Raw genomic sequence first — 137,862 nt, 5'->3', positions numbered from 1 at the left:
TGGATGATTTTCTGAATATGGACGAATTCAATGAATTGAGGTGTAATGCATGCTTATTTATAGGTGAAATGGGGGGAACATGACAGCTAGGAGGGAATGTGGCTGCATGTTTCAATGATTAAAGGATGCATGTGGGTTGGAAATGCATGTGTAAGCATGTGTTGGCTGAATTAAAGAATGTGAGGGAATGATGAAAGGGGAAACATGACAGCTAGGTTGGTTGAATGATTATGAGTGCATGTGGCTGATTTATGAAGGGAATGCATGTGATTTAAAGGGTGGGAGTGCATGTGATTTGGTTGGAATGATTAGAATGCAATCTGAAATGGGAGATGGAATGGCTGAATGTGGTGCAATGATAATGTCTTGTGGCTGAATGGATTAAAGAATGGGAGTGCATGTGGGTGGAAATGCATGTGGGTTAAAGAGTGAATGCATGTGCAATGACAGCTAGGTTGAATTAATTAAAGGGATTGCATGTGCAAGGTTTTGGTGTGAATGATTGAATGTGCATGTGGCTGATTTATGAAGAGTGAATGCATGTGTCTGCAAGGTGTGAATGATTATGGGTGCATGTGGCTGTAATGGATTAGGAATCCTTCAATTTCGTCCATTCATTTTGCTCCAAACATAAGCTATCCATTCCAAGTCCAATTTTGCTCCAAAATGCTCCAAAATGCATCTTTTTGCTTCCTTAGCCATATGAACCTAAAAACACACGAAAATGGCTTAAACTACTAAAACAACTATGAATTAACAATATAAATGCACGAAAACAAGCTAAGTAAGTCGCCTAAATATGCTCCTATCAATCTCCCAACTAACAAACAATCCTCTTTTATGATCAGGAAAACAAGAATGAAGTACCCTGGTTGGTGTGGAGTCCTCGATGGGTTGAACCACCTACTACAAGTCTCTTGCCTCTGGACAAAGGTAAATATATCACATCTTCTATGGGTGATCTCCAACCGGCAGTCGAGGCGGCTAGTCAGTTTGACCCCCAAGCAGCCGAAGTAGGTTCGGGACATGAAGCAGCACCTTTTGTTGAACCAGAAGCAACGACAAAGACACCGGTTCATCCCTAAGATCAGAACCTCGGCATACCTCGTCAGGAGGTCTCTTCGACCTTCGTAAGACATCAACATTTTCTTTTATTAATTTCCTGTCTTAGAACTCTAAACAAATAAAAAAAATTAAATGCAAGGTGCCCAATCGCTCATTTCACCAAAACATTTATGCATCGAAGGGCATTATTTATATTTTCTAGCCATCAAACATAGATAACTTTCATCGGTTGCATGAATTGAAAAATTGCCTTAAACAATAGGCTTGGCCATTGAGTTCTCTGGGTTCGATCAACAAATCAGTAGACATGACCGAAGTCTTTTCTCAGCAAGTCTAAAATAACTTCTTTCTCTGTCATCCTCTTGAACTCTCGTTTCTCTAACAACTTTTTTCTATGCAACCTTCATGGGAAGTCAAGCTTAACGTCTTTCTCTCCAACACTTCGAGGAGAGCTAGGCCTTCTACAACACCGGCCAAGTCTAGCGCCCTTGCCAAGCTGCAGGAACTTCTGTCTCTCTCGGCCTCGCAAATCCTCTAACGCAAAGGCCTCAACTCTGTGGGAAAGTGCTTGAATGACCGTGCAGCCGACGGCTTGCTGAGCAACAAAAATGTTGTTCATCTGTCAACTGTTCTGGAAAGAACTCGACAATATTTTACTATTTTCGAGAAGGCTATCCAGACAGATGATGACCTCAAGGCTACAATGGTCGCTCACGAGACTATCCGACCAAGGCTCGAGGAAATAAAGGCAAAGAAGGAGAAACTGGTCAACCTTGACCGTCAAATTGCCGAACTTCATCGTTAGAGGTCGTCCATTACTTCTGAGCTCGAAAAGGATTTTGAGTCGAACAAACCTTAACTAGCAGAGTATGCAGCTAGCTTAAACCGGATACAGCAACTAAAGGCTGACAAAACAACTCGACATGCCAAGGTTACAATAGGCGAAATGAAGTGGCTAGAACTGAAAGCCGATCTAGAAGCTTTTCTTCTTTTGATTCCCTAGAATTTTCTGGTGTCGACTTATGGGCCGGTCTTTTTCTTTTTGTAATTTTGTGTGTACGATCGTTGAAAATTAATGAAACAAATCCTTCATTATTACATCTCCCAAGTAACCAGATAATATTTCTTTAAGAATTTCCCATTGATCGGCAATTTATGAATTAAACCAGTTCGATCCTTGAGGTGGTATGCCCCATTGCCAAGAACTTTATGGACGATGAATGGGCCTTCCCAATTGGGTGACCATTTCCCGAATCTGGGATCCTTAATCCCTACTAGTAACACGGTTTGCCACACTAAATCACATTCACCGAACGTCTTTTGCCTAACTCGTAGATTATAAGCTCGTTCAACAATCTTTTTTTGCACCACTAGTAAATTATAGGCATCAAGCCAAGCTTCCTCCAAATCCTCCAATTCTTGCCCCATAGCCTGACTATACTCGGCACTGAACAAACTGCTTTGTTCAATAACTCGAAACGAGTTTATGCTTAGCTTAATTGGTAGCATCACATCATGTTCATAAGTTAAGACATATGGGGTCATCCCTGTTGTTGATCGGAGTGAAGTTCGATATGCCCATAATGCCTTGTTTAACTTTAAATGTCATATACCAGGCTTTCCTTTTATCATTTTGTCAAGGATACCGATTAAAACTTTATTACTTGCTTCGACCTATCCATTTGCCTGTGGGTAATACGACATGGACTACTCGAGCCAAATTTTCAAACTTGCTGTGTATTCTTTAAACCTGTCGGTCATAAAAATCATGTCGTTGTGCAGTATAACTGTTTCTAGTACGCCGAATCTCGTCACGATGTTTTCTTCTACAAAATTGCAAACCTCTTCAGATATTAACTCGGCGTATGATTTTGCTTCGACCCACTTGGTGAAGTAGTCGGTCGCTACAAGTATCTATGCATCTTTTGCCGATCCTGAAGACGGCGTAATCTTACCGATTACATCCATGGCGCATCCTCTGAACGGTCATAGCTTGGTAACCGAGTAAAGTAATTTGGTCGGGACCTTTTGTATGAGCCCATGGATTTGACATTGTACACAACCTCGCACGTATTCAATGCAATTTTTTAACGTACCAAGCCAAAAATAACCGTGTCGGCGAAGCAACTAACATGTTTTGAATTTGGATTAATGAGCCCTGCATATTCCTTCATGTACTTTTGTAATAACTTGAGCAGCCTCTTCTAGGCCAAGGTACAATAACAACAGACCGTCTTCACATTTTCGGTATAGTTCATTCTGATACATGATGTAATTTATGGCATGTACCCTTGTTTTGCAGTCGTGTTTGCCACTGGGATTATCAAGATACTGCATAATTAATCTTCTCCAGTCGTCTGTTAATGTCTCGACCTTGCAAATATCTATAGGATCTTCTTGTTCCAACAATGAAGATAGGGACATAACTCGTGTAAAAATTACATGATCGTGTTGGTTAACTTGTTAATTAACCAAAGACGGGTGTAAACATCGCACTACTGGTATGACCTGGCCCAATTCGCCCCAGAAGTTGTGCTCTGAAGGCTATTTATGCCAACTCGTCTGCGTCAGTATTTCAAACTCATAAGATGTGCTTGAACGTAATGCTTGCAAATGATTCGGCTAAATAGCTGGCAACCATATGATAGGGCGCCAGAGTATGACTCATGCAACAAAAAGTCTCATTGAGTTGGTTAATCACAAGTTCTGAATCACCGAAGACAAGCACGCGGGCTGCCTTCAAGTCGTGAAGGACATTAAGGCCGATGACGAGGGCTTCATATTCGGCCTGATTTTTTTGTACAGTCAAAATCCAACTTGAGAGAAAAATACCATCAATAATGATCAGAGGACTGGATGACGATTCCAACACCGACCGAGGTCAAGGTACTAGAGCCATCAAAATACATCGTCCAATAATTATCACGTGTTTCCACCATGCCAATTTCGATGTCGTTGCCCCTAAAACCGTATGGAGAAAGATGTTGAACTAAGAAATTGGCTAACACTTATCCTTTGACAGCTTTTTGGGGGCATATATTGCAAACTAAATTTGGACAACGTCATTGTCCATTTCCCAATTTAGCCTTTTACTATCAACCGAGTGAGCATATAGCGAATAACATTTGTCTGGGCAATGACCTGAGTAACGGAATGGAGCATGTAATGCCTGAGTTTAAAAGTAGCAAAGAACAAAAGCCAAACAGAGTTTCTCGACGGCTGAATAATTTATCTCAGCTGAGTTAAGATTCCAGCTAAGATAAAAAATGGCATGCTCCCATCCAGTGTCGTTGTCTTGCGCAAGAAAATAGCCAATGCATTCCTCAGCAGCCGAGATATATAACTTAAGAGGTTTACAGCGCCGAGGTGGCACAAGGACAATTAAGGTGGTGAAGGAGACCTTGATTTACGTGAAAGTGTCTTGATGTTATTAAAGCCATTCAAATTTGTTAGAATCCTTAAGTTTCAAAGGCGTGGAAAAAACCTTCATTTTCCCTGCAGAGTTAGAAATGAAATGGCATAGGAAATTGATTTTGCCGAGTAAGGATTGTAATTGCTTCTTGGTTGTTGGGGGTGGAGCATCAATGATCGCTCAAGCTTTATTCTCATCTGCCTCGATGCCACAATGATGTACAAGGAAACCCAAGAAGTTGTCTGTCGATACACCAAAGGTGCATTTGGCAGGGTTCATTTTAAGGTTATGTTGGTGTATACGAAGGAAAGCTCGCCAAAGATCCTCTAAATGTGTTCGACAATGCTTTGATTTGACCACAACATCATAGATATATACCTCAAGATTGTGCCAATCAAGTCATGAAAAATGGTATTCATAGCGCGTTGATATGTGGCACAGGCGTTCTTAAGTCTGGAAGGCATGACGACTCATTCGTAGGTCCCGAGTGCCCTGAGGCAACAAAAAGCAGTTTTGTGAACATCAGCCTCAGCAATGAAAATCTGGTTATACCCAACATGGCCATCCATGAAAGATAGCATCTCGTGGTTTGTTGCAGTGTCGATTGGTAAGTTTGAAATTGGCATTGGATATTCGTCTTTAGGGGTTGCCAATTTCAAATTATGAAAATCAATGCAAATATGTAAAGCACCATTTTTCTTTAAAAATGGGACAATATTCGCACCTTTCGATGTATCGAGCTGTCTGAATAAAACTGGCTTTCAAAAGTTAAACGAGTTCATCTTTTATGCCGAGCTGAACTTCGATCGAGAATCATCGATGAGGTTGGCAGAAAAGTTTACAACCAACCTTGATTCGTAATTTATGCTCGACGAGTGTTCGATCCAGACCAGGCATCTCATGGTAACTCCAAGAGAAACAATCTTTAAATTCTTCAAGCAGTTTACAAAGCCCGACTTTCATAGGTTAGGGCAGCAAAGAACTAATATATAAAGGTCGAGGGTCATCGGCCGTTTCAACGTTTACTTCATCCAATGGATCTTTAACTTAGGGTTGACTGTCTTCAAGCTCGGCTGTGCAGCTTGTACTTTATCAAGTAACAAGATTAGACCATTGTCTTCTTTGGCGAACAACTCTACTAAGTTCACACCAGAATTTGGTTGCTTGGAAATAGTATACCAATGGGCCAGCAGATGTTCCGGAATGGATGAAATTATGGCCTGGAGTCTATCATGTTTGGTATTAGGCAATAGGATCATCAATTAGGTTAACCAAACCAAGTCTTGCCAAATCTTGTTTAACAGTCTCGGTGCTAACCTCGATGGCTTTCTGAACTGAGATCCGAGTCGGCCATTCTTCTTCGTTGAAACCTTGCAAGGTGATGTAGCCAACATAATCATCGTAATAGCGAGCGTGAATCATATTAGCTTCGAACGGCTGATTGTCGGCCAAATGTACTACAACCGATTTGTTGTCCCATAAAATGAGGACTTGATATAATGATGAGGGGATACAACTAGTTTGGTGGATCCAGTCACGACCAAGCAATGCATTATACTCAGTTTTTAATCGACTATAAAAAACGCAGTCATGTGATTTCGACCTGCAATAGTCACCTCTAAAGGAAGCACTCCCTTAGTCTGAGATTTGTGGCTGACAAAGCTGTTTATGGTTACCCCTAATGGAATGAGTTCGTTGTTGGAGCGACGTATGCTTTCATGATAGAAATGGGCATGATGTTGACCGTTGCTCCACAATCGATAAAAATTTTGGAAATCAAGTATCCTTCAATATAGGTCGTGACACACAACAGCCTTAAGTGATGAAGATTAACAGAAAGGGAAACAGTTCGACGTAGTTGCTTTAAGTTTATCATCTTTGCTTATTTGCTCAATTTCTTTGACGGCCACAAAATCGACTTGCATAGCCTCCTCGACAATTATGTCACTGTCCAGGAAATTTGGTTGGGATGTGGTTGGCCAGAATTCTACGAGTAAAACGTGGACCATGCTGATTTATATGTTGTCGATGACCAAATAGCCTATCAGGTCGTGATCTTCGTCCACTGGATTTTTGGGCAAGGTGTCTTGCTCATGGGCATTACTCGCTTGGCCATCTTCGACTGTGATGAAAACACGTTCATGCTGCATGTTTGTTGGAGTTGTTTTGTTTTGAATTTCGACAACTAGCTCGCTCAGCGTTGGGACTTGGTCTTATGCTTGGAAAGCCTTACGAGTTCACTCTTGATATGCGATGCAGACGTCTCTTGTGTCCACGTAAACATCTAAATGCACCACGGGCTCTTTTTCATTGGTCGTAAGGCCGAAAAGAGAAACGGTTGAGAAAACTTCAAAATGGTACCGCATATATTGGAGATCCTCAAGAGAGAAAGAAAGATCGACAGTATCAATATCAGTATATGGTTTTACCTCAAAGCCGAGAACTCGAGCCTTGTGTACATGTTGGAACCTAGCCTTCATTCCCGAATCCGACCACTTTTGGATGTTCTGTTCGACATCAGGGCATGTTAATGTCAGGTCAGGAGACTTTTAGCATGCTTTTGGCAAGCCATACAAGTCATTAGCCGAATGCCTTTTGTGAAACTCCCGTATATATTCCAAAGCTTCGCTGAGAAACGGCAAGTGGCGATTTCGTCTGACTTTAATTAATGGCTCTTGTGGGGGTAGCGAAGAAAGTTTACTTTCGGCTTCCTTTCGAAAGTTCTCGAGGCGAGCTTTCATCTCCCCAGGTCAAAGAAGGAGTTTAATTCGCTTCTCAAACTCTTCAATTGTGGTTTCAAAATCGTGATCGATTACCTTCTTTCCTTAAAGCAGCTCAGTCATGATTGCCAGAGGTTGTCAGTCTTCTTCGTTACCCACTATTTCTTTTGGCTGCCATTGGGTAGCTAGGGTAGCATAGGTTACTTGTCGGCGAGCCATACAGTTTATTCTCTGGCGACGGCGTTTCTGCGATTTGGACAATGCGGTATATGCACCGGTAGGGAAGATGTAGCTATACCAACGCTGATCGTGTCATTCAGGTGTCTTGAAAGTTCGCAGGTGAACTTGAGCTGCCATAGTTGCGCGCATAATAATCTTCATTGTCAAATGGCTCGTTGAAATCAATTCGTCATCTAGTCGAAGACAGCTTGTTATTCTGTGTTTGAGGGCCAAGCCTATTGAAAACTTTCTGGCATTAGCTCGCACCGAGCATTTTTTTAGATGTTGCCGCAGCTACAGGCCCCAATTGTGGTGTTTCTGCCAGTGGCTATTCCTTCGACTCAGTTATGATAACATTTTATTTGCACCGACTACATAAAATCATCGGCCTGTTAGTTTCCTCTGTGCTGGAGTCTCACATTGACTCGGCATAAGCTACGTTTGAAAAGTATTTGGGTGGCTCGTCCGAAGATAGATCAACCTTTAATTGTGGCCGAGAATTCTGTTTAGGGATGTACTGCGTCGGGATGAATTCGGCTTTCCCTTTTCTCTTGTCCTTAGGTAGATAAACATCTACATGCTTATTGTTATCAAAGGGAAATGATCGGCGTCAACAACCATTGGAGGTTTTTCAAGAAACTTGAGTTTGCCATTATCAATCCAGCTTTGGATGGCCTCACGAAATATGACACAATTATTTGTCGTATACTTGTTTGAGTTGTGGTATTTGCAATACATCTTTCCTTTCAAATCTTTGGCCTTGGGAATATTATACTCGGCACCAGTTTCTTGCCGACTTAAACCTCATAAGATATTCCATTGATGACTTGTCGGATGATTGAGCCATCCTGGCCAAAGAAGAGATTGACATTTCCATTCCTGGCCAATATAATTGCTCATGAAATTTCTCGACTAATTCCTCCCAGCTTTTGATGGAGTTGGGTAGGAGGTTGATGTACCATACGAACAATGAGCCGATTAACGAGAAATTGAATAGTCATAGTTAATGAAAATCACTGTTAACGTCTCCATATTGAGCGGTGAATCGAGCCCCGTGTTCTAACGAGGATAAGGATGATTCTCTAACAAAAAGGCTAAAGTCTAGAATCTTGAATCCCTTATGATACTCGAATCTTTCTACAAATGATGGACATGGGTGAATGAATTTTTGGAACTTCGGCCCCTTTTGTAAGGCCGAATCAATTATTTATTGGACTTCAACCATGTCAACAAACGCCATTTATGCCCCTCAGTCGGTTATAACCGATCTGCTGCTTGGTTTGCCATTTTTTTCTAAGTCAACCATTTTGAGCTGAGCAAATTCTATCTTAGCCTGTATTGCTGGCAAGGGATTACTCTTTAGAAAAAGAGGTTGTCTGGGTTGATCGACGGGTCCAATTTTGTAGACTTTATTAACAGAACTTCGAGCAATCTGTTGTGCACAACGCTATTATCACACATCTCTTCAAGTATGTTTTTTACCTCTCAGCTGAACATTTGCTTAAACTGCCGGGATTGTTCTTCAAATCGTCGCCAGAGAAAAGATCTAAATGGTGGATCGGAGGCCTTATCATCATCGTCATAATCCTCCACTAGTCCTTCAACAAAAACACCTTTTGTCATTTTGGTCGAGATTTATGCATCACGAGCCTGACCGCCGAGATTAATTTCCTTTTCTCGGCATGTTTTACTTATGGCTTCAAGTGTTACAGTAACAGGGGGATTCTATGCCTGTGACAAGCCATCTTTTCTTGGGCTTTGGACTGTACGTGGAAGATTAGTCGTTGACTTACCCATGATTGTTTTCTTTTTTACTGACCGTGTTTCAATGGTCATGAACTTCCTAGCTTTAGCACTGGGTCCCACCGGGAGTGCCAAAAATGTTGACCCTAAAAACTACCAAGCTTACGTGGTGCACAAGCCGAGTAACTAATAAGCTAACTACGTACTTTAGTTGTATGTGGGGGCATGCCAACTCGTCGGCCGAGTTCGGCTAGGGAGTAAAATATGTTAATGTGGCGTTGGGCGTGTTGCTGACTTCTTGATCTTGCGACTGCGGACGAGGAAGGAACATGTCTCGACCTTCGGGTTCTAAAGCTTGAAGACAAGGCTGCTAGTTTCTTCGAAGTTCACAAATCGTCAGCGTCATGTTCTGTCTCAGTAATTATATTCATGAGAGTATAAGCACGCCGAACTGGTACCAGACTGTACGGACACAAATACTCAAATGAGATAAATGTCTTGATTGTAAATGTGGTTCAGCCGTCGGAATGCCGAAATTTAAAATGTACTTGTGAATATCCAATCATAAAATAAAAACTTAGCTTTCAAAGTGCCAAGTCCAATAACCTAGTAACACCTCACTTCACCAAGAAGGCTGATGAAATGACATCTACCAACAAGGACTCGGAAATCCTTATTGACCGAAACTTGGAAATAACCAGTCAGTCTCGAAGCAATGTTGTCTATCCAAACTGAAGGTGCTCCTCAATCGGCTGATTCTATGGCTCCAGTGTTGTCTATCCAAACTGAAGATGTCGTCGGTTGCTTTCATAGTGTTGTTTATCCAAACTAAAGATGTGTTGGCTGGAAGAAAAGGGGAAAAGAAAAAATCTCAGGGCTGTTGAGAAGCTTTGCGCATGGCAATTTGTGTGTTGATTTGAACGAACTTTGAATGATGCACTCCCCTCTCTATTTATAGCAGCGAACCCCCTTATAGCCGAACTAGAGATTCACTTGGATTAGAATTCCTCAACCCAATCTGATCAGGTTTCGGCCAATCCTAACCCTTATAGGACTTTGAACCAAGTTCCTTGACGAACCAGATTCATCCTCTAATTCTAAGCATCCTCAGCTTTAAGACTCCTTGTTGCACTAGGGTTCGACTACCTCACCCTTATCTAAACCAATCCTCTCCGTAATAAGATTCGGTCAACCTTGACTGGAAGGCCCATGACAAGATTCTAGATGAATGTTACCGGACCGAAAACGATTCTAAGCTTGGCCCAAAATATTATTTTGGGCCCAAACAAATGTTGTGACATTAATTTAGTTTGAAGGCTCGTTCAGATTCTATTCAATATCTCCTGATAATTTGATGGTTCCTTGTAAGTTGGTGTTTTAATTTGGTAGTTGGGTTGGCACTTAGTATTCATTTATTTACTATGCTCTAAGGTTGCTGGCTAGGGTTTCTAAATTATACTCGGAACATCGGTCAAGGTTGTACTCCAGATTTCTGCAGTAAAGATACTTGGTTATGCCTTTATTGTGTCAAAGTTTGGTGTTGTGATGTTTACTTAAACCACGTTTTTGGTGTTGTGAATGTTGGCTTTGTACTGCTGTAGGGCGTCACGTGACTGCATCTTCCCCGTACCTGCACCATGTTCCAAAGGGTGCACAGCTCGGCCATGCCGACACAATAGTTTGTAAATGTTGTCGTAAAGAGGGTGGCTATTCTGATGACGATGACTGGGTTGAATACGCTGTTATGAGTCTTTGTCGAACTTGTGGTATGTATGGCGACCGCAGGACTGAAGGTTGCCCCGATCGCCGGAGAAACAAGGAACAAATTGAGTAGATAGTGATCGAGTTTATTTCTGATAGTCCAATTACCAACTGTTAATTTCTCCTGCATATTTAACAGTATTTTTAGCCTTCTCCTGCATACAGAAGCACTTAGAATTCTCATCGAGCAGAGCCCAACACCACATATTAAGTTAGATACTTCACATGTCTGCGTAAAAAAATTTCTCTTATTGGTCTGAAAATGGTACCTTTGCCCGGACTATACACGAAACCGCTCACTTGGCTAAAATTTATCATATTTCTAATCTCTAATGTCTAACTTTTGGTTATCCATTTCTTTATCCTATGCCTAAATCTATTGGAATTTAAAAGTTCCCCACCCAAACATACATTGAATATTTGGAATGGTGTTCGTTGAGAAAGTTCAAATGCTATTTGGTTCACCGTTTTATGGATTATGGATTGGAGTGCTATTGTTACAAAGTGAAATATCGTTGTACATGGGAGACATTTGTTATTCAAACTTTGAAGCACGTGAGGCGAAATCTTGTCTTAAGTAATATCAATTACTTCCCTTTTTTTTTTTTTTTTGGGAAAACATAATATCAAATGCTAGACTCGATCTCAAGGTTAGGTTTTTCCAACTCTTATTTGTATGCATTTAGCATTGTGTTTACATGAGAGTTTATACACGACAGAGCTACCCACATGTTTAGGGTAGGCCTTAGCTTATATAGCCACAAGTTATTATTTAATATATATTTAGTGCATGATGATTAATAAAAAAACAAATACTTTTATGCTAAAAGTAATAGATAAGTTTTTCAAAAAAAAAAAGTAATAGATGAGTTCTCTCTCTCTTTCACATATTTTTTAAAGAAAAAGACCATTTTCACTGTTCAGAAAATATTCCAAATCTGAGGGCAAGGCAACACAATTCAAATTGATTTGACTTCTTTATTGAAAGTAGAAGTATGACAGCAATTTGCACTAAGATGGAAGATGAATCCAAAAGTCGAAAAGATTCGGTTAGACCATCAATTATCGGAGAAAATTTTTATTATACTCAGAACATAAATGATACATCACATTTTATTATATAAGTAGAATTTTGTTTATTTTTTTAAATTAATTTTTTAACACACGTATCTCATCTCACTTGTATAATGATACATAGTGTACCATTTCATGTTTTGTGTACACAGAAAAATCTTTCTAATTTTTGCATGCAAATTTTCTCCTATAACAATCATCCAAGAGGGAAAGAATGAGTGTGCTATCCATACTTTTTTTTTTATTTCATACACACCCTCTTAATTTACGGTCCTTGGATCAACTAAATTAAATAATGTCAAATTATAAAAATTAATAAGGGTGTGTGAGAAGTAAAAATAGTGTATTGATAGCTTACCTTTAAGAATAATCTCAAAATATCAAGATAATATTCTAAGGATCAAACTCTGCAGTGGAAAGAATTGAATATTAAACAGTTTATTCTCATTAAAAAAATATAAAAAAAAGAGAGATAATTTTTATTAATATCTTGTTTTTTAGTCTGACGGTACATTTAATATTTCATTAAATTAATTTTAATTTAGTATATTACAAGATAGTTCTAACTTAATTCGAAATAATCCGATGTAAAGAAGACATACGCATCTAAGTGTGTAATCGATCCAAGGCTCCAAGCCAAATACCGAAATTTTATGTCATATCGTCGGCGTATAGCTGATTCACCACAGAGGGCACAACATGCGGGACAAAGTATATGACGTGAACAAAATGCAAAGTACAATAATTTAGTCTTAAACGGGAATACAAGGGGCAGCCCCGCCGTCGGCCACCTGCCCTCTGGTCTATGGTTCTGTCCCATCACTTTGACACTCGTTTCCCGAATGCCCATGTGATTACTGCCACTCCATAAACTCCAAACTGGGAGTTTGGTCGCGCTGACAGCTCTCTCTCAACCTCTTCCAATCACACACTGCAACGGCGTATTTTCCCACATTTCTATTGCCCTTCCTTTCTCTCTGATCCCATTGTATCAGCGATCAGAAGATGCCGAGCCCAAGTCTGAAAGCAGGAAGCCGGCCGCCGTGGGTGGGGTTGGGAGCGGCGGTTTGGGTCCAAATTGCTTCCGGAAACTCCTACAACTTCCCGCTCTATTCCCCGCTGCTGAAATCGGTGATGGGTTTGAGTCAGCAGCAGCTCACCATTCTCGGAGTGGCCAGTGACATTGGAGAGACTTTCGGTTTCCTCCCTGGGATCGCCTGCAACAGGTTTCCTCCGTGGGCTGTGCTTTTGGTTGGTTGTGTGCTCTGTTTCTTGGGCTATGGCGTTATCTGGCTCGTTGTCAGCGGAACTATTGGCAGCTTCCCTTTTGTGGTGGTGAGTTGCCCACTTCATATCTCCATTTCTTTGTTTTGAATGATTTGAATTTTAAAATAGATTGTTTAACTCCAAAAGTTGAAACTTTCACATAGGCAGTTTGTTGTTTGATGGGTTAATTGTTCTTTTGATAAGATTTTGGAGATGATTGCTTGATTGGTGTACTTCTCAAATTTGGTACCTTTACTTTCTTCCAATGTATCTGTTTTTCTCTTCGTTTATCTAGATTCTTAGGAAGCATGCGAAGTTACGGTAGATCATGTTGATATTCCATTTCTGTTGAACTAGCAGAATTTTTTACTCTTGAAGGGGAATATAGTAACTCTTATTTACCAATTGTATCCGAGAATTAAAAGAAATTCTTTAAATCAGTGATAAAAAAATAGCAAGTCTGTTTTTTCGATGCATTTTACGGAGCTAAGCAGTATAAGTGCAAACAAAACGCATCATTAACCTTAAATGCTGAAAACCTATCGAATTTCATTGCAGCTTCCTCTCCTTATCAAGAAATTCTTTATCGTAGTGTTCCTTGGAATTGTTGTCTGTCCCACTTTCACATTTTTAACAGAACTTTGCTCGTTACTCTCAAGGATTGAAAACCTTAAAGGTGAGAATTCAGGTACCAAATTGAGCAATTTTCATATCTCATATGTGTCTATTAGTTCTGTGAATGGTCTAGGTATCAACAGGTTTACAGTGGCTTTACTTAACATGCATCGTTTATAAATTCAAGCAAAGACAACTTGGAGATGGAAAGTGATTAAAAATGTAGATAGATGAGGAACCTCCAGTCCACTTTAGTAACAAAAAATTCCTAACTGAGCTCAAGACATTATGTTTAACTGATTAAAATTTCAAATTTTTCGAAGTTGTAAAGTCGTGTAAGTGTTGATTACTCACAAGCAGGCTCATTTTCTAAACTGTTAGTGGTATCTCAGATCTTGGACTTTTTCAAGTCTCACTTAAGGCAAACTATAATCTCCATAGTATTCTTGTCCTCTCTTTCTGGAGCTTTCTTGTGTGATTAAAACTGAAGCCGCACAATTAGCATCCTGCATGAAGATTGTACGTAGGGAAATGTTTTTTCTGAGAACAGATTGATCAGATACAATTGATCCACATGTGTTTTCAACTTCTTTTTTAGTTGAAATTGATTCATCTCCTATTGACTGCATTGTACTTCATTGTACAGGTGTTATGTTCTTGTAGCAATAAGCATTTTGTTTTCCTCATGTGTGTGTTGGAATTGATTTACATGTGCCTTTTCTTCTTCAGGCCTGCTTTCATCTGCTTTCTGCTATTTTGTTGAAATAATTACTTCACCACTTTGCTTCTTCGTGCATTGTCGTCTCAGGCTGTTAGGGGTGACTTAAATGTTGTCTTCTGAAGGAAAGTCATATTATGGAATGTATTGCCTTTTAATACAAAAGGCATTACCAACATGTCAAATTCTATTATTGTCTTTATGCATTACGCAACCCCGTCCCCCTTTTATCTTTATGTTGATGTTGAATTATGCCGAAAAAGTAAAAATCTTACAGAAGGAAATTTTCAGAAATAAGCTAGTTAAATATATGTTTTAGTTTTCGCATTAGGACATCTAATATCTATCTTTTATTTCTATTGCAGTTATGGATCACACTTTTAATTGCGGCAAATAGCAATGCTTGGTTCGGCACAGCTGTGCTTGTAACCAACATGAGGAACTTCCCTCTCAGTAGAGGCACTGTGGCTGGCATTCTCAAAGGTTATATCGGGCTTAGTGCTGCTGTTTATACAGTATTATACAGTACGGTGCTTCAGGATTCGGCTTTGAATCTATTGTTGTTTCTTGCTCTTGGGATTCCAGTTTTGTGTTTAGCCTTGATGTACTTTATCCAGCCATGTACTCCAGCTTCTGGAGAAGATTCTTCGGAGCATGTCCATTTTCTCTTCACCATAGCTGTCAGTGTTTTGCTAGCTATTTATCTTCTCACTGTCACATTAGTAGAGCAGTTGGTATCTCTTAGCAATGCTATTTCCTACATTTTGGTTGCTATAATGGTTATTCTTCTACTTGCTCCCCTCGCAATTCCTGTGAAAATGACACTATTTCCTTCAAGGGCACGAGCTGAATCTTCAGACCGTCTTGCTTCGGAAGAGGGCAATGCGACCCAAAGGGATCCTTTGTTGACACCATCCTCATCAGCTACACATCTTGGCAGTTTTCTTGAGGCTGAGTATGCTTCAGATATCGAAACACTTATTGCAATTGGGGAAGGGGCAGTGAAGAAGAAAAGGAGACCTAAGAGGGGAGAGGATTTTAAGTTTCAAGAAGCTTTTATAAAGGCTGATTTCTGGCTTCTTTGGTTTCTATATTTTCTTGGGGTTGGTTCTGGAATAACAGTACTCAATAATTTGAGCCAGATTGGGATTGCATTAGGCGCTAGTGATACGACAATACTGTTGTCTCTCTTCAGCTTTTGCAATTTTGTGGGTCGTCTGGGTTCTGGTGCTGTTTCTGAATACTTTCTCAGGTCATTTCTGACTAACTTCTGCTTAACTGTTTCTGAAACATTTTTTTTCTTTAAGTTATACAAATTTCTGTACAAGCCTGGCTTTTTAACTTTAAGTATAACTGACACCAATTCGGCAATAATAAGTCCTGTTTTTCCACTGGCCCTGATTTTAAGTTTCGACGATCTTCTAAAGTATCTTGCTAGCTTGCTTTGTTGACTTGTGTTTCTTTTAACCTTTAATCTCCTTTTTGGTGGATAAATCTCTCAAACTTGGAAATTGTTGCTTATTCTTTAATGTGTTTTCGTTCACCCTTTTCTTCCCTCTATTGTAGGGTTAGCAGATTGCAATGTTATGTCAGAGTTTCTTGAACATCTTACTTTTATGTCAAAGTGTTCCAATATACTTTGAGATTGTGACCTAGATTCTTATACTCGTAAACTATATACGGACCTTATTCTGTTCGAGAATATATGATCACATTCCACTCTCTGTTTTTAATGGATGAGTCATTCTTTTGCTTCTTTAAGGGCATAATACTAATTTGGTATAACATTTTGCCATTGCAGGACAAAAACAGTTCCTCGCACAGTGTGGATGGCATGTGCGCATGTAGTTATGCTCATATCGTATGTTTTGTATGCTCTAGGTATCAGTGGTACTCTCTATGTTGCAACTGCTCTGTTTGGTATCTGCTATGGGGCTCAGTATTCATTGATGGTTCCAACAGCCTCCGAACTTTTCGGCTTGAAAAATTTTGCTGTAATTTACAGCTTCATGGGACTTGGGAATCCTATCGGTGCGGTACTTTTCTCCGTTTTTCTTGCTGGTGATGTGTATGATGCTGAAGCTGCCAAGCAAGGAGGGACTACATGCGTAGGTTCTGCTTGCTTTGGGCTCACATTTATAGTTTTAGCCAGCGCCTGTGGACTAGGCTTCATCTTGAGTGTAATTTTGACAATTAGAGTACGACCAGTTTACCAAATGCTTTATGCTGGGGGTTCCTTCCGTCTGCCTTCGAGCCACTAATGATTAGAGATCGGTGACATGAATCCATAGTTCCATACAGGCTTGTGGAAGCCTGTTCTGATTTCGTCATTCAGATTATTAGTGAATATCTGCGGCTTGACTCTGCTGTCTTATATAGGTACTGCAAGTTCTGAGCCTTAAACTATAATTTTTCACCCAAGTTGGCCTTTGTTGGTTGCGTGTTAATGGCGGATCAAGAGTCAATGGAGTCCGTTGTAGGTCCCCCCGGTATACTATGTTTCATACGAAACCAAGTACACTTGAGAACGCATAGTGCTGTTAAAATCAAGAATAAGCGATCTTCAGAAGTATTTCGGCAGGGTTTTTGGATGATTCTGGTTGCTGTGGTGCTGCAACAATTTCCCATGGGACATGCTACAAGTTCCCCACACCATGATTACCATTTATCATCATACCATATTAGAGTCGGAACTCTCGCAGACATATTCCTTCACATTCTGTTATGTATCCTTTTAACTTCTTTTGGTGCTTCTCTAGCACGTGAGACGAACAAACTATCGCCCTTTTTGTTTTGCTAGCAATGGGCTCCAAACAGCAACTTTTAAAAGTAGCATGTAGGTTGCTTTTAAAAGCTGCTTTAATAAAAAACAGAATTGAGTCTTTAATAAATATTTTCAATTGTTGAAATACCTTCATTAATTTTTTTAAATGACATTATTTGCCTTCCACACAAATTGTATCCCTCAAGAATAAAGTGACCGCTACGACTTACCATCACAAACACTAACCTTACACCATCAATGTCATTATCATCACCATTGTTGCCACCACCACAATCATAATCGTAACCGCCACCATTGCGGTCACAACCACCAACCGCCACTACCACCAGTATCACCACCATAATTGCCACCACCACCACTAACACCATCATAACCGCAACTACCACCATTGCCACCACAACTACCGCCGCCGCCACCAACCATGCCACGAGTGTTACCTCTACACCTCAACCACCACATCCCACTATTGGCACACCACCATACCTCCACTATAACCACAACCAACACCATTGCCACCACAACCACAATTGCCACCATTGGCGCTACCACCGCCCCTAGTACCATTGTTACATGTGCACCCCAACCACCATATCCCACTATTAACACCACCACCATACCTCCACCATTGTTGCTACCATCACCACCATTGTAACCACCACCATTACCACCATCGTCCTCATCACTGATGTCGTCTCCCCACTCCTACTACTATGTCCATTTTGTCATTGTATACAATTATATTACTTTTACTATAAAATTTACCAAACGTTTTTACACTGCTTTTTTTATTCACAACACTTTTAAAATACAGTTAATCAAACGCTCATTTGCTTTATTTTGCAACTGATTATTCTTAAAACACAACATAAGCAGTTTTTTTTTTTAAATAAAAAAAAAAACACAACAATCTCAAATTGGCCCTAAGTGTATTTTTGTTTCTAAATGTAGAAAGTTTGAAATGCACAATGAATATTTTAGAGTGTCAATAACGTCACCTTTAAAATATTATCAGTTTATTGTCGTTCTTGTATTCGAATACCAATATTATTAAAGCGTACTTAAGTTGAGTATCTTGAGCATGTACATATTAGTTTTTGGAAGCAAAGCTATTTTAGTTGGTTACTTTGTAAGAGAGCTAGAAATTTGACCAATTCTCTTAGACCTACTCCAACCTTTGGAGTAAAACTCAAATTTTAGGTTCTAAACTTACTCCAACTTGCTCCAACCCTTGGGGCAAATATGAGTTAAAACTCAAAACTCATATCTGAGACAAATTTAGCCCAGGAATCCCCCCAGGTTAGTGGGGCTAGTCCACTATATATGTATATTTTTTTTAGTTTTATATTTGTAAATTCATTGAATCCAACTGTTAAGAAGATCTAATTTGATGAAATCCAACGGTAAAAAAAAATATTTAACAGTCCAAATTTAAATTCAACGGCTAAAGTAATTAAAAAAAATTCTTTTATGTGCTTCATATTCTTTCATAGTGTTTCACAAGTTTCATGGTGTCGGTTAGTGATTTTCCAATATTTGTCAAAATCTAAATATTTTTAGGTAAAAATGTTCATAAAATTAAATTAGGATACTCTACATAATTTTTTTTTTCTTTTAAAAAAGTTACTGTAAGAAAAAAAATTAGCCTAAATTCATTCTATAATAATCTGGGACTAAAATTTTAACCCATAATGGTTGGAGCCAAAAAGTTGTTTTTTGGTTAAAACCTAAGGGCTTTTTTTGGTATCCTATTTGAAAATTTTTATAATTTCTCAAAACATTTCTTAAGAATTTTATTTAAGACTCAAAATTTTGTTTGGTATGCGATTTAAAAATTTTAAATCTTACAACTTAAACTGAACAAAAATATCCAAAAAAAGGGGGTCGAGAAAGAAAGAGGAGAAAGGAGGAAAGAAAGTAAGAGATGATTGGAGGAAAGAGAAAGAAGTGAGGATCGGAGGAGATAGAGAAGAAGAGGAGAGAGAAAGAACCGAAAGAATGAAGAGAGCAGATTGGAGGAGAGACTAAAAAGGGGAAGAAAAAAAAAAGAGAAGGGGAGAGAGAAAGAAGAAAAGAGAGAGATAGATTTGGAGTGAGAGGAAGGAGGAGGAAGAGAAAAGAAATGAGTGAATTTAAGTTTAAAAACTCTAAAAACTCACTTTTTGTGTTTTTAGATAATAGACTATATTTTTTAGTTAGTCTTGAGTTCAGTTTTTTAAAATAATCCCACCAAACAAGTTTTTAAGGTCTAAAACTTGAAAATTGTTTTTGAGTTTAAAAAGTTAGATTCAAGTAGAGTACCAAACATGCTCTAAATTTTCTGAGCTAAAAATTTTAGGTTTTAGCCCAAGGGTTAAAACCTAAATTTTCTGGACAAAAAAACTGTTTTTTAAATGATTCTAAAATGAATAGTTGGTGGCAAAAATCCAAGCTGAGGACATTCAAAGATCTGCATATGGTATTGATCTAGGGAGCCGTTGTTATTTTGTGGTGCGAAATTAGCGTTGTGTGTTATTCGTCGCCTTTGGTATCTGAATTTTTGCTACTGGCAGTCCCTCACATAGGCTTCTAGAGTTTTCTCTACTAACCACTTTTGAATCCATCGTTTTTGTACTCGTTGCAGAAAGAAACTATTACTCATGCTTTGGTTGCATCAGTGATGTTCTTTTTGTATGCTAGTTCTTTTTGTTGTAAGTTGTTTTAAGTCTGTTTGGACTTTGTTTAATAAATTACTTTACCTTTGACCCCCAAAAAAAATGATAAGAAACATAATTTCAGTCATTGTATCTCAAAAGTTAAAACAAATATAATCAGAGAATTTGTAGCTCAAGTGGTTAAACGCGTTTATTTTGCACATATGTTCGAATTCCCCGTTCCAATACCGTAAACAAAAATAATATAAAACTAAAAACTATACGTGATGCGAAATGATGCTATTGTTACTATCGCTTTGCACGCCTGACAAAATCATAGCTTTCACAAAGACACTAGATGCTTTGAATGATATTCAAAGATAGAGACAAGTGACATACAAAAAAACACGGGAGGCAATTTCGTTACCTAACTAGACCCACCCACACTGGGAAAAAGCTAACCAAAAAAAAATAAAAAAATATCTTGGTGGAAAGAACCGTAAAAACTCATCTCTCACCATTAAATTAATATCATAAACAAAAGGAAATAAAAAACTAGAACCAAATTAGGAGAAAAATTAAAATTCAAAATTCAAAAATAAAAAAGATCAAATTTCAAGTAGGTTTCAAGTCCTGGAACATAGTATCCCACCTGATCTCTTCAACTCCAGTACACCAATAACCATCATCATTTGCTTCATCACCATCCATCATCTTTTCCTCCTTCCGTAAATCATACACCACCGGACTCGAAAAGCTGTCGACATGATGGGGTCCGGCGGAAACCACCAGAGGACTCCCATTTGTGAGCAGTAACCGGCTGCCTTGCTTGGCCGTGATCAACTTCTTGTTCCTCTTCAGCATGGCTCCTCTAAACCTTGTCCTGTAATTGCTTGGCCTTGTCACGAGCGCCAGCGCCGTTGAGTCCTGATCCCGGTGAATCCACGTGCGTATGTACTCGGATAAACACCTCTTAGTCCTCTTGATTGCCACCAAGAGCTTTCGCATCGGACGCGGAGTGTTCATGCCCTTTGCTTTTCTTGCAAGCTTGAGGATCTCTAGCCTGTGTTTGGCTATGGAAATTCCCATGCTTTGAAGAAACTCATGGTTGAAGTACATTATGTCCTCTTCTTCTAGCTCATTGTGAGCAAAAGCGAGGCCGTACTCGTACACAAGCGACGGCTCTAGGCCGGTTTTTGACAGCCATGAGAACCAATCCATGGATTCAAATGATGTAGGATGATCTAAAAAAAAACTTGTGTAGTTTGTGTGTTAGGATTTGAGAATTGAGATGTAGCTACAGAGAGAGAGAGAGAGAGAGAGGGAGAGAGAGGGATGATATATATAAAGTAGGAGATGGAGTTTGTTGTGGTCACTTAGACTTACTTTTGGGGGTTTGATTTTTGCAATAGAGGATTGGTGGTTAGTTCAAATCTTGAGGGTGACTAAAGAAAGAAGTGTGGGGTTTACATGTCCATTATATCCTCCTCTAAAAGAATTGAAATCCTATTCGATTTCTGTGTTTAGAATTAGCAGATCTAGAGATCTGGATCACTCATTTTAACCTTACAATCTCTATTAGTCAATCTTACTGACTCACTCACACAAACTAAGGGTCTGAATCTCTCTCATTCTCTTAAATGGTCCAAATTTCTCAGTCTGTCGGCTTCGGACTACTAAATCCAAACAGGATGTGAATTACCTCCAAAATAGGTTAAAGGGAGTGAGAACAAAGGGGTTCCATGTGGAATTGTATTGCCATCAATCACGGCATGGGAACAAAATAGGGTGTGGAGTGGGACAATCCCATTACTTGTGTTTGTGCGTTTTTAGTTGGAAGAAAGTGGAATAAATATACTCTCCAATCCCAGAAATTGACAAGTGCTACCGTAGTTGTTGCAAGAGATAATGAAACTTTAGGGGAGAAATAAATGAGACTTTGGTTAAACCAAAAGTGAAGGCAACTCAATTAGGAATTGATATGATGTCTAATTATATACACATGAATTGTATAATGATGAGTTTGAAGAAAGTAAGTTTCATCATAAAATTAATTGACAAGTGTGGTGTTGTAAGCATGCAAAAGATGCAACAACACAAAGTTCCTAATTTCTAGGGACTTCCAAAAAAATTCATCGTCGTAACATGCACATATATTTTCTAATAAAAATTTAACAAATTATCTTTGCATGACGATTGAAATTTCTATAACCTGTTGGTCTGAATCACCAACCATGCTTGTTTTTGAGTTGCATTACATTTACACGCATAGACCATTATTTTGGATTCTCTACCGTCAAATAATGCGGTAGGGTAGGGAGTTTCTAATGCTCGTACATAAATAAAATTCATCAACTAACTAAATGAGATACCGTCACATCAGTTGCGATTTACCAAGTTAGGATACATAAGTTTTTTCTTTTTTTTTTTTCTTTTTTTTGAACAAACTATAATATTTCTATTAAGGGGTGGGGAAGTGGGCTAGGGCTTACAATGAGTTTGTAATAATAATATGGCTTAATTTCATTTTTTTGACAAAAATTAAACTTAAGATTCCTCACTTACAAACAAAGATGAATACTATTAGACTGTAGTACTAAGAGGTAGAGCAACTAGGATAATTGTTTTTTTTTTTTTTTCTCTTTTCATGGGCCAAACACGTTGCATGAGTGCAATATAATTTGGCCACCTAAAATGATTCAAAACATCTTTTGAAACCACCAATTTTATTTAATCATGCAAATTTCTAATTAATAAATTGAAGAATCCCCTAATCAAAGAAGTCAATTATATAAGCAATCTTTGACATGGGAATCTGGTGCAGATTGACTGTAATTAAGTATAAAGCTTTCTTCTTCTTTACTGAACTGGAAGAAGTAACAATGATTAACATGTTACTTAATCTTGCAGTATTTAATTATGCAGAAACTAATTATTCATAATTTTAGACTAATATAGCATCTGAAAACGTTACAGAAGTGAGAAGGCAAATGCTTGAAAAAATAATTAATTAATTAATTGTGCAAGTTTATGGTAGTAGGTTTTTTCTACCATCGTCAACTAATTGATTTCTAGTATTTTGTCATCTGGGACACTATTTGGAAGGAGACAATTTTTTCATAGCTATGCCCTAACAACTTACGGAAATTTTCTTTAATAAAAAATGATTTTTTGTATAATAGTGTATAGGTTTAATATTAAATTTCAATGTTTTATTTTGTTTTTTATACTACGATATATTTATAATAAGGAATGAAAATTTTGGTTAGGAGCATACAGTGAGAGTCATAATAAATTGGTATCAACTCATCCACGAGAGTTAAAATACCTCTCACTTAAAAGTAGAAAGATATACGCGTAAATTAAGTCATTCTGGCTTGAAGTTGTGGAAATGGAATACTTCAGTATTGGTATTGAAAGTAGTCAATCTATCCCTGAACTTTTGACAATAAAAATAATATTAGAAAGATATATATCTACATTGTAGCTTGACTACTTCTACTTTAGCCTTCTAACTCTAAATATACATTGAACCAAGTCCTCATAAAGCCAATCTTAGTGTATGAGGCACCCAAAAAATCCCCAGTGCATCTTTAGGTCGGTCGGGTTGCTGCCCTTGAGAGATTTTGCTTTGACCGTCCGCCAATCTGCTAAATGGCACCGCCCAATAAAAAGAAAGCCACTAATTATCCATTAATATAAAGTGTCTTCTTTCTTTTCGTTCCATCAACTTTAAACTTAGACACATATAGGTGATATTTTATAGTTTATTTATTAAAAGATTCAAAACTTATTTGTTGCTATTTAAAAGAAAGGAGGTGGTTTTCGTATACTGCTTTTAGTTTTTTTCACATTTTTTTTTTATTATTAAAGTAACGAATATAAGAATACAAGAGTTTGTAAAAGACTTATTTTACTTTTCACACACCTTTTTAATTTTTAGCTGTTAGATTGAATGAATTGAAGAATATCAACAGACAAAAATTATCAAGGAGTGTGTGAGAAGTAAAATGAGTTGTATAAATAGCACACCCCTAAGTTTAATATAAAGAGCCATGTCTAGTTTAGATGAAAAATTTATATATAGAGTTCTATAAATAAAAAGACTACTCAAAGATAATACCACATAGAGATAATACTACACTTTAAATTAAATTCTCGTCTCTTCACTTATATGTGAAAGATCTTAGTTTCCAATTTTTAAAATTTGCAATTTAGTAGATAATTTATATTCTCATTCCCTTAATGTAAATATATTGTTGTATAAAAATAAATAAATCTTTCTCTATATATAGTATATTTCACTAATTCATTTACTCCCCCTATTAATCCTCTCCTATTCATGCTTCGTCAATGGCCAATCAATAGACAATTGGTACTCCTGTTTGCCGTAATTGTGTTTAGTGGATTAAACATATCCTGTGAGATTTCGGGAGTTATAACTTGAAAATGTAGACAACTCTTACAACATGTACGTAAGGAGGCGTCTACAATTTTAGAACAACAGCTATGTTTCTCCTTGCTATAACGCTATAGATATACTCAACTCTTTCGTATTAATTGTATTGTTTTATATATGTACGTGTCATTTGGTTATCATTTAATTGATTGAGTTTAAATGAGTACTATAATAATATTTAATTAAAATTACTAACACATATTCAAATTTAGGTCCAACAAATTGGCGACTGCAAAATTACCCGTAGACATTTGTTCTTTGCGCCACAATTCACATGCCCCTATCAATTACAATTTAGACTAGAAGAGGTTCACGGGCCCTATTAAGTGGAGCACTATTTCCATGTGAAGAACAAATCTGCTTTTTGTTGATCTGCTTATTCTTCGTTATCTTTAATTCTTTTTGTTGATTATTAAAATTGGAGGTTTTGAAACAAACAAGTGACACGAAAGAAAGCAAAGGTATCTCTGATTCTGATTTATATATACAATTGTGAGAGTTGAAGATCCAACAAACAAGCCAAGATGCAATCCAAATGACCACCCCAACTAACAATAATTAACAACATAATAAAATGCCGGCCTTTCGGTTATCACTTTGTCAACATAATCACACTAATAATACTTGTGTTCCCAATGGGGAATTTACATATTTCACATTTCACACCTAACGTATGATCATCCTATGAGCTCCATAATTAGAATCGTTCAATTTTTTAATCTTCATATGAATTTTGTTCCTACAAAAATAAAAAAATAAAAAATAAATAAAAATTGAATCAGAGATCATTTTAGGCACTTAATGCATCAAACAAATGAACAGATCATCTTGAATATGTTACTCTGTACTCACCTTATCAGTTTGTTCCATATACATAGATGACTAAACAATCTCCGATTTGAATAATTTTTTTGCAGGGACGATCTTCAAATGAAAATTAAGAAGTTGAACAGTTCTGATTATAAATTTATACAGTAAATATACATTATTTGAAAGAAGCAGAATATGTGCATCCCCATAAGGGAACTAGTACTATCCATACTCAGTATGCATCCATCTAACCTAATATACTATACGAGTGTGCATGCATGCATCTAACTAGGCAAGCAATTATCATTTAATTCTTTTACTACAAGCGACATTATTATTTAAACTAAACTAAAAGCAGAGAAGGGGAAGGTTTGAACCTAAAATGTAAGGAGTTATAATGATGGCTGTTGTCGTCCATGTCATTTGTGGCAGCGGTGATGGTGGAGTTGTAGATGTTCTTGAGGATGTCGTCCATGGTGATGGACGGGTGCTTGTGATGGTTGTCGTCGTCGTCGGCTATGAAAGTGGAGAGGGAACATAGAGACGACCCTCTCCGAGACATTTCCGAATTCGTGGTTCCACATCCTCTCCGAGACATTTCCGAATTCGTGGTTCCACATGTACACTTCGTTATTGAAAGCGTTGGGCCCACATGTACAGTACACGAGCACACTATCAGAAATAACACGTTGATTTACCGGATTAATATTTAAGGATGACATTGATCGATTTTGTAATTTAACTAGAATTTCACAAAATATTTGTGGTAAAAACCTTTCAGAAAGGACCCATTTTTTCTTTGCTTCCTTTGCAACCAAACTCGCTTCTGTTACTGTCGGGTTTAGGCTACAACGGCTCCGACTATGCTCAAATGATACATCGTCATTTATCTCACTTGCGTTCGCTCTCCACTCTCTCTTCACCGACTTCACTAACCCATCATCTCTTGCAATGCAACAAAGAAATCCACAGGCTCTCCCAACTCGGCCGAGCAACAGATGCACGCCAAGTGTTTGAACGAATGCCTCACCGAGACTCCGGCTCTTGGAACACTATGATTTCTGGGTACATCCAAAATGGGCATTTGAACAAAGCCCAAGAGCTCTTTGATTCATTCCGAGATAAAAATGTGAGAACTTGGACCATTTTGTTATCCGGGTATGCGAAACATGGGCATGCGGATGAAGCTAGAGCGGTGTTTGAGTCAATGCCTGAGCGTAATGTAGTTTCTTGGAATGCTATGATTACTGCTTATGCGCAAAATGGTTTGTTAAATAGTGCTAGGGAGGTTTTTGATCAAATGCCTGAGAGAAATATAGTGTCATGGAATTCAATGATTACCGGGTACTGTCGTTGCGGTAGGATGAATGTAGCTCGTGAGCTTTTTGATCAAATGGAGGACAGGAACATTGCCTCTTGGATGGTTATGGTTTCTGGTTTTGTTGAGATAGGTGCATTTCGTGAGGCTTGGATGGTCTTTTTGATGATGTTGAGGAGCAGTGTGAGGCCAGACCAGGCCATACTAGTTGCTGCCTTATCAGCTGTGATGAGGTTAGACAAATTGGAGTTGATTGAGAGTTTAAGGGTACTGGCTTTGAAGACAGGGTGTGAGATCAATGTGGTAGTGGGCACGGCAATATTGAATGCTTATACAGCAAATGGAAGTTTGGAAGATGCGGTGAAGTTTTTCGTGAGAATGCCACAAAGGAATGATTACTCATGTTCAACAATGATTGCTGCATTTTCACAGTGTGGTAGGTTGGATGATGCCATTGCATTGTATGAGATAGACACTGAAAAAGGTGTCGGTACACAGACGGCGATGGTAACTGCCTATGCTCAGAATGGGAGGATTCACGAAGCAAGGCATATATTTGATAAAATTGGAAACCCTACTGTGGTTGCATGGAATGCCATGGTTGCAGGGTATGCCCAGAACAGAATGCTTGAAGAAGCAAAAGATATATTTTCCAAAATTCCAGCACCAAATGCTGCTTCATGGGTAGCCATGATTTCTGGGTTTGTCCAGAACGGACAAAGCAAAGAAGCTCTGGAGCTCTTTGCTGAGCTACATAGATCAGGCACTGTACTACCAAGTCATTCAAATTTCACAAGTGCTCTCTTCGCATGTGCAAATATCGACGATGTTGAGATGGGGAAACAAATACACTCGCTTGCCATTAAAACAAGGTACCAATTCAATTCATTCGTAGGAAATGGGTTGATATCCATGTATGCAAAGTGCAAAACCATAGATATATCACAAGCTTCTAGGATAAAGAGAGTGAGAGACACAGTATCTTGGGTTTCAGAAAGTTGTACGTTGGATGATGCTCGAAAAGCTTTTGATCAAATGCCAAAACAGGATGTCGTGTCATGGTCTGCTATTATATCAGCCTATGAGCAAGCTGGACAAGGAGATATTGCGTTCAAATTGTTCCTTGAAATGTTATCCAGGGGACTGAAACCAAACCAATCAACAATAACCAGCCTCCTCAGTGCTTGTGGATACCTTGGTGCAACCAAGCTTGGGGAACAGATTCATGCCTTGATACACAAACTTGGACTGGATTCATGTTTGTTTGTGTGCAATGCTTTGATAACAATGTACTTCAAGTGTGGAAGCCCCGATGGCCTTTGTATCTTTCAAGAGATGCCTGATCGAGATATTGTCACTTGGAATGCTGTTTTGACCGGGTGTGCTCAAAACGGATTTGGCAAAGAAGCTGTTGAAGTTTTCAAACAAATGGAAACTACTGGGATTTCTCCGAATGAAATTACTTTTGTAGCACTTTTATGCTCTTGTAGCCATGCTGGGTTAGTAGACGAAGGATGGGCTTATTTCAATTCCATGAGCCAACATTATGGGATTACGCCCTTGATTTATCACTATACCTGTATGGTTGATCTCCTGGGTAGGGCAGGATTGCTTTCTGAATCTGAAGATCTCATTCAGAGCATGCCGGTAGAACCAGATTTTGTGATTTGGGAAGCACTTCTTGGTGCCTGTAGGATCCATCGAAACACTGAACTTGGCCAGAGAACGGCTGAAAGGCTTTTCCAAATGGGAACACGGAGATCTGGAACCTATGTTTTATTATCAAATATGTATGCATCTAAAGGCATGTGGGAGAAAGTGCGTGAAGTAAGGGAAATGATGAAAGATAGGGGAGTGACCAAAGAACCCGGATTCAGTTGGATTCAGATGAAGAATAAGGTTCACTATTTTCTAATGGGGGATAAGGCACATGACAACGTCAAGGAGATAAACCTGACAGTAAATGAGTTGTACAAACGCTTCCGCGCAACAGGTTATGTGCCGGATACTAATTTTGTTCTTCATGATGTGGCGGAGGAGCAAAAAGAGGATGACCTTGTATACCACAGTGAGAAACTTGCTGTTGCATATGGAATCCTGCAGACACCAAATGGTAGTCCAATTCAGATTCTGAAGAACCTCCGAATATGCGGTGACTGCCATTCGTTTATGAAATTCGTCTCCAGTGTCGCCAAGCGCAAAATCATTCTCCGAGATGGAAATAGGTTCCACCGTTTTCAAGATGGTTTGTGCTCTTGCGGTGATTATTGGTGACCTTGGTGGATGAGCATTCAGCAGAAACCTTGATTTATTCATATTTTTCTTTCTTCATACAGAATGTTAATTAGATTAGGGATGTAACAATGATGGATTTCTTTCTTGTATATTAATACCTCGAGCTTTAATACTATCTGACGGGTTTGTTTGCTGTCATTTTTCCGCCTATTGCATCTTTAAGGCAATCATTTTCACATATTCAACTCAGAGACATCATTTGAAAAGAAAATAGGCCAAAGAAAAAATTCATGACACAATGTCCGAAAGCCAAACGTATAAACGATGTTAAAAAATTTCCTTAAAAAAGCAGGTTGTTTACACAGTATCATCCAAAAACAGAAAAAATATTGCTCATACTGTTACAAATAGTGTTTAATGTTGTGTGGAGGGGAAGGAATGGAACAAAAAGGGTAACAATTGTGTGAATAATTTTGAATTAATCTTAACATAACCTACAAGTGGTAGCAAACAATCCACGAATTCTGAATCAACCTCCCAGAATCCCTCAGAACTCGGGAACTATACAAGACATTATAACCGGAACAAGAGCGCATCCCCTTCAACCTTGCCGAACGCATCTTCCCACCCCCAAAGTTCCTGGCCAAGGATCCGCTCGCACCGGTTTCATTTGATTGTTTGGATCAGACAGGCAGCATACCAGCAGGTATACAGGTAGTCTTCCCGGTGAAAATCCGTGCAAAGCAACAACACTCAAACCTTTATAACAAGGATCATTCAGATTTGCTTCTGAGACTATAAATATTGCCAATAATTCCAACAATGCTGACTGCTACTGCCATTACTAACATGAACCATGACAAGGTCTTCTCTACAACGCTCAAGCCTTCCCCTTTCCGACCTAACTTTAAAGCAATGAGGGAAGGAAATATAAACCCCAATGACACGGCAGTTGTTGCCCCTGTAAACTTAAATGCTGTCCAAATGTTGGGAATCACGGTAGATCCTAAATAAATAAGTCCCAGCAGAACCAGTGTCAATACGAAACATCTCTTCCTACTCTCCACGAGCGGAGGTGATCCCTCAAACACCAAGGCATCCACTGTTTGCCTCAAGGAAAAATGGACAACAGGGAAAACAAGAAGCAAATGGAAAATGTACCCAACCCTGACAATATAATTCAGTGCTGAGCTGAAACGGATTCCAAGGTCTTTATCGAAGTTGGTCAGAATATCAGACTCTGTATCTTTCCCAAAGAGTAGATATCCTGCAATGGCTGTCAAAGAATAGATCACAATGCAAAGAACAGTTGTGATCCTTCCAACCCGATTCATCTTTTGAGGAGACCGGCCTTCAAGCTCATTGTATATAGGTTGAACATTAAAGTGACAAACATAAGCATTGGTCATGATAGGAATCACCACAAGCAAATCCAAGATTGCCTTGGTCGACCCAAAATCCGGTGACATCCTTGGAGAATCAATTTTCCCTTCAACAAGCTTAATAAACGCAATAGCACAAGCAACTACAACAAACACAACTGCAAGAGCTACCGAAGCAGCTGAAGTCAAGCTCAAGGAGTCAATCTTCTCCAAGGCGCAAAGTGGTGCCAGACAAACCACCACCACAGCAAAAATCAGAAGCATTCGATGATCCCAAACCCCATGTCCTAACCATTGATGGAAAACCCCAATATGATGGCGTGAACCAGACATGACATCACCCATAATTATCAAATACACCACCAACACCCCTGCATTATTGATAATTATGCAGATCTCCGACACAATCCTCCAGGGCCTACCCAACGCACATTGAACAACCTCCCCATAAGACGATGCCTTACACAAAACCGAAAACCTCACCAACAATTCAACACTAATTTCTGACAAAATACCCATCAAAATTATCAAAACAAACCCCCAAACCAAGCCAAGAACCTTCATGGTAGCAGGCAAAGCCATAATCCCAGCCCCAATAATCGACGTTGTAAGATTAAACACCGCCCCGGAAATTCCAGACCCATTCTTAGACCCCTCAACAATTAAAGGGTAACTACCAATATCGAAATCAAGATTATCACTGAAATCATCACTGCCATCATTCCCATTCAAATTATTGGAATCTAGAAAGCTTTCCTCATCAAAATCCGACAATTTGGAATGGGATTTTGAAAGATTTTCTGGGTTTTCAGAATCATACTGCGATTGCAATTCTACGTACGACTTCTTAGGGATAGCTGAATAGTTGCTATCCATAGTAAACGAACAAAGCAAGATAAAGATATCCAATCAATTCAGATCTGAGAAAAGAAGAAGATGCATGAAAAACTTACACATAGAAATGGGGTTTCCGCATTCGGATTGGAAATGGAGAAAAGATTTGAGCTTTGTGATGTTTTCTCGGCGGTGATCTTTGGATCTCAAAAGGTCAACAACTTCTCTCTCCTTTGCGACCAATGGAAGATGGGTTTTGGGAGTAAATAAGGTTTTCCAATTGGCTGATTTTTCAAACGTGTACCTTTCCGCGCCGTGGATTTTGGATTTATATTTACTCTTCCTCTCACCCAACTCCCCATCCATTTTTAATAAAATTTTTAATTATAAATTTGTCCATTTGTAAAAGACAGATAAAAATTGTTATTTGTTGTAAACTTTTCTAGTTTATATATGATTGTGTAAATCTTAGATTATATTTGATTCTAGTTATCATTTCCTATTATATTTGATTCTAGTTATGCATCGCGTCATATACGATCCAGCCTTGTCTGGGCCACCCTTTTGGGCCTAACCGTTTCCTCTGGCCCGCGTGAAAAAAATAAATAAATTTGGCCCATGGGCTCACCTGCTACGGCTCATACCATTGGCCGGTCTCTACCCGTGGGCCTGCAGCTTGCACCCAAGACACCCCAGCCCAATTTTTGGGCCTAGGTCACATGGACCGTTTTTGCTCAGCCCACCCGTGGGCTTTGGTCCAATTTTTGGCCCCAACCTTTGATTATTTAATATTTTTAAATAATTTGGGTTTTATATTTTTCACCCACACTTTAAATTTGGCCCGAAGTCCATACAATTAATTCAATTATAATTATAGACCTAAAGTTCTATTTGTATATTTTTGTTGCATATTTCTGTGTATATATTTATGTTTGCCTACAGGAACATATGAACCTGAAGTTCATAATTATTTTGAAACCTGAAGTTTCTTATAAACATGCCTTGTTTGAAAACCTGAAGTTTTCTTTAAAAACATCACCCATGAAAACCCGAAGTTTTTTCATGCAAAATTAAACCAATACATGTCTATTAGAACCTGTATGTTCTACTTCTATGTGAATGGATTGATTTTTTTCTCCATTACACTAACCACATCTTGTCCACCTATTTTGTGATATGAACATGTCGAATTTGAACAAACTCGACTTCACCACTTTGGATGTCTCTGGAAGAAATTACCTCAGGTGGGTCCAAGATGTGAAGCTCCACCTCACTGCAAAGAACTTGTGTCCCGCCATTGAAGAAGAAACAGACAATCCTGTTGGCGAAGCTGAAAAAGCCACTGCTATGATCTTCATCTGAAGACATATCCACGACGCTCTGCAAACTGAATATCTTGCTAATGAGGTTCCACGTGCACTATGGGTCGCTTTGGCTGATTGTTTTGATCACCAAAATGACATATTCTTGCCTGAAGCAAGACATGACTGGTAGCATATGCGCTTCCAAGACTTTAAGTCTGTGAATGCATATAATTTTGAAGTTTGTCGAATCCGATCACTTCTTAAGTTTTGTAACGAAACTTTGACCGAAGAGGATCTCCTGAAGAAGACCTATTCGACCTTCTATGCTTCTAATATTGTCCTGCAACGATAATATAGAGCTCGGAAGTTCACTAAGTTCTCGAATTTGATCTCTGTTTTACTTCTCGCTGAAAAGCAGAACCAGCTGTTGATGAAGAATCATCAAACTTGACCTACTGGAGCGACTGTTGTGCCTGAAGCACATTATAGCACAAACCAACCCCCAAAACGCCAAAAAAGACGTGGTAGGGGCGGCCAGAAGCCACCCCGCGAAGGTCAACAGAGTCAAGGCCCATCAAAAGGAAGAAAGAAAGCTCATAAGCGCTCAAACCTCGCTCCCAAGGCCTCAAACTTCAAGAATAAAGGCTAAGCACCTGAAACCATGGATGCGAACATGTGTTATCCCTGTGGTTCAAATGACCATTGGTCATGTGTTTGTCGAGCTCCCCAAAAGGTTGTAGCTGAATATCATTCTCGTCGTAAGAAGTTTGAATCAAACTTCACGCAAGTGGACGAATTGGAGACTACAAAGATGGAGGTTTCTGACTTTCAATAGGATACCACCCCTATGAAAGATTAGAATTTTAGACATAAACTATTTTTTAGTTAAAATTGCACAATGGGGCCGAATTCCACCTAGTGGTCAAACCCCCCTTTGTTTTTTTTGCTGATTTTTAAACAATTTTCCTTTATGTTTGGATTATTTGTTGGTGATTTGTTTTTGGATATTAAGTTTTAATTAATTACCATCCTTGAATAAATGAAATTATTTTGAATTGCTATTTGTTTTTAGAACTTTTATGCATGTGACCGATTCAAATTAATTTTTCATTCTAGGTATGATTAGTGGGGAAGTTAGTTGTCTGGCAGATAATGCATCCATGCACACCGTATTGCATGAACGCATCTATTTCACTAACTTCATACTAAGATGCACATCTGACAACCTTCTCAAGCCCATCCAACCTGATAGAAGGATACGGTAAGGCATGTATAATGTTGTCCAATGGTACAATCTTGACCATTGTTGAGGCACTCTATTCTCCACGTTCCGGAAGAACATTGTTAAATTTCAAGGATATTAGAGATAACAATTACCACGCTGAAACCCACGTAGAAAACGAAGTTGAATTTCTGTGCATAACTTCCTACAAATATGGCCAAAAACATATTCTAGAGAAGATAGAGCGTATCCCGAGTGATCTGTATACGCCCCATAGAATGCCACTATGTGGCCGGCCCTATTACTGGGACCACACACTAAATTAAACTTTGGCATGATCATTTGGGACATCCTGGACGAATAGCGATGCGCCAAATCCTAAAATCATCACACGGGCATCCACTAACCAAAAGTTTAGGTTCGATCCAAGGAACCGCATTGCAAACATGTTCTATGGGAAAGCTTATTACTAAGCATTCTTATGACAAGATTCATTTGAATCCTTCCATTTTTCTACAATGGATTCAGGGGGACATTTGTGGACCGATTTACCCTCCCTACGGACCATTTAGATACTTTATGGTTTTGGTTGACATTTCCACACGTTGGTCACACGTGTACTCGTTATCCACAAGGAACACTGCATTCTCCACACCATTCGATTGGATAATGCTGGAGAATTCACATCTAAAACTTTTGATGACTATTGCATGTCGGTTGGGGTTGAAGTTGAACATCTTGTACCCTATGTTCACACCCAGAATAGCCTGGCAGAGGCTTTCATTAAGCGCTTACAAATGATTGCTCGATCGTCGGTCATACGTACTAAGTTCCTGATCGCTGCTTGGGGCCATGCAATATTACACGCAACAAAGTTGGTCCGCCTGAGGCCTATTGCGACACAACCATTTAATGCCCTTCAGTTGGTTACCAGATACAAACCCGACATATCGCATCTACGCGTTTTTGGTTATGTGGTCTATGTGCCGATCTCGCTGCCCTTACGTACAAAAATGGGGCCTCAACGATGGATATGAATCTATGTCGAATGTAATTCTCCTTCAATTATTCATTACTTAGAACCTTTGACAGGCGATCTGTTTACCGCTCATTTTACGGATTGTCACTTATATGAGACAGTCTTCCCGTCGTTAGGGGGAGATAAGAACGTCAACGTTCCTGAAGAACGACGTGAATTATCGTGGATGACTCCCACTTTGTCTCATTTAGATCCCTGCACCGCTCAGTCTGAAACTGAAGTGCAGCGTGTGGATGCAAATTTCTTCCTCCTTGATCTTGGACAAAATTGCACCTACAAAAAAAATAACACCTTAGGTCAAGGCCAAGAGCCTCACGCACCCACGATGAATGAGGGGACTTTGGCCGAAGAAACTCCAATGCCAAAGTTAGAATTTAGAGAGGAAAGTATTTGAGAGTTTTGGAGAATTTTAGTCAGAGTGAAGACCTAGCTTTTTAGAGAAAATTTTAGCCATAGTGTAGACTTGGCCCTTTGGGTATTTTTGGTGTGTAATCGGTGATAATTTGTGTAATGGGTGATTAATTGGTGATTAATGGATTAATTAGGAAATAAATCCATTAATTAACCAATTAACCTAATTTTTATGGAATGTTTTGAAGGTTATGGAATGATTGCTTTGTAGAGAATATGGAATGAGGAAGGATGAAATAATTTTTGAATTTGTTACCTTCTTTGGGCACTTTTGACTTGGTTGAGGGATGATTGTCTGTTGCTCACGTGTAGGAATCCCAGTATGCCTCAAGGGTATTTTTGTCCTCTTTTATCCAAAAATCCATGTGTCGCCTTATGATTATTTTTGGCTCCACAAATACCCCACATCTGTTAGGTTGCTCGCAGGAATGGGCAGCAGGTGTAGAGATCTTCTTGCTTTAGGAAACTTAAGACTACTTCCTATTTTGATGTACATTCCTTCTTTAATAGGAAATTAGATCCTTCTAAGAAAGGGAAATAAATTTCTCTCAAATCCTATTTAAGTCCACCTTAAGTGGGTTATTAAATCAACTTTGAAGAGCAATTTATTCTACCCTACAAGAGAGAGAGAAAGCTTAGAGGATATTTGTTCCCCCTCCTCTAGCAATCTTTTACATCTTGCCTGTGCAAAGGATCGTTTTTCGTTGCTTTCTTCGTCTTCTCCATGCCGCACCGATGTAAGAAAATTTTAATTTTTCTTATCTTTTTCTTGGATAGTGCTGTTATGGGACAGCCGTTGGGGTGGTACGGCACATCGGCTGGCAAGGGCCAGGAGTCGGCTTGGCATGGGCCAAGGAGGTGGTGTGGCAGACGCCTACTCAGCTTGATTGAAGTCAAGGATTGGCTCGGCAAGGGCTGAGGAAATGGCGTGGCATGGGTTACGGTTTGGGCTGCCTGTCGAAAATGAGGAAACTACTTAAGTTTGATTTCTCAACTGTCATAAATGGAGCAGTCAAGGATAGAAATGCCAAAATTGGAGCTGCTGAAGATGAAGTGTTGGATGAGCGAATTGTTAAGTGCAAAAAGTGGCTGCTGCCCCCTGACCATTTTGCTTCCTACTTGATCTTCATGCATTCGATCCTTTAAGCCATGTGGCTTTCTCGCACTAGAGAGCTTACCCAGCTAGGTGTCAGGGAATTAGTTTACCCTCTCGCACTGGAGAGCAATTAGTTTATCCTCTCACACTAGAGAGCAAACCTATATGAGTGTCGGGGAATTAGTTTACCATCTCGCACTGGAGAGCAATTAGTTTATTCTCTCGCACTGGAGAGCAAACCCATATGGGTGTCGGGGAATTGGTTTACCCTCTCGCACCGGAGAGCAATTTGTTTATCCTCTCGCACTGGAGAGCAATTAGTTTATCATCTTGCATTAGAGAGTAAACCCTTTTGGGTGTAAGGGAATTGGTTTACCCTGTCACACTAGAGAGCAATTAGTTTATCCTCTCACATTGGAGAACATACCATTTTGGGTGTCAGGGAATTGGTTTACCCTCTTGCACTGAAGAGCATGGAAATCATTGTCGTGAGTGCAGCTGAGGAAAACTAGACTACTGGGACAACCGAAATAATCCTTAGCATGCCCCTGGTTCTTGGTAGTTGGGCTTGGTGTGTCCTTTTGGTACTCGTCTACCTCCGGCGTACCATTAGGCTGAGCTGCTACATTTGTCGGAACAAAAGTAGTCTTTATATCCAGCAATCTATATAAGGTAATCCCGTCTGCTCGATCTTGTCATTGAAAGATGACTCGCTCATGTTGGTCATGTCTTATCGGAGCGCTTTGTCAATAGCTTCGTTGCGCGGGAAATTACGCAATCGCTCAGTCAGGAGCATCTCGGGGGCCCAATCGGGAGTGTACTCTGCCCAAATACTTGGTTCGTGGCAGGTCGAGTGGCTGCTTGTCGGAACGCTGCTAGAGAGGTTCTTCGTCTGCTCTTGTCCTTCTTTGGGACACCTCGTTTGGAACACATTGCATCTTCGTGCGCTGCAAGAGCTAGTTCACCAAGGTCGTCTGTTGTGCTAGGGCGCTCGTCAACTCTATGACTTATCGAGACAAGTGTTGTTCGCCATTTGGATTGGAAGAGCTTGGAAGGAATATTTCTCCTTGAGCAATGAAAGTGTGGTAGACTCCGGGAGCGAGATTTGAGCTGGGAAATGTCAAATCCACAGAAAAATATGGTAAAAATGTTCCCGGTTTGATCATCGGTCCGAAAATTTGGAGTCGAGACGGTTGAACTAGTCTTGAACCGATTTGGGCTGCTTGGAAAGCCACGGGAGCAGACTGGGCTGCAGGAGCAGGCTACTCGATGGGAGCAGGTTGGACCACGGGAGCAGGCTGGGCCACGAGAGCAGACTGCTCAGCGGGAGCAGGCTACTTGGTGAGAGCAAGTTGGGCCACGGGAGTGGGCTGCTCGGCGTGTGGGACACGTAGGTGCAAGGCTAGGGCTCAGCTTGGCAACGCATTGGGCTTGGAGTGACATGTCTTGGGTCATGGCCTTGGTGCCATGAGCCTTGGATGGCACGGCTTAGGCTTGCTTTGGTGGCACGGCTCAGGCCGTGGTAGTAGTGTCATGGACCTCGCCGCAGGTGGCCACCGCGGTGGTTCCCGTGGTGGAACCTTGTGGTGGTGGTGCCGCTCCTCCTAGGATCACATTTAGTCTCGTGGATCGTCGCGGTCCTATTTCTTGAATATTGGAATTTCCACTCATGGAGTTTTCTATTCTAGCCATTGTATTTTTCTTTTTCGTTTTATCAAAGAATCTTTGCAAATACAAAATTCTAATAATAAGAACGTACGAAAAATACAAGTGGACTATAAAATAGAGAAAAAACCTTTTTATTTGAAAGTCTTCTACAAGTGTGAATTTCAACTCTCAATGAAAGCACCAATTTATGGATGCAAATTTCTTCCTCCTTGATCTTGGACAAAATTGCACCTTCAAAACAAATAACACCTTAGGTCAAGGCCAAGAGCCTCACGCATCCGCGATGAATGAGGGGGCTTTGGCCGAACAAACTCCGATGTCAAAGTTAGAATTTAGAGAGAAAAGTGTTTGAGAGTTTTGGAGAATTTTAGCCAGAGTGAAGACCTAACTTTTTAGAGAAAAATGGTGTTCAATATATAGAGCATGGCCGGTTCCCTTTAGAGAAAAGGTGGCCGGCCCTTTGGGGTATTTTTGGTGTGTAATGGGTGATAATTTGTGTAATGGGTGATTAATTGGTAAATGGGCAATTTAATTGGTGATTAATGGATTAATTAGGAAATAAATCCATTAATTAACCAATTAACCTAATTTTTACGGAATGTTTTGAAAGTTATGGAATGATTGCTTTGTAAAGAATATGGAATGAGGAAGGATGAAATAATTTTGAATTTGTTACCTTCTTTGGGAACTTTTGACTTGGTTGAGGGATGATTGTCTGTTGCTCGCGTGTAGGAATCCCAGTATGCCTCAAGGGTATTTTTGTCCTCCTTTATTCAAAAATCCATGTGTCGCCTTGTGATTATTTTTGGCTCCACACAGAGCATATTAGATCTCCAGAGCATAGCTTAGAGTATGCCAGATGTTTTCACCGATCTAGCTTGCATGATAAGATCATATATTTCGCTGCAAATACGGCTGCAAAGATGGATGTGCCAAATGTATGACGGACTTGCCTCCTGGAAGCCCACGATGCCAATCTTGGTGATCCACGTACATTAGTGGCTAGCCAATCATTTACCCTTACACAAAAGCGTGGCAAACCCCTTGGTTCAAATGATTCACACCCTGAGAAGAGGAAAACCACGACACAAGGTCCTAAAGAACCTACCGTGAATCCGACTATCGCTTCCGACTATCGCCTACTCATTCTATCCAACTCATGAAGAAATTCTAGATTATGGAAGCGTCCTTGAAGAGATGAATCTTCATCCTGAGAATCGTGAGATTTTGGTCTATTATGCTAGTTTAGATGATGTGTAGCATAGAAATGAGATGATTGTCGACAATACATTAGCATATGCAGTAGCTACTGAGATCATGTTGAGCGATGACATTGAACCGCATTCCGTTGATGAATGTCGACGTAGAATTGATTGGTCAAACTGGAAACAAGCAATCTAAGTTGAACTTGATTCGCTTGTGAAATGTAAAGACCTGTAGCTCCTACTTCTCCACATGTGAAGTCTGTTGGCTACAAGTGGGTTTTCGTTCGGAAGCGTAATGAGAAGAACGAAATTGTGCGTTACAAAGCTCGTCTTATTGCACAAGGCTTCTCATAACGTCCCGGGATTAATTATGACAAAACTTACTCACCTGTTATGGATGTGATTACTTTTCGCTACCTTATCAGTTTGGTAGTTTCTTAAAAACTGAGTATGCAGCTGATGGACGTAGTAACCGCGTATCTCTATTGGGATCTTGATAAGGAAAATTATATGAAAGTTCTCGAATGACTTACATTGACTGGCTCAAATATTTTCAAACCCTGGAACACGCTTTCAATTCGGTGAAGTGTTCACTATACGGTTTGAAGCAATCCGGAAGAATGTGGTATAACCATCTAAGTGAGTATTTGACTAGTCAGGGATATGTGAATAACGAACTATGCCCTTGTGTGCTCATTAAGAAGTCACATTCCCGATTTGCGATTGTTGCAATATATGTCGATGACATGAATCTCATTGGAACTCCTGAAGAGCTCACGAGAACTGCCGTGCACCTGAAGTCGGAATTTGAGATGAAAGATCTAGGTAAGACTCAATATTGTCTTGGCCTCGAGATAGAGCATTGTTGGGATGGAATCCAAGTACATCAATCGAATTACACCCAAAAGGTGTTGCGCCGCTTTGATGAGGATAAAGCGAAGCCTTCGAGTACTCTTATGATCATTCGATCGCTAAATGCAAAACGAGATCCCTTTCGTCTGAATAAGGATGATGAAGAGATTTTGGAGCCTGAAGTTCCTTATCTAAGTGCGATAAGCGCTTTATTGTACTTAGCTCAATGCACTAGACTCGACATCTCCTTTGCTGTTAATCTTTTGGCAAGATACAATAATGCACCAACACGCAAACATTGGACTGGCGTGATAGACATCTTCCGTTACGTTAAAGGTATTATGGATCTGCGTTTGTTCCCTACGGATCCTCGAGTGATGCCACACCTCCTGCTTCTAGAGTCGATTCTCGCCTTGTTGGTTATTATGTCGACACATGATACTTATCTAATCTGCACAAAGCACGTTCTCAAATAGGTTATGTCTTTACCATTGGAGGCACCGCAATCTCTTAGAGGTCAACTAAACAGACCTTAGTTGCCATTTCGTCTAACCATGCTGAAATTCTCGCCTTACATGAAGCAACTTGAGAATGCTTTTGGTTGAAAGCAATAGTGGACCATATTCGAAGCTCCTCTTTATCACGCCGTTGATGTCCCGACGACGATCTTTGAAAACAACGCAGCATGCTTCGAACGGCTCAAGAAGGGTTACATCAAATGTGACAACACCACGCACATTGCGTCGAAGTTCTTCTTTTCACATCAACAACAAGAGCATCAGAAGATTGAAGTCACGCAAATCCATTCATAAGACAATCTAGCCGACCTCTTCACCAAATCACTGCCGAAAACGACGTTTCAAAAGCTTGTTCATGAAATTGGTATGCATAAACTTTCTGAGTTGTAACATTGATATTTCTCTTTGGAATTGTGTCAAACTCAGGGGGAGTATCCTGAAGATACTCGCTTGATCTTAATGTACTCTTTTTCCCTACGATTAGGAGCATTTTTCCCACTAGGTTTTTGCTACCTAACTAGGTTTTAATGAGGCACCCACCATGGGCTAGTCATATCCCTGATGACGTCTCGTAGACGTTTCTTTTGACTTTGCATTTCTCAAACATTTTTCCTTAGACTATGGATTTTGTCCCTACTCGGGTTTTTGCCATAGCCTTAGGGTTTTTTTAGTGAGACTCACTTAGTTATGCAAGTTCCTACCTTATTGAGAATAAAAGTTGTTCCTAAGAATCAGTGTCGACAAGTCGACTTCCTCAACTTCTGCATGATGTTAAATCTACCTTGAGTATTTACACACTTAAGGGGGAGTGTTGTAAACTTTCCTAGTTTATATGTGATTGTGTAAATCCTAGATTAGATTTTATTCTAGTTATCCTTTCATATTACAACTTGTATTCCTTGGGGATGAAGGAATTTCTTCTCTCCTTTTACTACTATAAATAAAGGCACTATGTAGGAGGGATAACAGACATATTTCCGTACAATTCTACAAACACATCTCTCTCAATCTCTCTACCCTTGCCGCCGGCCCCCTTTAACCTTGTCAGATAAAATAGGCTACAACATTATTAACATTTCTAAAGATTTTATTAGTTTTACAAGTGTATTTTTCTTTTTTAACTATAGAGCGTTTGGAGTACACAATGAGAATTTGAGAGTGTCGATAATAATTTCCTAAAAAATATATAACAATGCGCACTTCTAACTCTCGCTCTCTGTCCAAAAACGATTTATCTACCCTTAGATCGTAACTCATCTTTCAATCTCCTTTTATTCAGAGAAAACAACAAGAAAATGGACTTAGAAGATGATATTTTCATTAAAGAAGTAGATGACGACATTTCTATCAAAGAGGTAGAAGATGACGTTTCTATTGAAGAGGTAGAAGATAACATTTCCATTAAAAATGTAATAAAAACTTGTTCAAATCATATATATTTTTTAACTTTTTCACGTCTGTTCATATGATTGTTCATTGAAGATGATATTTCCACTTATGCTTAATGTTAAAATTATGTTTGTTGATGATCATACTTTTAACCTTATATAATTATGCTTTTGTGCTAAATGTTGGAAGTGTTTACAGTGAAAAGTTTTCTTTTGAAACATAACAGATAAGCAATTCCATTTCTTTTTTTCCCTTTTTTCTAAAAGACAAGTTAATGGTTTTTGAAGTTGATACATGAAAGGGTATTTTAGATGGAATATGTAGAGTTTGTGTTTTCTCATTGAGAAACCAACAGAGCATCGCATACTGTTGCAGCTTTCATGCAATATATAGGAGAAACGTTTATTTGGGAATTTATTAGTCCTGATTTTCATTTTAAGATTCTTGGTGAGCATGTGAACTTCTTAATTAGACTTGATTGAATTAAATCTATCATTTGACACAAAAAAGAGTATTTTTGAAATAACGATGGGTGAGAAAGAGTGTGTTATCTTTTAACTTTCCATGAGGTGTGGAAAATAAGGTGGGTAAAAAAAAAGACAATGTAGTGGGCATAGCAGCATTTTTTTTTGTGAGAATTTAACATATTTCTTTAATTATACGAAACCTTTAACATTTTTTTATAGGTAAACAACTAACAAGATAGATTTCTCACAAGATGCGTGGTGGATGTATGTAGCAGAAAAGTGGGGAGAGGAGCGAAGAGATAGTTTAGATTAACAAGTGGATGGGTTAGGAGAGGTTAAATTGTAGGGTGTAACCAGAATATATCTGTATTAATATTGTTTTATACAACCAATTATTATATTAGAATCTCTCGTAGGGTAAGGAGAGAGCCATAAAGATTTTATTCTAAAGGAGACACCACTAGAGGATGCTATTTCTATTAGGTTCGATCTCGTCAAAGGTGAATTTGAACCATATTATTGCTAGCCATTGTGAGGCTAAGCTCATTTCTCTCTCCTTTAGTGTAAATAATATCGTTTGTTCAAAAAAAAAAAAAAAAACACAATTTCGTATTGAATAAAAATATTTATAAAATAAATAAATAAGGTTAGGCAATGGGGTTAGTGGGGGACATATGCCCAATTATGGGCCCAAGGCAGCCCATTGAATTACTCTTTATGTAGCCCAGCAAATAGAAGCACTTGTCTTGTTTAGCAAGGGCGCATAAATAACCCTTCTTTAACAACTAATTGAGACCGGAAATTTGAATTTGTTCAATTGTGAAGAGAAACATATTAACCTATCAACTATTTGGATCAATTTCTGGTCCCCCCGAAAGGTGGACTGAGCCACCAGCAGGTCTTCTTTTCAAAGAGGAAAAACAAAAACAAATTCTATCTGTATTGTGCACAAATTAATTTTGTTAATATATTTTCGCTAGCCAGATGCTTGTTGCTTACGTGGCACGCGTATGCCCCTGTCCATGCTGAGGTGGATGTGAAATTTGCACCACGTAAGCAAACAAACAAAAGAAAAACAATTAGCCAGTTGACCTTCTGAGTGGATGAGAAAAACTTGTGTAATGGTGCTTTGATCACAAAGGTATGAGCCCTTTATGGTTCGGTCTCATACAACCCTACACAGTCTCGCTCCGTATGAGAGCTATTCTAGTCTAGCAGTCTTGCTGAATTTCTTCTCAAGCCATAACCATTTGAGCATTCCCTATAGACACCCATCACATGTCCAATATAGTCTAGCGTTATTGTCAAATGAGCGTATAGTAACTACGATAAAAGTAGAGCACATTAAGGTGAACACAAATAAGAGTTTTGGTTACAGGGAATGCATGTTCCGAGATGGAAGGGTACCAATATAAAGGCGGTTTACTACTAATAGCATTGAGTTCTTATGAGATAAAAAAGCACACAAATTTTAGACCAAAACTGATTGTTGGGCACGATTTAATTGTGGCCTCAAGGTAGTTAGTTGTACAAAAAGTAAAAATTACGACTCCACATCATTTTTCTTCACATACAAACATTATTTATTTTTTGTCGTCAAATTAGATAAATTCAAACGAAAACAATGAAGGTGACTAATAAGGATCATGCAAAGATAAAAAATTTGTGTGGCTCTGGATTAAGAAACCGGTAGATTTGACTTATCATCAAAACAAGCATTCATAGGTTACCTTGTTCCTAAGGTATAACATGCGGGCCCACTTCTATTAGCCTGCCTAGAAGTCCATCCTCCCTCAACAAAACCTTCAACGATTCCAATCTTACACAGGATATTGAGAAGGTTAACCTAAACCGCATAATAAACTAATAATAATTTATTAAACTTGTTATGAATGAGACAAGTTACTAGACTTTTTGTTATACGTAATTATAAGTTATATTTGTTCAACAGTTGTAGTCTATGAAACGTAACTTTAAAAGTTGTTGATCAAAAGTCACTTGAGTCATATAAATAGACATGATAATCATATTAATTTTTTGATTTAAAATTCGATAAAATATGAGTTCACCATTATAAACTAATTTCTTATTTGGTTGTAGTCACCTCTACTTATACAAATGTAAAAATTACACACCATAATAAATTCGATATTTAATTATGATAGGCTCTTCTTATCTTATCGATTACGAAAAACAAAAGGCTACCAGTTCCACTGGAACGCATTGCATGGCACCAAAATTCGTAGTCTTGGTCGTATTTGTCGTGTGCAAGGGGTGTCCTTGATAAGGAATATTCCGTGGAGTTGCATCTGGAAACATGGTTTAGTCCATTAGTTACAAATTTTCTTAAAGCTAATCCGCATTGTGGTTGACTCGTTTCCTTTCCTTAGATAATTGCAACTATGACTTCGTCCGTTTCTGTGCGACTTTTAATTAGTATTTGGCTGAATTCGTAGAAGATAAATGGTAAGACGATTCTTTTAAAAATGAAATTCTTAATAATTTTTTTGTCGAACCACAAGTTGGAGATCCAGTGCTAAATAACGGATTACAAGGCTTTATTTAAACAAAAAATTAGATGTCTCAGGTTCGAAACCCGATGCTGGTGAGGAAGCCAAACTTGTAGCCAGGGGGAGGCTGAAATGCCTCTTTGGGTCTTTCCCGGCTCCCGGAATTGGTGGATAACCATGGCTTGCCACCAGTTGTCCCTCTCTTTTTTTTTTTTTGAAAAAAAAATAAACTTTTTGGAGATTCTTTGTCATCTCACAATTTAACGTTAATTTATATGCCAACATTAAAAACTAAGTTTTTTAGCCAAAATAGTCTCTGATATTTGAAATTGATAGATGTAGTCATTGAGTTTGCCTACCATCTATCATTTTGATCATACTGTAAAAAATCTCTATTAAATAAGGATAAAATGATAAAAACATCCTCAGTTTTTGTCAAATCATTTTGGCCCATTGTTTATTGAGGGCATATATATCGATTTGCCTCTTGAACTTGTATGGAGTTGCCAATTTCCCTTCTGAACTTTAATTGTAGCCGATTACCCTCCTGAACTTTTATAAATAGCCAACTTCCCTCCTAGTGTTAGATTTTAAAGTTTTTAATCCAATTTTCCATCCATCTTGATCACGAAAACAACACATTACACCTGTATGAGGGCAAAAATGATGGGAAATTGGATGGATGAAAAATTAAATGAAAGTTTTTAAAATCTAACGCCAGAGGGAATTGGCTATTTATAAATGTTCAGGAGGATAATCAGCTAAAATTGTAGTTCAAGGGGGGGAATTGGCTAATTATAAAAGTTTAGGGGGGTAATCGGCTAAAATTAAAGTTGAAGAGGGAAATTGGCAGCTCCATACAAGTTCAGGGGGCAAATCAACAAATACTGAGGGTATTTTTGTTATTTTGGTCGTTGTTTAACAAAAAATTTTACAGAAAAAACAAAATGATTGATGGTAGACAAACTTAGGGGCACACTTCTATCGGTTTTAAATCTCAGAAATCAAAATGAGAAGTTATGCTAATTTAAACGACAATTTTTTATCAAAAAAAAACCTATAATATATTGTGCCAAAAAACATAAAATTGCGGAGAATTCATAAAAAAAATCCTGCCTTTGAGAGGTCTCCTAGCATTTCACACCCCAAGATTTTGAGAGGCATGGGCCAAAGTCCTAATCAAGAGTCGAACACCGTATTTTGTCCCTTCCTGTATGCATTTCTGGTCCAAATAATTCAGCCTCTCTCATTCGCTCTCTCTCTCTCTCATTGTTGACGATGACCTCTTCTTTTTCCCTATCTTTCGCATTATTATTCTCAAAGTTGGGTGAAACCGTGAAAGGATAAATATTCCTATACTTTATTGCAATATATCATGATATTATCTTTATTAGGTATATCATGATATTATCTTTTTTCCTAATAAGATAACATATCATGGTATATAATTGTTAAAGAAAATGTAATACCATGATATTTCCATGCATGAGAAGTTATTTTTGTTCACCGTCTCATGGTTGATGGTGACCTTTTCTTTTTCTTCTTTTTTGAATTATTGGTTTCCGAGTAGGATGAAAGGAACTCATTTAATATTACAGTTTAATAGTATTTTTTTTCACGTGTAAATAAAATGTTTTAAATTCGATTATCGTTAAAAATAAATTTGAACTATATATTGGTTTGCATATTGTAAGGTTTAGTTTACCCCCTTCTTCCATTTAGTGTCGATAATATATTTGATTGAAAAAAAATATTAGGATTGAAAGGATAATCCAACACTCTTTGATTGGTATATAAATGATATTTTATGCATCAGAAATTGTGTCTCGCAAGAAAGTGATGTCCATTCTAATTAAAGCATCTCCAATAGAAATATGTGATTTTGAGATATAAAATGGAAATTGTAATGGACCCACATACGTACAGTAAATAGAATATAACGAAGTCATTTACGTAGAGAAATTTTTATGTATATTTGAAATACAATGAGATGTATAACGTGTTACAATATAAAAATTGTTATATCTCACTTTTAAAGTATTTTTTTATATGTCGGTATTTATATTGTGATACATAATAAGGAAGGTAGATTGTTTGCCTCCTATTTTCATATTTTTTTCATGCCCTTCTGTGATGTGTGGTTACGGTTAAGCCACATCAACATTTTATAGAAATAATAAAACAAAAAGTAATATAAATATAAAATATTGATGTGGTTTAACCGTGATTACACAAACAGAAAAATATGGAGAGAATATGGAAATGGGAGGCAGACAATCCGTCTCCCATAATAAGTGCCCCCAAAAACATCTTCTTAACAGTGCTATATGAAAGGGTGACAAGAATAAGTACCAACTTGGCTGATGCCATCATTAACATGTGGTTGAACAAATGGCAGACCCACAACCACATACCTCGACCAAAAGAAGTGAAAAGGACATGAAAGAAAAACGAACAGGGCAAACACCTCGTCTTTCTGCTGTATGTCATTAAATATAGATAATGGCAATCGCCGACCATTCAGATAGAAAAACTATTATTATTATTATTATTATTTAAAAGAAATAATTAGTAGCAAATTACGGTTATCTATCATTTCTTGTTTTGAAGAGGTTATGAGGAATTTCACTCTTTTTGTGGCCACGGTCAAGCAGACTCACTACCTCGAAGCATCAAATCCAAGACCTTCCACAATTTCTTTGTTTTATTGGAGAGTTACAATCCGCATCCTTATTACTAGGTCATTTGATGTGGTTGTGAGAAAAATAATGTTGAAAAGACTTTTTTCTTTCCATTTTTTCCATTTTTTTTGTGAAATAAGTCGATTCACCAAACTTTTTAATATTAGTAGCGATTCGTCTATTACTGTTTTTTTTTTTTTTTTTTTTTTTGTGAGAAAAGATAGTATGTACACTAAAGATGTGGAGGAGTAGGTTAAGCTTCTCAATTGGCTAACAATAATGTTGTTCAAAATCACCTTTGGAAAGAATTGAACCTAAAATCTTACACTTACAAGTGAAGAGAAATACTACTAAACTGTAGTATGAAGTGGTATCATGCATTGTTTTCACTTATAATAGTTTAAACTTTTTTTTCAACGATATTGTACATCGAAGTGGAGGAGGATTGGGTTAGGCTGCATAAGTGACCAATCACTAACTAAGTATCAAATTCAACACAAATATAATACATCATTATTACTTATGTGAGTCGAATTTAAGATTTTTTTACTTATCAGTTAAAGAAAAAAAATCGTTAGACGATCGTATTCCTAGTTGTTTCTAATAATTAAACTTTAAAACATTGAAAAATAAGGTTGACCTCATGGCATAGACACTTGTCTGCCATGATGCCCTCCACCATCCCCTTCTAGCAAAAGATCTAGAGAGGATTTTCCTTTTGGTCAACGCTCAAGAGAGACAGAGAGGAAGGGTTTGGCAGAAGAGGAAAACCTTATGATATGTATCTCACACGTTTATGAAAGGTGGCATGAGGAAAACCCAGTAACAAAAATCGACTTTAAAAAAAAAAATCTTCATTTTCTATAACATAAGATATTGGAGGAGGATACGAACTCAGAATTTCAGGTGCAAGTGAAAATTAATACTTTTAATGAACTGAATTACATGTTAATTGTCACTGACTAAACCCAAACACTCAAATAAAAGAATACTTTCACTACTGAGGAAATAGTGTAGTCTCATAAGTGCATATTGTATTATAAATCTCCAAGGTTAGTAATAGTGTCATCAACAAGATTCGTCTCTCTACCAATATGTTTTCAAATTAATAATAGTTTCATGCAAGTCTTTCTCTTTTATTAAATCGAGTAAAATCCAAGAGCACCATCAATTACAAGTTTAGCATCTCCGTTACTCCACACAAAAATGTCCATGAGTGCCTTTGGATCTTACCTTATTTCTTGTTCTCTTAATAAGACTTGTTAGTATTTTTGCATGCACTGGTGTCGATGGTTATGCTTTGACATACTATTTGATTCGAGAGACTGAAAATATGTTGTCGCCTCATAGGGTACTGGGGCTGCGGAATAAGGATGTCTTCTATCATCACTATGTAGGGAGATACCTGTTATATTTAAAGAAAGAAAAATAAAATACTAAATAAAACCTGTTAAAAAAAATTAAAAAAAAAATTAAAGACTGGGACAACAAGGTGCAAAAACACTAGCTAGGAGCTGGATGGGGTTTTTTGCATTTGAAAGACCATAAAATGTTCCATGTTACCTTCTTTTTTTAACAAACGATATTATTTACACTAAGGGAATGAAAGTAGACTAAGCTACACAATGAGCTAGCAATAATCTGGTTCAAATTCTCCTGTTACGAGAATTGAACCTAAAACCTCTCACTTACAAGTGAAGAAAAATATCACTAGACCGTAATACTAAGACCATCTCCAACTGACCAGGCCAGCTAAAAATAGCTCGAAATGACACGAAAACTGTCTCTCACCAACGGCTAGGCCAAAGAGCTTGTGGGCCCCATCGGGCCAAAACTACCAAATTAGGCCATCTCCAACCGAAGGGTCCAAAGGACCGAAAATAGTCCAAAAACCATCTCCAACCGAGGGTTAGGCCAGAGGGCTCGTCGGCCCCACATAATCTGAAAGGGCCAGAGGACTGGCCCCTTCCAGCCTGGGCAGAATTTTGCTTAAAACTGTCGGATATAACCGACAGGAATAATTTTGTTTATCGCAATAGTGTCGGTTATAACTGACACAAATAGTAATGGCTACACAAGAATAATTTTGATTAATTGCAATCGTGTCGGTTATATGAAAATTTTGAATACAACGGCTAGTTGAGTCAGCTAGCCGTTGTATTCAATTTTTTTTTTATTTATGAATTTAAAGTTTTTTTTCCTATAACTTCTATTTTACAAAATTTGTTTCATATTTTTTTTAAATTCTATTTTTTTCCTATAACTTCTATTTTACAAAATTTGGTTCATATTTTTTTTTAAATTCTATTTTTTTCCTATACCTTCTATTTTACAAAATTTGGTTCATATTTTTTTTTAATTCAATTTTTTTCCTATAACTTCTATTTTACAAAATTTGGTTCAAATCCACGGCTAGCTAATATCACTTAGTCATTGGATTTGAATTTAAGTTGTAGTTTTTAAATAATAAATTATGTTTGACCCTTTGGCCATCGGTTAGAGACGGTTTTTTGTGACAGTGCTAAAACAAGCCTTGTGGCCATTTGACTCTCGGTTGGAGATGGAGACAAATATGACATTGTACTGTTCATTAAGATATTAATATCTTGGAGGGCCAGAGGGTTAAAACAAGCCATTTGGCCAGCCCTCGGTTAGAGATGACCTTAGGCCAGCGGGCTGGCCATTTCCAGCTAGCCAACTAGCTCGATGAGCCCAACTCATTTCTCACATACTTTTCACCATTCCATACTATCTTACCTCATTTTATTTCAATTCTTCACATTCTATTATCTTCCAATAATCTTTTCTTAAATTTTTTTCAATAATTTTCAAATGGCCATCTCTTTCAATAATCTTCCAATATGTCCGAAAATCTTATTTTAATATGTAGTTTAATTTAATTAACTATATTAATTTAATTAAAATAATAAATTATGTTTGGCATATGGTCTTTTGGCTCCCTCGATTGAAGATGATATAAAATAGGTAGTTTTAACGAAAAGCCACTGTACTGTTCACTTTAACGAAAAACTATATTTTTACACTAAAAAATCAATCCTGGTACTGTTCACTTTACCATTTATTTTGTCCTTATCCTTAAAACTCAAAGTTTTTAAGCTATTTTCATTAATTTTTTTTATAAAATATGGATTGATACTATTTATTAAAATATAATTTGTTACAGGATTAGAGGGCTAAACATAATCATTTGACCCTTACTCGATTGGAGACGGTCAAAGTGCCTCATATTATCATATTTGATAAAAAAATAAAACATAAAATCCCCCTTATCTCCTTTTATTTTACCTTCCCCACATGGCCACGGGCCCACGAGAAGGTCGGAATCATTTCACTGTCAAAAGGCACCAAATTTAAAAAGCCATAATAAAATAAAGCTGTACCATAGTCAATATATCGCGATAAATTCATTAGACTTATAGATCGTCAAAATAAGGAAGGGTTTTATACTTTTATTCTCGAGGGGAAGTTGCGATTGCTTAAAACCAAATCAATGATGGAGAAGTCCTTGTAAATTAACTATAGGATGCAATGTACCGATTCAATAGAAAAAGACAGGTGTTTCCCCCACTCAATTGAAAAAGATTGATGTCAATTAGTAGTACAGTGTAATAGGATCTTATGTTCGATTTTCATTAAAAACGAATTTGAATCATATTATTACTAGCCCATTATAAAACCTAGCTCACTTTTTCATTTCTTAATGTAGATATTATCATTTGCTCAAAAAAACTAATGTAACCTCACTCAATTTTCGACCTCAACAAGATTAAAGGCAATAAATTAATATACCGTTAAAACAACAAAAGAGTGTGTGTGAATACATCATCTTTGATGTGGCGGTTGATTGTTGGATTTAATTCTAAATTCTTAAAAATAGAATTCAACTATCAATCATTACATCATGTAATTTAAAAAATATAACTTAAAAACATAATCTCTCGTAGCATTTTTCTTGAAAAAATAGTAAGCCTTTGCTAGAAAATGGGTTTCACAATCTTCAACGAACCTTTCTTTTTCTAAGTTTCAAAATGGGCCTCACAAAAATTAACTTATATGACCAAAATAAATCATAATGCTACGTTTCATGCTAATAAAAACCGATATAAATACAACATCACACATACATTTATTTTGTTAGAATAAAATATCACTGTAGCATTGCACCTTTCGTTTCAATCCTTGATTGCATTTGCGCGTACGTCTCTGTGGTCCAACTTTGGAAGACAAGCTGTCAAACCTAACCGGAGATTATGGATGGATGGCTCTGTCTTGACTATTATTGTTATTTAGCAGGTGACATTTTTACCAAAGAAGTAAAATATGTTGAATATTTGCATAACAATGTGTGTTCGAATCTTGTTAGTAGCTAATTTAATATCTAATATAACAAAATTTATAAAAAAAAATTAATGTTATTTACATTGATTCCAAGGACTGTAAAAATATTTAACTTATTTAATTATTAGGAATGAGGAAAGTAAAGTAAATATGAATAACTAATCAAGTAAATGTGTGGCAAATCACGCATCGGAAAGTTTTTCTTTCTTTTCTTTGACACTTATTTCTAGTAAGTAAACACGTTATAAAAACATTTACAAGAAAGATATATCAACGACACAAATAACAATTTCAAGTATATAATGATTAGAAAAAATATATATAATGAATTGCAGATCAATGAGACAAGATTATTTTCTTCGTGGATTTGGATCCTATCTAGATTCAAATGATGGGGATTCTAAGGATACTCGTATCTTAGTCATTCATCATACATCGTGCACTTATAAATCATTTAAATTTTTTTATTTAAAATTAAACGCATATAGTACCTAATGAAAACTGACCGCACAATGTACGATAAACGGCTAAAATGTGAGGATCCCTAGGATCCCCACAAAGATTATCTAAAAAGGATTCTCATCCTTTCTTGATAATCTAAAAATAGGAATGCATACAAAATTAGTTCATGCATTATGTTACTGACATGCTGAACGTCACAATAGCTAGCCATAATTAGGTATTTAATTCATCATTAGTATTTAACTCATTATTTATGTATATGATTCAAACCTAAGACTTTTTGTTTACATTTTGAAACGATATCACTTGACCACGTTACTATAATCGAGAACTTGCAACCACATACCTCGGTTCAGGAAGAAGCAATGGAGGACAATATCATTTTTTGAAGCATGTTCCACATCAGAAACCTCATGTAGTCAAATCTACCTTATATTAGCAGTGAAATCATTCAATATAAGGCAAATTTACTCATATTTGTGAGTGTATTCTTGAGCATTATTTATTAGTTTCTCACAAGTGCATGTAGAATTACTTTCATCCCGCTGTATTTTGTGACTAAATGTAAAAGAAGAAAAATATGATGTCACTAATCATATGTTATTGTACAATATTACGTTGACATAAGGAGCTATACTTAATCAAGGAGAAGATCAAGCAACATTTTGTTTTTGGTAAGACAAAGCAACATGTTGGTTTTGACATAAAAGGTAAGAAATGGTATATGAGAGTCTAAAATGTAAGAAACGGTACATGCTAAGAAAAAGCCTTAGTGAGTCAAAAGGACAAAGACAAGCCGAAGAGAACTTCCTAGTACTATTCGCCTTACGTCTTTGTTATGATTAAAATTGTTAGTAGTTGTTATTGGTACTTGAAACGTGTAAAAGTATATAGAAGAAATTTTTTTGTTACAATATTACGGCGGCTCACATTTCACCAACTGGAGACATTTAATTTAGGCTGAAAAAGATTGAGAGTTGTTGGCAACCATTACAATTGGATCATCTTCTTCTATCTTCTTAATTCTTTTTACATTCCTGTATTGCTCGATGATAAAAAAAATCATCCATTTTATTGACCACCTTTTAAAGATTCTGCACAAATATTTCTTGATTATATAAAGTAAAGTGAAATAAAACCCACAAATTGATATAAGATTCTTCGCGTTTACCAAAATGTTTTGAGTGCTTTTAAATTTTTGTTGGCAACATGAAAACAGTACTCTTCAAATGTGCATTTTCTCTACAATTTGGTGATTGATCTTGGACGATGATTAGACTAATATGTTAGAAGGATTATTTTTATATTATATTGTTGCTTTATTTGATATAACAAGTAGTGCGTATATGTTACGTGAAATAATAAATTTATTTCGTTCGATATTTTGATATATCATCTCATGTCATATCAACTGTGACCCCCTTACTTAATCTCCTTATCCAACAAAAGGAGAGGGAAAATGTCATATTTCCAATTGTATGGATAGAACCGATCCACGTAAGCCTATATGTCCATTAAGCCTACGTTCTGTTTTTAGGTCCGGATAAGCCTATGTGTTTGTCGGGAATCCGGATCCTCGCTGGATTTTCTTTAAAAGGATTTTTGAAATTCGTAAATCATGTCCGTTTATCGTATATTATGAGATCATAAGTTATTTTAAATATTTTTATTTAAAATTAAACATCAACAGTACTTAACAAAAATTGATCGCACGATGTACGATTAACGAACACGATTTACAGATCTCCAAGATCCTCGTCAAAAGAATCCAAAAAGAATCCTGTTGGTTTGTCGAAATGGGATCCTATCTGGATCCGTGAGAATCCCGCTCATCACTTTATAGTATTAGTTCATTTATCAGCCAAAAATTATTTTATATTATTTATTTAAAATTGAACACAAATAATACTTAATGAAAATTAATTAAACGATGATAAAAGTTCACGGTAAAGTGATTTCAAAATCTTTATAAGGATTTGAAAAGAATCCTCCTCCCGTTTGTCAACCAACAACCAAAAGACAAAATAATAATAAATATAAAAAGATAAAGGACGAAAGGGAACCGACAGGCTCTGCAATGGGCGTGTGTTCACGCTCCATGCTGAGCGTGGAGTTACTGGTTATCGTGGGGTATGGATGTCACGCTCAGACTATTAAATCTTGCTTGTTCGTTTGTGTCAACAACTACAAGTCTACAAGTCTACAAGTCACGGTACGGAAGATCAGTAATTATAACGAAATCTCGTGGGCATTTCTGGTTCTGAATTGTTCAGACATGCGAGTGTAGGGGAAGTTTTGTAGGGAAACAGATTCGGATTCCTTCTAACAAATTCGTCTAATCATTTAATTCAGGTCATTGAAATTTAATTTAACGATTAAAGTTATTATAATTTTTAAAAAGATTGATATTTGTAATACTTGGATCATATTTTAAAAATTCAAATTAATTAATTGAATAGATTTGATGAAAGGGATACAGAGAGATCCCTTTCCTTTTTTAGGCAGTGGTTTCCTAGCTATGGCATGGCTATAGCGTTTTTCAATGGTATATAGGCAGTAAAATATGCAGAATTATATCATAAAGACTAACGTGACATGTTGTATACTTAATTACCTTATAAAAAAAGTTTGTCAGTCTAATAAACTAGTCGAACTAATTAATTAATTTTATATTTTATTATTTTATTTTATCTATAACGTTTACTTTTTATTTTTTTAATTTTGTCAATCAAAAGATTTGTTACATTTACTTTTATTTTTTAGTTTTGTCATTTTTTTCTATTTGGTATATTTCAGAGATGTGGAGCCCAATTTGCCTACTCGTAATGTAGTAGGCAATATTGACTTCTTTAGAGAAGTAGGCAAAATTTGCGTACTCTAGTTCTTATACTATTGGAGTTGGTTTTTGCCGACATGGCTCATCAAAATGAATTTGCCTACTCTATTGTTTACACCATTGAAGATGCTCTTTGTTCAAGGCACAACATGAACATGGCATTTTTCGAACCGGACGCAAGGACCGGCTTGAGTTCAACACCAAATCAAGATCGGACAGTCCACTCCATGTACCACCAACAGGGTCTTAAAGGGTCAAAAGGGGCTTCTCCTGCTCCAATTACAAGTTTTTTTGCCAATGCGTTTTAACTATTTAATATTTTGGTGTGGTTGTTTTGAGATTCCGTTTTAAGTGTATTTTTGCTACACAGAAGTCATTCTTTCCACAATACATGCACAATTATAGTTAAAAGAAAAAGTTAATGTAACTTCTTTTTTGTCACGTGACAACGTTGAATTACGTAGGAAGCTCATGAGTTCAAATCTAATATATTATTAGATGTTGTGTACACAAATCTCATAAACAATAGCTTATAAAACTAAAATTCCAACAAGAAAATAGGGGTATGATATCCACATTTTTTTTTCTCCTATTTTTTGTTAATTTATATATTTTAATTTTTTTTAAATCATTTGATCCAACTGTTAAAAATTAAGAATATAGGGGAAAAATAAAAAATAAATGTGTGAATAATACATTCCAAAAAATATTGTTTAACTGAGGGGTCAAATCCACAGAGAAATGTCACGTAGCAGAACATTAAGACAAGATGAAACCTCACCGGTACGTCAGTCTGACATGAATTGGCGGTGACAGCCAACAAAGTTGTTGACATTTTTTTTTTTTTGGTTATTTATTGTGTAGGTCCAAGTGTAGGTCCAAGTAAGGGACCAAGTATACAAGAAATTTTTAGTTGTGACAGAAACACAAGTAGTACATTACGTATTTTAATAGGAGTGGTGAGAAATTTTATTTTTTAAGTTATTAACTTTTTAAACATACATATCCCATAATTTGTATAATGACACGTGATTTATCATCCCATATATCGATCACACTGAAAAATATCTCAAAGTATAGATTGTGAATGTTGCTTTTAAATCTTTTCTTTTCAAAATCAGGTTCTACGTTTATTATTGTAACTGAAAAAAAAAAAAAAAAAAAAAAAAAGAAAGGTTTGAAGAAAAAAATACTGACGTTGCTACATAAGTTTTCAAATTAACATTTAAGATTTATCTTTTGACATCTTTTATTAGAGATGTTGTTAGTGGTCAAACTGTAATCATAAAGTTTTATTGGTGCAAATTACGTGAGGTTTAAAATTGAGTAATTGATAAATAATGATTTTTTACTTTTTAATTTTTTATAATAAATTAGTGTGAGAAGTTTTTCACAACTATCATTGGCTTTGAGGTCGGTGGCATTTCGTCTCGCTCTCTTCCCTTTCTTTTCTCCTTTTTGTTTCACCTGTATTCAAACCATCTCCTTTGGTTGTGATTTCTCTTTCGCACTGGTGAGAAGCCTTGGTGATTGTGGTCATTGATCACTTTGTCTATGAGAGTTTTTCTAGCGTCTATGATTTACGTCTTAAACTCGTATTTCTGCGTGGTGCCTGTGTTCAGAGTTGAGGTAGAGACTTTTGTGTTGCTTGTGGTTTGTATGCATAGAAAATGATTATGAGAAGAAAACTCGATAGTTGTTGGAGATTTCTCATAACAGTGCTTCTTTTTATCACGATTGCAAGATCATTATGGAGTGGTGCAGTATTTTTTCTATTTATGAGCGTTATCTTTCATGTTGGTTAAATTTAGGTTCTCTGTGATTGAGGAGTTGTATCGTATTTCTAGTGGGTTTGTAACTATATATGAAGCTCTTGTGTTTTTTTTTTTTAAAAGTGTGCAACCTCTTTGATTTTATGTTTAGCATGTCTGCCCTATGTGTGTTCTTGATCGTTTTTAATAAATTTTTGTTTGATCTAAAGAAAGTGTTAGAACCTTATTTATTTATTTTTTAATATTACTTCTAGCAATGATACGAGGGTTCATGGTGGAAAAAAAATTTTCCATCACGGGTATTGCAACTCTTTTCTCTTTATCTCTCGAACGTAAGAAGAGTTCCATGATTTTTAGAGTGACTACATTGTAGGGCCATTTAAAATTTCGGGAGCCTTATACGAATTTTATAAAGTGATCCTTCTTAAGTAGACTTTCAAGCAAATATTTATTTCGAACAATGTATTCATGCAAAATTCAGGAATCAAAATTCCAACTTAATGAAAGCAAACATCTCGCTCCAACTATTGAATAGTCTCACTAATTGGGATTTTTCTTTCCTTCAACTGCCCTAAAATTAGATGTTGGTTGCATCCGTGTAAAAAAGAGAGCATGCAAGACTAAAAGAGAGAGGTACGGAATGACGCTTGTTTTTGTGGGAGGAAGTAACACACAAATTAATTTTTTTACCTTTAACTTTTAATTGTTAGAGAAAATTGAAAAATTAATATAATAATTATAGCCTTCACTTAATTTATACTAACATTTGCTTACACACTCTGTGTGTGTGAACATATTTTTTTTAGAAAATGAGAGAGAGAGAGAGAGAGAACATGGGAGGGAGGTGTCACATCCCAGCCCAGGCCCTACCAGATCTCAGGCTCAACTCCACCGTATCACGATATTGTCCGTTTTGGGCCCCGACCACGCCTTCACGGTTTTGTTTCTGGAAACTCGCACGAGAACTTCCCAGTGGATCACCCATCATGGGATTGCTCTCGCGCAAACTCGCTTAACTTCAAAGTTCCTACGGAACCCGAAGCCAATGAACTCCCAAAAGGCCTTGTGCTAGGTAAAGATAGGAATATGCACATAAGGCTTACATGATCCACTTCCTTGAACGATGTGGGATGTTGCAGAGGAGTGGGAGATTTTTGGTTTTTTTTTTTTTTTTTTTAATTTTAAATATTAGAGATATTTTAACATTACCTATATGTGAGACTTTCATAAAAAAAAGTAAAATTTGAACATGTGAGATTACATTATTGCCAATCATTTTTTTTTTTTTTTGGTATGATAGAAGATTAAGTTGTCTTTTTATCCTCTTTTGATTGATAAAAATTGTTTCATTAATTAGTGAAGATCGTGAAATGTATTGACTAAAAATAAATAAATCAAATTTATCACATGAAAATTGAATACTTTTTTATTAGAAAATATATATTTGTAGTACATATAGAAGGATAAAAAAATTTAGGGGCCTCTCAGAAATCGAGCCCTATGCCGATACACCTTTTGCACGCCTCTACTCGAGCCATTACCATAATATACTCTTTTTAATAGAAATAATTAGAGCTACCATTACAAGTAGGTCTGATTCGCTCTCTAATAAAAATGTTGTACAATGTGGTTTCTTTTGACATTTTTCATTTGGGGAAAGGGGCGAGGAATGTGATGCTCCGTAGTCAATAACGTGACCTGTGGTGGATTATGACACTTCTACCTCCTTAGGGTTTACGTTCGCATATGTCTGTGCATAACGCACAAGCAAACCTAATATTCTTTTACTTTTGGCGAAACATGGTAATATTTTATTATTCTTTTAATAAACCTTCCTGGGCATGTGACCTGAGGCTTAAAGGAGATTAGTCATTATCCAACTAACTAATGAAAAAAATAAGATTAAAAGAAGAAGAAAAAAAGTTTGAAAAAGTCATTTCTTCCATCTTTTTCAGTAAAAGACGGGCTGATGGTTTCGTTATGTTAATTTATTTTTTTAAAGGTAAAAAGTATTTACAGATATATTTTAATCTCTTTCAAATCATTATTGTGTGATTTATTAATGTAAGAAAATCAAATTTAAAAAATATCGTTTTAAATACAAATCTAAAATTCGTGTTGAGATCACTACTCTGTGTGTTGGATTGAAAAAGTCATTGATTGAGTGGAGGAGGAACATCACTTTCCCCATAAAAGGGGGCCCACTGCGGCTACTGTCACTGACGACTGACCTCTAAAAGAAAGATTAGGATTTTCGCTCGTTCTCTTTCTATCCTTTTTTTTTTTTTATTCCTTTATCTCATGTTCTTTTATTATTTTTTTTATTATAAAAATTTAATAAAAAATGTTAACATGATTTAATCGTTCAAATAAAAAAAAAAAAAAAAGAGAAAAAAGGAAAAAAGAAAGAGAATCTTACTTACTGAAGGAAAGAGGAAGGCACAAGGCAGAGAACGGATCATGGATCAAGGAACCAATGTGAATAAATCGTTTCTCATTTTCTCCTGATATTTTGATGAAATTGGGATCTGGTGATCCAATTGGCTTGACAACCGTTGCTAGTTTTCTGTATAAAATATGCATCCCACTAGGGGAAAGTGACATGTCGCCAAACCTTTGTCAGATAGGCTACGTGAAAGCCACTACTCGTAGATAGGGCTCTTTTGGCATCAATATTTCTAGGGTTTCATTAGGTTTTTCATTTCCTTGCCGGATGGATGCCTCTTTGCACACAATCATATGTTTATCCTTTATCGTGTGTCACGTAATAATAGACAATCATGTGTTGTAATTGTACACCACAAGATAGACATATAAATAATTATATACAATTCATTTGTATATTTGTATACAAGATCAAAGTCGGTTTATTGATTTTTGAGGCTTTAGAGCAAACGCCAAATTAAGGGCCCTAGTATGTCTTTTGTTAAGAAAAAATTTGTTTTATTATTAATGTGTTTGCATACTCTTTTTATTTTTTCTTTTCGTACAACGACATTGGGACATTAATGATTGAAATTGAAACATCTACATTACATGTAAAGAAAAAAACACTAGATCGTAGTAGCTACACATGGGAGGCTCAACAACATTGAATTTGTCCGCATATGAAATCTAAAAGTTGGAATTCTGAATTTCATGTAAAGTTTATGCATGTGTTCTTAATTTATTTTTACATGGACACAAGAACGCCGATTAACCACGGTCATATGGATTAATTTAATATGATTAAATGAAATCCAACATTCTGCAACAGTATCAACTCATGGAAATTTGCCACATGTACATTTTTTAGGAAAAATAAATTCTCTTTTGTAGTTGGAGTTAATATTCCAATTGTTGTGATGCATAGTTGACATGTAGCATGAAGAAATACACACAATAAACTCCTCAAATCATATTAGTCGACCTAAAATCTTCCATTTATATGAGGATAAAAATACCTAGATTCAAGTCCTAAAAGCATATGCTTCATCAATTGTCACATGATCGTTTTACTTTCAGGATCCAAAGTTACAAAGTAAAAATTCCTAGCGGTCTGGAGAGAAGAATAACAAGTAAAAATCCTTCGTTGTCGGCTCTTGCCTTTGAGCTTGTCCCTAGGAATCATTGTAGTCGTCATTTGGCCCATGCACGAGAGAGATTTTTTAGTGTAATAGAAATACAGGTGATGTCATTATACAAATGGTGAGATGTTGTGTGTTAAAAAAATTAATAACTTAAAAAATAAAACTTTCCACCCCTTATAAAAAAAAAAAACACATAATGTACTATTCGTATTCTGATCACAATGAAAAATTTCTCCATGCACGCAACCAACATAAGATTTGGGCTCTAACTATAGTATTTGATATGGGTGTGGATCAGATTCCGTTGAGTTCAAATTTAGCCAGTATAAAATTATGAGTTTAGCCAATACGACACTATGACGCCCTTTGGGTTTTTTTTTTTTATTTTTAAATAAGCGCTAGAAACTCACTGGGAATTTACTGGCTCTAAAATTTTCCTTTAGAAGAGTTCTTTCATTTTAGTTTTCAAGTTGGTGTGTTGGATTTCATTTTCAACTCGATGCTTTGGGGTCATGGTTGTGGTTAGGTAATGCGGTTAGACACATGGGTATCATATTCCCTGTCCCAGTATGATTTGAGAGTTTTTGTTCTCAGACGATATCTGTGAAATATGAGATTTAGCGATTATATTATTTTGTGTAATCTTATGGTTCTTCGTGGAGCTCGACTTTCAACGAAGTGTTTGAGTCTGCTCATTACTCTGCAATTGGTCATACTTTATTGCAACGGTGTGTTGAAGTCATTTCTCATTATATTTTAGTGATTTCATATGTATACGGTGTGCCTTTTAATTTCAAAATTGTACTTTATTAATTTTTTTTTACTCATCTTTAACCTTACTTTTATATTTCATTTTGTTGTTTTCCTCCACATGAAATATTTTATTATAAAAAAAATAAAATGGGGCCTAATTTGTTTATGGGTGGTGCTATCCACACATTCGTTTTTACTTTTCACATACCTTTCTCAATTTTTGGCCGTTGGATCAAATGAATTGAAAAATATATACGGACAAAAATGAACAAGGATGTGCAAGAGATAAACAAAGGTATGTAAATAGCATCACCATTTGCCTATTCATGTTGAAGTAGGCAATATTACCTACTTTGAAGAGTATGAAAAACAAATTTGCCTACTCAATTGCCTACAACATTGACACTACTTTTCGCTTCAATGACTCATCAAAACGAGTGTGCCTGCTCAATTGCATATACCATTGAAGTGTTATGAGAGTGTGAGAGGTGTATTATTACTTTGTCGATATGTGAATTTTTAACTTAAAAATAAATAAATTTAAGGAATTGAGAAAGCCACAATAGCATTGCTTATGTTAACAATTTGACAGAATGTTATCTACCTTCCCCACTTACCCACCCATTTGACGTCTCCACTCATCAACACTTAACACAAAGCCTTTAATGCCGTACAAAACTCACTATTATAAAATATTCTCCATAGTTTTCTTCTGCCCCCTAAAGGATAACCCAATTAGCTAGAATTTTTGGTCCATTGGGTTGAAAATTTGGGAAGGTAGCTATCATTCTTTATTAACATTTCCTAAAGAATAATGCTTGGTGGGTCAAATTTTTAGACTAATTATAAATTATGTGATGTGTTACAAAAAAATTGAGCATGTTAATTAATAAATAAATAATAAAAAAATTGTTTATTAGACTATCTCCAATAGTTGGGCTAAAAGCCAAATATTTTAGCCCAGAAAATTTAGCTTTTAGCCCAGAAACAACTTTTTTGCTTCAACTGTTATAGCCTAAAATTTTAACCCGGAATTATTAAAGAATGAACGTAGGCTTTTTTTTTTGTTAAATTAAATTAAAAAAAAATAAATATGTAGACTATCGTAAATTAATTTTATGAACATTTTAATCTAAAAAAAATTTAAATTCTAATAAATATTGGGTGGAGTCCACTCTGATTTCTGGGCTAAATTTTGGGAGGAATTTAGCCTTGGTTTAGCATTTAGCATTTAGCCCTAATTTTCCCCTTGGGTTGGAATGAGTTTGGGGAGAAATTTTGAAAAGTAATTTGGTTTTTAACCCACCATTAGAGTTAGTCTTACCACATCATATAATTTATAAAACTTATTTTAAATAATTAGTCGGCCTCGTACTATATTTTTCTAAATAGAACCCAATTTGTGTCAGTGGTCCTGGTACTTCCGGAACTGATGAGATGGCCAAAAGTCACAAAACCCCACGTTACGACTCGATGACCACAGCTTTAACTAGATATCCAATATCCTCAAATAAATCCCTTCCCAAGTAATTTAAATGAATAATTGGCATAATAAATCTCAAACCTCATATCGCGAGCCAGTAAACGAAAACCACTTCGTGACTTTTAAAATATCATATCGCAATCATCACCTGTCTCACCGTATCACGTGATACACAATGTACTAAGTGTCCCAGTGGTATGCTTCGTAATATTTCACAAAATCTGGGGTCGAACTTTTGTGGAACAGTCCAAGAGAGCTTGTCGTTTGTTAAGGGGATCTGAGGGTGGTGAATTTCGCTTTCCAAGTTCAGTTCCCATCCTTTTCAGGTTAGCATCAGGTTAATTTCAGCCGTTTATCTTTTCAGAAATATCAACGTCAATCTTGTTTGATACATCCAGCGGCATGAGGTACGGGTGCACAATTGTCTGCGATGTACGGGATAACTGCTCTAGGTCTTGTTCAACTCTTCAGCTGAAGGACAGTGTCAGCTACAGATTCCGCTCCGATGGGCTCGACAAACGTAGCCGGCCAAGTGGGGCCCACCTCCATTCGCACCTACGCATAAGCCAGCGTGCAGATCATAGGTCCCTATCACAGGCTACGAGGACCTATTGCTTGATAAGTCGAGGATGGATGATAAGTGCACGGACTTATCATCCTGTTTATATGTCGCCCCCCTATAAAATCACCCATTTCCGCAAGTTCAATGTCCTCTTTTCTCTCTCTGAAAAATATAAATACAAAAATTTTCTGGAGAGAGAGAAGGAGAGTTTGCTATAAGTTTCTGGAGAGAGAAAGCTTTCTCCGAGCTCTGTCTCTGTCTCTGTCTCTCTCTCTCTTCCTCTTCTGGATGTGTGGCTGTTTGTTCTGATTTTGTTTTCTCAAGGTGCGAGTTTCTCTCTCCTGCAATCTCTAACTTTTAATTTTTCTCTTGAAGTTTTTATTTTTGTTTATTTTTTCTTTTGGGTTGATAATTTTTTGGGGGTTTTCGAATTTTGGAAACCTTTTTCTTTTGCATCTTCGATTCTCACATGGGTCTTAAGAAAGCTGCTTTCTTTGCCTCTTTGATCCCCAAAAAAGTTCAAAAAATTGTCCTTTTTTTTCCCTATATTTTACTTCAAACATGAGTGAAAATATGTGAAATTATTGGCAAAACTGGTGTTTTAGCTTTGTGATCTAGTTCTGGGTATGTTCCTTTTCAAATTTTTATTTTATTTTGTAATTTATTTTGATTTTTGAGCTGTCTAAGTTGACCCCTTTCATATGTATGTGGTTTTTCCTAATAATATTTTTTATTTTTGCAGATCTAGTTATATTGTTGGTGATATATCTGGTTCTGGAATCAAAGAGGGGGCGGTCAAGATGTCTTCTCTGAGTAGGGAGCTTGTGTTCCTGATCTTGCAGTTTCTCGATGAGGAAAAATTCAAAGAGACTGTTCACAAGTAGGGCTGACTTCTGTAATTTTAAATTAATTTTTTTAATTAATGTATTTTTTGTTGGCATAATTGCTGATGATGTACTGATATACTGCGTCATTAATTGCTTTTGTGATGTAAATACTAAATAGGCTAGAGCAGGAATCTGGGTTTTTCTTCAACATGAAGTATTTTGAGGATGAGGTGCATAATGGCAATTGGGATGAAGTTGAGAAGTACCTCTCCGGGTTCACTAAAGTGGACGATAATCGCTACTCCATGAAAATCTTTTTCGAGATAAGGAAGCAGAAGTATCTCGAGGCACTGGACAAGTAAGCATACAATGTTTTGATGTCATTTTGTTGGTAACTTTCGCGGGTTGAATTTTATGATCGGTATTGAGGAATTATATGGTTGAATTGCATGTAATGTGACTGGACTTTGCAGGCATGATCGGTCCAAAGCCGTGGATATTCTAGTTAAGGATTTAAAGGTTTTTGCCACATTCAATGAAGAACTTTTCAAGGAAATCACTCAGCTCTTGACATTGGAGAACTTTAGGTATGAGAATTCCGTTATATGAATAAGGTCTCTTGCATTATACAGGGAGAACTTTAGGTAGAAAACAGTTATAGCAAATTTACTGAAAAATGGTCTCTTGCATTATACAGGGAGAATGAACAACTATCCAAGTATGGAGATACAAAATCTGCCAGGGCAATCATGTTGGTTGAACTTAAGAAACTGATTGAAGCGAATCCCTTATTCCGTGATAAATTGCAGTTTCCAAACCTTAAGAATTCGAGGCTACGGACTCTCATTAACCAAAGGTAATTACTCAGAAACCACAACTTCAGTTATATAAGATTAGCTGTGCACTTCATTGGGACTTTTGGATATTGTTGCAAATACTGGTCTTGCTTTAATGTTTCCACGTATGGAATGAGTTCTTTTGACTCTCGTTGCATTCAGGATGAGAATTTCATCAAGTTGATAGCAGTAACTAATGAGTTTATTGTTTAAGTACGTTGTCTATGTGGCCAATCAAAAAGTTGGTTATGGCTTGAATTCTGTGGAAACAAAAAGAAGTCATTAGTATTCTTGCAATGCCTAAAAATGTGCCTGAATCTTAATTTAGCATATGGTTCGTTACTACATAGCAAAGGGGCCTGGTGACAGTCGTACATCACTGCTTGATTCCAGCGTCTGGTGTCAGGATTTTTTTTTTTTTTTTGTTGATGAACGGTGTCAGAAGTTTCCACACAGCAGTAACTATTGTTTGTGCAAATTATGGCCTTTCTGGTTCTTTTGAGAGAGAACTAATTTTCCTTATGTAAATTCAAGCTTAAATTGGCAGCATCAACTTTGTAAGAATCCAAGACCAAATCCTGATATAAAAACACTTTTTGTGGATCACTCATGTGGACAACCGAACGGTGCGAGGGCACCATCGCCTGCAAACAACCCACTGCTTGGGTCCTTGCCCAAAGCTGGAGGGTTTCCTTCACTAGGTGCACATGGGGTAATTAATCTAGCCTAACTGTTCATACGCTAATGAAGTAGACACTTTGTTGTTATTAACTTTTTGTTGATGTGCTTGGCTTTTGCATTTTCAGCCTTTTCAACCTACACCAGCCCCGGTTCCAATTCCCCTTGCAGGTTGGATGTCTAATCCTTCCACAGTTACTCATCCAGCAGTTTCTGAAGGAGGAGGTATTGGTCTTGGTGGTCCATCAATAACAGGTAATGCATTTGTTAATACTCAAATCTCTTAGTTTTCATTTATCATGATCCCGATAAGATGGTTCTTGATTGTGGTGTTTCGGGATCAATATAGTTTTTGATTTTGGTGCTTCATGATCCTGATAAGATGGATTTTGATAATGGTGTTTCTTTACCTTGTATAGCTGCCTTGAAACATCCAAGGACTCCTCCAACTAATCCTTCTGTGGAGTACCCGTCTGGGGATTCTGATCATGTTTCTAAAAGAACAAGGCCGATGGGGCTTTCGACTGAAGTATGTACATACTTGTGAAGATCAACTTTTGAATGATGATCTCTATATTTGTCCTCATTTAGCTTTTATTTGTATTTGACAATTTGTTCTTTCGTGCAGGTTAATCTCCCCGTTAACATGTTGCCAGTAACATTTCAAGGGCATGGACATGGTCAAGCTTTGAATGCACCTGAGGACTTGCCTAAGAATGTCACACGGACTTTGAATCAGGGTTCATCACCCATGAGCATGGATTTTCATCCTTCACAGCAGACATTGCTTCTTGGTTTGTATTTTCTAAGTAGCTACTTATATTTGTTTGTACACCTTCGGGCTCTACAGCTATGTTTGCTAATTGGGGTTTTCCCTTCTAGTCTTGGTGCTCATAATTGACTGTTGATTGTTTTCTATGTGATGCTTCAGTTGGTACCAATGTGGGGGACATTGGGCTGTGGGAAGTTGGATCTAGAGAGCGACTAGTTTTAAGGAACTTCAAAGTATGGGATCTTAGTTCATGCTCAATGCCCCTGCAGGTCTTTCCCTTTCTATACTGGTTCATATATGACAAAAAAAATTGTGTGCACTGTATTCTTTGTAAATGTATGAGTTGGTTGACTGAAAAGTAAATTTCTCTTCGTGAAATTCAGGCTGCTCTAGTTAAGGAACCTGGTGTGTCTGTTAACCGTGTGATTTGGAGCCCTGATGGTGCTTTATTTGGTAAGCTTGAGCATACTGAAGTAACTGTGGCAAATGTTTTATGGCTTTATAATTATTTAAGGACTGAATTAGATCCTAATTATTGTATCATTTACAATCCAATTACAGGTGTTGCTTACTCAAGGCATATTGTTCAAATATATTCATATCATGGGGGTGATGACGTACGACAACACCTAGAGGTATATACTGAAGATGCTGTTTCAAATTTTTCCACTTTTGTTTTGTTATCTATGAGTTTTCTGTACTAATGGTTACTCTGGAATTACTGTCATAGATTGATGCACATGTTGGTGGAGTAAATGATCTAGCTTTCTCCCATCCCAATAAGCAGCTTTGTGTGATTACCTGTGGGGATGACAAGACCATCAAGGTTTGTTCGTTGTCTAACATGTTTGCTTGTCTCATTGGAAGAGCGTTTTCTGTTTCTTGCTGATTTCCTTCATAAATTCAGGTGTGGGATGCTGCAACCGGTGCAAAACAATATACTTTTGAAGGTCACGAAGCTCCAGTTTATTCTGTCTGCCCACATTATAAGGAAAACATTCAGGTGTTGTGGTATTTTATTTTGTTTTTTCATTCTTACTAATTACACCTTGTGTTTCCGTCTCTGGTGCCTGTTTGTCCTTGTCCTTTGATACTCACTGTTTGCTGCTATGCTTCAGTTTATCTTTTCAACAGCACTGGATGGAAAGATAAAGGCTTGGTTGTATGACAATTTGGGATCTCGAGTTGATTATGATGCTCCTGGTCGCTGGTGCACAACCATGGCTTATAGTGCTGATGGTACAAGGTTAGTTTACTTAGCTCAGAGTTTCTTTTTTCCTTTTGCTGGATGGGCAAACTATATGGTTATTTATTTCTTTTCATTGTTTTTCTTTGGCGGTGGGTTGCAGGCTATTTTCATGTGGGACAAGTAAAGATGGTGAGTCACATATTGTTGAATGGAATGAAAGTGAAGGCGCTGTGAAGAGGACCTATCATGGCTTTCGCAAGCGTTCTTTAGGTGTTGTGCAATTTGATACTACTAAAAACCGGTTTTTGGCTGCTGGTGATGATTTTTCAATTAAATTTTGGGACATGGACAACACTCAACTTATGACGACTGTTGATGCTGATGGAGGCCTCCCAGTAGGTTCATTCCCTTTAAGTAAATTAAAATAATAGAATCTAAAATACCAGCTGCTCATCTTTACTCTTCCTAATTCCTAGGGAAGCCCTCGTATCCGCTTTAACAAGGATGGCACTCTCTTGGCTGTTTCTGCCAACGAGAATGGGATTAAGATTTTGGCAAATGCAGATGGAATGCGGTTGTTGCGAACATTTGAGAATCATCTTTCTTACGAGGCGTCAAGGACCTCTGAAGTTGTGATGAAGGTATTTTAATTAATTTTGCCTACCTACATTTAATTAAGCTTATCCTTTATTAACTTAAGCATGCCTAACACTCAACCTCTTTCAGCCTGCAATAACCCCAATTCAAGTTGCTGCTGCTGCTGCGGCAGCAGCTAGCAGTGCCGGACTGGCTGAACGAAGTGCAGCTGCAGCTGCTCTTTCTGGAATGGTTCGTTGTATATCCTTATTTTTTTTGCGTTGATTGGACTGTCATTATTTTGCTTGTTTCTAACTGCATTTTGATCTGCAATTACTCTCTCATGGTCATTTGTTGTTCTTAAGTCGGACTTCTTTTATTATATGTAAGTTAGAGTTTAAAATTACCTACACTTATGATTCTTTTAATTATTCAAACATATTTATACCAGAATGGGGATGCTCGGAACTTGGGGGATGTGAAACCTAGAATAGCTGAAGAATCCAATGACAAATCAAAGATTTGGAAGCTCACTGAAATCAGTGAACCATCCCAATGCCGTTCCTTGAGGCTACCTGAAAACATGAGAGTAACCAAGGTATGATATTGCTAATTGCCTGTATTCTTGGAAAATTAATGTCTATTGATGGATTTGTTTGTTCCTGGTCTGGTTAATCCTTCTCATGGTACTTTATAAATACTTCCTTGTGTTCTACAACTTACGGTATAAATCTGTATGTTGTGGTCTTGGAGCATTTACTACATGGTACAAGTTAATGTATGTGTTCATCAACAAAAATATTATGACCTTTTTCTTGGCCCTGACCCTGCTTCTCGAAATGAGTGATTATTTCCGTTCATAGTAGTTTTTATATGAAACAAATAATATTTTGTTTTCAGAATGGTGCTTCACATGATTTCATTCTTCAAAAATATGAAAGTGAAATAGACAACTTATGCAGCAGCAACAACTGAGTTATAACTTACATATGGCTTTTTGTTAATCTCTCTTTATCATTCAATATGACATGAATGCTTTCCATTACCTATATTAATTACAGGTTGTTCCAAATAGTTTGATTCGTTGCATTTTTACATGGTATATTTTGAGTGAACTAAGAGATAATTTCTTTCTTGGTGCCGTATCAATGTGATGAATCCTTGATTTTTACAGATTTCGAGGTTAATCTATACCAACTCAGGAAGTGCAATTTTGGCATTAGCATCAAACGCCATCCATTTGTTATGGAAATGGCAGAGGAGTGAGCGTAACTCTACTAGCAAGGTGTGTAAATGCTTAGTAGTAGTTTCGATCAATCATTTGTAGTTCTTTCATCATAAATTTGAGAGGCGAGTCTCATAATGCCAAAACAATTTTTATACCCTGCAGGCAACTGCTAATGTTTCACCTCAACTGTGGCAACCCACAAGTGGCATTTTAATGACCAATGATATTACTGACACAAGTCCTGAAGAAGCTGTTCCTTGCTTCGCTTTGTCCAAGAATGATTCTTATGTAATGTCAGCATCTGGTGGAAAGATTTCCCTGTTCAATATGATGACATTTAAGGTAACACGTCTTAAAAATAGATAGCCCTCTTTTTTCCCTCGTTCCATTTTTCATCTGGCTAATCACAACTTGTTGGCGAGTGCAGACAATGACAACTTTCATGCCTCCACCACCTGCCGCAACATTTCTTGCTTTCCATCCTCAAGATAACAATATTATAGCTATTGGAATGGATGATTCTACAATTCAGATATATAATGTCCGCGTAGATGAGGTATGATGACATGCGTATGCAATTTGTCTTAAAACTTACTGTTTGAGATGGTTATTAATTTGTTGTAATTTTCTTGATGCAGGTTAAGAGCAAGCTTAAAGGCCACTCTAAAAGGATAACTGGCCTGGCATTTTCTCATGTACTGAATGTGCTAGTTTCATCAGGAGCAGATGCACAGGTATTAGAACTCATCAACTTTGGTGTCATGAATTAATATTCCATATTTAGTTGTCCTCCCTGGTACACTGAAACTGAATCTGACTCCCAAATACCTTTCCTCGACAAGTATGCTCTAACCGAAGTAAGAAAATTACTAGAGGCATTGAAAAAACAACTGTTTGTGTATTTTACTTGCAAATTTATGGCCTTTTATTACAACTCATATCTTAGAGAATAACAGTGTTCTAGTTTCTGATCCAACATGCATTCATTTTACCTTTTCAAACTTTTTCCAGCGACTCGCAACTTTTCTCTTTAAAGAATTAATTCAATTGTCAAATTCGGAATTATTCTTCTCTTTGAAGAATTAATTCAATTGTTAAATTTGGAATTGCGCAACACAAGCATTTCTGTAAATGTAATTGTCCTCGTGAAAAAAATACTGAAATCACTAATGTTCGTTGGGGTATTCTTTTTTTTTTTCCACTCCTTTGTTCAGCTTTGCGTATGGAGCTCTGATGGATGGGAGAAGCTGAAGTCCAGATTTTTGCAGCTTCCAGCTGGAAGAACGACAGCTTCCCTATCAGACACGCGTGTACAGTTTCATCACGATCAGCAACAGTTCTTGGTTGTTCACGAGACTCAACTTGCCATATATGAAACAACAAAACTAGAAATTGTCAAGCAGGTAGATTTGTCTATAGGAGCATTGTTATGAAGATTTATCACCTCCCTAATAATTGTTTGTTTAAATTAAAAATTTTCTCCCTGGTTTTAGTGGGTCCCACGTGATTCTGCTGCACCAATCTCTCATGCAACATTCTCATGCGATAGCCAGCTTGTATATGCCAGCTTTTTAGATGCAACCGTTTGTGTGTTTAGTGCTGCAAATCTCAGACTACGGTGTCGTATTAATCCTTCTGCTTATCTTCCTGCTAATGTCAGGTAATTCCTCCTTCATTTCAATGATGCATTTCAAGTTTAAATTTGGATTGTACTTGTTCATTATCTCTTTCAAGTCGGGAATATGTTTGATTTTTATTTTGAGTGACAGTTTAAACGAGTCTTCGTGTTAGGTTTTAAGTTACACTTTGAATTCTGGGTTATGTGCCCAGCCTTAGAAAATCATGAGAGACCAAGCAAGTTGAGTATACTTACATTGGATGGACATAGGATCTTCTTTTTCATTGCTGTCCATAGGAAGCTGTTGTCATCCTTGACCGTCATGGCAGTATGATCTAAAACCTAATAATCTTAATCAGCTGAACCTTCAGTGTATACATGTTATATGCACTATAATTTGAGAGATGGTCATAAACTAAACAATTTAACATGATTCTTAATGCGCTATAAGTCCTGATCCATGTGATAAGAATACTGATGCACCTGTCTGATTTATGCTATAACGTAATCTAGTGGTATAGCTAGAACTTTTACTTGTAACGAATACGTAATTTTTTTTTAAAAAAGTTGGCAATTTTAGCTACTTCTTCCTTAAAAACCCAACATTTGATGCTTATGGCCTAATAGAATAGGAATTTATAATTCACTTATACTTGCCTTCACGGCTTATAAAAAAAATCGTACATTGGAGTGATGATCTCTGCATGCAGTCCAAACAGAAAACGTTCTTTTCCAATCTAAATATGTGTACGATCTTTAACTACATGTGTGACAAAATTATAGTAAACTGCAGATAACTAGTAGTAATTGCAGCGCCTCTTTGATGACTTTTTATTGCCACTCTGAATAAGCAATCCTGCGCTCCTTTGTAAAAGAATGAAGGGAGATTAGCATTTTGAGAAGTGCATGATTACTGTTTTGGCGTGCAAATAACACCTCCCAATAAAGTTACTAGTTAGGTAACACTAACTAGGTTTGTGATAGCTGTTGAAAATTCCAACCCTTTGCTTCCCCTGTGCTGCAGTTCTAACGTGCAGCCCCTCGTGATTGCGGCGCATCCGCAAGAAGCAAATCAGTTTGCATTAGGACTATCGGATGGTGCTGTTCATGTCTTTGAGCCCCTTGAATCTGAAGGCAAATGGGGTGTGGCCCCACCAGTTGAAAATGGGTCAGCAAGCAGTGCGCCGGCTAATCAAGTTGGAGCTGCAGGGTCAGATCAAGCGCAGAGATAATCAAGTGGCTGGCAGAGCACAAGTTGTTTTACATGCTTTGCTTGCTGGCCTATTCCAAATACAGGTATGCTTTTACATTTGACTAGTTTTTATTTTCGATACGAGCAATATTTTTATTCGCTGATTTCTAGAGCAATCATTCGACACTTTATGCCTTTTTTTTCTTAACACGTTTTCAATTTGCGTTATTGCAGTTGTGTTCTTCATGCAGTGTAATTTAATCGAGGAATGATGTGCAGATATGTAGATTTAACAAGTTGGTTCAGAATCTCAAGTAAGTTAAATGCAGGAGTATTAGCAGTGAAATGTATTTAAATTATGTGTCGGAAATGAAGAGTTTTACATTCCTCAGGTATGCTTTTCTTCCAAAGATGATCAGATCATGAATATAATTCTAGGTTTTTTATGTCATATTGCGTTGCTGTCTCGTTCGTCATTTGTCTTTCCTCCGTCGTTAGTTGGATGTTAGACATAACCTGCAAGTCATTGTTTGGACAATAAGATTTCAGTTTCTCTATGTGCAAAATAGGGCGCAGCCTATGAATCTATGATAAAAGTTGTGTGACATCAGTGATAATTTTCATCCATGTTGTTCTGTGTTTGGGAGAAAATAAAGTGCGCCGAGAAAAAACTGACATAGAATGTGCATAAACCTGTACATGTACCACGAATCACTGTCATAAAAAATGCTTACCCCTCGTACGAGCGCTTCATTACCATGCTGGAAATTCAGTTTTTACAGGCACCACGAAGGATGTTTTTACAAAGTGAAGACAAGTATAAGGTCACAATTTGTACACAAGCTTTTTCAGACTCAAAACTCCATGCCGGAAGATCAACATTTACAGGCACAAGTCCTGTTGAATAAGGATTTAGAGTGTAAGAATTTACTATTTTCTGGTTTTTTACGACTCAAAAGGGTGATGAGAATTAATTTGATGTCCCGTCGGCATCTTAGTGAGATGTATGGAACCGAAAGAAAAGGCTATTCGGAAGTGTTTGTCGCGTTAGGTGCCTTAATGAGCGAGCATAGCCAACTCCCAAAGTCGATGAGCAGCACTAGTACGTTCCCACAAAGCATGCATGACATTGACGGTCAACCAAAGAAGTTAAAGAAAAGCTTGTATAAGCAGCCCTACAAACAGGAGTATGAAAGAGTGAGTCATTGGCAGGAGGGAGTCCAGAGGCGCAGCACCGATGAAATATGGCGCCAACGGGACGGCAACGATGAGATTGTCACCAAGGACCCCTACATTCGAGTGCCGTGAGTGCTGTTGTCTACATTTAGAGTACGTCTCCTTCCAACGAGTGTTTCCGAATGAGAAATTTTATTTAAACTCATCTAACCTCTTTTTACATCGAACTTATTCTCTACATCCATATTATTTTTAATTAAAGAATTAGTATCTTTTTAAACTCAAATTTATTACCTAAAGTTGCCCTTTACCATAGTGGTGGAAAGGTGTTGTGCCCTTGCATGACGGCGTGGGTTTGAACCCTATTTATGGCTACTCTAACATTTAACTTATCAACGCTATCGTTTCACTAAAAAAAAAAGTATATCTTTACACCCATTATAAAATAAAAATCTCAGAACTCGAAAGTAAAAAATCTTCTGAGTCCTTTGTCTCCCCTCCCACCTTGAGCTCTTTAGAAACAAAGCTTTTTGTTTTTCAAATTTCTCTCTGCAATTTTTTGCTGCATCTTATTTGATTTTTTGATAAAGTTTCAAATTTCTACTGGAGTTGCCTACAACATTATAACATTTTCCATGGTGGCTGTTTTTCATTTATTTGTGTTTCAGTGTTTGTGTGTGTGTTTTTTGCTGCAATTATTTAATTTTATTTGATGAAAGAAATTCATCTAACCTGCACTAACCCAAGCAATTTCTCAGAAGGAAAACAAATGTCAATCAGAACTGCAACAAATTTATAATATGAAGTTGAAGTGAAGGGTTTCGTATAGGAGGACAGACTAGCACGAAAACAACTTTCGCTTTCTGATATGCCAAAGCAAACTCCGTCAGATAAAGGACATGGAACATCGCCAAGCTTGACCTGAAAAAGATTCGAGTTAGGAAAATACTTGGATCGCAAGAAAACACCGACTAGTGAATTAGGGTTGACCAAGATTCTCCAGCAAGTCATAAAACTGCAAAATCTTTTAAAGTTGCTTGGACTTGGATCCGATAGTAACATGCCATACCATACCAGTTGCTTCTAAGCACCAGAGAGTCGAGCAGTCAGTACGTAGGAGAGAAATAGAGAGACAAAATACTGCTGCAACCTCAAGGACGTAGGCATACTTACCGAACCACATAAATATTTTGCCTTATTTATTTTACCTACCACGATCATATCCGTCTATTTTACCAGAAGGAATAAATTGTTGAGAAAGGTGACTTCAAACAATGAAACGTGTAGCGAGGAATACCCAATTAGGCTAGGCAAGCAGTCCGATAGCTAAATTCCAAAGAGTTCGGTTCTTTCAACCCGCTTTTCAGGAAGAGTAGGACTACAAATATTCGATGACCTCGTATGATTCAGCTCGCCTAATCCACACCTATTTTTACCTTCAACACAGCTTTATTAATTCGTGGTCATTGATCTTTTTCAAATCATTTGATCCAGCAGTCGAAAATTGAGAAGGATGCGAGAAATAAAAATGATTGTGTGGATAGCATTATCCCATCCGAAATCATGGTTACAACGTAAAGGATTATAAAATGCATGTCTGCAAAAATGTCTAGTATATGACAAAAGAAGTGGTGTGTAGCTCAGTGGTTCAAAACATTCCCTTACAATCCCAGATCCCGATTTCAAATCGGCCATCCCGCAATATCACTTTGGTTATAAAAATATGGGTAAATTAACTACCTCAACTATTGGTCATTAATAGTTTCATATCTCGTCTTTAAAAAGTTTAAATGTCATACCTTATCTACGAATTTGTTACAATTTCATACATTCCTTTAGTTGTCTATCAATGCTAGCGTGGCAAGTGACGAGACCCATTTTTTATTAAAAAATTAATTAATTAAATATTAAAAAATTAAAAAAAATAAAATCATTTTTTTTGGCATGGGGATCCACCCCTTCCCTCACCCTTTCTTCCCCCGCCCCCCTTATCCCACCCAAAACCCAGATCCCTTCCCTACAACCTCTGACCCCTTCCCCACCCACGCCAACATCTCCACCCGCCACCACCTCCACCTCCCCCGACCCCTTCCCCACCCACACCAACATCTCCCCCGCCCCCTCTACCACACCCCCAACCTTCCTTCACCACCCCACCATCGCCCTCTCTTCCTCCATCTCCACCTCCCTCCATCTCACCCATAGATCCCCCTTTCCTCCGTCAATCTGCACCTCGGACGCGTGAAACGACGACGTCGACCCGAACCCAAACGGGGTGTTTGTCTGGTTGGGCGTGTTCAAGAGTGGCAACCTGACGAAGTGGACGAGGGCGATTGTGCAGGCGATGACGCACTCTTGGGACTCGGATGTGCTAGCGGAGATGAACTGTAGGTTGGGGGAGGCGATGATGGGGTTTAAAGGATTGTTTGGGTGGATTGTTGATGTGGTGTTCCTCATTGACATGGATATGAAGAATAGAGGAAGGCGGTGGGATGGTGAAAGAAGGTTGTTTTTGGGGTAGACACGAGTGGACAGGTGGGTCCCCCATTTAAATTTTTTTTTTATTGAGAATTAATTTTTTTTTTTAATATTGAATTAATTTTTTAATAAAGAATGGGTCCTACTTCAAGACACATCAGCATTTAACAGAAAATTATCAGACAAACTGATGGAAGGTATGACATTGTAACAAATTCGTAAAATTAAAGACGAGGTATGAAACTGTTAATGACCTAATAGTTGAGGTATTTATGTGTAATTTACGCTAAAAATATTTATAAATAAACAAGTCTGTCTTAACAAATGATCGCTTTCTATACAGCCAAATTTCACTCTTCCCAACCACAGTTTAGCATTACATATTCTTAATTAACATTGTCCCTGCACACACAAATTCCTGACTGCACAATGTGCTCCATTAGCATTTTCTCCATTACCAAATGGTTTCTTAAACGAACAGTAAAATAAAAAACCGAACACAAACGGCGTTACAGTACTGTTGCAGCTAAGCCACAAAGAATTTTTCAGTACCACAGGTGACAGTTCTGGATACACTAAAAACGTAAGATGAGACTCAACAATATAGACATTGGAAGAAAGCTTTATCCACATTATCTTCCATGACAATTCGATGTCAGATGAAAGCTTCACATGAAAACGGAGCAAATTTCCGAATCCGTAGTTCTATAGACATTTGGAAAACCACATCCACGTCCAACCATATACACAATTACCAGATGTCTTCCTTCCATAGTGTTTTTATATACATAGTTGCCTGTCCATGCTGCCAGAAGCTTAATGTTACGAATTTCATTTACCGCCCGGGCGGAAGTTCACCAGGTTTGGAAGGTCAGTCATCTGAAGCTTCCTTATTTCGTTTGCTGTTACCTTGCAGGACTCCAATGTCAGAGATTTCAAATTCTTCAGCATTTTCAAATGCTTAAGTCCAGAATTTGTGATACGAGAATTTGATACATTTAAAGAGATCAATCCTGTCAACCCTGCATTTCCCATACAAAAATGTGACAATTAAAGAATAATAATGACGTTAACCAACATAATTAAAATTGAAGTGTCCCATTGCTTCACAGAATCAACTGAACCAAGGATTTACGGATATGCGCACTCTCAGAATCGTTTTGATATGCTTTCTGGTACTGCCAACTTCAAAACTTAGGCACAGAAACTATAACATGCCTCAATTTTTCCTAAACAAACAAACAGGTATGCCTTACTAATACTTGGAAGGCACTCCAACCAACCCTCTCTCCCTTTCTCATGGCCATCAAGGCACGTCAGGGTTGAAAAAGAACGGGTGCATGCAATTGTCATGGTCATAATTGTAAAACAAAAGGACATTCCCAGTAGCTACGAAGATTGAAAAGTCAGCTACTCAATACTGTATATCTCAAGACGACGACGGTCACCAAATGAAAATAGAATTTTGAACACATGCTAACCGACATTGTCGACAATGGGTATACATTTATATCCTCAGCGCTTGAAAAGTTTGCCTCGCTAAAATGGTCCAATCTCAAACACCGGCATGCCACCATTTAATAGCCCATAAAACAGGTAAAGCTAGCATATGTATCATTCTTATAAACCAAAGTTTGAAAGCATACCAGAAATCAACTCCAAGGTTTTATCGGTCAGGTTGCAGTTCTGTGATAGATTCAATAGGGTCAAGGATGAAAGATCTTTAATATTCTTTATTCCAACATCTGTCAGTCCTCCACCACATATTTCTAGGGACTTCAGATCTTTAAAGCCTGCAAATTGAAGATACAATGGGAAAAGAATGAATCTGGTAAAAAACAAAACTCCAAACTGTTTTCGGAACTCAATCCTCTCCACTATGACCAACAGCCTTTAAGATTAATATTTAAAAGACCAGGCAACATTGTTTCCACGTTCTGCAAGTATTATCAATACAATTTAGCATGTTAGTTAAATACTTTATATGACATATGCAACTATCATGCCCCCAAACAACATAGAAATCTAAGTTATCTCTATAATTATATTCAATAGTATATCTCATCTAAATTTTAACATTCCAAAAAATACAATAAGGTCAGTTACCCAACTCTAGGGTGCAATGTTACGCCTGCTACTTCAACTGAAACAACTTCCAGATACAATGAGAAAGTAAACTACTGTAACTCGTCACTCTGGAATTTAAGGGTAACACCATCCATATCACGGTTCCCAATACGATATGGAAAGCTCATCACTCCGGTCCCATCAATCGGCTAGTTAGCTTTAGGCTTTTGGCTTGTGAGAATAATTGCTTTTGTGTTTTTTGGGATCTAGTCTTACTCTTAAGTCCAAGTGATACTTCAAATAAAAAGAACCTTGAGATCTATGTGACTGATGACATATTCTGAATAAGTGATGCAAAACTTTAATTAAATGTGAGCTCGATGTGAAGGCTTGGTCATGTTATTGTGATTCACCTAAATCTAAACTACCCTGCATCACAACAGGCTTTCCAGCTTGCATATAAACTGTTGATAACATTACAATAAGTTACTTTTGAATCAGCAGATCCAGAACTGCACCAAGAAGTGGTTGGTGTGTGTTTCGGTTATCATCAATAACTCACATGTGGTCTAATTTATGTAAATGAACCAGCACAGTGTTAAGTAGTTAACATACTTCGCAGATAGGTTGTTCCAGAGTCTGTAATTCGAGCTCCAAATAGATCCAGGTGTGTCAATCCAGTCAAGCCTGCATCCAAAAGGAAGATACATGCAGTATTCATAGAATCGGATAGCTTACTAGGTAATGTTGGACAAGACTTGAAAATTTCGTCCGGAGGCCAAAATATCAGAATGCAGTTTTCATCTAACCATGCTTACTTGTAAGAGCTGCCAGTCCAGAATCTGTAATTTGGCGAGTGTCCAAATTAAGGGATTTGAGAGACGAGAGACCAGACAGCTTCCTCAAACCACTGTCGGTAACAACAGTGAAGGAAAGATTTATACTTTCAAGATTAATCAAACCTACAAGAAACAATAGTCAGGTTACGGAATAAAACAACCACAAATTAAAGCTGATTAAAAAATTCCATTTTAGCAATAAGAAGAACAGAGATGGATCCTTCAGTATTTTCATCTCCTGTATGGTGGCATCAGAGATGGCCACCCATTTATTCATAGAATTGCCAAATTTGCATACCATTCCTTTCTAGGGTTAAAAATCAATAGAAAACACCTAATCCAGAGCATTCTTTGATTAAAGTGTGCATTTAACGAAAAAAAAAAAACTCAATGGCCATATACGGAAAAAATGAACATAAATCATGCACAGTTTTGCACTCTTTTACCCTATGGGGCAACACTTATGCACACTTTTACTGTATATATTAATGACATCATAATGTCTATAAAATTAAATTGTATTCGCTTACTCAAAACCAAAGAAAAAGACCGATGTGACTTACTTTTTTTTTCAGTTTAAATTTTTTTCTCAAAATTTAGAATACCAAGTACAACTAAAAATACACAACTCTGTTACAAACTCACTGCCTGTGTCTTTGAGTGGGTGAGCAAGTGGGTTGATGCGGCAAAAATTTAATTAAATTATGTATGGTTGCAAGCCCAAAAAGAACGGTAAACGTATAACCTGACAGATGGCGAAGCCCACTGCTTCCAACAACAGTATCTGACAACTCCAAACTTTTCAAATGTTGAAGGCCTAAAAGCATGTAAACAAATACCTGCATTCGTCAGATTCTATGTAGGAATAGAAAAGAGGTACCATCTGAAGATTTTTATGCTTAATTTCATAAGCATGGCTAAAGAATGATAAAGCTACTCAAAATCAGCATACTGACATTTAAAATAGTCAGCGTGATTCTGACCCCAAGTATTACAACTCTGCAAGTCATGCCACCAAGATACAATATAAGCAGAAACCACAAAACTCATAAAAATTACACGATTCACACATAAGAAAAACTGATCCTTTCAACTGTCATGAAAATGGGCTATAATAAAAAAATCAGTGATTGATATTGTTGAAAATTTTAATTGACAGTAGATTCAGCAGCCACTAAGAAGAATTTACAATGATAATTTTATTTATAAAAGCTTCTAAAAGAAAGAAAACCACAATAGATACATCAATTTTTCTAAGAACTGCACGTGTCGGATCACTTTTGAAATTCACATAAATCTTTGCAAGGTTCTGAGCAGCAGGATATAACAAAATCAAATGATATTCCTTTGCTAGAAAACAACTAGCAAACCCTAGAATTCACTAGGAAGAATGTCAATAAAAGACTTTTTAAGGTCTGTCTGGTATTCATTTTGGAGTCAGTTTTTTAGAATCAAAAACACTTTTTTCTAAAGTCGCATTTGGCAAGCAAATTTTCAAATCCACAACTAAAAAACAATGCTTGATTCTTGAGAACAGACTTTTTATGTGTTTAGAGTTTTTTTTATGTCTTTGTCCTCAATAGACTCTTCAACCAGGGCTACTCTAATGTACATCCGACATCGACACCAACAACAACACCCACTCCGTTCATTTAGCTGCCGCCGCCGTGTCTCTCTGGATCCCGTGCGTCAAATAACCGAGTCCCGTGCGGCTATTTCCATGGCTGCCCACAGTGTCATCGCCATCAGTGTAATCCACTCCCAACATGACAATGTCCAAGCAAGCCCGCATTATCTGATCTGTCAAGTCCGGAAGACCAGCCAGGTCCCAATCCAATTCGATGAAGTTTTCGACGCTTCTAAACCTGACGTCTTGGTTACTGAGATTGGTAGTATCAATTTGAAGATTTTGGGTAAATATTGGGTGAAACTGGCGCGCCGGAGTCAATTAAAGTTGGCTTCCCTTTCAGATTTGATAGATTACAAGGAGGTGAAGCTTTTCTCTGCGAAGTCATGATCTGAGAATGACTGGGAGACTAGGAGGGCATGGAGGAGAGATGTAGTGGTTACTGTGAGGGACAAAGGGTGTGGATAAAACTTTTAAGATTAAAAAGTAATTATAAAATTTCTTACCAAACATCTTGTTGAAATTAAAAACTGGAGCTCAACCCGAGTTTTTATAAAAATCACAGTTTTTGGAATCAATTTTTAAGTAGGGTACCAGGCCCTTATCCTTAGCTTTTACTCAAATTCCTCTACGATGGGTCTTTGGCATCTTTGTTTACCAGAAATATATGAATTCCTTTATGATGGATTTATGCCATAAGACTTGATACAAAACACAAATGGAAGTTAAGTTACAGAGGAAAAAAGCACTACAAATACAACTGTGTATGGTAACTCTCATCATTTCCGCAAATATAATATGCAAGACAAACATTCTGGAAAGATTCCAGGTTAAGGACATAAACATAAAGAACAGAAGTTATAAGTATCATGCATGTTTGTAATACTGACCTGTCAAGTTAACCAGCCCTTCATCGCCAATCTTACATGAATCCAGGTTCAAGCTCTCCAAATTTGTCAAACCTACTTGCAGCAAGGCCAAAACCACAATTTAAAGATATGCATATATTACTTACACAAGGGAAATTATGGGATCTGATAATGTACTCAATATAAAAACAGAACCAACCTCCAACTCGCTCAATGAATTAAGAAATTGCATGGTGTATGTTCCATCCAAGCATATATTTCTAATTCATTTAGAAGGGCTTTCTTTATTACTAAACTTTCTCTACTATTGATGAAAAAGAAAATGCCTAAAGAAGGTCCAAAAATCAAGGGAGTTTTAACGAAAAGCCAACGGTACCGTTCACTTTAACGAAAAACCACATTTTTACACTAAAAAGTCAAACTGGTACTATTCACTTTACCCTTTATTTTGTCCTTATCGTTAAAACTCAAAGTTTTCAAGCCCTTTTCATTAGTTTTCCTAAAAATCAAAGGTTTGAACGCAAACAAATGCAAGAGTTAAAAAAAAATAAAAAACCCCACCTTTCAAGTGCACCAGAAAAGCATCAGTGATGTCATTGAAGCCCAAGTTTAATACCTTTAAGTTCCCAAATCCTGCAGAGTATGAGGCAAGCCACAATCCAAGCTCAGGGCTCCCCTAACAAAAAATAAAAGCACAACGCAGCCAGCCTCTACGTAGAGCTATATTCCATGACTTCAACAGAAAAGGAAAAAAGAAGTCATTGGGGTCAGTTTAAAAACTACTTACGGGAGAACTTCTCACATCCTTCATCAGTCAGACCACATCTGCTCAGATTTAGATATAGCAGGCCATCAAGAGCTGGTAAGCAAGCAACACAGATAAATATCAGGCCCAATTAAAGCTAGAACAAAAGATAAAGTATGTACTTAGGCAGTGGAAAAAAAATGGCAAAAGTCTTCACATTCAGCTTTAGCAGATGACACGTATAACTTTCGGCTATGCTACTCCATAAGTCATCAGTTATTGTTCAAGACCTAACCAAAATCAGATTCCCAATCTTTTCTGTGCATAATGATCCATTTTCATCACACACTCTCTTTATGGAACAAGAAACGTTTTAAAATGCAAGCAGAAAGCTTTTCCAAGAGTTTAATATTTAATTTGGCTATTCGGGCTCAGATTCAGACACATACTAATTCCAAACTAATTCTTTGTTCTATTGGCATTTCCAAAAAGTAAACTATCACTAGACATAATAGAAATGATTACACACATAATACAATCACATAGAAATTGTCAAATACGAAGTAATCACATACTTAATACAAAGATGTATGTGGACAATCAATTGATAGTAATTTATCAACCTTATCAATGAGAAAAGGATTGCACGGCATACAACGACCAGAAAAAGATTAGAATGGCTAAAAGAAGTGTAATTACTTCAGTATACAAACCTGCAAGCGAGTCCAAGCATGCAGCAGTAACCGGGCATCCCTCCAAGTTTAAAAGAGAAAGATTGTGCAGACCTGTAAGACATAGAGATGATATAAACAGTTGCATGGAGGAACAGCAAAAAACTTCCGCCTAACAACATTCATGTCCGGTTAAGTAGAATACAATAAGTTTTTTATTAACAGAGACAAAATACTGGCATCCCATGTCGATAAAATACTAAAAGGCATTAGGTTTTTAAAAATGGGTGCAAGTAGATAAGCCCTAAGGAGTACACTGCACAATCACAATAGTTTCAAACTATAAAAGATCCATGGATAAAAACTTATTACACATGATTTCTCCTTGCAGCACAAAGATGTAAGTTGTAGACAAATGAAATACAAAAGCAAATACCTTTCAAGTATGTAATGCCAAAATCAGTAACCTTACTGCAGCAGATTTGTAAGCATTTCAAATTTGTAAGCCCTGAAATACAAATGAAAAAGTAATTCACACAATGTGCTGTAACAGAAATTTAATTCACATTAAAAATCAAAGCACATACAAACATATATTAAAATTTTAAAATGCGCTCTTCTTAAAGACTGGGATTAAAAAAAATCATGTGAAAAGATATATCTCTGCATCTAATTTGGCATGGATGCACTTGATTTGCCAAATGTAAATATAATAGACGACTTCCAGTTGAAGTTGCTTCGAATTGGTACTTTAGGTATGCTCTGTCTATTTCCACATTTTGCAGATGGAATGAAGATGTGGAACTGAACTTGAACAGCTTATGGGGGAAGAAATTATCAACAAAGACAGATCAAGGTGGACACAAATTCTTAATACAATATGCAACTATTAGACATAAGCAACACATTTTGGGGGTGAGAGAGAAGAGGGAAGTGGAAAGGGATTGGTATCGAAGTCTGTCATCTGTGTCAAGGGAGAGAACCTTTTCAATAGAAGTCAAACCCCAAAAATATAAGATTAAGGCCTACATTTCCTTTTCATAGTAAACAAGAAGAAAACCAATATGTATATTACCTGAGAGAGGTTTCATGTCAGCATCGTCTATAGAGTTGCACCATTTGATATTAAGAGACTCTAGTTTTGTTAAGCCTGTACAAAGATTTAAATGAAATGTAAAAGGATAATAATGAATTCAAAGTAATGAGAATGGTGGCATGCTGAGGTGAAAGCATTATCCATAATTTAGTACAAGGTTCATTTCCAACGTGCATCACAGGAGACATCATGGATCATATTATGGTGAATAATCACTATCAGACATCTCATACTAGAGGTTTGAGGACCTTTGGCCTACCATTATATCATTGTACTCATACAAGTCCACCCTCGAGTAGATTGTTGTCATATTGCGCAAGTGTTTCATTTATTGGGCCACATATTATTTACAGTATTTTTGTACGTACATTAGTTGAGTGTAAGCTAATGACATTATCACTTCAAACGGATGCCAGACCCATATTATAGAGGGGTACTAAACTATATAGATGATAACAGCACCAGCTCCAACTGTGTTGTAGAATAAAGAATGCATGCTTCCTTTGAGAATGTTTTCTCATCATGTTCAAGAACATAGGAAAACTATTCTCCTTTACATAACACATAGTACAATCGTTCGGACATGGTTGTACTTTCTACCAGCACATTCAACAAAGAAAATAATTCACTTTCCAGATGACTTCATTTAGAGGCGTTTACCTTGTAGATGAACAAGTCCACCATGGATCCCAGGGCATTTCTCCAAGTCCAACTTCATCAAGTTAATCAAACTAGCAAACGCACTTATTCCATGAGCAGTAATTGCACTGTTTCTTCTAAAACTCAAATTTGTCAAGCTAGACAGACCTGAAAGAATCTAACAAAATCATATGCAGAACCCTTTTTCTTTTTTTGAGAAGAAACGATAAAGTTATATCAAAACAGTGACATGATTTACAAAAAGGTGGATAAGAAACCCACCATCTAGCAAAACTAGCTAAGACCTCTCAAGTAGATCTATTTACAAGTAACTAAAGCTGAACCAAATTCATTTTACGGCTGCTAACACATCCCTCACTTATGAAAAAGAGATTATTCCCTAAACTCATTCGAAACTGATGCCCAAAGGGCTGCCCAGTATCTTACTCTACCCATAGTTCTTCTACCCCCACTCCATTATAATCCTCAAAAACTCTTTATTCCGCTCCAACCAAATGTTCCAGAAACCTGCCAACACCAAACAACCCCACAAAGCTTTAGCTTTCCTCCCCTTTCCTAAATCCTCAATGATGGCAACCAACTCTCATAAATATTTCATTTGCAGGTGCAGTAAGAAGGAAATACAACAATGTTGAGCATAAAAGGGTTAACAAGAAAAGAATAGGAAGAATAAGTGTAACAGTAACAGTGTTGAACCAATAATGAATGCTTTGTAAGTGTGGAAAACAATTCAGTCTTGTACAAAATAATTGCAGACATGGTATAAACTCCAACTATGTATGCTACACAGGTTATTTATCACAAAGAAGTATCAGATGACACGCCATCCCTCCCCAATCATACCTCATTTTTCTCTTGCTTCTCAAAATTTCTTATTTAACACTGAGCTTACTAAATAGTTCTAGCTGATTATAAAAGGGATGTGCTATTCCAACAGCTATCTTGGCAGGCCACAATGGGTAACAAAATTTTGTGCAGATATGCTTCATCTTTTATCCAAAATGGCTTTCGGAATTGCGCTTCAGCAGAAAGAACCATATAAACTGACTATATTGCAAATTGATTTAATACTAGAGAGGAAAGCTATCAAAGAAACAAAAACAAAGATTAAGATGGACTACCACTGATGTGTTCCAGGCCATGGTCTGATATGTGGTCACAATCATTAAAATTTAATGCTTGGAGACTTCTGCAATCTTGAAGATAAATTAACCCATCGTCAGTAACATCAGAACCAGAGAGATCCAGAGAGAGTAAAGATGACCCTTGTGAGGAGATGACATCCATCCAACTATCATTTACACCAGGACATTCCCCCAAGTAAAGATCCTTCCAATTAAAAAAAAAAAAATGAAAGAAACTTCCAAGGTCAGCATGACACTGACAACAAAGATGAACAGGATGGCTCTGACACTTTTTTTTAATAAAGAATTAGAAATGTGATTGCCAGCATTACGAATAAGGGTTACCTGCAAAGCACAATCACGGAAACCTTCAAAAGAAACATCAGTGAGGCATCCAGAGTACACCAACTCATTAATGATCTGTTGACTAATATCTCTTGGGAGCATGGAGAATGTGTCAAATTTATTGATGTCCTGTAAATCAAAGCAACAATTGCAATAAGCCAAAATATAGTGAACCTCAGTCCCAAATACAAGAAATACTCCGAAAAGCAATTACCTTGCATATTTTTCGGACACACAAGTCCATGAGAGAAGGACCGTTCCTTGTGCCTGGTTGAATATCCAAAACAGGGCGGGTGAAGGAGGTTGCCAACCACTTTGAACTCCCACTTTTAGCATATCTCCTAGAAAACCCTCTCTGAAAATCATAAACATCATCTTGGTGGTCTCTCTTCCTAGAACAAGCTCCCCCCATCAAGAAAATACCTTGTAACCAATATATCTTATAAAAACTGAATCAGAAGGTTATTTATCCCTTCAATAGCCAAACTGGAAACTTTCACTATAAACCTGTAAAAGTAGAGGGCAATTACTCAATACGGTAATCAATTGACCTTGCAAAAAATGCCTTTAAGCACAACTCATCAATTTATTTAATGAACATTACAACATATAAAAAGGCAGTTGGTCCAAATTCTAGCGGCATAAGAGTACGAAATACAGCTTTCATGCACAAAAGTGAGCAAAATCAAAATGGTGCTTATTTGTGCTAGAACAGAAAAAACTAAACCTACAAAACAGTGTTGATGCATAAAGAAAGGTCCATATGTGGAAATATCAAAAGTTCATCCCAACTAAGCCTTTACATTGTCCATAACATCCCCCCGTGTCCCCCAACCCAAAAATACAAAGAGAAAGCAAAAGGATTGTCCTGATTCCTTTTGCAAACTATGTGGGGTAGTAGACGTGAAACTTTCTAGTACTCGGTTTAAAAACAAAAGCCATATTCTCCCCAAACTTTCTTGCAAACATCAACATGGAATGATCAACAGGAAAAACCGAAACTACACAGCATTGCAGCTAAAATAGACAACGAAAGAATCAACCATGGCAAAGAATGTGTACTATTCAAGTAATAACACAGTAAACAGGGTAGCTATTAATCTTAGACATCAGTTTAGCGATAACAGCTCCGCAAACACTTAGGAACATAATTACCGAGCCCAGATTTTCTGGCTACTTACAGTTAACACCCAGTTTACAAAGACTAGTCACTAACAAACCAATAATTAAAGCAGAGCATTAACATTTGAATGACAAGTTTTACGCACACTTGCAACAGGCGATTAATTTGTGTGTCCATTTGTAAACCAAGGTGCACTAAAACTTGTAATTCATGCTCGAGTTTTTTAACTAACTGTCATAAAGGAAAGAACTTTGGGTCACATATTGATCGGCATTAAAGAATTTCCTTTTCGTCTTCCCTTATTTTCGACTAGTTTCACGCATTCGATCAGCACACAGAGAACAACTACAAAAAGAACTACAATTTTGAACTTTCTGCATTTTTATACTTCATTATTCTGAATTTTCTGAGGAAACAAACAGAACCCATCATCGATAACGGAATAATGGAAATGTTAACGAAAAAAGAAAACCACCCACGAGTGAAAAATAAATATTTTCCTTAAAAAAAATAAAACTCGTATTTTGGTTGATGAAGCGAGCAAAGGCTTACAGCAGAGAAAAAAATCACTTTTTTCCTAGGGAAATGAAAATTTTCCAGAGAAACAAACAGCCCATAACCAAAACAAAATCAGGAGTTTAACAGAGAAAAGTGTTTCTCCAATCGTACCTTGAAGGCTTGACCCGATCATGATTTCGCAGTTTGATTTTCCAGAAAAAGGAGAGATGAACAACTCCAAAAGGTCTCTGTTTCAGTGCTTTCTAGAGACAGAGAGAGAGAGAGAGAGAGCGACTCAGAGTGACGGAGACTGGAGGAAAGTGCGAGATGGCGTATGACCGAACCAAACCCGAACCAACGGATGGGCGACACGTGTGGGTGTATTTCGCGGGTATGGCTCCAGAGACAGGTGTGTCGTAGGTGAAGCGCTCGATTAGGGGCAAGGAGTGGGCCACAAGGTTGAGCATTATCCGTTTGACAAGATCCGGCCCCACTTGGGGATCAAGCCTTGCAATTATGTGCACGCAATCGATTCTTCTCCGCTACGGTCCAAACTCATCTGATAAAGCCTTAAGGGTGTATTCAAATGGAATTTTGAAAATTTTTAATTTTTTTAATGAATTTATGAACATTCAATTACGATTTTAAGTGATTATCTGAATTTTAATATGTATTCAATCCGTATTCAATTAGAAATTGATTTTAAAGAAATTGAAAAAAATTAAGGAATTCGAGAGAATTAGAGAGATTTCGTAGTTTATTTTAAGCATTCACAAATCTCATCTCACCCCATCAGATTTCAAAGGAATTAAATCAAAATTTTACATGGAATTTCTATTTAATAAAGTTCCTCCAACTTTGCCTCTATAAAAGGTAGTTTCTACTCCTTTTTAAAGCTTACCGGTAATTAATGTTCAACATTATATTATATTACCACTAAGCTTCCCACGCGGTGCCTTAAGCATGCTTTGATATCTTAAGCATCGGTGACATTATGTACTGTTTGGTATGCAGACGGGACGGAACGGGACATAATGGAATGAAACGGAGCTTCCATGCTACGTTTGGTGTACGCACAGGCCGAAATGGAACGAAGGATTAAATGACAATCATACGTATCTACTCCGACGAGTTCGACCTTACCTAAGCCACCGCTGATGAGTTCAACGTCATCCCTCACATCTTCCACCTAATCCTTGTCGTCCCATCCCTCGAGCAACGGCGTCAGCCATGTCTCGCGAATGGGTGGTCTTGAGGTTTTTGTAGCGGAGGTTGACGAACTTGTCGTGGGACTAGCAGGGAGGAAGGAGGCGACGAGAGGAAGGTGGGGTTGGATTCGGATGGGTTTACTAGGATTGGGTTAGCCTGGGTTGTTGGGTTTGTGGTTGAGGAGGAGGAGTAGGCTACATGAGAGAGAGAGGCTACAGGAGAAAGGGTATATAGTGAAATTAATGAAAAATATAAGGGGTATTGTTGTCCAAAAAGTTATAATTTTGTGTTCTATGGATTGGAACAAGTCGTTCCAGAAGGGAGGGTGGCACAAAAAATTGACTAAAATCTGTTCCACAGAATAGCGCGTCCCAGGAAAATTGGCGCACCAAACATGGGATGAGTGCGTCTCGTCTCACTGCGTTCCGTCCCATCCCACGTACCAAAGGGTGCGTTTGGTACGTGGGATGGAACGGAACAAAGTGGGACGGACGCGTTCTGTCCCATGTTTAATGCGCTAAAATTATGTGGAACGCACTACCCCACAGAACGAAAATAGGTTAAATTTTGGTTCCGCCTCCCCCCTAGAACGGGTTTTTCCATCCCGTGGAACACAAAAATCATAAAGTTTAAGACAAAAATACCCCTTAGCTTTTTGAATATTTACACCATCTATATCATCCAACAAACCCTAAAACTATCATTTCTTTTCTCTCTGCCGCTGTGAACTTGTTCATCCCTGTATCTCCGCTTCGTAGCCTTCCTCTTCATCCTCTTCTGTGTAGCCTCTCCGTGAACTTTTAGCTCTGCATCTCCATTCCAGATTCGATTTGATTGTGATTGTGTAGCCTCTCGATCTCTCTTTCTTTGTATTTTGTAGTACTTTCTCTCTTGGTTTGGTGTTTGCTGCTGCTTGTAAATCCTCCAATCTTTATCTTTAATTAATTTTGATGCTGCTTGTAAATCCTCCAGTCCCTGGAACGGGTTTGGTGTTTGTTGTTGCTTGTAAATCTCTCTTGGTTTGGTATTTTGTAGTACTGTTGAAACTAAACCCCATACTCTTACAAATCCTCCAATCTTTATCTTTAATTAATTTTGATGTAAATTTGACGTGGCATTATTATTCTTTTCTGATTTGCTTGTTTCGATTTCATTAACACCCAGTTTCTAATTCTGCTGAATTTCTTTGCATTTTGTAGTGCTTCGATCTGCCCAATACTGCAAATATTGTAGCTGTTATTCGTGAAGGTTGGGATAAAACAGTTACTGAAATGAAGAATTTAGGTGAAAGTTTTACTTTCAGAGAAGCGAAAGTCAAGTTACCTTCTCAGCTTCAGGCCATGGGTCACCTATATGATCAAGTGTTGAAAATTTCAATGAAGTTAGTGAAAGATACTGATATGATGGGTATTTGGTGTACCCTAAATGACTCTCACAAGGCAGATTTCATTAAAATGTTTATGGATGGCATCTAAGCATTAAGGGGTTTAGTATGATATGAACTATATCAATATCAACTTCTGGGGTTTAGTAAGACATTATCTTTTTTTTTTTTTTTCTTAAGTCAGGACAAATGTTTAATTTGGGATTTCATGTTTAAGTTCTGGATATTTCATGTTTATTGCTTTAGCAAGATAATATAATTAAATTTATATATTTTTCATCCTTGCATGACAACCATTGCCATAGACATCCAATTGTCTCACAACTCAACTTATAATATACATATTGTTTGACACAATTTGCATTTCAATGTGATGATGAAGAGATGAAATCAGATTGTGTCAAAGATTCCAACATAGCCATTGCATTAACGGTTGTTCTACCACACCAACCTCTTCATATGTAATTCATCACACATACATAACCATATACATATTGTGGCTACACAGCCATGTGCCAAGTGCCAAGCCAATAGCATGCTCTTACCCTATTATTTTTTTAGATCACATAAAATTAATTGATGTATTATCCCACTAAATTAATATATGAGCAATATAAAGTACAAATACATGTCTCTTGTTTTCTGTTATATACAGTACGAAATATGAACACATCCAAGTATAGTGTACAAAATATATCATAGATAAGCAGCAACTAGAAGGAAAAAAAAAAAAAAAAATTGTTCCGTCCCGTCCAAGCCTAAACATTGTACCAAACAATAGACGGAACATGAGTAAGTTAGTCGTTTTAATCTTTTGGTTTCGTTTCGTTCTGTGCGTACCAAACGCAGAACAGAACAACTCTCCCGTTATGTCTTGCGCACACCAAACATAACATGGAACCACTGTTCCGTCCCGTCCTGTCTGCGTAATAAATGGTACCAAACTGTACCTTCAGTCAGTACCGCACTAGTGTCTTTCGATACTTAATTTATTTTCTTTGTAGGTTATGTGGTGTTCTAAATATATAAATCTGAAATACAATAACATTTTTATAAAGAACGTGAAGGCAGATGCCCATTAATTGTAGTTTTATAATAAAACAATATAAATGGATGAATTTGAGATAAGCCACACGATAGATCAGTTAACAATTTAGTTTGGACACACTTTTGACAAGAATCGGTTTTGATGAGAATTGGACTTAATACTTTGCGCTTACGAATGAAAAAGAATAACAATAGATTGTTGTGCTAAGTTGCATTCCTCAATTACAATTTAAAGTAAGGCTTTTTAGCCAAAATAGTCATTGAGTTTGTTTACCATCGATTACTGGTCCTTCCATAAAAAAAATTGTTAAACAAAGACCAAAATGACAAAAAAAAAATCCTCAATTTAACAACCAATGGCCATAATATTTGACAAAACTTGAGGGTATTTTTGTTATTTTATCCTTATTTAATAAAGATTTTTCAGGGAATAACCAAAATAATTGATAGTTGATAAACTCATGGGCCACCTCTATTGATTTCAAATCTTAGAAATCAACATAAAGAGTTATGTCAATCTCAAAGACTAATTCGGCTAAAAAACCTTAGGTTAATGAAGTCTTCTTCCAAAAGATGTACGAAAAGATGAAAGTTGTTTATAAATTAGTGGGTGGTACATAAGGGTGGTTTCGTATGGGATCCCAAATCGAAAATTTTTGAGACGGGAATTTGAAAACCAATCCCAAATCAAAATTTTGGTATTTCCAATTTTCAGGATTCCTGAAATATTTTCGGTATTTCGAGACGGATCGGGATTGGATTTTCGGTTTTGGGGTTGAAATTTGAAATTTGAAATTTTTGGGCTATAGACTAAAATTTGGGCTTTTTGTCTAAAATTTTGTCCTCAAATTTCATATCAATTGAAATTTAGGTTTTTTACCTCATATCATTTGAAATACTAATTCGTTCATACCAAGTCAAATTAATGTTCCAAAATTCCAAACTACTTAATTTCATATTTCTATTTATAATATAGTCTACTATTAAACTACTTAAATTAACATTCAAAATGCATGCAACCAAAATAAATATATATATTTTTTCGGTTAGATTTGGGATTCTCAAATCATTGAACATGTAATTCCGATTTTCGTACCAAAAAGTTCAAGATCGGTTCTGTATGAATTTCCAAAATTTCGATATTACCGATTTGTGAATTTTTCGGTAGGAGATCAGATTTTTTTTTTGGTTTGATTTGGAATTTTGAGAAAAAATTTCCAGCTCTAGTGGTACATAAAAGATACAAAAAACAAAACCGCCCAAAGAAAAACGAAAAATAAAAATCAAGCGCGTGGGTGGCTCTGATTGGTAGATAAATTGCGAGCACAGAACAATCCAGAACTACCATTTTGCCGCCGTATCAGTCTATCCGCCTCTGCACTCTTCAAACCTCACATAAACCCACACCTCTTTCTTTCTCTGTCTGAACCCCTCTACCAGAGCGACGCCGTTTCGCTTCCATGGCTTCCATATCGGCGGACATCGCCACGACCCTTATCGGGCTAACTTCTCGCCGCTCTACCCGACTCCCCAGGGTCGGTGCCGTAGCCCGCTTTCCCTTCACGTGGAGACCGAGGACTTTCGCACGCTCCCAAACCCTACACTACTCGGCGTCGTCGTTTTGCCGAGCTCTTGTCGCCAAGCCCAACCGAGGCTACAGAAGGTTCACTGCGGCTGCGAGCAGCGCAACGACGTCGCAGAGCGAGAGCTCCGACGTTTTGACCCAGATTGAGCCGGATAATCGCATCCCCGCCACCATAATCACCGGTTTCTTGGGCTCCGGAAAGGTTCGATGTTCTTTGATAACTTATGGCGGGTTTGTATCGGAGTTTCATCGTTTGAATGCCGCAATAATCTTCATTATTTACTGAAATGTACTTGTGAAATGGAATATGCAGACTACATTGCTTAACCATATATTGACTGCGGAACACGGGAAGCGAATCGCGGTGATTGAGAACGAGGTATGGGGATGGGATTTTGCGGTTTATTGTTTTTATTGTTACCTTTTTTTGTTGTTGTGTATAAGAAGGTATGTGATTGTGTTGATTTTTCAGTATGGTGAGATAGATATTGATGGTTCTTTGGTTGCTGCGAAAACCACTGGGGCCGAAGACATTGTTATGTTGAATAATGGTTGCCTTTGCTGCACTGTGAGGGGTGATCTTGTGCGGATGATTGCGGACTTGGTGAATAAGAAGAAAGGGAGGTTTGATCATATTGTTATAGAGACTACTGGTATGGAAATTTTTGGTTTTGTTTTATTGCACTAAGCTTTGAGTGATGTGTTGTTTGCAAGTTGTAGGGTGCATGAAATCCTAATTGTCTGAATTTGATTGGCCCTTTGGCATTGACCACCGTGTGATTTTGTTTCCTGCTTATTTGTAGGATTGGCAAATCCGGCACCGATCATTCAAACCTTTTATGCTGAAGATCAGGTTTTTAATGATGTCAAGTTGGACGGTGTTGTAACGTTAGTTGATGCTAAGCATGCTGTTTTTCATTTGGATGAAGTTAAGCCAAAAGGAGTTGTCAATGAGGCTGTAGAGCAGATTGCTTATGCTGACCGTATCATTGTCAATAAGGTACACTGATTTACTATGATTTATTTGTGAATCTAATTTATACTGCAATGCACTCAAATTGAATCTTTGTGATTCTTGAAAACTGAAAATATGTGGCTCTAATATTTCAACAAGAAGGTTTATATGTGTTTTTTATGTTGTGGCTTCCTCCCTTTTTTTTGGGGCATCATTAATTGGAAAAAACTTTTTGATAATAAAAAATTGGAAAAAACTTATGTTCACTTGAAGATTATTCTAGGATATTATATACAGAATTTATTTATGATTGTTACAGTTTTTGTTATAATGCCCGAGTACTTACTTGTCCATTTTCGCCTAGACCGATCTTGTTGGTGAGCCAGAAATTGCTTCTTTGGTGCAACGAATTAAGGTCTGTACCTTTCTTTTTTATTATTTTAAATTTTCTTTCCCCATTTCATCATGCTTGCTTATGATCAGTCCATTGAACAAAATGTTTTGTCTTGGCTTTAGAACATCAATGGCATGGCTCAATTGAAGCGGACAGAGTTTGGGAAAGTTAACCTGGATTATGTTCTTGGTATTGGAGGATTTGATTTGGAGAGGTAATCTTTCACACCCCATTTCATCGTTGTTGGTTTAGACAATTACGTCCTACGATTTTTCTGCTTAGTGGACATTACTTCCATTTCTGTAAATTAGGTTCTCCATGATGATGCATAATGGTTCTAATTGTTCTGTACAATTTGCATGTGAAAAGAAAGGCAGATTATAAGGTTTAATAGAAGTTCCTGCAAATTATGCCTTTATCTTTGGTCATCAAACTAACTGTATCAATTGAATATTTGTATATTTGCGCTTGTGTAAATATTCATTCAGCAAGTAGGAACATTGAGGGGGACTCATGAATCTGTTTGTAAAAGTAGTAAATGTAATCAGTCTACTCATGTTTTGACTAAAATTTCACTCTATGAGTCTTGGATACGAGTATAGGATCGTTGATGGGATATTTATTTCCTTTCCTTTTCATTTTTTTGGTTTGCACTTCTTCTAATCTCCCTTTGTATATACTACTTTTGTAGTTGTGTTGTCCACCATTGCCACTGATATTTTGTCTTAAAAATCATATGGCCTTTGCTTTCCCATGTGTTAATTTTCTTTGTTCTTCTGTGACATTACGCTGTTTCAAATTGATATATAATGCTCCATAACATGCTTCCATGCTTCATAATTTCACACCAGATCTTGTGTATTGAGTTTGATATTATATCCTAATCTTGCCAGGATAGAGAGTGCTATTGATGCTGAAGGTGAAAAGGAAGATCATGACCATCACCATGATCATCATCACCATCATGATGAGAAACACGATCACAAGCATGGTACATCTTTTTTATCATCAGGGCACATACTCATCTTGATGGGGTAGTAAGTTTATGTTTAGCTTTGAAGCTCAGCTGCAGGTTTAAGTTATGGCATCACTTCAAAACTGAGTCCTCTGATTTGCCGAAACCCTTACATTACATCTCTATGTATGCTTACTGCAGACATATAGATCTTATTGGAACTAACAAGTACTTTTAAAACACATGGGTGCAAATGGGTGGACATTCAGTGGGTCCGATTATACATCTATGGGGTATGATACGTGGATGCTTAACAGTGGGTGCCATAGAACTTAGGCAAAGCTCAGAATTTAGTCAGCTTCCTGTAATGGGCAATTTTTTTTAACTTTACACGTCATGTCGACAATGAACTTTTTGTTTCCTTGCTAGATCATAGCGATATCTTCTACACTTCAAAGGACTCAACCATAAAATAATATCTTGTCAATCTCATTTTCTTTGGGTTCAGCTTAGTCAAATCTTTGAGGCAGCATCCCTTGGTTTCATCTTGTTCTTTCCTTCCATCTTTTCAAATGCATTTATTTGAAATGGGGTTTTCAGCGTATAATGTAAGTCCTATTTGGAACCCGGGGGCCAATGGCTCATGGGAGGGAATTAATGTTGTGGTAGTATGCTTCTTGGGGCAAGATATGAAGCATGACTAACTTGGAGATCTGAAGAAGTAATTATTAAGTGCTCTTCTTTTGCTGCCTTGGGTGGAAATTTTAACTGCAAAGAGCTTAATGGACTTAAGGGCCTTCAAATTGCACTAGTCTCTTAAATATGTGGGTGCTGCGGTTTCAGTCCTAGTGAAAGTGGCACTAAGAAAGCTGTAAGGGAACTAAACATAGCTGAGTTCCTCTCCAAATAGCTCAACTTTTCGGACAACTTTGCCCCTTCTAGTTATCCTAAGTTTTCTCTTTCTCCCTGTTAATTCATTTACCATTTGTTGTTGAATTTATTTCTGTAAGAAAGGTACTAATTACCGAAGTGTAAAGGATAAGATTTTGGTGTACGACCTGCGCTTAGCAGCTCAGTCTTTCCCCTCCTACTCCAGTTATCTTACGTTTTCTCTTATGCATTTCGCATTTCTTGGAATGGATAATAGATAACTACATATTCAAAGTTGGGGATAATAAGGTTTTTTTTATTTGCTTTTTGTCATGGTTACTCATAATTTTGCATTAGTTTGGTTTTTGATTGGATAATATTTTGATTTGCTTTAAGAGTTTCGATCTTCCACTATAATGTAATTTGACATTGCTACTATTTTTATTATAGATTTATGAACTGATATTCACACATTTGATACTGACATGCAGATCATCATGATGATCACCACGCCCACGCCCATGATCATGTTCATGATCCTGGTGTTTCTTCTGTCAGCATAGTTTGTGAAGGGAACTTAGATCTTGAAAAGGTAGGATCTCTGGTTCATCTTATTTCACGATATATTTGAATATTTCTTTATCTGTCTTCTATGTGGACCTGTTACCTTTTAAATGACACAAGAGTTGCATCTAGAGGCTTTGTCTGGCAGGTATGAAAGAAAACCTGACAAAGACTACTGATTTTGTTTTAATTTTTTCAGGCTAACATATGGCTTGGTACGCTGTTGTTGGAACGAAGCGAGGACATATATCGTATGAAAGGTCTTCTATCTGTTCAAGGAATGAAAGAGAGATTTGTCTTCCAGGTGAGAAACTTGCTGCTAATGTACATTGACATCTTTTTTACGTAATGGATGTTTTGAATCGTGTCTTTACTTTCTGATAAAGAAGTTCGATGTGTCGTTCTGAACAAATTTAGTCAGTGTTTATCTTTATTGCGTATATTATTGTAATAATGTGTTTTCGGTTGGGTAACAGGGAGTTCACGATATATTCCAAGGCTCGCCTGATCGGCTGTGGGGCCCCAACGAGCCAAGAACGAACAAGATTGTTTTCATAGGGAAGAAGTTGGATGCGCAGGAGTTGGAAAAGGGTTTTAAAGGCTGTTTACTGTGATTTCTGAGACAAAGCTCGGTACTTTTATTCCTCTACTCCCCTATTAAAGATTGACCAAAAGGGATGATTGAACATTTTGATGTACATGTTCATGTGGTGTAGCCGGAAACAGTGAACGAGTCACGACAGAGAGAATCGATGGATGATTTTACATGACAGTAAATGCTTATTTCCACATTATTAACCCGAAAATTGATTTCGAGCTTTCGTAACCATGTCCATTACAAATAACACAACAAAATATACAATTTTAATTTAACTTTGTAGACAGCGAAGTTGCAGAGACAGTAGAACAACGTTCAAGGACTCGAGAGAAAGAAATAGATTTGACAAGCAGGATCGTCTCCTTAAATTACTCGCTTCCTTTTAACCTCGTGACTGTGGATGTCCTCCAAATCCGAGTGCAGCAGAAGAGGAAAAGATCCCTTCAACTTTGGCCAATCTCTCAAGTACTTGAGACGCAAGATTTCTACCTTCCACGCAGCATCAGTCTCCCCATGATCTAAGCTGGAAAGTTCTCCACCCCTTATGTACAGCTTCTTTAAATTTCCCAGTTGTCCCGGGTTCAGACATTTCGGTACGTGCTCTACGGGGATACCTTGGACGTCCAATTTTTCTAAATTCGGCAGAAATGCTAATTCATGGGCAGTTTGTTCTTCTATCGCGAGAGAAGCCCCTCCCCAAGATATTTTCAGTTGCCGAAGAGATGAAATGTCCTTCAACTTGTTGAGTTCCCCCTTCTGAATTAGAGCCTCATTCCCCAAGTGTATACTGAGCCGCTTTAAATTCTTCAACTTGGCAAAGCCAAGTCTGCAGGGAGTATTTTTGAGAGAAGAAATGACAACCTTTGAGTACTTGCAGGGAAGAGAGCTTGTCAAGCCCTTTTGGCATCTTTTCAAGTAAGTAACACCTTCAAGTGTTTATTCTGAGCCCCCAAACCTTTTAGAAATCCCACATCTTCTCGGTTCACAAACTCAACCTCAATATGATGCGTAGCCAAGTCCTGCCATCGCCCAAGCTGAAGAACCGCAACCTTCTTCAACTTACTAAGCCATTCCTTTTTCAAACCAAGATACTGGTCGTTGACATTGAACACAGTCAACAGAGCATCCACCTTGGGCCATCGTCACCCTGACGAATTTGATTATTGAAAACCAAGCATGCACGCCTGCAGGTTGAAGTATCATAAGATGGCATCCTTGCTCATGTTGCATCAAAGTGAAACAGCCTAGCTTCGCTGGCCAAGATGATCAACATACGGCGGATCCAAGGGTTCATTACACAACTTTTTACAAACGGACAGGATGATTCATTTGAGCCAGTTTGACTAATCAAGCCCTTTCTCATAAGATTTTCGAATATATCTTCTCCTACCTCTTCCGCTGTCTTCTTTTGGGTGGACGTGATGAAGCCCTTGCCGATCCACCAGTAAATCAAAGGCCCTTTCTTCATCATAGAACCATCCGGGAAGATTGAAAAAGAGAGGAAGCACAACTTCAATTCCATGCTCTCAAGATCTTCATATGCCCTCCTTATATTAGCCATGGCAGGAGTCTCAGAAATTCTATCCTCCAGGCGAAGTTGTGACCACTCTTTTGACATCTTCTGATCTAGTCCTGACTGATCGACAGTAGACCAATGCACATGTGACAGTGGAATGAGTTGAGGGGCGGGGGTGGGCAAATTCTTCACTGCCTGGATTTTACTGCTGTAAATGGTTTCAGCTTGAAAGATAATGCTACTAAGGTGGCGTTCTAGGGCAGTAAATTGCCCCGACAGAGTTTGATTAAAGATCTTCACTTTGGGTAGCAAGTCAATACATTCCATGAGGATGAGCTTATTTTCAACATATTCAAGTGCCCACCTGCTTCAGGATCTTTGGCCATATCCTTGGCTCTTCTCAAAAGATTGAGCAACTTGGGTATGGATACCTCCAAATCCATTGCGGTTGACATTCGCAATGTCTGAAAAGGTGCAGGAGCTGCAGAATGAGATGTGGAACTGAACATATACAACCAATGCTTTTCCCCTAGATCATCACTTTTCTGCCAATAAACCAAAATCATCGGCTCCCCTTGGTGCTAAATACAAAACCAAATTATATAAAATAACATTATCAAACGATGCAGGAGCATCTCCGGCGCTGGGGTGTCAAGTGGGGCACTACCACCACTTTCAACACTCTTTGTCACCGTTCATGCTCTAAATTGCGGTGGTGATGGTCAAAACAGCGCATGCATTGTGTAAATTTACACATTTTCTTACATATTGAAGCGAGTGATAGATTATATGATGGAATGGATGACGAGGATAGTGCCATGTGCTTTTAGATTAGTGAAGTGGTGTTTTAAGGTGTAAACTATAAATACATAAGTGTAATTATCACAATATAAAGTTAATGAAATATCAGTGCATTTCTCATAGATCTCTCTCTCTCTCTCTCTCTCTCTCTCTCTCTCTCGATTACTTATAGTGTAAGATTGCTTGTAGAATTGACATGGTATCATCGCCGACCATGGCCGCGGCAGTCGGTTGAAGATCCTTATGCTTCCGCTACCTATGTTCTTTGGTTGTGACGTCGTTGTTCCTGTTCGTTGGTGATTTCTGTCAATTTCTGTTGGTGATTAAGTTTACTGTTTGCAGTCGGTGGTTGAAACCCTAACCAATTTGGGGATTTTCGTTGACTGTTGTCAACTGCATTAAATAAATGTAATGCGTCTGTACCTAGTACTTCAGCATCCAAAATCTGTGTTACATGTTTGCAAGGCAAGTTCACTAAACTGCCTTTTCCCAGTGTTGCTTCAAAATCTCTTGTTCCTTTTGAAGTCATCCTCATAGATGTTTGGGGTCCATCACCTAATATGTCTATAGAAGGATTTAAGTACTATGTATCCTTCGTAGATGAATGTACGAGGTACACTTGGATTTTTCCATTGATGAATAAAGTAGCTGTTTTTCATACATTTGTTCAATTATTGGCTTTCATATCCAATATGTTTGATGCCAATGTTACAATACTCCAAAGTGATGGTGGTGGGGAATACATCAATCATCAATTTCAAAGTTTTTTAAAAGACAACGGTATTGTTCATCAAAAGTCTTATCCATATACCCCTGAACAAAATGGGTTAGCTGAGAGAAAGAACATACATATTATAGAAATTGCCATCACTCTTTTACAACAAGCTTCTCTTCCTTCTCAGTTTTGGTTCCATGCTTGTGCAACTGCAACTTTTCTTATTAATAGGATGCCAACTGCTATATTGCACATGAACTCTCCATTTGAAGTTTTATACAAATCCCTGCCTACACTTCATTATCTCAGAGTGTTTGGGTGTGCTTGTTATCCATCTATGAAACCATATAGATCCACTAAGTTGGAACCCAAAATTACTGAGTGCTTGTTTCTTGGGTATGCATCTCAGTATAAAGGATACATATGTTATGATATCCGCACCCATAAACTCATTGTGTCAAGACATGTAATGTTTGGTGAAAAAAAGTTTCCTGGATTTTCTATTGCATCTCAACCCACTTCACCTACAACTAAACAATCTTCTTTAGTTGGTCATCCTACCAAATTTACTCCTATTACTTCTATTCCAATTCCTTATCCTATTGTGGGTCCATCTTTCATTGCTCTTGGTTCCCATGTTACTCAGTCTAGTCCTTCATCAACTCAACAATGACCTTCATCAACTCAACAATGTGACCTTGTTTGTTCTTCATCAAAGGGTTCTAGCACTTGTGATTTAGCTGCTTCTGCAATAAGGGAGTCTTTGGTTAATTCAGTGATACATACTGAGGACAATCCAGATGTTATTACTTCTCAGGTTGCTGATCTTTAATCTGTGATACTTAACTGTCATCCAATGCAGACTAGGTCTAAGTTTGGCATTTACAAAAAGAAAGCTTATGTTTCTCAACAGTGCTCTGATTTAGTGTCTCTCCAAGAACCATATACTTTTCAAGCTGCTTCTAAGTCTGTGTAGTGGCAAGCTGCTATGAAGGAAGAAATGGATGCTCTTTTACAACAACATACATGGAAACTTGTTCCTTTACCTTCAAACAAAAATCATGTTGGATGTAAGTGGATTTATCAACTCAAGTAAAATTCAGATGGGTCCGTGGCACGATATAAGGCTTGATTGGTAGCCAAAGGTTTTTCTCAAGAAGTTAGTTTGGACTATTATGAGACCTTTAGTCTAGTTGTGAAACCTACTACAGTTCGGTTGATTTTAGCATTAACTGTGATATCCCAGTTGACCAAAGAGTTTGATATGAAAGATCTTGGTATTTTACATTTCTTTCTTAGGTTACAAATTGAATATCAGGCAAGAGGTTTTTTTGTTCATCAACATAAGTATGTGAAAGAGTTGTTACAGAATGCTCATATGGACGATTGCAAATCGTGTCTTACACCCTGCTATCCTAATCAGAAGCTTTTGAATCATGTTAGTCCTCCTGTTTCAGATCTTACAACTTACAGAAGTCTTGTAGGTGCTCTACAATACCTCACTTTTACTAGGCTCGATATAGCCTTCTCAGTGAACCAAGTTTGTCAATTTATGCACCAACCTCTTGAATCACACTTCACTGCAGTCAAACGTATACTGAGATATCTTAAGGGTTCTATGGACTTAGGTTTATGTTTTACACCTGGTTCTCTTCATGTAAAAGCATACACTGATGCTGATTGGGCCGGTGATCCTAATGATCGAAGATCAACCACTAGTTTTGTGGTGTTTATTGGTTCAAATCCTATTTCTTGGAGTTCCAAGAAACAACATACTATGAGCAGGTCTTTTACCGAAGCAGAGTATAAGGCTATGGCCACTACTACTGTAGAAGTGGTATGGATTCAACAATTGCTTCACGATCTTCACTTGTCACAGTCTGATGTTCCCTTACTACATTGTGATAATATTTCTGCTATGACGCTTGCTACTAATCCAGTTTTTCATTCCAAATCAAAACACATTGAAATTGACTGTCACTTTGTACGTGAAAGAGTACAACAAGGTACAATCTTGTTGCAGTTTGTCAATTCCAGTGATCAATATGCCGATATGTTTACCAAAGGGTTGTGTTCTCCGTAGTTTCGTTTTAATTGTTCCAATCTCATGCTTGGTTGCTACCAACATGTGATTGAGGGAGGATGATAGATTATATGATGGAATGGACGATTAGGATAGTGCCATGTGTTTTTAGATTAGTGAAGTAGTGTTATAAGGTGTAAACTATAAATACTGAGTGTAATTATCACAATATACAGTTAATGATATATCAGTGCATTTTTCATAGATCTCTCTCTCTCTAACTTCTCTCTCATCTCTCGAGATTACTTAGAGTGTAAGATTGCTTGTAGAATGACAGTGAGGAACCCTAATTTATGATTTATCTCCTCCCATCGGGGCAGAAACCATTTACATCCCCATTTTTCGATCCGGTGGTGCAGTGGGGGAGCTAAAACCTGCTTTAGCTTCTCTAATTTCGCTTGTCTAATGCATCAAGAACAACGAAACAAGATGGGATGCACCAATTCATGTACACAGAGCAAGTGATAACTATGTTGCTCCATTTTATTTTTATTTTTAGTTAATTTTTAATGCAAATTTAAATCATTCAATGCGCAGAAGAAATTAAATAATTCAATGTTAAATAAGAACAAAAAACTAATTGCATATCAAATCAACCAAATTTTGAAAAAGCTGATTGTTCACTTCCCAGCAAAGTCCAAGTAAAATTGCTGCATTAAGTTCCTCTTTCGGTGCTTTTTTGCTTGATCAGCAAACTCAAGTGCAATTTTCCTCGCATCATGGAACACCCATCCCCCTCGGAGCACCGTCGTAACCTAGTTGAGTTGCTGAAACCACTAGCAAGGAAATTGTTTTTTGAGTTGCTGAAGCACCAAGAAGGAATTTCCTTTTGAGTTGTTGAAACCGCAAGGGAGGAGTAATTTTTATCTTTTTTGAGTTGCTGAAAGCAACAACAAAGAATTTCTTTTTGAGTTGCTAAAACTACTAGCAAGGAATTTCTTTTTTCTTTGTTTTTAAGTTGCTAAAAGCACCTACTAGAATATATATATATATATATATATATATTTTTTTTTTTCAGTTGCTTTTTAAGTTGTTGAAAAAACCAACAAAGAATTTTTTTTGAGTTGCTGAAACCACCGGTAAGGAATTTCTTTTTTAAGTTGCTGAAAGTACCAACAAGGAATTTCTTTTTTAAGTTGCTGAAAGCACCAACAAGGAATTTCTTTTTGAGTTGTTGAAACTAACTGCAAAGAATTTCTTTTTGAGTTGTTGAAACCATCAGCAAGGGCATTTTTTTTTTTTTTTGAGTTGCTGAAACCACCTGCAAAGAATTTCTAAAACCACTATCAAGAAATTTTTAAATTTTTTTTTTTTTTTTTGAGTTGCTAAAACCACAAGCAAATAATTTTATTTTATTTTTTTGAGTTGCTTAAAGCACAATTGAATTGCTAAAATAAACTTGCAAGGAATGCTGATTGACTTGGAGGGAAAGATATTACTTTTAAGGAAAATTTTATTTGAACCCATATAACCTCTTTCTACACTTAATTTAAACTTTAATTTTAATTGTCTTTTTTACTCTATTGCATAATTACCATCAAGTACGAAATGAAATTAACAATAAAACTAAAAGTTATCAATAAACCCATATAAACCTTACTGTCACTCCTTATTTCATCCAAATTAATAAACCATGTAATGGTTTCATCCGGTCTTGTAGTGCATGGTTCTTTCGATACAATACCAAGGGTGAGACATGATTCATTCAAGCTATGAAACTGGCAATCATTGAAGTGTCATTTGTTTCTGGTAGGGACAGAGGGGTTTCCCTATCAATTGGATAAGATTGTGTCAACCTTACGCAAGTCAGTGCTAATCAACCGTACAGGGCATTCGGCATCTGCACTAGTCTTCAAGGTCTGAAGCTGTGAAAAATGATTCTTGATTAAAGATATGAACACACATTAAATCAAATAAGCACTCTTCTAAACATTACTAAAATCAAGTAAATTTGCTGTATCCCATACAAATAGAAAATAACTTGAATTAGCCTTATATCATATCCATGGAGAAAAGGGCCATACTCCAGTAGGTGGTTTGATTTCAACTTTGATGAGCTCTCTCCGAAAAAAACCTCGTTTTTATAGTTTCACAATTTAGTTTAGCGAAACAGATGTCACGTTTTGATCTCGACATACGTCTAGGATAAACACGTGACGTCACCAAATACTCGTATCTAACATACATCGCCTCCGGAAAAAGGCAAAACATAACTTAAGATCCGATTGCGCAATAATTCTTCGTAGACTTTATGGCTGCGCAATAATTCTTCGTAGACTTTATGGCTGCATCTAACATCCTCGTTAGACTGCCTATGTACCCTAAATAGAGATCAAGCCATTTGTAGTTCATTACTTCACTACACTCGAACATTCATCACATAAATCGTTATCTCCCAACAAAATACCACAATGCATATCATGCAATATTTCAAAGAACAAACAACGAAACACAATCATATTCTCTCGCCATATTTATCGACAAGTCTAATCATAACAATAATAATGATATCCAACATAATAATCCCACATGACGAATAACATTTCCACTTCATCCATCACATAAATCATCACGTTTCCCACATAAAATCACAATTCATAGCGTGTAACATATTAAAGATTAACAATGCACAATATTATTCTCTAGAAACATTAATCAACTAAAATAATCATAATAACAACACTCATATCCAATGTCATTCCACAATCCCGTCAATTAATCAATTCGTGAATCAAAGATGCACAATCTTAGCATTTAATTACGTTAATCAAACAATGCGATAACAAAACATTTTACGAATTTAACTAAGGAACTCTATATAATTCCCCACTTAGATTATGAGTAATAAACATGGTAATTCTAATTTATATTCACAATATCTATTGTGGGTAATTCCCATCCACTTGAATTTAGGATTCTAAGATAACCTTACGGAAATGAACAAGAGTAAGGATTCCGGACCACTCAACGGAATCCAACAACATCGGGTTCCAGACCACTCAACGGAACCAAAATATCAAGCGGTTTCTCGTAATCTACCCAGACCTGTCACATGTAAAATCAATGCCTACATTATAGGAATGGTACACTGGCAAATCAGGCACTCATATAAGTTGCGAGGCTCAGGTGAGTGACAATAATACAGGTATGTGATATTCAATAAAAACAAACCAACGATCACAATTTATAAATATCAAGTATAGAATCATACTTTATGGAATCATAATCAAGTCGCTGAAAACTCCGTAGAAGTCACTCAGACATCCAACAGGTTTTCCAATTTAAACCATAAGATTCCCAAAAACCATCATTCATATATACATTAAAAACTAGGGCTAGAGGAACGCAGTTTGGCCGAAGACTACATCTTTGGAAAAAGGGGATTTTGGACCACCCAACGAAACCAAGACACCAAAGGGGATTCCGGACCATCACTCAATGAAATCCAAACCAAGATACAATTCCGGACCATCACTCAACGGAATTGCGGAGTAGAAGGGATTCCGGACCATCACTCAACGGAATCGCGGAGTAGAAGGGATTCCGGACCACCACTCAACGGAATCCACACCAGGTTACAATTCCGGATCATCACTCAACGGAATCGCGGAGTAGAATGTATAACATCAATCAATGAAACATGACATGGATCAAGTTAGGTTACTCAAGTTACAAAGACTCACCAAAACAAGAAATGAAATAATGACACGAGGGGTGAAACATATTTCGAAGCAACAAACCCCATGCCAATGGGTTAACGGTTCACTACTAGCCCTCACATTTCATCACATCAATCCAATCATACAATACAAACCATATTTCCAATGCACAAGTAAAATCATACTTAATAAAAATAGATCGATGGCCAGAAATAAAAATAACACTTCAATAGAAAACACATTTAATAAACAAGTATAACTCAATATGGTGCCACAAATACATATAACAAGACACACGTCAACTGGGAACGACATGTCATCATGATGAGCCAACTAAGCTCCATCAAGCCTCAACAACAAACTAGAGACAAACGACACTCTAGAGTAGAGCCTGTTGACTAGAACGTCAATCGTCGATAAGGTAGGTCCATTAAGGTCAACTAAGGTTATTCAATCCGGAAGATCCACACATCGGATTTTTGATCCATAAGTTCTCAAAGGTCCAACAACTAATAACTAGGGTGCTCACAAAATTGTACGACGATCCAACGATCTGATTGTCGTTGATCACACAAACAAGTGGTGGTCCATTTTGATCACCACACCAAACAATTGAATTTCGGGAAACCGACCTAGACATAGGTTCATAGGATCACTAGAAGGTATTTGGTATTTAGACAACAATCGTGGACGGTCTCACGTACCGCCACACGTGGTGGTAGCTAAGGTGGAGGGTTTAGAAACCCCGAATTTTCAACATTATCTAGATGAACTCAAATTTATGTGGTAGTTAGAGCTCAATAAGGGAAACACTTTTCACAATTAGGCCGACGATAAATTCTAACCGGAAATCGTCCAAATTCATCAGAGAATACTGGATTTCTAGGGTTCTAAACACCCAACTCTAAAATGAATACGAAAGCACAAACTAAGCATACCAACTCGAAGATTATGAAGAGTAGATGAAGTTTCATACCTCACTCGAAGGAAATGGTTGCAGGAATCACCGGAAAAATGATAAAATCGTTGGAAAAGTCGTGGACTTTGTGGCTTCGAACTACAAAGATGGAAAAGAAAATGGGAAATCTAGGGCTCGTCAAGAGCTTTCCATAGACACCAAGATCACCCAAAACAGAGCTCGGATGAAGGAGATACAAACGGGTCAAGTTTGTGGGTTAACGGGTCCAATTAGCCCCTAAAACGGGTGAGCAGCAGCCCCCCTCCATTTTTCAGAAAAACTCCCCCTTTTCTAGAGGTTTCACTCCAATTATAGCATTTTGGTAAAATTACCAAAATGCCAACAGCTTCAAACGACTCTGACTTCTCCGTTCTGACTCGGAATTAAGATCCGTTACTCCTACGCACTCATGGAACCAACTCAAGAATTGACCGAAAAGGTTGAGAAAATTGGAAATGACTAAGGTACCCCTCACATTTGATTTTCTCAAATTTGGAGGATTAACGAACTAGTTTCAATTAAATCTCTGAAATACGTCTAGAATAAAATAAAATACTAATTTTGGGGACGGGATGTCACAACAAAAATTGAAATATTATTGATTGGTAACCCTATCCTAATACGATTGCAAAGAAGATCATATTTCGTAGATTATGAATTTGTCTACTTTTTGGTAGTCCTAACTTGAAATGGACTTCTTTTTGCAAATTTTGATTATGTATTTTCTAAAATGAGTATAGAGATAAATTTATAAATTAAATTAGGCTTGTGAGGGTAGTTCAGGTAATAAATTTAGGTTTAAAGAGAGATTGATAGTTTAATTAAAAGTAATATAGGTGAAAATAATACGGTGTAAAAAGAGATTACATGTGTTCAAATAAAATTTTCCTACTTTTAATTGGCATTAGTTGCACTTTACACCTTGGAATTAAGTGAAATTTTATAATGGACCTTCGCTTCGAAATATCTGCGGTACTTGCCCTCCATTGTGCCATTTGTTTGGACAATGATTTAACATTTCTTGCATTACCAATAAAATTTAGTGGGCATTTTAAATAAATACCTTAATTCATGTAGTTTTAGTTCTAGCTATTTAATCTCTCATTTGTTGGGTTATTTATGCTCAAGTCAGAGATTTAATGCCTTAAAGGATACAAATAACCTTTTATATGAGTGCGTGATGATTCAGTTAAGTAATTTCAATAAACATCTGTACATGTCCTACTTCAAATCATAAATCTTGAACTTTTTAACATAGGCATGTTACATGTAAAAGCACTTTTGACATTTCTAATAGACTAATTTTATCATTCTCATGTCTTCTCATATGATTAAACGCTTTCAAAATGTTGAACATTTGTGCATTATATATTTCACGTGCTATAGTATCATATTAATGGATTTGCAAAACTTTTCTCCAAAGGATTTTATTGCAAATCCTTTAGTTTTCAGGTATGGCTGACATGGCTCATCCTCTAATGTACAATTATAATATTGCTCATTTGTTAAGACGTGTTAAAATACATTCGTATCAAAATTTCTGTACCTATGAGTTTTTTTTAAATATAAATTGTTTTTGTTTTGTTATTGACATTTTCTTAATTATAGGAATTTGAATTTTGAATCAGTTTTGGATGGTAAGTTTATAAATAATAAATGTGCAATAATGACTTAAATATGGCAAGTTTTTTTAAAAAGTTATTTTTTTTAAACAAATGATAATATTTACACTAAGGGGAAGTGCGAACTTAACCTCACAATAGTCTAGCAATAATGCGATTCAAACTCGCTTTTGACGAGAATCGAACTTAAGACCTCTTACTTACAGGTAAAGAGGAATACCACTAAACCGTAGTACTAAGTGGCTTAAAAATAGGAACTTAAATTAGATTTAGAAAACTATTTGGAATCTCATCCTAAAAAGAATCGATTCAGGATTCGGGATCCCATACTGAACCAGCTCTGAACCAGCCTATTTGTTACATCTTTCTAATAAAGATGAGACCCCACATATGTTAATAGGCCTACTTCTATTAGAAAGATAATGGTACAAATAGTGGTACAAATATGTGATAAGAGTGACATTACTCGAAAATAAATGACAAGTTTTTAGGGAATGAATAAAGAAAGGGGTGTGCTATCCACACACCCCTTTTTATTTCTCACACACCTTTTGTTAATTTCTGTCCGTTGATCTTCTTTAATTCATCCGATCCGACGGCCGAAAACTAAAAAAGTGTGAAAGAAGTAAAAAGAAATGTATGAATATTACATCCCTAAAAAAAAATATGTTCACATAGGGGGTGTTTAAAAATTGAATAATGTTAAGAAGACTCAATTTCCTATTTGTCTATTCTTTTCTTGGTCAATGTGAACGATATTTGATGCCTAAAGCAAAGGCGAGTTTTCCTTTCCTCCTGAATTCACAGAATTGAAGATAAAAAGCCTACTGTTGGACAACAAGAAACATCAATGGCGGTCGACGTTGCAGAATTTTAAACGAGAAAGTTTGAGCTCGCTCCAAGACGCAGAGTTATCAGGTTCAGTTTCCATCTCCTACTTCAAATCAATAAAAAATCTCATCTCTTCCTTCAAATCGATCAAATACATGGAATATGTTTTCACAGTATCCATTGCCATCTGTTGAACATGTATTTCAGAATTTCAGGACAAAGTAACCGAGCGGTATTTAATTACAAAATATTAATCGTAAAACATGTTAGGAATATGCTGAAGACTACACATTTGATTATGTAATAATTTTAAGAATACTCATGTTGTCAAACTCTTGTTTAGTTTAATGGAGAGACAAAGTAAGTCGCTAGAGAGCCTGTCAGTTTCATTTACCGCCCAGCACCCGCCAAATTCTTTTCCAGACTTCTCTTCCGATTATGGCTTAATTCCGGTGGCGAGCCACCGCCTACCTCCTAGGCGGCAGCCAAGGATGATTTTCAGAACAGTGGCTGTAACGGTACAAACATGCAAAACAGCCGTTTACTATTACTAGCGGGAATAGAAAAAAAATATATATAAACATAGCGGTAATCGAAGGTCTTCCTATATTTAGTTATTATTTGGAGTTCAAGGATCAAATGCATGCATAATGCATTGCTTCCTAAAGACCCGATTATCTTATTAACAAAGACTATTATTTCTTTTGATTGTTTTTGTTTTGATAGCGTTGGACTAGACTAGTTGTATTATTTCAGTTCATCACACTCACTTTAATTTCTGCACAGCTTGTGATCGTGCTTCAGACGGAACTCACCCATCAGGTTTTTCTTTTTTTCTTCTTCTTCTTAATCTTTTAATAATAGTACAGATTAAGTAAACAATTTTCATATTTATTTTGGTTAATTTAATTCGTGGTATTCCTCTTTCCAATATATGCAGAAGAGATTCAAATTTCTTAAAAGAAAATGGGAATCTCTCCCATGCCTGCCAATGTATATTGTAGAAACTAACTTTAAAATTTCCCTCCAGGGAAGGGAAAGGGAGCCAAAGAGAGTATATGGATTCCCCAACGGATTCCCCAATTCCTAGCAGTGGCATGAAGATATGGGATCAGTGGAATCTCCGGGGGGGTTATCATCTTAAGCCTCTCGTTACAGACCTTTTTAATTCTTTGTGCGCCCTTGAGAAAGCGCTCGTCCAACAAATTGATACTCATGCCTATTTGGTTAGCTTACTTGCTCGCTGACTGGGCTGCTAGCTTTGCAGTTGGATTAATTTCAAGCCGACAAAGCGGTACTCAGCACCCCAGAGATTATGGTGATCTTCTGGCATTTTGGGCTCCCTTTCTTTTGTTACACATTGGCGGTCCAGACACTATAATTGCCATTGCTATTGAAGATAATGCCCTGTGGCCAAGGCACTTGCTTGGGCTCTTATTCCAAGCTATAGCTGCAGTTTATGTCTTCGTTCAATCATTACCGCAGAACAAGCTATGGATCCCAACTCTCCTCCTGTTTCTCGCAGGAATCATTAAGTATGCAGAACGCACATGGGCTTTGTATCTTGCAAGCGTGGATGGCGTCAAGAAAGGCATGCTCAGAAAACCCGAACCTGGATGCGATTATGCAAAGTTCATGGAGGAGTACTTGTCAAAAAAAGGCTGCCAACCTTCCAATTGAAATGCATATCACAGAACACTCCATAATGGATAAACCTAATGCTTATCGCCTAGGACGGGACGAACTGGACAATAATGTTGCAGTGGTGCGACACGCCTATCACTTCTTTCAAATCTTCAAGGCTCTTATTATAGGCCATAAGCTTAGTTTTTATGAATGCAAAGAGAGCCGTGCAATTTTCCTTGAGAGAACCTCACAAGAAGCTCTTAACTTAGTTACTGCTGAACTCAACTTTATGTATGAATCTTTCTACACAAAGGTGGCTGTGGTGCATTCTAAGTGTAGACACCGAAATTTTAGTGAAATAAATGTTAAACCAATGTATTAAAATTACAACATTTATTCATTTCACTTGCATCACACATTCATTTCACCTACATTACACATTTACTTCACCTACCAACTCCACTCACTTCACCAAAAAATGGATGGTGGTGATTCACTCTCTTGGCCTATAAATAGCCTTCTCCATCAAGAGAAAAAAGGAAGGAATTTACATCACACCAAAACCTTGAAGCTTTGAAACTCCAAAAGCTCTCAAGCAAACCCCGAAAGATTAGTAAAACCCTCTTTGTTCTTCGTAAAATCCCCCTTCAAGATCAAGCCTCGACGGCCCTTGAAGAAACTTCCCTCAACCTTCGAGATCAAGCCCTGACGACCCTTGAAGAAAGCGTTCATCGTTCATCATCTGTTCATCCTAAGATCAAGCCCCAACGGCCCTGTGGATTAACAAAAGAATCAACAAACCTATACACCCATTCTTCAAGATCAAGCCCAACGCCCCTTGAAGACCCATTCATCAACTGTTCATCCTTAGATCAAGCCCCGACGGCCCTTTGGATCAACAGCTCATCCACAAACCTATACCCTACGAAGATAGAATCAGAGGATCAAATTACAAAGAGATTGTAACCCCAAAATCATTAATACAAAATATATTTTGTGCACGTATTCTTGTTTCTTATTTCAGGAATTTTTTCGTGTTTACAAATTTGGCACGCCCGGTGGGACATCTCTACCTCTCATCTCTATCCTCAAATCATCGAAAAATGCAAATGGCATCAAGAAAATATCAAGATGTTCCCGCAATCAAAGCGAAGAACAAGAACATCATCGCCGTAAGTGGTGATATTTCGGGCATCACAACCCGAAGTAAGGCAAGAGCTCTTTTTGCCGTGGCTTCCGCCCCTGCATTAACTCTGTCAAAAGAACAAGAGCACCTGAGGCACGAGCCTGTGATCACCCTAGCCTCGCTAAGGGCGTCAAGAGGGGAAAGCCCGAGCAAATACTCATAGTCCCTACTCTCCGACGCTGATTCGAGCGGCGGTACAACCATGCAAGTCATGACCACTGGAGCAACTTCAATCGAGGAACAGCTAGCTCAGATGAATGAAGCAATCGCAAAGCTCACATGAACTGTGGAAGAGAAGGACTTGTAGATTGCTGCACTTGTCAACCAACTAGATGCGCAGCCCGACGTGAAAGTTGACCCAAATGTTGGCCTATTAAAGAAAGAAGTCGACGAAGAAGAGGAGCCTCCAGTGGAGAAAGTCGAAGAAAAACTGAAGCTAAACCAAGCAACGGCGTTCATGGGATCTCTCTCTATCCAGCAGCTACAGGAGATGATTGCAAGCACTATCAAGACACAATACGAAGGAAGCTCACATGACTCCGTACTGTACTCAAAGCCTTATTCCAAGAAGATTGATGTTTTGAAGATGCTAAGGGGTTATCAGCCCCCAAAATTCATGCAGTTCGATGGAAAAGGCAACCCGAAGCAACATGTCGCCTATTTCATTGAAACTTGCAACAATGCTGGGACAGAGGGGGATTACCTCGTCAAACAATTCGTGCATTCGTTGAAAAGTAATGCTTTTGACTGGTACACCGACCTCGAACCCGAGTCTATCAACAGTTGGGACCAGCTAGAAAGGGAATTCCTCAACCGCTTCTACAACACTCGTCGTACTGTAAGCATGCTAGAGCTGACCAATACGAAACAGTGGAAAGATGAACCTGTCGTCGACTACATCAATAGATGGCGCTCCTTAAGTCTGGATTGCAAAGATCGGCTTTCTGAAACCTCTGCCATTGAGATGTGCGTTCAAGGTATGCACTGGGGGTTGCATTACATCCTCCAAGGCATAAAACCAAGAACATTCGAAGAGCTAGCAACTCGTTCCCACGACATGGAGCTGAGTATCGCTAATCACGGGAAACATGAGCCGATTACTAACTTCAAGAAGGATAAAGTATTCGCCCCAAATGTAGACAAGACCGGGAAGACGCCCGTTAAGGAAGCTTTCACCGTCAACACTACCCCCATCAAGACTTCCTCAGCGCCCATTAAGATCTCCTCCAAGAAAAAAACGAAGGAGATAAAGATAGGTGAGCCTTCTCGCACCCAAGACAGATACAAGAACATCTTGAGAGAGTTGGAACAGAAAACGTACCCTTTTCCTGACTCTGACATGGCTGCCATGTTAGATGACTTGCTGGAAAAAAAGGTGATTGAGCTACCCGAATGCAAGCGTCCTGAAGACATGAATTGCATAAACGATCCTAGGTACTGCAAGTACCATCGTATTATGAGCCATCCTGTTGGCAAGTGCTTCGTTCTTAAAGAACTCATCATGAAGCTAGCACAACAAGGGCAAATTGAGCTCGAGCTTGAGGACACGGCCGCAACGCATAACACTACAATTGCGTTTGGATCGTTCGATCTCGTGCCTCTTCAAGAGACACCTGACCGTTCCCGTGAATGCTCAAGCTGCACGGCACCTCCTACACAACCATCACTGGGGGAAAGCGACCAAGATGCGCATACCGATGATGAAGAATGATGGATATTGGTAACCTACAAAAAGACAAGGAAGCCAAGACCACGGGTCATACAGCCAAAGGTGGAACAAAGAAGAAATCACCACGGCCGCAACAATGGGAAGCCTAAAAGAAAGGATGATAAGACAACATATGCTGGGGAACCTATGGAGCATAAGCCACGCGTTCTCGTTTCCTTGCACGAGTACTTCCCGAATGACTTTTTCCAACAGTGCACTACCGTCGCTTGTCACATGGTTGAAGTAGAAATAGAAGAGCCCCTCAAAAGGCAAAGCTATCGCCACTGAGGTAGAAAAGACCCTCGCACTTGAAGAAGGTCTGCTAACACACTTTAGCATCGAGGAAGCGCTACAATTGCCAAAAAGGATGCGAAGAGCACTAGCAGCAGTCTTGGCAAGTCCTGGCGACCACGAAGTGCAAGAAAGTAACGACGAAGCCTCGAAGCTTCAGCCACATGAATGTGCCATATGTTGTGCCACCCATGACGCAATTAACTTCACTGACGAAGACCTACTGTTGGGATCAAAGCCACACAACCGTTCTCTCTTCGTCTCGGGGTACGTAAGGGAACACAAAGGTAACCGCATGCTTGTGGATGGTGGGTCAGCCATAAACATCATGCCAAAACCAACAATGTCCATAATTGGCATCAAGGTGAATGAACTGTCCCTGAGCCGTCTGCTGATCCAGGGTTATAACCAAGGAGGACAAAAAGCGATAGGCATGATCCGAGTAGAGATGACCATTCGTAAGCTCAAATCAAGCACAATATTCCATGTGATTGATGCAAGAACTTCCTACAGCTTGCTCCTAGGAAGACCTTGGATCCACGCAAATGGGGTAGTACCGTCCACCCTTCACCAATGCCTAAAATTTTATCGAGAAGGAGTGAAGGTGATCCAAGGTGACACCAAGCCATTCACCGAAGCCGAATCACACTTTGCAGATGCCAAGTTCTACATGGACGAAGACATGGTACCCGAAGCTCTTCCGGAAGAGATCAAATCCACGGGCAAAGCAGCACCTAAAAAGCAGGAGTGGCAAGCCATACCTAAAAAGCAAAAAGAGCAGGCCGTGCCATCTTCAAGCAAAGACGATGACGAGTTTGCTAAACCTGCAACAACCAAAGGGAGTAGGATGCTGTCAGAAGGATCGAACGCACCCATATTCCGATATATCCCGATGTCAAGAAGAAAGAATGGTCAATCTCCATTCGAAACTGGAATAAGAAAAGCCGACACACAGTGGCACACGGATAATGTGAAGTTGCTCAAGACGAATGCAGTTTTGCCTTTGACACAGCTAGGGGGTGCTAAGGTCGCAAAACTACCACAAGGCTTCATAAAAGCTCTACCAAAGAAGGTGGAATCAAGCTTTCTTCCAACCAAGAGGACCGAGGAAGGTTTCGACCCAAACGCCTACAAACTCATGTCGAAGGCCGGGTACGACTTCGCTTCTTTTGCTACGGCTGGAAAGAAGGTTTCAAACACTATCAATGACAAAGAACGTAACCTCACCAAAACTCAAAAGAAGTTGAAGGAGCATGGTTACGGAGTTGACAACAACAAAGCCGGACTTGGCTTCACACCAAATGCACCTGTGATGATTTCAAACAAAGCAAAAAAAACTAGCGCTCAATACGTCAGTGTGAGCATTGAACAAGACCAAGAAGAGCCTAAACCCGCCCATCGGACGTCGGTCTTCAATAGGATGAGCCATTCAAGCTCTAGAATTTCAGTGCTTAATTGCGTTGGTGGTCAAGACCGAACCTCTGTCTTCAAGAGGCTTAACGCGCCAACATCCCAAAGTTCTGTTTTTGAAAGGTTGTTAAAGCCTAAGAAACAAAGCAACACAGCTATCTCTCATCTGCGACGATCAGCTTCGGAAAGATTTGAAGATAATGAGAAGCCTTCTGGAAATAGGAAGACAACACCAAAGGAAGAAAAGCTCGATGGGTTAGCAGAAAAAAGGCGATATTCGAAGCTTGATTCATTCAAGGATGAAACGCCAAGCAATCCTAGAGGTCGACACAAATGGACCATTGAAAGTAAGAAGGCGTACTATCATCCACACCAGACAATCCTTATGCCAACAAGCTCGACAAGACAGCACTGAAGAAGAGGTCCAAGATGTCTTCCACATCACGATTCAAGAAGGCAAAGAAGACGAAATCCCCGAGGAAGATGTCACTGCTGCACCACCACAGCTCGAAGATGGGGGGCAAGCCACGGTCGATGATCTCAAGGAACTCAACTTAGGTACAAGCAAGGAACCAAAACCTATCTTCGTAAGTGCATTATTACGTACGGATGAGATAGATGAGTATTATCTACTGTTGTTAGAGTACAAAGACGTCTTTGCTTGGACCTACAAAGAAATGCCAAGCCTGGACCCTATCATCGCTGTTCATCATCTTGCGGTCAGGCCTGGAACACGATCGATAAAGCAAACTCAAAGACGCTATCGATTTGAGCTTATCCCACAAATCGAGGTCGAGATCGACAAGCTAATCGAAGCAGGTTTTATTCGAGAAGTGCAATACCCCAAGTGGATCTCCAACATCGTCATTGTCCTTAAGAAATCAGGACAAATACGTGTTTGCGTAGACTTCCGGGACCTCAATGATGCTTGCCCAAAGGATGACTTCCCCTTGCCAATCATTGAAATCATGATGGATGCAACCACTGGCCATGAGGCATTATCATTCATGGATGGCTCTTCTGGGTACAATCAAATTCGCATGGCCCTCGAAGACGAGGAACTAACAGCCCTTCGTACTCCAAAAGGTATTTACTGCTACAAGGTGATGCCCTTTGGTCTAAAGAACGCTGGAGCTACGTATCAACGCGCAATGCAGAAAATCTTCAATGACATGCTACACAAAAACGTAAAATGTTAGTGGATGATGTGGTGGTTAAGACGAAGAAAAGATCAGACCACTTGAAGGATCTGCGAATAGTGTTCGAAAGGCTGCGAAAATACAACCTCAAGATGAACCCGTTAAAGTGTGTGTTTGGCGTCACCTCTGGAAAATTCCTCGGCTTCATCGTCAAGCACCGTGGTATTGAAGTGGACCAATCAAAGATCAAGGCCATTCAAAGCATGCCCGAGCCAAGAAACCTGCACGAGTTGAAAAGTCTACAAGGACGGCTAGCCTTCATCAGACGCTTCATCTCCAACCTCGCAGGGTGTTGTCAACCGTTTAGTCGCCTTATGAAGAAAGATGTTCCATTCGTATGGGACAAAGCATGCCATAATGCTTTTGAAAGCATAAAGAAATATTTGTCAAGTCCACCTGTCCTGGGGGCACCTGTGCCCGGGAAACCGCTCATATTGTATATTGCTGCTCAGGAAAGTTCAATCGAAGCACTCTTGGCGCAAGAGAATGAATCCCAGAAAGAATGAGCACTTTACTACCTCAGTCGAACTCTCACCGGTGCTGAGTTGAACTATTCCCCAATAGAAAAGATGTGCCTCGCTTTGGTGTTTGCCATTCAGAAGCTCAGACATTACATGCATGCTTACACCATCCACTTGGTTGCTAAAGCTGACCCTGTCAAATACGTCATGTCTAAGCCAGTCTTGACAGAGCGACTCGCTAAATGGGCTTTGCTTCTTAATCAATATGAGATCATCTACGTCCCCACTAAAGCCTTCAAGGGACAAGCGCTAGCAGACTTCCTTGCCGATCACCCAATCCCGGCTGATTGGAAAATCTCAGACGACTTGCCTGACGAGGAGGTGTTCTACATCGACATCTTCCCGACATGGACGATGTTCTTCGACGGATCTGCACGAGCAGATGGAGCGGGGGCAGGAGTAGTATTCATGTCGTCACAAAGGCAAATACTACCTTACTCCTTCCAACTGAGTGAGCTATGCTCCAACAATGTTTCTGAATACCAAGCGTTGATCATCGGGCTCCAAATGGCGATCAACATGGAAATCACAGCTCTTGAGGTGTATGGCGACTCCAAGCTCATAATCAATCAACTTTTAACTGAATATGAGGTGGGGAAAGATGATCTCGTCCCATATTTCCGGCTGGCGACTCAATTGCTACAAAAGTTCGAGGCCGTGACACTAGAACATGTGCCAAGAAAGGAAAATCAAATGGCAGACGCTCTCGCCAATCTAGCCTCGAGTATGACACTAGGAAAAGATGAAGCTGCAGACGTGCCAGTTTGCCAAAGATGGGTGATTCCACTCGTTAATGAAATGTCACTGGATGATATAAATGTCATCTCAGTACTTCTAGTCTCTTGCACAGCACCACACGGCAGCGCACCACCGAGGGAAAACTGTGGTCAAAAGGCACTACACAGCGGAACCCCGTTGCAGTCTCTTGCACAAACACTAGGCAGCAAAAAAGCATATGTGCACCCGCAATCCTGCCCACTCTGCCACCAGCTACCACACCTTTGGAAACTTCATGAGGGCCCTAGCATCATGCTCTGCCTTCCCCCCCCCAAAAAAAAAAAAAAAAAAAAAGGGAAAAGAATCGTATCATCACAACAAGAAAATCCATCAGTGGGGTACACACATTACATATTTTATACGCACAGCTATGAGACAATTGCCTATATATATATGTATATATAAAAGTGCATGTCAAAATCAACTATATATATATATATATAAGTGCATGTCAAAATCAAATATATATATATATATATATATATATATATATATATATATATATATAAATAAGTGCATGTCAGAAAGTGCATGTCAAAATCAATATATATATATATATATATATATATATATATATATGTATATATCAAAATCGTCTTTAGCTGGATTAAACCTTACAAAGCAAAGGTTGTGCAAAGAAGCTTGCTAAGTGACTGCTTCCTCTCCTTCCCATCCACAGCAACTGAACTCCCACAAATAGCACAGAGAGCTGCAAAGGTTGAAGAAGTGGAGAGCAACTCGCCTTGGCAGTTCAAGCCTACGCTCGCGACCACCCTTTTTGGTCTAGCACCCAGTTCAACGAGCAGCAGACGTGGAGAATGCAGTGTAGCAAGGAAGCAGTGCGTGCGGTTACCGACAGTGCAGGGTTGCAGGACAGAGCAGTCGGGATGCAAGAAGGCAGGCAATGCGGTGGTTGTGCAATGGTTGTGCGGTGACGATTCGATCCCATATAAATACATATATATATATATATATATATATATATATATATATATATATATATATATATATGCACATGAACCCAGAGAAGCGAATGAAGTGCAACGACTGTGCAAATAATGTTGTAGTGACTGTGCAAATAATGTTGCAGTGACTGTGCAGCCAGGGACCCAGCGGTGCCAAGACTGTCATACTCATCATCAGAACAATGTACACGCACACAAAAAGAAATTGCAAGCTACTGTTAGCAAGTCAAAAAGGAAGAGGAAAAAGAAGTGGTGGCGACAAAATTATTGCAAAGAAGAAAATAAGGAAAGGATGGTGCACGACACCACTTGCAAAAGTGTGATTTAAAAAAAAAAAAAAAAAGAAAAAAAAAAAAGGGCAACAAAATTATTGCAAAGAAGAAAATAAGGAAAGGATGGTGCACGGCACCACTTGCAAAAGTGTGATTGAAAAAAAAAAAAAAAAAAGGGAGGGCGACAAAATTATTGCAAAGAAGAAAATAAGGGAAGGATGGTGCACGGCACCACTTGCAAAAGTGTGATTAAAAAAAAAAAAAAGAAAAAAAAAAGAAAAGGGAAATAACACATCTTGGTGTTATATATGTTATATATGTATTTAGCACAATACATTGAATAAAATAAAGCATGTCCATTGATCTCCGAGAAATTACAAATGCGTACAAAAAAAAAAAAAAAAAAAAAAGATGGAGCTTTCACAAAGGTTGCTCACGTGAAGCCCCACTACTTGGCAAAACTCAAGGAGCGGGAGGCATCGAAGATAGATAATTCGAGGCCTCAATACTTGGTTGAACACTAGATGACGAAGGCAAAAGGTGCCTCTGGAAGAAAGCCGCAAGCCTTTGACGGTCACTTTGAATTCGACCTTCAGATTCTTGCAGCTGATCAAGCTTCCTCTTCATGCTCGTCGAATAATTATTTGCAAGCACGTGCAAATCTCTATTCTCGCGCTTAAGCTGTTTGATCTCTTGTTTAAGATTTTCCACCTTCGTCGTCAATGATTCAACTTGACGGGATCGAGCAAGTAGGCGTTGGCCCATATTGGACACAGAGCCCGCACATTGAACACTGAGAGCTAGGGACTCTTGAACGACCAACTCATCGGACCGTCTTGAAAGCAGCCTATTATCTCTAGGAGTGAGGAGGTTCCTAGTTACTACCGTAGCCGTTGTTGCATCCTTCATCACGGAGTCTTCACCTGTAAGAGGGCCATTAGAAGATAAGAAAGACGGACACCATATATTACCCTGATGCGGTGCACCTGTATCACCGTTGAGACTCAAATCTAAGCAAATGTTAGATGAGTTAGCCATTTCCAAAGATGTTAAAAGAAAAGGGTGGGACGAAGTAAAATCTAAAAAAAAAATACACCGGAGATGATTTTCACAAGCAGGTAATCTTCAAAGTGTGCACGTTGGATGTGATTGATACCTCTATAAAAGGAGAGGCAACACAACCACCAATTAAAAAAAAAAAAAATTGAAGAGACTCCACTATTCAAATCTTAAAAGCCGGATTTTCCTGCGTAAAGTTCGTCAAGAGGGTTCTGACGCAATCTCAGCTTTTCAGATAACGTATGCAACTTTGTCAAAAATCTCTGACAAAATTGAAAACGCGTGAAGGTCATTATCCCAACCACCACACTTTTGCCGACAAGCGTGGGTGACAAAGCCGCACCCGCACTACTACTTGCCATTAGAATCCCTATATATGTCAACATTCATAGCAAGGCATACATCCAAAAACGCATGACTCTTCTTCTCAACCTCTCAATATGCTCAGTTTTCTTCTTCCCTTGAGAACACCCATTCAACCAAGTCTTCGAGAGTAAACGTATCCCATATCATTAGGGTTGAAAGTAAGAGTATCTCATAGCATGCCTTTCCCCCGTCATTTCCTTTGTTCTTGTTCTTCCCTGAAAGACAAAGAGAGAGAGAGATCAGTCGGCACTTGGAATCAAGCTTCCCGTTTGGAGCCGACTGTCTGGAATCCCTTCCCTGATTGCTTATCCAGCCCTGCTCTCAAATACTCATCTTCAACTATTAATTTACCCCCAAAGAAAATACCAGATGCCTGGAGTACAGATGAGGCAGGAGGAAACGGTCGATCGAAGCATGTGGAGACAAGCGCAACAAATATATGTGCTGATTCATTCGATGCTTCTTCAAAAGCAAAAGTATCTCATATCATCAAGGACGAAAGCAAATGTATCTCATATCATGCTTTTCCCTGTCTTTTCCTTTGCCCCTACTCTTGCCTCCAAGACAAGGAGAAAGAAAGCAATCAGTCGGAACCCGAAATCAAACTTCCGATCTGGAACTGATTGCCCAGAACCTTTGCCTGGTTGCTTACCTAGCGTTGCTCTCGAGTGCTCATCTTCAACTGTTGGTGAGTCTCGAATTCCCTCAGCGTATACTTCAGGACAGGTGACGGAGTGTCGGCTCTTTACACTGAAGCTGCCAAGCATGGATGAATTGCTGAGAAGTAATGCCCTGAAAGACCATTTAAAGGCAAAAGGTTGCGTACCACCTCGGCTATGTAAAAGAAACAAGCAGAGAAGAATGCGGTACAAAGAGCTGGAACAAATTGCTGGAGCGCGATGCCTTCCCCTGCAAAACCATCTAGACAGAGGAGTTTAAGTCAAATCCAAGCTCGACATCATTGTTCTAATCAAAGAGCTCGAAAAACCTCAACAACCATCCGCTGGCGCCGTCGCCAAAGAGCAAAGCCTCGCCGCGCGATGCCGTTAAATCTTCAATACTTCTTCAAAAAGCAAAAGTATCTCATATCATGCTTTCTCCATGTTCTTTCCTTTGTCCTTGTTCTTACCCGCATGGCAAAGAGAAAGAGAGCAATCAGCCGGCACTTGGAATCAGTCTTTCGATCTGGAACCGACTGCCTGGAATCTATTCCCTGGTTGCTTACCTATCGTTGCTCTCGAGTAGTCATCTTCAATGGTTGATACACTTCCAGAAAAGATACCACATTCGCCTGGAGAACAGCTAGGACGAGTGACAATGAAACATCAATCTTGTGGATCGTCAACAAACGCAACAACTGCACATGTTGATTCATCTCCTAACCCTCTTCAATATGAATTGGAAAGATTGAACAAAGAAACAAGTCATCACCTCCACCTCGTGCTTGCCTGCCATGTGTCTGAATCCTGAAACCGCTCATGGTCCTATTTTCACTCAAGATCAAGCCTCGATGGCCCTTGAAGAAATCACAAGTCCGATTCAAAATCAAGTGTTCACCACCCTTGAATCAAATTCAACTCTAGATAAGAAGAGTAAGTTCAGACCTTCGGAGGAGACAAAAAAAAACCCTCCAGCCTAGTTCAAGATTAAGCCTGTGGAAAATCAACGATTGGAGGAAACCAGAAAATCTTCCAGTCGAATTCAAGTTCAAGCCCCGACGGCCCTTGAAGAAATTTCCAGCCCAATTCAAGATCAAGCCTCGACGGCCCTTGGGTTGACATCTACATTAAGGGACTTCAAAACGCATCTTCTACACGTGACAAGCATGTGTATACGACGCACCTTGAAGTGGGGGCATTTGTAGACACCGAAATTTCAGTGAAATAAATGTTAACCAATGTATTAAAATTACAACATTTATTCATTTCACTTACATCACACATTCATTTCACCTACATTACACATTTACTTCACCTACCAACTCCACACACTTCACCAAAAAATGGATGGTGGTGATTCACTCTATTGGCCTATAAATAGACTTCTCCATCAAGAGAAAAAAGGAAGGAATTTACATCACACCAAAACCTTGAAGCTTTGAAACTCCAAAAGCTCTCAAGCAAACCCCGAAAGATTAGTAAAACCCTCTTTGTTCTTCGTAAAATCCCCCTTCAAGATCAAGCCTCGACGACCCTTGAAGAAACTTCCCTTAACCTTCGAGATCAAGCCCTGACGGCCCTTGAAGAAAGCGTTCATCGTTCATCATCTGTTCATCCTAAGATCAAGCCCCAACGGCCCTGTGGATTAACAAAAGAATCAACAAACCCATACACCCATTCTTCAAGATCAAGCCCAACGCCCCTTGAAGACCCATTCATCAACTGTTCATCCTTAGATCAAGCCCCGACGGCCCTTTGGATCAACAATCTCAGCAAACCTATACACCCATTCTTCAGGATCAAGCCCAACGCCCCTTGAAGACCCATTCATCAACCGTTCATCCTTAGATCAAGCCCCGACGGCCCTTTGGATCAACAATCTCAGCAAACCTATACACCCATTCTTCAAGATCAAGCCCAACGCCCCTTGAAGACCCATTCATCAACTGTTCATCCTTAGATCAAGCCCCGACGGCCCTTTGGATCAACAATCTCAGCAAACCTATACACCCATTCTCCAGGATCAAGCCCAACGCCCCTTGAAGACCCATTCATCAACTGTTCATCCTTAGATCAAGCCCCGACGGCCCTTTGGATCAACAGCTCATCCACAAACCTATACCCTATGAAGATAGAATCAGAGGATCAAATTACAAAGAGATTGTAACCCCAAAATCATTAATACAAAATATATTTTGTGCACGTATTCTTGTTTCTTATTTCAGGAATTTTTTCGTGTTTACACTAAGCTAGGATACATTTTCCGTGCTATATTCTTCTGCGCAGTTTCTGTTGCCCTTTTTTTCTTCTATAAATTAGAGAAACACGACTTCCAGAGCTTTGATATTGTAATTACTTATACCTTGCTTTATGGTGCCATAGGACTGGATTTAATGGCTGTTTTCATCCTCATATTCTCTGATTGGACTGCCGTTGCTATGAGTAACTCTTGGAGAGATTCCGTTTTGGGTACTATCTTAGGTGCATATCTTAACTTCAAGAGAACAAAGTGTCCTAAGAAAGCAACCAGTTGTTTGGAGCGGACCAAGCGATTTCTATTTCGAAGATGGTCTGAATCTGTCTCTACATTCAACTTGATCGATTATTCGCTCAAGGAATGTACAGAAATGAGACCTACAGTTATTGACTTATTGGGCTTCAAGGGTCTTCGGGAGAAGATGAAATATGTGTCCCACAAGCCATTCACTATGGGGTTATGGGATTTCATATTTGAAGAGTTAAAATATAAATCTATGCTCGCTGAAGACCCTCAAACTTCCAAAAAAATATTTTCAGCCAGAGGTGATGGGATTCTCCAAGATAACGAATTGTGTGGTGAACGCAATGATTTACTACCGTTTGTTGTTAATTTTAACTATGCTCAGAGCCTTCTGTTGTGGCACATTGCTACAGATCCATGCGATACCCTTCACAAGAGCAATGCAGAGGATCGTGGCTGCCGTGAATATAGTAAGACCATGTCTGATTACATGCTATACCTCTTAGTTATGCAGACTACTATGATGTCGTCTGTAGCAGGACTTGCGCAAATCGAATTGTTGGATACATGTGCAGAAGCCAAAAGTTTCTTTAACAAAAGGGAACTGGGACCCGGAAAACATGAAGAGGCCTGTAATAGATTCCTCGAGGTGAATACAGAAGTTAAACCTGTATTTGTGAGAGGACGAAGAAGTAAATCTGTATGGTTTGATGCATGCATTCTGGCCAAAGAGTTGCAAAAATTGGGAGTAAAGAAATGGGGTCTAATCTGTAAAGTGTGGGTGGAGTTGCTTTCGTATGCTGCAACTCACTGCAGAGCAAATAGCCACGCTGAATTCCTGGCTCAAGGTGGAGAGCTTGTCACCCTTGTTTGGTTATTGTTGTCTCATTTTGGCATATGGGAGCAGTTTGTCGTGGAACAAGAATCGACAGGAAAACTGATTGTGGGCAAGTAAACGAACGTATTGAACAAATTGAGCAGGAATTCATGTTCATGCAAAGACCTGTTTTGTAAATGGGGCATTTGAACTGCAATCAGGTTGAAAGATCATGTTCCAAATCTTCAGTAATTTTTTTTTCCTTGTATAATGTATTCTGGATGTCATAAAACGTATCTATTTCTTTTCTTTAGTTATTTGATTGTTGTCAATAACTGTCATCTCACAAGCATAGTAGGCGCGAGATTTCTAGACAACGATGGTCTTGAAGAGAAGACATTGGGGTTAGCCTAGAAGCACCGGAGAGGGTAGACGCTATGAGTTATGCTTATGATACACTCCTGGGAGATTCTTTCCATCTAAATGATGCAGACCGAACAAGAAGTCCTTTGAACAAGAGCGTGCAGTGTGCTTTCATTTTAACCGGAATCATATCATTCGGCCTACGGAATAATTCAATGCCTAGAGGAAATTACACCAGTTTTTGCTTTTATTTAATTTTCAATGCAAATTTAAATCATTCAACGCTAAGAAGAAATTAAATTATTCAATGCTTAATAAGAACAATCTAAATATAACAGCATATCATGTCAACCAAATTCCGAAAAAACTGATTGTTCAGTTTCCGGTTTAAGTTCCTCTTTTGCTGCTTTTCTTTTGAGGGTTTTGTCAAGAAAATGCCAATGGGGGAGATTGTTAGTGAAAAATTGGCAATTCTTGACAAAATGCCTGAGTCTGTAATAGCTTAGATTTGTTACATATTTTCAATTGTGATTGTTTAAGTCTAGGGTGGTCTCTCACATTTTTGATGCGAAGATGTTACGTGACCGAGATACTATACTGTATGTTTGCATGCATGCATCCAACTACATTCATCTATGTGTTGAGATAGGTCTCTTATTAAAACTACTTTCAAGTAATTTGATTGTATTTGAAGAGACTTATCTGATTGCATGTTGGTGAGAGTTATCCAACTAAATGGATTGCATGGTTGTAATTTTTATAAGGGTTGTTGCCGTGCATGTCAAATTCTCATCAGTTTAGGATTTGTGGTGTTATAAGGATTGTTATCCAACTAAACCTTGTCATTAGTTATGGAATCCTTATCAGTTCCAAACGGTTGCCGTGCCTTGAGGTGTTATAAGGAAGGTTTGGAATTGGTTTTTGGGAGAGGTAATATCATCAATGAGCTTAGCCCTAGTCTATTTGATTATGGCTGTCTGACTTCACTTGGTTTTTTTACTTCATCTGACTAAGGCTAGTCCGAATTTGATTAGGGTTTCTCTGAATCTAAATAAGGCTACTTTGAATCTGACTAGGGCTACTCCGAATTTGACTAAGGCTACTTTGAATCATGCTAGGGCTACTCAGATAAGGCTAATTTGAATCATACTAGGGCTACTCAGATCTAACTATAAAAGTAACCTGTTCCGATCCACATCAAGCCTCTGAGCTTATTTACCTAAATATCACGTGCTTGTCTTTCTTGCCACCTAAGATACTATGTCTTAGGTCCAGAAAATCATGGTCCCACAATTTGCCTGTTCTTGTGGCTAGAAAGATTTGGATAACTTCCAAATTCTGAGGGATTAAGGTCAAATTAGCGAGGGATAACGCCTAAATATTATATGGGAGGGAATTGAAACCATATGAGCATCATAAATGTATGTAAGAAGGATTTGTAATTGACTAGTGACAATGCCTCTGGAATGGTCATATGTATGGTGCATTTCAAATCCCTTTTATGTAAAATTTTGTGATCCATTCCTTACTAACTTGACCTCAATATCTTGGGATTTGAAAATCCCTCACCTAAGCATAACCTAAATGTGCATCACTACTATATTTCAAGAAAATAAAGTTTTTTTGTTTTTTTTTTTTTTTGTCAATTACAACTTTTTTTCCCAGCAAAAGTGACACTAAAACTGAAAGTATGTTATTGAATAGAACCAAACCAGTACAAAGGTTGATAGACTGGAGGGGAAAATTTGAAGGATTAGGCGAGTTGGATTACATATAAGGTTTGATTGTCGGACTACAATTGTAGCCTTACTCTCTTATCAAGGTAGAAAGAACCAAGACCTCGAGATTTAGTCATCAACTACAAGTGTAGGCTACAAACAATTAAATTAACAAACTTGAAAAGAGCACTAATTTGATTTACTTGTTCCCCAGCCTGAATCTTTACCCCCAAAGAATGTTTTCTCTGTATGTGTCCTCTTCAATCTCATGACATTTTCTTCTCTCCAAATAACAAAGATGGGGAAACTCTTCCAAATCAACTTTGGCAATCCTATTTGCAATTTCCTCAAGTATTTGAGAGGCAAGATTTCTACTCCCCCACATTCAGCATCCCCATGATCCAAGTTATCAAGTTCCCCACCCCGTATATAGAGCTTCTTTAAATTCCTCAGTTTGCTAGGCTTTATCCTTTCTGGTAAGCTTGCTAGATGGATCCAGTTTTTCCAAATCCATGGGAATGAGAATTCAAAAATGATTTTTGTTTTCATCCCTTCAGAAACCACTCCCCAAGTGGTTTCAAACATTGAGGCGACAAAAAGATTTACTTTCCTTCAAATTGTGGTTCCCCTTTTTGAACAACGGCCTAATTCCCCATATGTATACTAAGCCGCTTGAGCTTCTTTAACTTGGCAAGATCACCAAGTCTGCAGGGAGTATTTCTATTTCTGGTAGATGCAACGACAAAACCTTTGAGTACTTTGAGGGAAGAGAGCTTGTCAAGCCTCTTTCAACATCTTTCGAAGTAACACCCTCATAAATTCAAATGCGTGAACTTCCTCAATGATGAAATGTCTGAAGGTAGCGTCTCCAAGTCAGGACATGCTTTGAGATTAAGAAATTCGTGGCTGATGAGATTAAGGATAGAAGAAGGGAGTTGGGTAATTCTTGATGTTCATCTGATGCTAAGATACTCCAAGTGCTTATTCTGAGCCCCCAAACCTTCTAGAGATCCCATATCTTCTTGGTTCACAAAGTCGTCATCCACCTCAATATGATGTGCAGCTGAGTCCTACCATTGCCCAAGCTGAATAACTGCAACCTTCTTTAACTTATTAAGCCTTTTTTTTTTTCATAAACAAGATATTGCTCATTGACATTAATACAGTCAACAGATCGTCCACCTCTGGACCATCATCACCCTGACGAATTTGATTATTAAAACCTAACCTTGGACGCCTACAGGTTCAGTTATCATAAGATGGCATCCTTGGCCATCTTGAATCAAAGTGCAACAGCCCGGCTTCGCTGGCTAAGGGGATCAACATATGACTATTTACAAACGGACAAGATGATGCATTTGAGCCAATTTACTCAAAGCCCTTTTCTCGTAAGTTTTTCAAATATATCTTATCCTACCTCTTACGCTGTTTTTCTTTTGGGTAGATGTGATGAAGCCCTCACCGATCCACCAGTAAACCAGATCTTCATATGTCCTCCTTATATTAGCCATGGCAGGAGTCTCATAAATTCTATCCTCTAGGCCTAGTTGTGACCATTACTGTGAAATCTTCTGATCTAGTCCTGACTGATCGACCTTTGACCAATGCACCGTGACTCTGGAATGGGTTCTTGGTCAGACATTTTCTTAGAAGGATTAAGCCTTTATTTATCTGATCGACATTATCTTTCATAAGAACTAGAGTCTAGGGCCTTCTCCATTTCTTCTTTACGCTGTAAGTGGTTTCAGCACCCAAGACAATATTTCTAATGCGTCGTTCTAGGGTAGTAAATTGCTTCGACAGAGTTGGATTAAAGAGCTTCATTTTGGGTAGCAAATCCATATCTTCCATGAAGTGAAGCTCATTTTTCAATATCTTCAGAGTGCCTAATTGCTTCAGGATCTTTGTCCACAGCCTTGGCTCTTCTCAGAACATTGAGCAACTTGGGCATGGATTCCTCCGAATTCAATGCAGTTGACATTTGCAATGTCTGAAAAGGTGTAGCATCTGCAGAATGAGGTGTGGAACTGAACAAACGCTTTTCCCCTAGGTCATCATTTTTCTGCCAATAAACCAAAATCTTCAGCTCCCCATGGTTCTAAATACAAAACCAAATTATACAGAACGGCATTATCAAACGAAGCAGGAGCATCTCTGGTGCTGGGGTGTTAAATGGGGCGCTACCACCACTTTCAACACCCTGTGTCACCGTTCATCCTCTAAATTGCGGTGGTGATGGTAAAAAAGAGCGTGTATATTCCGTTCATTTACACATTTTATACATCTTGAAGTGGGGAACCCCCATTTATGATTTATCTCCTCCCATTGGAGCGAAAAACCATTTACATCCCATTTTTCTATCTGGTGGTGCAAATTACAATGGGGGAGCTAAAACTCGCTTTGCCTCCCGGTTTTCACTTGTCTAATGCACCAAGAACAACGAAACAAAGACGGGATGCACAAATCCATGCACAGAAAGCAAGTGGTAGCTGTGTTACTCCATTTTATCTTTCTTTTAATGGAAATTTAAATCATCATTATTAAATAATTCAATGCTTTTGCTGCTTTTCTGCTTCATTTGCAAACTCTACAACAATTTTCCTCCATGGAGTGCCCAGCCCCTCGGAACACCGCGTGGGCAACCCAATTGAGTTGCTGAAACCACCAGCAAGGAATTTCTGGCTAAACTAAACAAGGAATGCTGGTCGACTTGGAGGGGAAGACGTTGCTTTTAATTGGCGTTAGTTGCAATTTGCACCTTGAAGTTAAGTGAAATTTTGTAACGGACCTTAACTTTGAAGTATGTGCAGTATTTACTATCCATTGCTATTTGTTTGGACAATAATTAACATTTCTTGCAATAATGCTAGGTAGACTAAATTTGCAAATTAAATGATGTGTTAGCAATAAAAATAAGCACGTTAATCAATACTTAGTGATAATCCAATCATTAACTTACATCTCATTTAGTTTACAAATTTAGTCTCTCTGATGACTATTTTAAGTAAAGACCTTATATTATGTTTGGATGAAGAAATTTAAGATTACCAAGAAATTTTAAAATGACGGAAATTGAATTGATGGGATTTTATTTTCTAGAATTTGTGAATTTTTTTTTTTGGTTAGCCTAAAAAAATAATGAAATTGAATACAAAATTTATTATTTTTAAGCTCTCAATCATAAAAATTGGGAAATGACACCTATATACATAGAATTTAAACTTGGGAATTGGAGGTCCCAAATTCCAAGTTTTTTTTTTCATGTAGAAATTCTAAATTTCTATGTTTATGAATCCAAACAAGATAATTCGTGCATGTCAATTTACAATTTCTGTCTTTTATCCAAATTCCAAGTTTATTTCCCTCATCCAAACATAGTGTTAGTTCAAGACCAAATTCCACTTTTGGTTCATGTCCTTGGCCCAAATTTTCACTTCTACTCATGGCGTTTTAGTTGGACTATCCAGATCCCAGCATGCAGAGCCAACTGACCAAAACATCCCAGCCTTTCCAATTTCATCTTGCGGTCAGAAATCAATTCAGATGATAAAAAAAATTTCACGCAAAAAAAAAAGTACAATAAAAGGCTGAGATGTTTTGGTCAATTGGCTCCGCATGCTGGAACAAAGGTGATCCAAGTCCGTTTTAGTTAGGGCTGGTTCGGTATGGGATACCATACCGAAACTAGTATCCAGAATCCCAAACCAAAATTTTTCGGGACGGGAATTTGAAGACCAATCCCAAACCAAATTTTCGGGAATCCCAAATTTCGGGAATCTCGAAATATTTTCGGGATTTTGGGACAAATCGGGAATCCCAAATTGAAATATGAAATTATGAATTGTTCTTCAAATATATAATTCAAGAACACATTCATGAACTAGGAATTTCATTTCATTCACACTATCATTTAATTGAACACTGGCATGCCTAACTGTTTTTATCATAGTCAAAATTCAAATTAATTAAACCCTTTTTGCAATATGTTGAGAGACAAAAAAATCAAGCCTTCTAAAATCATCAGCCATGGCAGCAGCAATAATAAAATCCACATGAATATCAAACAAAAAATGAAAAATATGCAAGGTGTAGGGCATTCCAGGTTGCAGAGCATGAATTAGAAACTACTAACATCAATTATAAAAGAATAATATATATATAATAATTAATATTATATATTTTCGGTTCGGTATGGGATTCCCGAAATATCGAGAAGCCAATCCCGAATCCCATACCGAAATTTTGGGATCGGTTCGGGATAGCATCCCGAAAATTTTGGGAATTTCGGTTTGGAAAATTTTTGGTTTGGGATCGGGATTTTTTCGGTTCGGTTCGGGATTTTTGGGAATTTTTTCCACCCCTAGTTTTAGTTATAGCGATTTAATCTCCCATAGGATAACAGCATGATCATTGGCTAAAGTAATTTCAATGGAAATTTGTACATATCTTACTTCAAATCATATATCTTGGACCTTTCAACATAGGCACCTTACGTGTAAAAGCATTTTTGACATTTTAAGCAGATTGATTTTAATTTTTTGGTTTTCTCATGATTAAACGCACTCAAAATGTTGAAATATTTTAAGTATAGTTTATACATGAACGAGGGTAGAAAAAGTGAGTGTAACCAATATAATTAAATTCATAAAGAAATCACATTCCTACACAAATTTTCTGATTGGCTGACTTACAAAAATTACTTCCGCGGACTTTCCCTACGTATCTATATGTATTTTATTATGGCATCCATCAACAATTAAGCACCCAAATTTCAAATTAGAGAGCGGAAAATAAATGACAAGTTTTATTTTGGAATAAATCACAAGTTTTTAGGGAGCGTTTAATAATTTTTTACTTTTTCATTCTTTTCTTGGTGAATGTGAACGGCGTTTGATGCCTAAACCAAAGGCGGGGTTTCCTTCCCTCATGAATTCACAGAATTGAAGCTATGCGCCCACTGTTGGACAACAACGAGCATCAATGGCAGTGGACGTTGCAGAATTTCAATGGAGAAAGTACTTGAGCTCGCTTCGAGACGCCGAGTCGGAATGCATGAAGAACAACGAAACAAGATGGGATGTACCAATCCATATACACAAAGCAAGTGATGACTGTGTTGCTCCATTTTATCTTTCTTTTTATTTAAATTTTAATGCAAATTTAAATCATTCAATGCTCAGAAGAAATTAAATAATTCAATGCTGAATAAGAACAAAAAAACTAACTCATATCAACCAAATTTTGAAAAAGCTGATTATTCACTTACCAGCAGAGTCCAAGTAAAATCTCCCCTTTAAGTTCCTGTTTTGCTTGATCTGCAAACTCAAGTGCAATTTGCCTCCCTTCATGGAACGCCCATCCCCCTCGCAACACCGCCGCGGGCAACCCAGTTGAGTTGCTGAAACCACTAGCAAGGAAACTGTTTTTTGAGTTGCTGAAAGCATCAGCAAGTAATTTATTTTTTGAGTTGTTGAAACCAGCACGATGATTTTTTTTTTTTTTTTTTTTTTTGAGTTTTTGAAAGCACCATCAAAGAATTTCTTTTTGAGTTGTTGAAACCACCAGCGAGGATTTTTTTTGTCTTTGAGTTGCTAAAACCACCAGCAAGGAATTTTCAAAACCACCATCAGAAATTTCTTTTTTTGAGTTGCTGAAAACACCATCAAGGAACTTCTTTTTTAATTGCTGAAACCACCAACGAGGATTTTTTTTTTCTTTTTTTGGAGTTGCTAAAACCACCAGCAAAGAATTTATGAAACCACCATCAAGAATTTTTTTTATTTATTTTTTTTGAGTTGCTGAAACCACCAGCAAGGAATTTCTTAAATCACCATCAAGAAATTTCTCCTTTTTTTGAGTTGCTGAAAGCACATACAAGGAATTTCTTTTTGAGTCGCTAAAAACACCAACGAGGAATTTCTTTATCTTATTTTTTTGATTTGTTGAAACCCGCTAGCAAGGAATTTCTGAAATCACCATCAAGAAATTTCTTCTTTTGAGTTGCTCAAAACAGCAGCAAGGAATTTCTTTTTGAGTTGCTGAAACCACCAACGAGGAATTTCTTTTTCTTTTTTTTTTTTTTTTTTTTTTTTTTTTTGAGTTGTTGAAAACCACAAGCAAAGAATTTCTAAAACCACCATCAAATTTTTTTTTTTTTTTTTGAGTTGTTGAAAACCACAAGCAAAGAATTTCTAAAACCACCATCAAATTTTTATTTTTTTTTTGAAGGCACCAGCAGGGAATTTCTCTTTTATTTTAGTTGTTGAAACCACCAGCAAGGAATTTCTGAAACCACCATCAAGAATTTTTTATTTTTTATTTTTTTGAGTTATTGAAAGTACAAGCAAAGAATTTCTTTTTAAGTTGCTGAAACCACCAGCGAGGAATTTTTTTTTTCGAGTTGCTGAAACCACCAGCAAGGAATTTCTGAAACCACCATCAAGAAATTTCTTGTTTTTTTAGTTGCTAAAAGCACCAGCAAGGAATTTCTTTTTGAGTTGTTAAAAGCACCAGCGAGGAATTTTTTAAGTTGTTGAAACCACTAGCAAGGAATTTCTGAAACCACCATCAAGAATTTTCTTTTTTTGAGTTGCTAAAAGGATCAGTAAGGAATTTCTTTTTGAGTTGCTAAAACCACCAGTGAAGATTTTTTTTTTTTTTTTTTTTTGAGTTGTTGAAACCACCAACAAGGAATTTATGAAACGACCATCAAGAAATTTATTTTTTTGAGTTGCTGAAACCAACAACAAAGAATTTTGTGTTGTATAACAGTGGATGTCCACTCAAATAATTATATAATGGGCAAGTTGCCCTTCCACTGTCTGCCGAAGCTTGTTTCATACAAATCCTGCTTTCTATATAAATACAACACCCCACACAACACAAAGGATATAGGCAGAAGACACAAGGCTCACGAAAGAGGAAGAAGTTCATGGAAAAGGAAGATAGAAAAGAGAGGAAGAGGAGAGGAGATAATAGAGAGAGTTACTTTTGTACTCCTATTATTCTAATTTATAATGAAAGCACCACCGCTGTCCCGAGGACGTATTCCAATCACACTGATTGTGGAGGAACCTCGAAAATTTTGTGTCTTGTTTATTTTATTCCACTGCACACACCATCGATTTTACAACACATTATCAGCACGAGAAGCTCTCATGTCAGTAGAAAGCACAACGCCATAAATCCGGTGAAGCACTATCTACCTCTCACCTCCGTTAGATAAAATCTCACAGAACAAAAGGTATGTCCATTTTCTGTCTCTCCCACTGCGCTAGAAGCACCCCACCGAATTCCAGTGAGAATTGAAATTTACAACAACCTGTAGTCGTCACGAGATGAGAAAACTCGTACCTGATAATTGATTTCCAGAGATCCAAAAGAATCTCATCAAACTTGGAAACCCAGTTCGTGTCGTTCTAGACGGATCTCGAGGACTCAGGATAATTCTAGTTTTGAGTCTTACATTGCTCGGCCCGGTGCCCATGGCCGCCGTCTTTTGATGGCATTGCAATCCTCTGGTAGATGCCAACATTTTCTTCGTCACCAGTTTTGTGATTCCCCGTCTAATATCCAACGCCTGAAGCATTATTACCATTTTTTGGTGAAAAGATCGACAATGACAAAGGTTTATTGGTTTTGCTCCCTGGCAAATTCCCATATCCCAGCAGCGAACCCCAATTGAGATTACCTTTGTTGACCAAAGGGCTTAAAGTCCATTACCATACCTAAAGAAATAAATAGAATAAAAATGGGAGCCAATGAAAGAGGTGTGGTTCTAGTTGTGCACAGAAAAGGAAAGAAAAAAGTGAGTGATCAGTCATTCACGTGTGAAAGAATAAAAAAGGGGCAATGGGGCCATTTTGGAATGGTGTGTAGCACCATGTGAAAAAAGGAATAAAAGCAAAGGTTATGGGATGGTGCACGGCACCATGTGAATGAATAAAATAAAAGGTTCTGATACTTTTTATTTATGTGAATGGTGTTAGCTTAAAACACTTTCACAAGTTATATTTACTTTAAAGCAATTTATTTATCATGGACGGTTTTACCGCCTACTGCTTTAAGTTTTGATTTATGTGAATGGTGCTGAATTAAAACCCTTGTCACAAGCTTTATTTACTTAAATGCAATTTATTCATTATGGCTGGAATTACCGCCTATTGCTTTAATTTATTTATTGTACTTATCTTTTGTTATGATGAGTATATATAGGACCTGAAGTTTCTTGATCAGATCAGAACTTGTAGTTTCTTGATCCTCATCATATAAAAATGATTGGACCTGAAGTTCCATCATGCAAAAGGATCGGGCATGAAGTCCCTTGATCCTCAAGATCAGGACATAAAGTTCCTTCATGATTACAGTAAGTTTGAAATGTCGCAGTGCCTCAACTTAATTGTAATAAAAGCCATAAGAGTCTCAATCTACAGACTATTAAATAAGAACCATAAGTTCCTTATATACATACTTAAAATGGTTTAGCAAAAGTATTTATTAAGAGAATGAAATTGATTACCCGTGCTCTGCTAATGAAAATGAAATTGCCAAGTTTCTACACAGGGACATGTCATTTTACATGACGCAATATTAATTCGGTTGAGACTTGTTGCCAACCATCAATACTTTTTAGTACAACTTGTGTTTGGGCACAAGCCAAACATTACATATTTACGAGTTTTTGGTTATGTTATTTATGTGCCTATTGCACTGCCACAATGTACTGAAATGAGGCATCATCGCCAATTGGGCATTGATGTTGAACACCATCTATCATTCAATATTTAGAACCCTTGACTGGGGATATGTTTACCGCATGGTTTGTGGACTGTCATTTTGATAAAGACAATTTCCCCGCTGTTAGGGGGAGAAAATATCGTTCCAGAAGAACGAAGAGAATTTGTCTTATTTTGATTCACAAAGCAATCACTATGAAAATGAAGTAAGAATAATTGAATGATGCAATGATGTGTCAATTAAATGCCAGATGCATTTAATGATGCAACGAAAGTGATGAAATCACATATACTTGGTGCAAATGTGCCTACAAGAATTAATGTCCATGTTAGACAATATAATGAGGCAGTAAATGATTTATCTGTTGCACGTCTGAACCGTGGCAGACCCTCAGACTCAAAATGTTCAGTCCTTCGAAAGAAGAAGAATATGGCACTACTGAACTTTTGCATTTCTGAAGCATAATTGTTACATGCTAGAAGTATGACAGTCACCACATGGATATACGTCCCAGAAAGGACAATACGCGGACATGGGAATGTTGATGTCTCATGCATGAAGCATGATAGACATTTAGGTTCCAATGACTCAACTCCCATAAGTGGAGATTACAATCCAAGCTCTATAACGCTCAAGAAGAGGTTATGATCCGTATTCTCTAAATTATGACTATCCTGGAAGAGATAATGTAATGCCCTTGAAGAGGCAATGAATATCCAGAAGAAATGAAAAAAAAAAAAAAAAAAAAATTTATGCATGCGCATGCACTTGAGAATATGGGATCACAGATTGATGAAAACGAATGGTAATTTTGGTTTTTACAAGTAGCTACTAAATTCATCAATGAGCTGTATTGATATTGAGTCACGTTTTTTTGTTCGTCGACGAAAGGAAATATTATTTGCCAAAAATGGAGAAAGGCAATTCTATTACAATCTTGTAAGAATGTGAAAAAATGGACCTATATATATGTGTGTGTATATAATACAAATAGCAAAAAGATGTTAAACCAAATGAGCTTACATATAGGCATTTGTAATACAGTGAATTACACTAACATGATATGACACAAGGTTACTAATTGAAACCTGAAATTATGCTCTTATAAACAAATTCATATGAATGGAGAATTATATATGAAGGATTATGAGTCGCCCACATCATATCTTCATAAGTAAATCCCTCAAATATGCATGGAAGCAAATTGCCCTATATAAATTCCAAAGGAAAATATGTCATGAAGTGTAGAAAATCCCTGAAGGATTCAGATTGCTTGAAGAAAACCCTGGAAGGGCAAAGCATAAAATATGTACTTAAATACCAATGGATGGTATAAATTGCCTTAGTGAGTACTATCGTTATGATATTGTTGCAACATACTAAATCTCTTGCAAGAGTAGATAATATTAAATTGAGACTCCTGAAGAGTTTAGAAAAATTATAAAGTGTTGAGAGAAATATTGTTTCAAACTGCAAATCGAACAATATGCCAACACGAATCTTATCCATGATGTTTATGATATTAAAGAATCATATGAATTGAAGATTATGAGTTGAATACTCAAATGATGTAGACACTAAGAATGATTGTTTATCTTCGCGAGGGTAAAGATAAATTGATATTTGGTCCAGAAGTACCACATCTTAGTGAAGTATATGCTTTATTGTATTTACACAATACATTGAATGAAATAAAGCTTATCTATTAATATCTCCAAGATATTACAGACATGTACATACACATGAGTTAAAACAAACAAACAAGATGAAGCCTTCACAAATGTTGCTCATGTGAAGCCTCAGTACTAGGCAGTACCCCAGAAGGGGGAGACACTGAAGATTGATCATGTGGCACCCCAGTACTTGGCAAAACACCAGAAGGGGAAGACATCAATTGCCTTCGGAATCTAGCAACGAACCTCTAGTGATCACTTTGAATCCGACTTTCGAATTCCTGGTAGCTAGTCGAGCTTTCTTTTCATGCTTGTAGAGTAATTATTTGCAAGCACGTGTAACACTCTATTCTCGTACTTGAACCCTCTGATCTCTTATTTAAGACTTGCCACCTCAACCATCAATGATTCAACTTGGTGAGTTCGAGCAAGTAGGCGTTGACCCATATTGGATACAGAAACCGCACATTGAACACTGAAAGCCAAGGAGTCTTGAAAGCTGACTCATCAGACCATTTTGAAAGGATTCTGTTATCCTTTGGAGTGAGAAAATTCATATCTACCATAGTAGCGGTTATGTTATTCTTCATCACAGAGTCCCCAACCGTAAGAGGATCATTAGAAGATAAGAAGGACGGACGCCATATATTATCCTGACACTGCTCGTCTATATCACTTCTAAGACTTAAATCTAAGCAAACGTTAGATGGGCAAACAATTTTCAAAAATGATGAAGGAAAAAAGAGGTCAAATAAAATTTTAGAAGTGCAAGAATGGGAAAATTTCTACAGGTAACAACTTTCTGAGCATACTTTTGAACACAATTGATGTC

At 37.8% G+C, this 137,862-nt stretch overlaps 7 protein-coding genes and 4 pseudogenes across 10 annotated transcripts; 7 read left to right on the top strand and 4 right to left on the bottom strand.

Moving 5' to 3' along the window:
* Positions 1-12,581: 12,581 nt before the first annotated feature.
* LOC137708132 (Major facilitator superfamily protein) lies at positions 12,582-17,484 on the top strand. The gene is made up of 3 exons (XM_068447131.2): positions 12,582-13,329; positions 14,959-15,845; positions 16,395-17,484. The coding sequence occupies exons 1-3, from the start codon at positions 13,000-13,002 to the stop codon at positions 16,852-16,854; spliced, it is 1,677 nt and encodes a 558-aa protein (XP_068303232.2). The 5' UTR covers positions 12,582-12,999; the 3' UTR covers positions 16,855-17,484.
* A 2,865-nt stretch (positions 17,485-20,349) lies between these two features.
* Positions 20,350-21,380, bottom strand: LOC137708679 (uncharacterized). Its single transcript, XM_068447803.2, has one exon. The coding sequence runs from the start codon at positions 21,227-21,229 to the stop codon at positions 20,624-20,626; it is 606 nt and encodes a 201-aa protein (XP_068303904.2). The 5' UTR covers positions 21,230-21,380; the 3' UTR covers positions 20,350-20,623.
* Positions 21,381-25,670: 4,290 nt separating this feature from the next.
* On the top strand, positions 25,671-29,028 carry LOC137708003 (putative pentatricopeptide repeat-containing protein At5g52630 pseudogene; annotated as a pseudogene). Its single transcript, XR_015958616.1, has one exon. The product of XR_015958616.1 is annotated as a putative pentatricopeptide repeat-containing protein At5g52630 pseudogene (transcript).
* A 120-nt stretch (positions 29,029-29,148) lies between these two features.
* LOC137708004 (Transmembrane amino acid transporter family protein) lies at positions 29,149-31,345 on the bottom strand. The gene has a single exon (XM_068446964.2). The coding sequence runs from the start codon at positions 31,086-31,088 to the stop codon at positions 29,604-29,606; it is 1,485 nt and encodes a 494-aa protein (XP_068303065.2). The 5' UTR covers positions 31,089-31,345; the 3' UTR covers positions 29,149-29,603.
* Positions 31,346-32,228: 883 nt separating this feature from the next.
* On the top strand, positions 32,229-32,702 carry LOC137708938 (uncharacterized; annotated as a pseudogene).
* A 30,586-nt stretch (positions 32,703-63,288) lies between these two features.
* LOC137708701 (protein TOPLESS) lies at positions 63,289-72,686 on the top strand. Its single transcript, XM_068447833.2, has 27 exons — positions 63,289-63,528; positions 63,947-64,084; positions 64,210-64,389; positions 64,505-64,618; positions 64,729-64,887; positions 65,402-65,579; positions 65,674-65,800; positions 65,965-66,074; positions 66,174-66,339; positions 66,477-66,586; positions 66,701-66,770; positions 66,879-66,952; positions 67,048-67,143; positions 67,225-67,320; positions 67,436-67,563; positions 67,667-67,901; positions 67,983-68,147; positions 68,233-68,334; positions 68,534-68,680; positions 69,257-69,367; positions 69,473-69,652; positions 69,738-69,866; positions 69,949-70,044; positions 70,525-70,713; positions 70,804-70,970; positions 71,953-72,224; positions 72,355-72,686. Exons 2-26 carry the CDS (start codon positions 64,005-64,007, stop codon positions 72,158-72,160), a joined length of 3,417 nt encoding a protein of 1,138 aa, XP_068303934.2. The 5' UTR covers positions 63,289-63,528; positions 63,947-64,004; the 3' UTR covers positions 72,161-72,224; positions 72,355-72,686.
* Positions 72,687-76,091: 3,405 nt separating this feature from the next.
* On the bottom strand, positions 76,092-87,755 carry LOC137707555 (Leucine-rich repeat family protein). 2 transcript variants are annotated; one of them, XM_068446447.2, is made up of 16 exons: positions 87,610-87,755; positions 86,032-86,324; positions 85,818-85,946; positions 85,470-85,677; positions 84,349-84,495; positions 83,668-83,742; positions 83,029-83,100; positions 82,635-82,706; positions 81,964-82,035; positions 81,738-81,809; positions 81,198-81,269; positions 79,426-79,497; positions 78,660-78,803; positions 78,457-78,528; positions 77,421-77,567; positions 76,092-76,796 (listed from the first exon to the last, which is right to left on the bottom strand). In XM_068446447.2, the coding sequence occupies exons 2-16, from the start codon at positions 86,227-86,229 to the stop codon at positions 76,606-76,608; spliced, it is 1,743 nt and encodes a 580-aa protein (XP_068302548.2). In that variant the 5' UTR covers positions 86,230-86,324; positions 87,610-87,755; the 3' UTR covers positions 76,092-76,605. The 2 variants fall into 2 exon arrangements, with proteins under 2 accessions (XP_068302548.2, XP_068302547.2); XM_068446446.2 differs by having other exon boundaries at positions 78,651-78,803; positions 87,610-87,752.
* A 4,502-nt stretch (positions 87,756-92,257) lies between these two features.
* Positions 92,258-97,227, top strand: PTAC17 (plastid transcriptionally active 17). Its single transcript, XM_068447267.2, has 10 exons — positions 92,258-92,865; positions 92,977-93,042; positions 93,136-93,316; positions 93,467-93,663; positions 93,983-94,033; positions 94,135-94,226; positions 94,906-95,003; positions 96,329-96,429; positions 96,601-96,705; positions 96,878-97,227. Exons 1-10 carry the CDS (start codon positions 92,539-92,541, stop codon positions 97,013-97,015), a joined length of 1,356 nt encoding a protein of 451 aa, XP_068303368.2. The 5' UTR covers positions 92,258-92,538; the 3' UTR covers positions 97,016-97,227.
* Positions 97,144-132,403, bottom strand: LOC137708939 (disease resistance RPP13-like protein 4; annotated as a pseudogene). Its single transcript, XR_015958250.1, has 2 exons — positions 131,888-132,403; positions 97,144-99,060 (listed from the first exon to the last, which is right to left on the bottom strand). The product of XR_015958250.1 is annotated as a disease resistance RPP13-like protein 4 (transcript).
* Positions 110,243-124,678, top strand: LOC148689633 (uncharacterized; annotated as a pseudogene).
* Positions 112,208-114,133, top strand: LOC148689634 (uncharacterized). Its single transcript, XM_088689391.1, is given in 2 exon segments — positions 112,208-113,173; positions 114,041-114,133. Coding segments are annotated over 2 exon segments (1,059 nt in total).
* Positions 132,404-137,862: the final 5,459 nt, after the last annotated feature.

The sequence above is a fragment of the Pyrus communis genome, chromosome 17 (assembly GCF_041283825.1).
Source record: "Pyrus communis isolate YQ-2024b chromosome 17, ASM4128382v1, whole genome shotgun sequence".
In the NCBI taxonomy this organism is placed as follows: Eukaryota; Viridiplantae; Streptophyta; class Magnoliopsida; order Rosales; family Rosaceae; genus Pyrus; species Pyrus communis.
The sequence above is the reverse complement of the archived record's forward strand: the minus strand, read 5'-3'. Positions and strand labels throughout refer to the sequence as shown.

Bases quoted from the DNA above. Each gene is read 5' to 3' on its own strand.
- LOC137708132 (XM_068447131.2), top strand. From the start codon at position 13,000: ATGCCGAGCCCAAGTCTGAAAGCAGGAAGCCGGCCGCCGTGGGTGGGG. The intron at 13,330-14,958 runs GTGAGTTGCCCA...TTTCTATTGCAG, and splicing joins GCAGCTTCCCTTTTGTGGTG to TTATGGATCACACTTTTAAT. The intron at 15,846-16,394 runs GTCATTTCTGAC...TTGCCATTGCAG, and splicing joins GTTTCTGAATACTTTCTCAG to GACAAAAACAGTTCCTCGCA.
- LOC137708679 (XM_068447803.2), bottom strand. From the start codon at position 21,229: ATGGATTGGTTCTCATGGCTGTCAAAAACCGGCCTAGAGCCGTCGCTT.
- LOC137708004 (XM_068446964.2), bottom strand. From the start codon at position 31,088: ATGGATAGCAACTATTCAGCTATCCCTAAGAAGTCGTACGTAGAATTG.
- LOC137708701 (XM_068447833.2), top strand. From the start codon at position 64,005: ATGTCTTCTCTGAGTAGGGAGCTTGTGTTCCTGATCTTGCAGTTTCTC. The intron at 69,368-69,472 runs GTGTGTAAATGC...TATACCCTGCAG, and splicing joins AGCGTAACTCTACTAGCAAG to GCAACTGCTAATGTTTCACC. The intron at 70,971-71,952 runs GTAATTCCTCCT...CCTGTGCTGCAG, and splicing joins TATCTTCCTGCTAATGTCAG to TTCTAACGTGCAGCCCCTCG.
- LOC137707555 (XM_068446446.2), bottom strand. From the start codon at position 86,229: ATGGGGGGAGCTTGTTCTAGGAAGAGAGACCACCAAGATGATGTTTAT. The intron at 85,947-86,031 runs GTAATTGCTTTT...TTTGATTTACAG, and splicing joins GTGTCCGAAAAATATGCAAG to GACATCAATAAATTTGACAC. The intron at 77,568-78,456 runs GTATGTTAACTA...TTCAATTTGCAG, and splicing joins TGGAACAACCTATCTGCGAA to GCTTTAAAGATCTGAAGTCC.
- PTAC17 (XM_068447267.2), top strand. From the start codon at position 92,539: ATGGCTTCCATATCGGCGGACATCGCCACGACCCTTATCGGGCTAACT. The intron at 92,866-92,976 runs GTTCGATGTTCT...TGGAATATGCAG, and splicing joins GTTTCTTGGGCTCCGGAAAG to ACTACATTGCTTAACCATAT. The intron at 93,317-93,466 runs GTATGGAAATTT...GCTTATTTGTAG, and splicing joins TATTGTTATAGAGACTACTG to GATTGGCAAATCCGGCACCG.